At 36.5% G+C, this 144179-nt stretch overlaps 1 protein-coding gene across 1 annotated transcript; it reads right to left on the bottom strand.

The window, feature by feature from the left end:
* Positions 1-24671: 24671 nt before the first annotated feature.
* Positions 24672-94074, bottom strand: cdh7a (cadherin 7a). Its single transcript, XM_051128545.1, has 12 exons — positions 93630-94074; positions 85706-86174; positions 68356-68650; positions 63038-63157; positions 61919-62086; positions 61246-61433; positions 57468-57721; positions 56355-56491; positions 51046-51167; positions 42312-42429; positions 41916-42167; positions 24672-28834 (listed from the first exon to the last, which is right to left on the bottom strand). Exons 2-12 carry the CDS (start codon positions 85943-85945, stop codon positions 28326-28328), a joined length of 2403 nt encoding a protein of 800 aa, XP_050984502.1. The 5' UTR covers positions 85946-86174; positions 93630-94074; the 3' UTR covers positions 24672-28325.
* Positions 94075-144179: the final 50105 nt, after the last annotated feature.

Raw genomic sequence — 144179 nt, 5'->3', positions numbered from 1 at the left:
CCCCCTATGGGGGCGGAGGGTTCCCCCCCAAATTGGCCGTCTCGGGGGGGGCCCGGTCCATCAAACTTTTAACAACCCCCTATTTATTAGGCCCTCCCGGGAAACGCACCCCTTTTTTTCGGCCGTTTTTTAACTGAGAGGGGCTCCCAAAGCCCCCCCTTTTGGCTTATCCGAAAAGTCCCTTTTACAGGGCGGGACCTACAAACCAGCCCTTTTTTTATTACAGAAAACAGTTTAACTATTCAACAATTGTTTAAAATAAAAACGCTTGAGGGGGAAAAAATCTTTGTTTTGAGGAAAGACGTGTGTCCACCCCAAAATTCCCGTTTTCATAATTAAATAAAAAAACATCAAACATTAAAGACCCCCCTTTTGCCTGATGGGAAACGGGCGGGGAAAAAACTATGCAAATTTTGAAAAAATTTTTTGGGGCCTAACGTCAAGTGTTTGTTTTGGTTTTTAAAATTAAATATGCAATTTTTCTTTTGGGGAAAAATTTTCCAGAACAACTTTTCCAAAATTTTCTTCACCCCTTGTTTCGATCTGCTAGTTAAAAAATTTAGGTTTTGGGGAAAAGTTTTCAGGATTTTTTTATTTTGGATCGGCCCGTTTTTCCAAACCATTTAAATGCGTTAAATCTAATATCCCCCTTAAAGAATCTAAGAAAAGGGCATTTTTTTGGAAAAAAAAAGGAACTTTTGCAAAAACTTGGTGAAGGCGTTTTTGGGGGGTTCCTTTTAATTTTAAATCAGGAGGAAAAAACAAATGTTTAAAGGGAAGTAAAACAAAAAGTAAAATAAACCTTTGTTTCAAAAAAAGTGAATAAATTGTTTGTAAATTGTTGTTCTGGAAGTGGATTCTCCTTTAAGCTTAGCAGTTTGTTTATATATTACATAAATGTTATATGAAATTCAGATACAGAAATCTTACTTTAAGGCCCATATATTCTTTGAGTAAATAATAAATATTCTTTCTGCCATCACATTCAGTAATAACCACTATCTTCAAAAGCTCTTTGCAAAGACTGACATGACACGATTCACTTGACTTGTATTGTTTCTAGAAATCCATTGTTCTGCACTGTCAATAATAAAGCATGTACTGAAGCAGGCTCATTATTCATATGATGAAATGGTGCGTTATAAAAGTTATCGTATATGAATGTGTCAAAAGACTTCATAGGGGCACTGTGCTATAGGTGGGAAATCTACAGTCTCTGTTGTGCAAATCAAAGCGATGGCTGATGGTGAAAGATGGAAAGGCCTCTGATGCAGAATCCAAGACTGCTGATATCAAAGCGCGTAGATAATTCAGATTCATGCCCCTGTAGAAGCTCCTATCGGAATGTTTTCCTGAAGCCCAGCCTGCACGTCGAGAGACAGAGCTGGACGTCCAAATGTTGCTTTAATCTAATACAGTTCAAGAAACATGTCAATATCAGCCCGCAGGTGCTGTTTCATCACCAAAAACAAGAACAGGGCAAATCGTATGAGCAGATTTGACGCGTAAGGGCGCGTTCCCACTGTCATGTCTGTCTTTTCTTTTTTAAAACAACGTGTTAAGGAGTTTATCAGGAGATGACAGTAAATGAAGCTTCCAGTGATACCTGCAATGCTCAAATTAAACTTACTGTTGTCCAATTTGATGGCTGTGCGTGGTTCCAAAAGCGATAGACAGTCCAGTGCACTGGGATTTCTCACTGTTTGTATCACTCCACGTGTCTGTGTTTGCATGTTCCAGACACGTGTGTCAGTCTGCGGGATTTTCAGTAATGACTCTTTCTACCGCTTATGCAAACTTTTAAGTGTGTGACAGAAGAGTAACTTACCACCACGTCATTAAATTGCGCATTTTGTTGCATGTCACCGGAATCCGCCCTGTCAATCAACTTTCTACAGTTAACGGCATCATATAAACATTTAATTTTAGTGAATTTACGCTACTCAACGATTCTTACTATCATTTTGGAAAGTAAAGAAGTAGCATATTCATCTGGAAATCCTTCATGCTGAGAATCAGGGTTTTTTTCCTTTGCATAATCATGCATTTTAATAGTAATCGTCAAGCATAGTCTGTTTTGCTATTGTGCTGTTTGTGTCTTTATAAAAAATGTTGTTGCAGATGAAATATAAAACAGATAACATTAAATAAACATTTTTCATCAGGCTAGATATTATTATTAACTCAAAACCCCTTTAATTAAGGGAATCTTTCACAAACATCTGCCATGTTTGTAGATCTTTTATTTGTGTTTGTGGTTCTAAAGCTGAAGCACAATTCAAAGTTTTCAATCACGTGACAGGCTCGAAGCCCTGGAGGGCAAAACGTTCGTAGAACTGCAGCACAAGCCTGTCAATTTTCCATCTGTTTCCAATCTATAAATATTTAGATTACCTTTCAAAAGAAAACAAAGACGTGTGAAGAAAATGCAAGTTTTGGCCATTTGCAATACATATAAAACACCTGCCACAATATTTCAATCACTACAAAACAGCAGGCCATTCTAAAATGTTTAATGTGAAAAACACTTGAAGTGCCTCAGTATATTAAAACATTGATATTAGAATATCAAATTCAGTATGCATCTTATTGATGATGCATACTTTATATAGGCAAGCAGATGAGTGAGTAATATGTACAGTAGTGCTGGTGAAAAGTACTTTTAAAAGTAATGTATTACAATATTGCATTATTCCATAAGTAGCTAACTGCGTTACTTGGTTACTTTTTGTGAAAAGTATTGCGTTACGTTACTTTTTGTCACCTGAGATGGGCTTGCTAATTTATTTTTAATAACAGAAAACTCAAAAGTCATATTTTTGGCAACTGTAAGGACACTTTCACACCAAAAGTGAAATTAATAAACCTCAGGCTGAAGGAAATGCCTTTGGTCTGCACCTCACTCCTAATTTCTCTCAACACGAGACAGGAGAGGTGTCAGTGAATAAATGTGAAAACAAAGTAAATTGAAAAGTAATGTGTTACTTTACTAGTTACATGAAAAAAGTAATCTGATTATGTAACTTGTGTTACTTTTTATGTGTTACCCACAACACTGGTAATATAAATGCAATGCGCTAAACTGTGTTTTCTTTATGATGGTTTTCTATGGGAAGACATTTAATGTGAAACTTTGTTCATTGCGTTTATATTTTGGGTTCATCTGCTTGCCTGTATAAAGTATGCATTATTAATAAGGTGTACACTGAATTTGGCCTTTTAAAGTCATTGTCTTACTACATTACTACTTAATGCAAATCTTGTAAAAATAACTAGAAGTCAGTGGAGGAAAGCCTGGTTTTGCCCTCCAGGTAGGTGTTCCTGTAAGGGTGTGACATCTTGTGAAAACTATGAATAGGTTTTGTGCAAATTTAGCCATTAGAGTAGAGTGTACATGGATCCACACTTCAGAAATCTACCAGAAATAGACCATCTGGGAACTTTTGGCATAGTCTTTTGAGAATATACTTTGTACACTTAAAATCTCACATACTATTTAGGATGGACAGTATGCACATTAGCAAAACAAGAGACTTGCTGAACCACATATGTCTTTGGCTATGTTCACACTGCATGCAAATGTGGCCCAATTTTTTTGCTCATGTGACTCAGATCTGTTTTTCTCATGCCATGTGAACAGCACATGGAATCTGATTTTTAAAATTCTGATTTGTGCCACTTCCATATGTGGCACTAAACCCGATACAGGTCAGATGATTTGCAATGCGACCGCAGTCTGAACAGTCATATCAGAATTCATGCGACTTTTACGTCACTCTAGATCAACAATTCTGCGCTCATGGGAGCCACTTCAAAGATTTTACATACCCAAGTTATCAAGGTTGCGAAAGGTAGTCATGGAAGTACAGTGATGTGTCAGAACTCATAAGTCTGCGGCAGATCACACTATAATTAAATGCATAATTGCTTACTTCATTGACAGTGGACTGCGCAAGTTGCCAAGTCCAGAGTTGTCCCGCAGAACTGACCATTTGCAGACAGCTTGATTGACAGGCGATTTCACCAATCATAATGTCGAATTCTGACAAACAAATCAGACAGGAGAGTAGATTAACTTTGGTGGCTTAAACTTGAAAAATTGTGTATTGACGTCTTTAAAATACGTTCTGATGTTTATTTGTGTTTTTTTTCATGCTTTCTTTTGTGCTTTGATCTAATATGGCAACACAGTGATCTGTCACGACACATTAAAGAGCCACAAAACGGTATTTATGGTTTGAATTTCTTAAGAAATGACAACATTTTAAAACTGAGGCCTTATTTCACACCTGGAGTAACCTGCTCTGTCTTGTCTGTCGGTGTGTTGTCAGTTTCCTCTTTGCTCTGTGATGTATTTTTTACTGCGTTAGAACATATTGTGTAGTGTGAGAGCGGTATTTGTTGGACATAGCAACAGTAACTAAGGAGGGAGGGTTTTTGCGAAGGGTAAATTGGGCTACTTTTTCTGTTTGCCACGGTTGTTTTTCAACTCCGTGGGTTAAAGCTAAACCACTAACATGATATTTAATCCCCGGAATGTGAGTGGGCTATAGTTTTAGACCAGGTTTGATAAGCAAATGGGCGTATTTTGTTGTGAAAACCTGGCAACCCTGTATTGTTCTGTTCGTATTGTTGATCTGTTCTCACTGGAAATCTGATATTAGCCACATTTATAAAACAAAAATGTGAACAGCTATACAAAAAAAAAAATCAGATCTGAGCAAAAATTGGAATTGAGCACTAAGGCTCACAGTGTGAACATACTACTTTTACAATTTTTCTAGTAGTATACTAATATGCAGTTTGTGAATTCATCAACTGTTTTTATGAGTCAGTGAATCATTCACTCAACTGTTTTGTTCATGATGATTCATCAAACATACACTAACTTACACTGTGTTTAAAATGTAAATTACTAAAAACTGTTAAACAATAATTATAGTTAAAGCAAAGTGCCTATAAAAAACAATTTGTTGAGTCAACTTAAAATAATTTGCAACCTGGCTGCCTTCAGTCAAGTCAAAGTTCAGTCAACTCAAAAAAAGTTTATTCAACATGAAATGTTAAATTATACTAAGTGACAACTTAGATATTTGATTTGAATCAACTTAAAATTTATTACTTAGTACAACTTAACATTTCAAGTTGACTAAACTTATTTTAGTTGACTGAACATAACATTTTAAGGCAGCAGGGTAACAAATCATTTTAAGCTGACTCAACAAATTGTGTTTTTTATTTTTTACAGTGTATCACACCTGGAATAGTGCTGTTGGAACATCAGATTGGCTTGTGTGATATTAATGATAACAATCTTAATTTAATGAGGTAATAAATGCTTTTTATATATAAAAATATATATATTTGATAAAAGAGACAGAATTAAATGTTAGACAAGACAAAAAAAAAAAAAAAAAAAAGAATTGGCTTTTATTTGACAAAATAACATGACAGTATAAAGCTGAAAACACCACTGTGGGAGTTCAAACCAGTGGGCAAAATGTATCATTTGTGTATTTTATTCCCCTCAAGAGTTCCTCTTTATTGCTCTGTGAGTATTTCAACCTCTTGTCCTTGAACAAGAAACTCATCTGCCTCACAGGAATGGAGCGGTTATTGTGAATTCCTCCTTCATACTAGCTGTTTAAGGCCACGCATATTCACTGTTGTCGGCATGTTTCGCTTCTGTTTTCTCTTCTAACCTTGAAGGTCCTTTCTTTGTGATCAAGCTCCAGCATCAACATGTCACTCATCTTTTAGCAACCGTACGCCGCTGTAGCGCTTAAGGGGGAACATGTGAATATCAGCTCTGATGTTATGGAGAGATGCAAAGAGAAACCTTTGAAGTGATAGCAAATATTTGGATTTTAAAGATGTTGGGATGATTCCAGCACTTGGTGCTTCATTTAAGACGAATACTGCTACTCAAATGAGCCATTTATCTTCAAAGTTCTCATAAAGGTAATTAATTTCCAAACAATAACAGTTGTCACTGAACAATTTCTCAGTTTAATTAATCAACCCACAAAATGAAATGCTTTAAATGTGTGCTTCTTTATTCAAGTGTTTGTCAGCTATTGCTTTAACCCAGCAGACTCTGCTAAATCATGGCGGATCTCCAAGACAGCATTCCAAAAATATCAAAGTTATGATGGCAATGTGTGATAGATACAACTCAACTAAAGCAAACACTGCTCTATATCAGTCAGAATAAGCATATGCTGATGGTATGCAGTCAGTGGTGCCTGTCAATCATTTCCTATTCACACAGCTCAAAAATCCTTCAGATGTCACAGACTGAGACTTCAGCACAGAACCATGCAAATACAATATGTATAATTTAATGGCAGTGACTTAAATCAGTATAAACAGGCTTCTTGATGTTTGGACCGGGTCAAAGAATCGCTCTGCTCTCAGTCAACCAGCGATGGTGTTCAAGAAAGACACCAAAGGCATTTGTTTTTTTTTTGTTTTTTTTCTTTTCCTTTTTGTTTTTTTTGTAGAGAGACTTGTGTGTGTGTTTGTGTGTAAACAACACTACGGACTTTGATTTCACCTCAAAGCTGCTGTAAACACACACTCCTTTTACCCGCACAAACAGATGAAGACCATAACATTTCTCCTCTTCAGCTCCCGTGATGCTTTCCGGGTGGCATATTGACAGTTCAATTTGACGCTTCTCTGCTATAGTTAGTGCTGACACTCCCCACGCCCCTCGGCTGCCCTAAAACTGATGACAGACCACCTTTGCAAGGAGATTGCCTTCAATAGCCTGCCTTAATAGGAACACCACAATAATGGTGTATTACATGATTAACTTGAACTTAATAAACTGCATTTTTGCTTCTCCTTGTTTTCCAATAGCCACAACTGATGATGGCCAGTCTGATCAATTAGAAATGCCCTATATTTATAGTATGATCAACACCCTCCTGAGGTGACAGTAGACGTATATGAAAATATATCAAATGTTTATAGAGTTAAAAATAAATTACATCTGACTTAATAACGTTAATGAATGTTAAATGACAGATCTGGTAACATCAGAATTAACAGGTTCTCTTGATAAATTTAATACCTTTATATAATTCGATTTTTACGTTCACACACGCTTTTCATTTACACCTAAACTGTACTCCTACTAGTGTCACAAAAATAGCTGTTTTTAATGTATTTCTAAATATGTTTCCATGTTTTTCTGTTCTAATAAAAATGATTTTATATCCCTAGTGGATAAAATATACTAAAATGTATTTAAAAAACATTTAGTTTGTGCCAAGTATAGTACAAAATACATTTATGCATTTATGTGCTTAATAAAAATGCTCTATGAAATAACTTTAAATTCTGTTTGTATTTTAGCTTTTTAATTGTGTGTGTGTGTGTGTATATATATATATATATATATATATATCTTAGTGTTAGTATTATTTATATACTATTATAGTATTTGTTTGAATTAGCTTTTGTTTCATATTTGTGACTCTGGACCAACAGTCATAAGAGTCAATTTTTTAAAATTGAGATTTATACATTAAGGCTGAATACATAAGCTTTCTATTAATGTGTGGTTTGTTAGGACAGGACAAAATTTGGCCGAGACACAGCTGTTTAAATATCTGGAATCTGAGGGTGCAATAAATAAATAAATAAAAATATTGAGAAAATCATCTTCAAAGTTGTCCAAAGTTGTCTTAGCAATGCACATTACTAATCAAATATTAAGTTTTGATGTATTTATAGTAGGAAAAACAAAATATCTTCATGGAGCATGATCTTAACTTAATGTCATAATGATTTTCGGCGTAAAAGAAAAATCAATAATTTTGACCCATACAATGTATTTTTGACTATTGCTACAAATATACCTGTGCTACTTAAGACTGGCTTTGTGTTCCAGGGACACATTTTTAAATTATATATTAATTTATTTAAAAATTAATATATTATTAATATATAAACAGTTTTCATACAAATTTTAGCAGATATGTTAATATGCAAAAAATATTCAACATTTTTCATCTAATATGTATAGTTTTAACGAATATAATTTTTAGTTTTAGTTAACAATCACAACACTGTTAGTTCTTTTGAACAAATACATTTGATCTACAAATGCCCATAATTTCTGTCAGTGTTACAATTCATGGTAGTGGGGTTGGTTGTGACATAAACACTGTTTACTTTATGCACAGTATATTTCCTTTATTAGCTTACAGACAAATATTGGAATATTATATCTATAAATATTATATCAACAACGCATAGTACAAAGAAACACTGAGTTACAGACTTCAATACAGAATGTGTTACAAAACTCCTGTTTAAATAATTTAACACTATCAAACCCATTCTCCCTTATGTGGAAAACTAACCTTTCCCTCACCCCGTAGAGTCTCAGTGTTTAACCATACTTACCTCAGCCCACTTAGAGCAAACTGTGTGGTGCGCCCCAGGATGCAGAGATCCAGCCTTAGGCACCCCAACCCCCTCACCGCCTGCCACAGGGATAGACGTACCTGCATGAATGCTTCCCGGGGTAGAGCGGCTGGCATGGTCCACTGCAGCCCCAGCCTGTCAATCTCAATTGGGACAGGATACTCTGCACAGATCATCTGCATGTTTGCTGGCTCCCGACGGCAAGCCTGGAACACCACAGGATGTGACTCAACTGCCAGGAGGCAGAGAGGAGTAGGTAAACAAGTCAGACACAGAGAGAAGCAGCTAATGAGAGGTGATGTACTGTATGCACTTGGAATGTAGCTGCTATGCATGTGACAGAGAGATTGCACTGAATAATGTGAGCCTTTGGAGTTTGACAAACTGTTAAAAGCTGGTTTAAAAAACGCACTACAATGGTGGGGGGAAACCTTGCAACTGTTGTTTAAATATTCATAGTTTACTTTTTTTTACACTTTAGACAATTTTAGACTCCTTAAAGGAATATCATTTAAGCTCAGTTAACAGTGTTCTTTACCAAAAAATTTATAGTGACTCTCATTAAAAAACAATGCAACTGAAAGGGGCCAATCAGTACATGTTAAAATACCCACGTTTTTAATATTAAAACGTGCATATTTACATTATTTTAGGGTGGAAAAAAAAAAATACTAACCATTGTTTTCTTTGTTTTGTTTTGTTTTTAAGTGCCACTGTAAACTTCAAAAACAACTGTAAAAATGATGCTAACATCTCAAATAACACAGAATACAATAACAAAAACAAAAAACAAACCAAAAAAATGTAGATAACAATAAAAATAATAGATGCAAATAAAAAAGTGTAAATATAGGTACACTTTAGACAATTTCAGGAATATAATTTTAACTCAATAAGCAATGTTCATTACCAAAAAATTAATTGTTACTTTAATTTAAAAAGAGGGGGTTACAGTGAGGAACTTCCAGTGGAAGTGAATGGGGCCAGTCAGTAATTGTTATAATACCCACTGTTTTATCAGTAGCCACAACATGCGAGCAGTTTGCATATTAACATTATTTTAGTGTAAAAAAATAAATAAAGTACTAATCTTTTCTGTGTAAAAGTATATCTCATTTTTATATTCCCAACATTGTTTTTTAAAGTGATACTGTAAACCCCAAAACAACTGTAAAAATGATGTAAACATCTCAAATAACGCAGAGTATATACACTAACAAAAAATAATACAAAAATATAAAAAAAGTAAAAAAAAAATAAATAAATACAAAGCTTTAAAAAATAATGAAATTAAGTTTTTATTTTTATATATATATTTTTTTATATTTAATTTTTATTTTTTATATGTTTATTATATTAATATTTTTTATAATATAAAATAATTTTAATATTATGATATATATATATGCTTTTATGTTATTAAATAATAATAATAATAATAATAAATAACAAAAAATATTAATTATATTATATACTTTATTAAAAATATTACTTACTTACTTGCTCATTTATTTACTTATTTATTTGTTAAGTTAGTTCATATTCAACCTTATTCCAGAAATGCTGTTGATTGATTTTAACTTGTCCTGGACCCATAATGTTCTTTTAATGTGAAGTGGCTTTAAAAAGTACCATAATGAAGTACCCTGACAAGTCTTTAGTCTTTATAGCTCATGTACAGTGAGGCTTACTTGGTGAGAGCAACATAATTTAAGATGTCTCATATCAGTTTCCTATCTAGGTAGTATATTTAGACTGCTCTAAATGGAGCACAAAATGTCAGTGTGCATATCTATGTAAAAATGTAAAGTAATGCTTCACTCTGAGGCCCACCTGGCAAAATTTAAATAAGTCCCCCGCTGTTGAATATAACCTCAAGTTTCAAAAAAGGTGAAATTCTGCCATGGCTTTGTGTGACGCAGGAGGATTGCAGAAGGGATACAATATGACACCGTACAGTGACTGGCCACTGTATAAATATTAATCCAGATGTTTTTCTCAAGTCCAGCAGAGCCCGAACACGATCCGAATGCTTCTATTCACACCCGCGCAAGGTGAGGGTGATGGGATCAGCTTGTGAGAGCCGGTTAGGTGTGAGATGTGTGAAGCCACAGGTACAGAGGGAGGATGGCAGTGAGATTGCAGCAGACTTCTCTCCGGAGAGCTTTCAGGCTGCGGATCAGTCTGGCCACTAAAGAGATTAAAATGCCAAGAGTCGTGTTGCGACGGTCAGAACCGCTATATATTTACTGACGTCCGAAATGACCAATATCAGGACTCAACTCACTGTGTCAGGTGTGACTACACAGGTTAAAAAACTATAATTCCCTGTCCACACGTTTAAAGCGTGAATCTTTCGGCCTGCCGGTTTGAGCAAGCGCTCTGCCCCTAAAATTTCTTCTGTCAGCTTGCTTTGGATCCATTTGATAAAAGGGAGGATGCAACCTCGGTGTGATTTTGGACTCTGTCCAAGGAAAAATCCACAGAGTACAGTGGAATTCACTTCCAAGACTCACTTTTTATGTTTAGGTGCTCTGCCTTAGCCGATGTTCTCCTTTCACAAGCCCACAAGAGCTATGAAGGAGACATTGAAGTTTATTATGTAACAGCACTGGATCTTCAGAGGCCTTTAAGCAGAAACTGTAGGCTGACCCAACTCGGTCCTTCCACCCGCATGAGCAATTTTATTCATTGATCTAATCGCCTTATTTTGTGTTTCAGCTCTCAGACTGGTGTGTCACACAGAGGAAACGTCTGTTGGATTCATGTTAAAAAATTCAGTTTATTTTATCAGATTTCTCACCCTATTAGGTAATACAAGTTTTTGTCTGATATTCAGAGACACTGAATCATTTTAGCTACCCTATACCAAAGATTAGTCTGACCAGGAAGATATTCAATGTGTAATTTCTCAATGTTTGTCTTATGTCTTGAAGATTTTGAAATAGACACAACTGAAATGCTTCTTTAATGCTGCTCCATATAAACGCTCATTTTGAGTGTCTTAAACTCCATCTCTGCATATTGTTGTGAGTTTGGGTTTATTATATTGTATATCTGGGACCTATTTCATCAGATTTGTAAGGTAAATCTTTTATAAACCTACACAAACACGGGAAAACACATCAGTATGTTTTTCAATATGTTAACTGTTCATCACGATTTCAAAATAAAAGTTCAAACCCTCACTCCGAGTTTACACTTTTTGATGTCCACATATTTAAAAAATTACAGTGGCTGTAGCATTTCTGTTGTAAAGAAATCGACAAATATTAATGATTAAGTGGACATTTGAATTAAATTATGTTTAGTCAATATTAAACAAGGATTAGATCGCGAGATAAAGTGTAAGAATAATCGTCGGGTCGTTGGCGTCCTCTGCCTGCATTAGTTCTAATGCCTAATGTAGCTCTGTTGTTTATAAAACACAATGTATTTTAACAGTTTTGTTTAATAAAATTATATGATTACTTGCTTTTGATACTTTATTTGAACTAATTTTTAATGTCTCTGCTATTATATATGTATTTTAAGTAATTTTAAAGGCTATTGTTCATTTAGGTCTATTTTATAACAAAATAAATTATAATATCATATTACTCGATTAATCATCAGAATAATCGACAGATTACTTGATTACCAAAATAATCTTTATTGACAGCCTTATAGAATAGTGTATCCTTCATATCTCCAGATTCAAATTTTTAAAAGAAAGATACAGCCTTGCTGCTTCTCTCCAAAAACAGCCAAGCTCCTGGAGCTTCTGGCATAGAAATACTCCATCATACATCCAACTGTGTTTTTTTTTTTTTTTTAAACTTTGGCCATGTTTAGCATGAGAATCCAATTCTTTAGCAGTGTAAATACGTCAGCATGCAGGAAATAGCATTAGACACTGCCTTTATGAAGACAAAGCTAGTTAGGTAGCAATTACAAAATGTGATCATGGACCACAAAACCAGACATAAGGGTCAATTTTTTGAGATTTATACATCATCTGAAAGCTGAATAAGCTTTCCATTGATTTTTCCAATATTTGGCCAAGATACTATGTTAAAATCTGGAATCTGAGGGCGCAAAACAAAACAAAACAAAAAAAATATATAGAGAAAATCTGTTAAAGTTGTCAGAATTAAGTTCTAGCAATGCATCAATAATCCAAAATTAAGTTTTGATATATTTACGGTAGGAAATTTATAAAATACCTTCATGGAACATGATATTTACGTGAAATTACCTTAATGATATTGGGCATGTTCCATTAATATTTTGTACATTTTCTACCGTAAATATATCAAAACTTAATTTTTGATTAGTAATATGCATTGCTAAGAACTTAATTTGGACTTTATTCTCAATATTTTATTTATTTATTTATTATTATTTTTATTTATTTTTTTTTTTTTGCACTCAGATTCCAGATTTTCAAATAGTTGTATCTCAGGCACATATTGTCCTATCCTAAGAAACTATACATCAATGGAAAGCTTATTTATTCAGCTTTTCAGATAATGTATAAATCTTGGTTCCCCTTATGACTGGTTTTGTGGTTTAGGGTCACATATTATTGTCTATTGCAACAAATACAGTATACACTTGCTACTTATGACTGGTTTTGTGGTCCAGGATCACATATAAGATGAGATAAATATAAAATAAATATATATTTATATAAAGAATCAAATATGTAGAGATAAGAAAAAAAATATAAATGAAATAAAATGCAATTGTATTGCTTATTTGTGCCATTTCTGAATGTTCAATAGACTCAAAAAGTCTTGTGGAATGTTTATTGTATTTTTATTACTGCCGTCTTACTTTTTTTTTTTTATCATTAATAGCTACAGTTACTTTTATTCTCTTTTCTATTCTATTCTTTTCTTTTCTTTTTAATGCTTTTTTTGAGTGTGTTGAGGTAACATGTTTTGTACCATGTTTGCCATTTAGAAGTCTGGGGTCAGTAAGGTTTTTTTATTAAGATTTTTTGGGGGAAAAAAGTAAAAAGTAAAATACAGTAAATGCAGTAAAAGCAGTAAAAGTAAAAAAAAAAAATATATATATATATATATATATATATATATATATATATATATATATTGTGTGTGTGTGTGTGTGTGTGTGTGAAATATTACAGTATAATAATCAGTTTTTGTATATTTTAAAATGTCATTTTTTCCCTGTGATGGCATATCTGAATTTTCAGCAGTCATTGCTGCAGTCCTCAGTGTCAAAAGATCTTTCAGAAATCATTCTAATATGCTGATTTCTCAAAAATAGTTATTCTTATTATTAATGTTAAAAACAGTTGTTTTGCTTTATATTTTTGTGGAAACGACAGCACATTTTCTGTATTCTTTGTCGAATAGAAAGTTCAATGAAAAGATTTATTTGAGTTATAAATATTTCTGTAACATTCTAAACGTCTTTAACGTCACATTTGATCTGATTCATGTCCTCAGTCCCCATAAAATGCACACGCACATGCGCACACACAGAGAGACACACACCAAGTTCCTTTTAAGGAACTCAGATCCTTAGATCCCTTCAGGACTTACAGCACACACACAAAGTAGAGAATCAGTCTTTGCTGTCTCTGCACCTTTTGCTCATACCACTGGAACTGATATGGAATTCATTCACCATGTCAGCCAGAGTTCCTTGTCTTACATCTAACGGCAACAATGTTCCATATGAATGTTGATTGTGGGGACAATGGCTCATCGAGTACACTGATGTGATGCAATGCTCCATACAGAAGACAGCTAATGTGGCAGAACTTATGTGGCTTGTGTCTGAACATGTTACCATTGCTGTATTTCACCCTGAACAGTCACACGTGCCTTAAGACCATCTCCCCAATGCGCAGATTAACCTGATTATGGCTATTCTACGTCTGTGATAATCCTGTATGGTGGGTTAGGAGGATATAACCGCTCTGGGATGATAAACAGAGCTGCAGTCGTTCGACAACAGGAGCCCATTCGCAGACAATAGGGTGGTGATTGGTGCTACTCAGCATTAGCAGTGAGAAAGCCCTTGAGTATGACAGGCACTAAGAAGAGCTGAAAAAAACTGACAGTGTATATTAAAGTCAATATTCATTCTCACCGAGGGCTAATGAAGGGCCGTTCGCCCTTTTTTTTCAATAGCGATCCAATCAAAGTGACTTTGCGGAGGGTCTTTTTCTCTACAATGTCATTTGCACTGCAGATAGAAGGTAAGATTTAAAAGGAGACATAAATGGCTCAGTTGAGACGTTTCTGTTTCTCACTTATGCATTTTATCAAACAAATCTAAGAAATAGTCGCATCATGTTGTTATGCATCCAGTCCGCTGCTGCCTGCCCATTCTTAAATATTGTCATCCACCAGCTTTGAGGGTGATTAAACGCTAAGGGTTTTTGAATTCCTGTAGGAGGCTTCAGCCTGGCCGGCTAATCCATCAGACCAGCCTAGATGAGTTGTGTGGATCTGTGCCCTAATCAGAATGAATGATGCCGCAGTGATCAAGGATGCAGGTCAATCTCTTTCCAAACTTCATTTACATGAAATGTTCCAGCCTCCGGTACGGCATTCAAACGCCTGGCTACAAGCACAGTTTACCAAATATCTTGTGCCCTTGAGATGTTGTCCCTGTGGATGAAGATGCAGAAGTCAGCAGAATGCCCCCCTGGATCATTACAATTTTGGCATGCGATTATGGTACTACCCATTACCGCATTGTTTCTAAAGTGTAGAAACCACCCTATACGGGAAAATTCAGCCATATTATTGGTGCATAACGCCAATAAATATATGTAAATAAATATTCAAAATATAAAGGGTTAGTTCTCTCATTGTCATTAATTACTCACCCTCATGTCGTTCTAAACCCGTAAGACCTTCGTTCATCTTCATAAGGCAAATTAAGATATTTTTGATGAAATTTTAGAGCTTTCGACCCTGTATAGACAGTAATGCAACTACCACGTTCAAGACCCAGAAAGGTAGTAAGGACATCATTAAAATAGTCCATGTGACATCACTGGTTCAACTTTAATTTTATGAAGCTATGAGAATACTTTTTGTGTGAAAAGAAAACAAAAATAATGTCTTTTTTTCAATAATTTCTTCTCTTCCTTGTCAGTCTTCAACACACGTTCAAGTCACAATATTACTGTTTTTACTGCACCTTTGGTCAAATAATACAGTCTCGGTGAGTGTATAAGTGACTTCTTAAAAAATATTCATATAAAATTTTACTGAGCCCAAACCTTTGCACTGTAGTGTATTAAAAATGATATGATTAAAAATTAGGGCTGCCCTCGACTAAAGATTTTTTCTGGTCGACTTGTAGTCGTTAATTTTAAGCATTAGTCGACTATCAGTCACGCGTTTATTAATAAACCATATAAATCATAATAAAGAGCGTAATTGCCTACATTGCCTAATAAGCGCTCAAGTGAACGTAAAAAAAGGCTTGCCACAGTGCACCAGCAAATATAATAATTATGAATGTGTCTGTGAAAAACAGCAAGGAGACTGCATTAACGTTTTAGTAATATTTTTAATAATAATAATATTTTGAACACACCTGACTGAGATCATCAGCTCATTAGGAGAGAGGTCCATGAACTGAACTAATGAGCTGATGATCTCAATCAGGTGTTTTAAATAAGGGAGACATGCAAAATGTGCAGAGCAGGGGGCCCCCAGGACCAGGATTGAGAACCACTGATTTAGACCGTAAGACAGAACTGAATGTAATAACAAGCACATCAAACGGGAGACTTTTCAGATGCGCGCTCCAACGTCACCTCAGTGCCAGGCAAGCAAGTCAAACGAGCGTGGAAACGGTACCGGTGACGAAGAGCTTCAGTGGAACATCAGTGAACTGCCATCAGATGAGATGTTATCAGGCCATATCAGTAAAAAAATTAATCTTCCTGTCCTGTCAGCCGTTATACTGTGCTCGTAGCGCGTGCTCTTTAAGTGCACACACAAATATGCCAGCACACGCTGTATCATATTCAAACCCAAATGAAACTACAAGTATGTAGCTAGTCGTAGTTATGTCATCAGTTAAGTCATGAAGTTACAAAAAAGGTGACTAAAGCTGCCTTAAAACTGTGCATGTATATGTTTATTATTTAAGAGTCACATTTAAACCAGTGTCAGATCCGCTTCAAGTTCAGCAGCGGCAGCTTTTAAAGTAACAGGAGCCAAAATATCCTAATAACCAGCTGCTGTGATGTCTGTTAATCAAAGAACAAAATGAAAAAAGAGGAAATCAATAACTTCTATAGTTATAAGCTTTATCTTTTATTTAATTTAGATTTTAGTGTTTGATAACTTTATTAAATGTGGCTATATTTTCTTGCTGAAGGGCACAGGTAGCTATATGACAGTTATTATTATGGGTTTATGTGAAGATAGTTCACTTAAATTACAAGTCTAATAAATGTTAAATTGAAAGCTCTCAATTATACTGTAATGTAAATAACTATAGTCAATGCCTAAATATTAGGAAAAAATCAGTTGGTATCAGTGATAAAAAAAAGTCATAAAAAAGATGGCATTAAACAACTATCAAAAATATACTTCCTTTATATTGTTTCTACATTAATTTGAAGATTTAATGTGAAATTATTGCAATATAAAAGTATAATAAAAAAATCATAATATTTGGTAGGATTAATCGTGATTAATTTCAAAAAACAATTAATTACTTATTTTTTTTATCGATTGACACCACTAGTGAAAACATTTGTTTTCTATTTGAACTGGTTCATTTGAAAGTAAATATTTCATGCTCTATACATTTGTTTTCATGTCTGCAAAGGAAGTATACACAGAGTTTCGAAGTTTCACGCTCAAGTTCACAGAAACCAAGACGGAAGAAAGAGCATCTTGTTTGCTTTAATTATTTTACAAAAGGGCAACGTTTCGTTGTTACTGATTGCACACAAATAAAAATAGAGTCTTTACAGATTCGAAAAATGTATTACTTTTTTCTGTATGACCAAAAATGAGTATTTTAAGAGCAAGTGACCGCACTGGCGCCTCCATCGGTCATGCAGTAAGCACGCCACTATTCTGCTTCCACACTTCGCACAGACACTTCAATAGCACACATTTTTCTAGGTTAACATAAGATTGAGCGGCCATGTAAAGTTATACTACATACATCTTTCAGATGAAAAGCCACATTTGAGGTTGATGAATGATAGGTGAGCATTTGGATGTCCCGCCCAATGTACTATATTACGTGACTTCCTGTTCTTGGACTAAGCAACTAATAAAATTTTGGTCGACCAAGCCTCTTCTCTTAGGGACTCTGAGGGGGCAGCCCTATTAAAAATACTATTGCAGTAAATGACATCACTGTCTCCATCAGAAATACTTATAGAGAACTCACCGATCGCTCCAAATTGGAGTGTTCGTATATGACATCATTGCGTGGGGGTGGGTCCTCGGCTCAGCTCAGCCCCAAGATTTGCAGTAGTCCGCAGGTAGAAGTCGTTTCACCAATTTGGCATCCGTTTTAAACCAAGTAGATGTGGTGCTTGCAGGCTGTGTTTTACTTACAGGAAACAAAATCAATTGGAGCTCAGCGTCTACATACGGTGTGAAGTGGTATATGACAATGTTCACATTCTCCAGTGGCTTGCCGACAGTATTCTCCACAAAAGAATGGTCCATTTTGTGGTACGGCACTTCAGTTTTTTAACATCTCTCTTTGAAGATGCAAGAAGATGTATCATGTAATGACATGCTTTTGATATGAAGTGGCAGCATTTAACAGAAGGAAAGCGAAGAGATCTGGCTGAAGAATGATGACAGAGTATCAAAGCAGATAGAGCACTTAAGACTCAACTCTAACTGAGAGCCTCTTACAGCTCTCATCAGATGAGCCATGATCTAGATATGACATTCCCGCCTGCTGCCCCTCATAAAAGTTTTCTGCCAGCCAACACGAAACTCTGTAACTGTGACACACAGCTTGGCGGCCTATCTCCAAAGATAATTGAAAGAGTTTACGAGGTTCGAAAACTAGTCTTGCTCTGGCGGTTTAGAGAACTCATTTTCTGAGTGGCAATTTACAGTTGATTTGCGGACACTTAAGAAAGGCATAGAGGGTCTGTCTTATCCTAAAGTTGTGCAGCCTGAGGCCTGTCTGTCCTAATCTGCAGATTGAGGTTCTGATAGCTCTATGTGTGTCTGATTGCTCTCGGTTTCCCTGAGGGAAGATGCCCTCCCCCAAGCTACGTCCTCCTGCTCTTGATTGGCTAGTTTTTTTTCCCCTCTCCATCGCTGTTCAAGCACCCTATTTTGATCATAACAATCGACTGAGAAGAAAAAAAAGAAGGTAACCACAAGGCAGAAACTGGTAGCTGTTCCTTTTCTTTTTTTTTCCTCAAGTAAACCTGTGAAACTGAAGTGTTTGTTAATGATTTGCTATTTTTAAAGCAAATGCAAGAATTTGAACTTCTCCCAGCTCTGTGCTGTACTGTGTTCTTGTGAAATGTGAAATGTGTAAGCTGTAGCCTTAATAACAGGCACTGTGAGCAGCTCTGGGACTGTTTTGATCTACACTATTAAATATATTTAATGTAAAAATAAATAAATAAAAACAGTCAATAACTTTAAAACATTTCCAGAGATGTATGATATTTTATTTATTCATCAAAACGACGCAAATGTATGCAGTAAGATTGCCAGCTGCGCATTGAAAAACAGATAATTCTGTCAATAACAGCATATTGTCTCAGCTGTGATGAAAAAATGTGAATAAATACATACATATATAAAACACTGCTGAATATGAGAAAGATTTATCTATATTACACATATACACACTACCAGTTTAAAGTGTTTCAAATGTTTTTGACAGATGCTTTTCAGCAGCGAACACTCCAGTCTTCACTGCCATAAGAATCTTCAGAAGCCATTCCAGTATGCAATATATATTGTTTTATGTTAGAAAACATGAAAAGGCCAACTACTGCGAGTGATCTACAGAGTTCAGCAGCTCTGAATGGAGTCAAGGTGCACCAGTCAATCACATAATGAATTCTACAGAACGCTGACCTGTATATAGGAAAAGTGGCACAAAAGGCACCATTACAGGCACGTCTGGAGATTGTCAAAAAGCATAATAGAGACTCCATTGCAGAGTGTAAAAAGATTTCATGGTTAGATCACACCAAGATAGAGCTTTCCAGCCAAAATTCAAAGCGATGCATGTGGTGCTAATATAACACTGCCTACACCTCCAAAAAGCACCATACCTTCAGAGAAGTGTGCTGGTGGTGGTGCATCATGCTGTGAGACTGATTTTTATCAGCAGGACTGGGCATCTTGTTAAAATAAAGAGAACAATAGATGGTGCAAAATGCAGAAAAATGTGCATACGTATTTCAGCCTGCTAAAATTCATGAGAACGTTTTTCAGCAGGACAAAAAAGGCAAAATTAACATTGGAGTGGCTAAAGAACAAAAAAAAAAAAAAAGCTCTATGCTAAAATGGGCCAGTCAAAGCCCTGATCTCACTCCAATTGAGAATCTGTCAAGCTACTTGAAAATTGCAGAGCACAAGCATCATACAACCAATTTGAACAAGCAAATCTGGTCGTAAGAAAGGCTGAAATAGCACTTGAACTGTGCGCACGGCTGTCAACTGCTGTAAAAGTATTTTTTAAATGTGTTTTTTATAAAATATTAAACAGCAAAGTTTCTTCAAAGTTGCTTTTTTAACATTAAACAATGTTGTAATTCATACTGTATGCTGAAAACAAAGAGAGAAAGTGAGCAGGAGAAAGAACAACCAAAAAAGTGAGGTTTTTATGTATGTGTATATGTGACTATTTTGACAGAATCAACACTTCAAAGCGGAGCGTCACATCCCAAGGTCAGTTCAAAGCAAATAAAAGGCGCACTCAGCAATGTGAAGAGATGTGCATGGGACTACAGCATACTACATTAAACATACACAAGCCACAGAGTCAACACTCCACCCAGGGCTCAGCTTTAGAGGACAAACCCCCGCGAATGTCAATAGACGACTTGAAAACAGCGGTCTGCACCAGACAGCTCTGCATTTGGCCGGAGCTGGAGGTGCCTGATTGTGAATACAGATCTAAGACGTGCTCTTTAAAATTATCGATCAGGACACCATTAGAAGAGCCCTTAAAGGCTTTGCTTTGCATATCGCTCTTATTATTTTGTTATTATAAGCTCTTTTTGAATAAAATTACGCCAGTTTTAAAGTCATCCTGAATCCCGGATGTTTTCATAACGTTTGCGAATTCTTCAGTAGCCTTTTCCTTGGTTTAAAACAACCATTGCTTGCATAATTATCCTGGCTGTTTTAATGAGTTTTCCACTGGCTTGAAGCGGTAATTGGATTTTTCTTGGAGCAATCTTGTTAAATGCATAAAATCGTATATTTAATTTAGAGAGGAAATCGATGGCGAAGTGAGTGTCGTTGGCAGCGAATCGTGCCGTTGTGGACATACAACGAGCGCCGCCGAGGAGAGGAAGGCAATATATTAACACGCACACTAACATCTCGTTACTGTAATGAAAGCTGTAAATCCAAAGCGTGAGCATTATAAGTGTTTCATGGGAACCGTATAAGCAAGAATCGGGTATTCTGTTGTGTTAGGGAGACTTTATTAATGTTGTTAATTTTCTAAATGGACCGCAATTTTTCACTGAAAGCCTGAAGCCGTCATATTTTAGTCAAACAAGAACAGACGTTTCCAATCAATAATGGCGAGCTCTGTCTCTGACATTTGTGTCTGTCAAACTGATTTAAAATCTGGGAGGGCTGCGAGTTGGAAAGCTGGGGTGATTGGACTCACAGCTGCAAACACCTTGCAAGTGCTGCCTGAAAGATGACGTGCCGGTAGCTGTGTTCTTTTAGGTCCAAGTCCAGGCACCTCGAAATGAGTGATGAGTTTGATGTTAGTGTCTGTACAATTTGCATCGTTATTAGTATAGACTAGTTAAGTTGATGTACCTCTCATGTAAGGCATGTATGACTACTTTATCTTCAGTTTTAAAGGGATAGTTCTCCCCAAAATGAAAATTGTGTCATTATTACTCACCCTCATGACAAGTACATATATATGACTGTAAACCGATGGCTGTAAATCGTCGGTCTGTCACGCCACATCAAAAAGCATCAAAAATGGCATTTATCGTTTAAAATTCCTGGTATAATAGACTTAATTTTAAAGATGAGACTTTGCTGCTTAGAAAATAACAAAACACAAAACTTATTGTGATTATTGGACAGGAGGAAATGTAATAATGTAGAGTGAAGTTTTATTCACAAATTTTAAACTGAAACTGATTAAATTCAGCACCTGCAGTGGCGGCTCCTCAGGGGAGGCAGGGATGCACAGCTTCCCCAAAAATTTTGAGGAGAAAATAAGAGGAGGACGATTTAATCTTACTAAAATTCACTATTTATTTCAGTGGATGTCTCAGAATGTATTTTTTTGTTAGCTGTAATACCAAAACATGTTACTGAATTTGGACAGCGCCACTTTTCTATATATTTCTATTCTATGTGCCGAATCTGCGGACTTAATTACAACCGCTAAGTAATACAGAAGGAGGCCGGTTGTGGCTAGAAGAATACAGCTCCGACCAGAAACTAACAATTAAATGAATTGGTCTACCTATTGGATTGTGTTTTTTTTAACGTCTACACCTATACCCCAACCCTAAACTTAGCCCTTACTATAATATAAAAACAGTTTTATTGTTGTACAGTGTAACAAAATAACGTTAGACTGATGTGCGCATGCCCAGTAGCTAGAGCTGTATTCCGTCTAGCCTTAACCGGGAGGACCAAGTATATAAAACTGCAGACCGGAGATCTCCAAAATGGGGCGGGAACTCCAAAAGTGGGCAGAACCTCCAAAATGGGGCGGGGTCTCGTCGCACAAAGACTTTTCCCATTGGCTCTGGCTTCAGCCTATTGTTATTGACTTACATTTCAAAACTAAACTTTATAAAATAAACAGTTTGTAGTTGTTCTCAAATAGAATCAACTATGCTATATAAATAAATATGCTCAGTGAGAGCAGAGCCCCAAAGCTCGTGGCCGGTGGTTAATGATCCATCCGTTAATCGGTTAAGGACAGCGTCCAAGTGAAACGCAGGGGAAACGCTTTGTTTTAAGCAACGGGGGCGTCCTGGTTCTTGAAATTTGCAGGGTAGGAGGGGGTAGTGATGCTGAATGTAACTAAAAAGGTAAAATTTTCCGGTGAGGTCCGGTTGGGGAGTTACAGAACGGCCCGACGATCTCATATCGCATAATCTTATTAACTGTTTATCTGCCACGCTATTCAGCGCCAATCCTGCAGTCAATTTCACTGGTTAAGGTTAGGGTAAGGTGTGGGGTAGGTTCAGGGGTTAGCATTTGTGTATTGACACAACCAATAAAATCTTTAGAATTAGCTGTGGGGCGGAGTTTGCACTGAAGTGGATTGGGGGGAAATTGCGCATGCGTGTCATGTGCCTGTCTGTCAAAGGGAGGAAGCCACGCCCTATTTTGGAACGCACACCCTGTTTTGGAGTTCCCGCCCCTATTTGGAGATCTCCAAGCTGCAGTTATATACCCCTCGGGAGGCCGGGGGAGAGCTGAGCTCTCGTGCCTCTGTTGGTAAAAAAATTAGCCAATCACCATTGAGTATTCACTTTCAGCGCTGAGGAGTGTCGAGAAAAGAAACCTCTTAAGGGAGGCTAGTCTCCCTTTTGGTATTTTAATCAATCATCATAGAGACGTGATATTACGCTAATAATGTACCAAGTACTTATGATAAGTAATAATATTGAATATTTGATTGACGTAGCATTTACCAAGCTGTCATTCAAACAGTTTATATATACAAATACAGAGACAAAACGCTTAAGCTGGATATAGGCTACAGCAGTCGGCTTAATTAAATGGCACAAAGGCAGCTCTCTTTTAACACAGACTTTTAAGAAGGGATGGATGTTTGCTTCAAGTGATAAACTAGGGAAGTGAAATTATATTATCTTGCTGTATATGTCATTTTCTTTACGTTTTCTGACTAAAAGCATCCAAAAAGCCATTTTAAAGTGGTTAAGCAAATAATAATTAATAATAATAATAATAAAAACAACAATCGGCAGGGATACCGCAAAACATATATGGTGAATGTTTGGCCCATATGTGCTCGGTCATGCCATACCTAGGCCAAATGTAACAGCTATCAGCCACATTTGGCCCAAAGGTTCTTGCTATCTAGGAATATACAGACGATGAACAAAAAGAGATGGACGTTCTACATCAGAGCGGTGGCTCCTGTGTCAGCAGCTAATCATGCATGCGTGGTACTCTTCATCGAAGACTGACACAGAAGAAAAGAACCTGTTGATCAAAGTGGTTATTTTTGTTTTCTTTGCGCACACAAAGTATCCTCGTAGCGTCATGACATTGCGGTTGAACCACTGATGTCACATGGACTATTTTAACGATGTCCTTACTACCTTTCTGGGCCTTGAACGTGTCAGTTGCGTTGCTGTCTATATGCAGGGTCAGAAAGCTCTCAGATTTCATCAGAATATCTTAATTTGTGTTCGAAGATAAACAAAGGTCTTACGAGTTTGGAGTGACAAGAGGGTGAGTAATTAATGACAGAATTTTCATACTGAGTGAACTATTCTTTTAAGGATTTTGGATTGGAGGAGAATTATTCTCTAATACCTGTATATGACTTTCTACAAAAATGCTGTCGGCTACACTGTCTGACAGTTCACAAATCTGGACACTGCTGTCGTTCACGATTGACATTACTAAAGCCGATAGAGCGCAGCAGTTAAGTTTTAGAAGTAAAACTCCCATTCATTTTCTAAATAGGGGAATTGATTTTGAAAGTTCACTTAAAAATCATTAAAGTCAGATGTACTTTGAGCTACAAGATGGTTAATCAGTTGTATAGCCTTTTGTTGAAGCTACTCATTTTTAAATAGTCATATTCAACAGAGAAATTTCTGGTGAAAAATTACATTAGCCATGATTCTGCAAAGAAATCTCCATTAATCAGACAACTGCAAAAAAGAAATTACACCAAAAGAACACTTTAGCACCCACCCACTCCTATGAAGCACTGGGAATGATGTAGATTTTCCCTACACTCCTATATTTGTATACAGTGTAATGCTTATTTTACAATAAACATAAAATGTTATTTCTATATATGATCAGCATGGTCAATAGTTTAATTTCTCCATTGTTTTTAATTAGATTTTGTCATTCACAGTGCTTTAAGGCATTGTAGTTCTTCCCCTCATTAAAAACCACTGTTAAGGACAGACTTGCACCTTTGTCTTTTTGTTCATTTTTAGATACCCAAAGTTTGTAATGTTGTGATTCACCTTGTATCTGTTTTTTTAGTTACTCTTCCTTTTATGCACTTTTTAAAAATCACTGTCGCAATATATTGGCTATAAAAAGAGGGCATGTCTGTCGATATTACTCACTCAGACTTCTTGTTTCATATGAAAAACATCACGTCAAGACATTTAATGGTATAAGTGCCATTTCAAAACTACTTGTTAAATCACGCTAATCAGCTGAGGAGAAAGTAAGGACTACTTCTGTGGTGTTAAAGTCATTTTATAAGTTAATATTAATTCCAAGTAATCAGCCACTGGACTGAAGTTATCATTATCACACTTTTAAATCACTCAGCAACTGAGCAGCTGAAATGACCTCGCGCTGTACTCTCATTGAAACAATATCAATTATTTTATTAAAAATTATACATATAAATTGAAGTGGTATCCTTTACAAACATGAACATGTTTTCTGAGAAGAAGCTGTTGAATACGAGGGCATTGATTGTCTGCCACAATAACAATAAGCCGTCTCCTCTCACTCTTAAAAGTAAATGTGCTTTAAAAGGTTCTTCACAGCGATGCCATAGAAGAACCATTTTTTGTTCTACAAAGAAACACTGAAGGTTCTTTAAAGAACCATTTCTCACAAAGAACCTTTTGTGAAACAGAAAGGTTCTTCAGATGTTTTTTATGGAACCGTTTAGACAAAAAAGGTTCTTCTATGGCATTGTAAAGCACCTTTATTTTTAAGAGTGCTGTTCCGACAGGACAGACCACTTAGACATCCAGGCATTCAGAGATCACATTACTTAATGAAAATATATATGAAGCCATTAAGAAAAGACATAACTCAATGTGAAGTAAATAAAAAAGAAACAGAGAACAAGATGAGCAGGCTTTCTATTCAGAGCTGTACTTGTAATTTTTCTGAATAAATTATGAATGTCTTCTTGAGATCTCGAAAGAATGAATGAATGATTCCTTTCAGTATGTTTTATTAAGCTCCGTTGCTTTTGCAAGACTCTTGTAACAAGCCCAGCATTACTCTCATAGGCCTTACGAGATAATTTCCTAATAACGGCCGTAATCCTGAACCAAACGGCGACCAGTCGAAAAAGTAAACAGAATCAAACTCGTGAAAAGAAAAGGCGACATTGATTTCCAGTCCCTTTGATATATGTGTTATAGAGTCTCATGTCTGTAAAGAGAACAATGATGGGGTGACCCTATCCTCCTTTGTTTGCATTATCTGCTCGCTGCAGTGACTTGCTTAATTAAAACTGTATTTATTATTACTTAGTGCCAAGTCAAACGAGATTTCAATTGCCCTTTTAGTTTTCATTTAGCGAGCCAGTTAACAAATAATTACATTTGCTTTCTGATAGCAGCTTCCCTCTAATGATCACAGACAGTATTCTCAGTCTTTATTACGCTTAGTCAGATAAACAAACAAAATGACAAGTTATCACTTGCGCTGAAAGCCAAATCCATTATCGATGGCATAAAATGATCGCTTTATAATCATCCGGAGTGGACAAAAGACAAAATATCCTAATGAATTCAAATCGAATTTACATCTCCGGCTTTGACAGGCACAACCGCAGTTGATACCGAGCGTGTGAACAAAGTGACAAATTGAAAGCGTGTATTGTTTGGACACTGAGATTCAATCTCCAAACGCTTATGCCATCTGAAAAACAGCTTACAGCTTCTATCCGAGAGCCAGAATTTGTTGGGGAAGAAACCGAAATGGAACATGTTTCATGACTCAGAGAAGATCACAGTTATCTCACACCGCGATAGCGCAGGCCAGGCTGCAACAGGCGTTCGTGGAAAAACTGCCATCTTAACACGTCAAGCTGTGTACGAGTCCGACAGCGAGACTAGGCTCGCTGCTCGTCGGAGGGATCTAACTAGCCCGGCCGAGACAATTTATAGGCTAAGCCGTGTCGTCGCACACCCAGTCTTGCCGTGCGATCGTATTTCTGGATGTATGCTTGCGTTCGCTAACTGAATCATCAATCTCCTCTCTCTGAGGCTAATTTAGCCGAGGCCTTTTAAATGCTCTGACAAGCCTTGTGTCATTCATCAAACTCAAGGCTTCGTTGGCTCTCTGCGCTAGCCTTGATTACACATCATGTCTGTGTGCAAACCACCCTGTTCCACAAACAAAGCAGCCAATTTAGCAGTAAGATCTTCACATTCAAATCTGCACCACCGTCTGGCCGTCCACATGAATGAATGAATGAAGGCAGTCGTGAGGAAATGGCCACACCGTGTGCTGCAATTTGTGTGCTTTATTACAAAAATCTGTACAAAACGTCTTCGAATTGAGCATGTTACTGTTATATCGTTACAATTCGAAATCAAACCTGTCGGACAACAGCTAAACATTGAATATACTGTAGTAGTAAGGTCTGTGTTGTCCGTATGTTATACACCATTTCACACGTCGCCAGATATTATTTAGGATAATGTCTTTACATTCTTTTTTCCCTTGCCACTCGGACTCATATCGACAACAGGCCTGCTTTAAAACAAACAGCTCTCACAAGATATTCAGCACTGCGGGAAAAAAAAGAAAGAAACTGTACACGGGACAGCATAGAGCACTACAAAAACATTTCGCCGCTTTGAGTTTCTCCACTGAGACTGAGGTTTTTGAGAAAGGAATAGGCTTAATACAAAAGACTCCCTTCAAACGCTCGCTGTCATAAGGGTTCGCTCTACAAACTTACAAAATAACATCTCAAAATAACTCAGGTTGACAGCCTCAACTGAAAGGCAAGTACTATACATTTTCAATGATTAAATCCACTCCGGCCTGTCCTGCTTGATACATCAAAGTCTATTCACTACGAGTTTGACTTGTATTTTGGTCGGCGTAACTGCAGGATACTTGCGCCTCGACCCAAATTTTGCCGTGGAACTAAGGCCCGATAGCAGATGTGAAGCTATGCATAAAGGATATTTTACAAAGCAACAGTTGCGGTTCCTCGCTAGGTGATGCGTTTGGAATAGTGTGGTCAGTTGCTGAATTCGTATTGATTTTTTCGAAGAACCTATGAGTCATAGAAACATCTGATAGAACAGAAACATTGATCTTTCGAGCATCACTGCTGTATGGCTAGCTGGATGCCACTGTTCTCATTTATAACCATGGGGAGAGCACTTCAAATGTCTCTTGGAAACAATTGGTATTCCTGGACCAGCTCGCATGGCCCAGCGTCCATTATTCTCTTGGGCCTGAAGATCGCTCTTTGGGCGCTCGCAACCGCACCCCTAGTCCAGACTTGGCAACTAGCCGCAATTTAAATAGAAGTGCTTCCGACGCGAATCTCCACCGTCTATTCGTTATCAAAACCGCTGCTCTCTGCAGATATAACTCCCCCCTGTGCGCTGAATGTTCCCCTTTTTTGCTCCCCTCTTCTGTCAAGCATCAATGAGTCAGTGGTATTCTCTTGATCATTGTTCATTTCCATTATGCCCTTGATTGAGCAGACCTTGGCAGGAATTTTAATCCCGGCTAGGAGGAGAATATATTGCTGCTGTCGGCGTGGCCATACAGGTCGGCTAGCTTCCTGAAGCGAGGTCCCCAGTCGCTCAGATAGTCATAGTTCTGCTCCGAGTCTGTGCTCAGGGAGTCTAGGGAGCTGAGGGATTCGGCCACCGAGCCGCTGCCCTCAAAAGCGTACGTCTGCAGGGAGTCGTAGGGAGGCGCGGAAGGATCGACGTCGGCGTCCTTCAGGCGGTCCCATATAAACTCCCGAAAGATCCCGTTGTCTGGGGTGATTTTGTAAGGGGGAGGCCGGGAGCAATAAAGGGTAGGCACCTCCGGGGTGACGTCTCGGCGAGCTTTGCTGTCTCTCACCACGTTGAGGTTTCGCAACGCCACCATGTCGAAGGCCTCCGTGTCTTCCTCACCTCCGCCTTCGTCGTCGTAGCGCACAATGTTCTCCCGCACGTCCCGGTCTTCATCCAAGATCAAAGGTTCCTTCTTCCTCCTCCTCATTGTCACAATCAGCAGCACCAGCACTGCAAACCAAAAACAAAACAATCACACGCTGTTAGTATAAGCAAGCCAGAGCTATCATCAGTTACATGACATATTGGCCTTTTTAACACTTTTAATAAGCAAACATGCATTCAGTTTATCAAAAGTGATAAAAAAAAGATGTTATATAAGATTTGTATTTCAAATAAATGCTATTGCTTTGAACTTTCTATTTATCAAAGGGTAACATTTTAGTATAAGGACCAGTTCTCACTAATAACTAGTTGCTTATTGGTATGCCTATTATTTACATATTAGCTGTTTATTAATACTTTTAAAGCACATATTCTGCATGACCAATACCTAAACTTAACAACTACCTTACCATTAATAAGCAGCAAATTAGGAGTTTATTGAGGCAAAAGTTGTAGTTAATGGTTTGTTAATGATGAGAATTGGACCTTAAAAGAAGTGTTGCTTGAACACTAAATCAGAAATATTTTCTGCTGAAAATTCGGGCTTGTCATCACAGGAATAAATTATATATATATTCATATACATATACATTTTATATGCGACCCTGGACCACAAAACCAGCCATAAGGGTCAATTTGTCCAAATTGAGATTTATAAATCATCTGAAAGCTAAATAAATAAGCTTTCCATTGATGTATGGTATGATATGTATGATCTATTGCTATAATAGACCAATATTTGGCTGAGATACAACTATTTGAAAATCTGGAATTTGAGGGTGCAAAAAAATCAAAATATTGAGAAAATCACCTTTAAAGTTGTCAAAAGAAGTTCTTAACAATCCATATTACTAATCAAAAATTAAGTTTTGATATATTTACCAAAATTTACCAAATATCTTCACAGAACATGATTTTTACTTAATGTCCTAATGATTTTTGACATAAAACAAAAAATAGTAATTTTGACCCTTACAATGTATTTTTGGCTATTGCTACAAATATACCCCAGTGACTTAAGACTGGTTTTGTGGTCCAGGGTCACATATTATTTTATTTTATTTAGATAACTTCCTTTTATTGTATTTAAGTTCAATTTCCATGTGGAATCATGTACTTGTATTTGTTTAGTATTTATTTTCTTTTCTTTCTTTTTTTAGGTGTGTATATGTGTATAAGACAATCTGTTTTTGCTTTTTTTGGGTGACTTTTTAACATTCTAGTTAAAAAGGGTCAAGGGTCTTCAGATGAAAAGCAGCCTTTTTGGCTAATTCAAGCATATTTACGGCCATGTTTATTAATGTGCATTATATATATATATATATATATATATAGCATACATCAAAATTGAAAACAGCTAATACTGTTTTTAATCAAATAAATACAGCCTGTCTGAGCAGAAAGTGGGAAAAAATCTTACAGAACCCAAACATTTTTGACAAAAACAAACAAACAAAAAAACAATATAATAATAAAATAATAATACATTTTACTTCATACTCTTTTTCTAGTAGTACATAGTAAAATAGTGTGTTTGTGTGTGTGTGTGTATCATTATATTACATGCTTTATAAAAACATACACTTACGTAATATGTGACCCTGGACCACAAAATCAGTCTTAAGTAGCATGGGTTTATTTGTAGCAATAGCTAAGAATACATTGTATGGGTCAAAATTATAGATTTTTATTTTATGCCAAAAATCATTAGGATATTAAGTAAAGATCATGTTCCATGTAGATATTTTGTAAATTTCCTACCTTGATTAGTAATATGCATTGCTAAGAACTTCTTTTGGACAACTTTAAAGGTGATTTTGCTTCAAAATCGCATGTTTAAGTCAGTGTGTTACTTACCAGTTTTTCTGTAACATTTTTTGTTGTGCAGTTTTAAAAAAGTGATGCAATACTTTAAGACTAACTTGTTTTCATTTACTTAATTTATATTAAATGTATGTATTTATTTATTGTTTCCTTTTAAAAAATAGAGATAGTAAGAGTAGATACTGAAGAGAGCGGGTATGTGGAATCAAAAGTCAGATTTGAACTCAGGTCACCAGAAAAAAAAAAGAGAAGAATTCAAGGCCATTTATCTGATAGTGCATTTATTCCTAGTTCTGTTGGTTTCTACCAGACTATTCAGGGTGCAAATAGCTGCACAGTGCTGTTTACACCTTGTGCAAATAGTCATTACGATTAAACAATTTACTAACAATACGAACAAGAAACCCCTTTTATATGGGAGTAGAGTGTTTAATAAATTGCTTCATTACAAATTCATGCCCTTGCCACCGTAAACAGCAATTCCATGAAATATCAGGCACCAAGTACGATTTAGAGGCACCAAAGCACACACACACACACACACACACCTCTCAAGCAGTCCATTTACCCTCCGTTCGAGATAAGCAAAGACATAAAAGGTGCAGAATCAGATAGCACTCGACCATGACTGTATCTCAACAATATTTATGACAACAGACCAAAATATTACTTTCTCATTGTTTTACACTCTATAGAACAAATGTGCCTTGAGGCCTGATACTTTAAGCTACAACATGAAAGATAAGCTGAATTATCTCTACAGTTCAATTAGGGCAGATCTGGTACATTAGTTTTATCAATAAGTTCATCAGATTGGGTTGTAGCGATTTTAATAACGCCGCTGACAAATCCCGAACAGGAGGTGTTTCATCATGGGAGGTGCTCCTGAGAGCAGGAGGTGTTAAGGAGTTACAGTCTGATCTAATCTCATCCTGCATGTTTGTTTACAACGCTTATTAACCACACAGACCCTTATCTGCACTCAAAAACACATGCACGGCTGAGAATTAAACGCATGCTAGCACTTTTGTCTTCTCACTCTTAGCTCTGTCATGTGTGAACATAAGCAAACAGACAGAGATGAACACAGAGATGCACGAAAAGCGAGATTTAGAGCGGGATGTGCGCTGTAAATACGGGGCTTTAACGGCCACTTGCTTCCTTCCCGCTCGTACGCAAGCTGCTTATTCGGAAAAGGCCAGCATTAAATCCTTTTAATGAGTGCGGCATATGCCTACTGTATGTGTAAAATAAGACTGGATTATATGTCAGTCAGAAAATATCACCCTGCCCTGAAAGCACAGACCTTGTATACAAGCACATCAAAACTATCAACGAGAGGCAAGGCTGCACCAGCACACAAAAGACGTGTGTCTCGGCGATTCAAACCCGGGGATCAAATAATGCACGGGAAAAGATGGCGTGAAAGAGACGGAGAAATTCTGTCAATACAACAAGAGAAAAGGGGAAGCGCAGAGCGAGAAATAACTAACATAACAAGACACATGCACAAAAAAAGTAAAATAAATCCATTTTTTGTGGTGTGTGGAATGCAAAAACCAATCCTCCGTGTTGCTGCTCTCAGACCCATGAATGCGAGGGATCTTACAGTACAGCCACAACACAGTCCTCCCACGGGAGTCTATCTCTCTCTCTCTCTCTCTCTCTCTCAATGTAGATAGCGCATATGTGTATTTGGCTGCCAATACTGAGCTCGAGGGGGAGGGAAGGGAGCAGATAAAGTAGGGAGAGAGAAAGAGGAGGTGTAAGTGGGAGCAGGCTGAAGTGAGAGAGAGAAAGATAGAGTGGAGGGAAAAGGGAGGCAAACGTCTAATGATCCATCCTTCAGGCCTGCCACAGCGAGTGTGAAATATGGTGCCAAAGTCTCATACTTCATCCTCAGGCCTAGTGTCGCTTTGCAGGGGCAGACAAGCTGGGCGAGTGGGCTGGCGAGGCAGCGGCTGCACGTGTGCAGTCATAATCACAGTACAGACACACACACACTGGGGATGATATAAACAAAAGCAAAGCCAATATCGACCTTAAATTCAAGAGCAATGGTCAGACATGGGGGTTTAGAAGGTGGAAACAAAGAAAACGCTATAAAACTGAAGATAAAGGAATAGAAAAATAAAAAAAATCTCTCTTTTTTTTTTCTTCTTCTGTGGAACACAAAAGGATATTTTACGCAGAATGTCCAAAATGCTCTTTGCCATACAAAGAAAGTGAAGGGTGGCCATGGCTTCAAGGCAAGATTTTCAGTAAATAAAAACTTTTTAGTCTTCTCCTCACATAAAGCTATTGCATTGGCAGTGTATAGAAAATGAGTCATTTAAAACAATTTTATGGTGCTTTCTTGACACATTTAAAGTTTTAAAATTAAAAGTTCTTCACAGAACCATAAATGTTATAAAGAGCCTTCATATTTAAGAGTGTCAAATGGTATGACAATAGCGGAATCATGAACAACATGGAACAAAGAGTTTGTACCAAAGTATACAAGTATCGGAGTTCAGTTGTGCTGCACATATGGAGGAAATTAGGTATGAAATTGTTGGGATTTTTTCAGATCTGGGAATCATTTCTTAGAAATCTTGAACATGATCATTGGTTTCAGTAGAAAAGCTCAGGTTGCTTTATATAGGATTTCTACACCCTAGAAAAATGCTGGGTTAAAAACAACTGGGTGAAATATGGACAAACCCAGAAACTGGGTTGTGTTGATCCGGCGGTTGGGTTAAATGTTTAACCCATCCTTCTGGGTAGTTTATTTATTTTAAATAGGGCTGCCACTAACGAATATTTTGGTAATCGAGTAATCTGACGATTATTCTGACAGTTAATCAAGTAATCGTATCATCATAATTTTTGTAGCAATAAAAATAGACCTAAGTGAAGAAGTGAACTTTTAAAATGATTTAAAATACATTTATAATAGCAATGAGGCAATAATTAGTTCAAATAAAGTATCAAAAGCAAGAAATCATATGGTTTTCTTGAACAAAACTGTTAAAATACATAATGTATTATAAACAATAGCGCTAATATACATTATGCATACAACAAGGCACCAACGGCCTGATGATATGTTTTTACACTTTTACGACGCAATCTAATGCGTGTTTTATATTGACTTAACAACATTTAATTAAATGTTCATGTAATCTTTAATATTTGGCCATTTCTTTATGATATAAAAACTACAGACACTGTAATTTCCTGAATATGTGGACATCAAAACATGTAAACTCAGAGTCAGGGTTTGAGCTTTTATTTTGAAATCGTGATGAACAGTTAACATATTGAGAAAGATAATTATGTATGTTCCTGTGTTTGGTAGGTTTATTAATGATTTACCTTACAAATCTGATGAAATGGCATATATTGCATTCCCAGATGAGCGTTATAATAAACCCAAACTCATAACAACATGCAGAGATTTGAGATGCTCCACACATTTAAATGATAACAATTTGTGTAGCAGCATTTACTGTGAACGGAGCCGCTTTGAGAGGCATTCACGTAACATACACGCCTGTAAATAAAAAATGAATAACCTGCATCACATATATTTATTTAATAGAATCGTAGCATTTGTGAATTAATAATAGTATTATGCTTAATTATGATTTTTAAATTGGTTTAATATGTGGAATGTGCCAGTATTTTGCCTATTACTCAACACAGGCAAAATGCGATCGAGGTTTTTTTAAATCAAATACTTGAACAGAATTGAGGAATTGTTGCAGCCCTAATCTTAACTATTGCTTAAAAACAGTGTTTTTCTCACTGATGAGAACAAGACAATAACAAAACAAAAACTCGTTTTGAATGAAAAAATCTATGGCGAAAATTGACATTTTGTCAACTAATAAAAACAAGACAAAAATGCTAGGGAGGGATGAAAATCATTCAGAACGAATTTGCTGTGTGGTTAGGAGGTTAGATGTGCACATTTGAACTGTACACTGTAAAAAACAAAAATTGTTAAGTCAGCTTAAAACAATTTGTTACCCTGCTGCCTTAAAATTTTAAGTTCAGTCAACTCAAATAAGTTTAGTCAACTTGAAAAGTGACAACTTAGATATTTGTGTTTGTTAAACTTAAAAGCAAGGTAAGTAACCCAGCTGCCTTAAAATTTTTAAGTTAAATCAACTTAAGTATCTAAGTTGTCACTTAGTACAACTTAACATTTCAAGTTGAATAAACGTTTTTTTTTTTTTTGAGTTGACTGAACTTAAAATTTTAAGGCAGCCAGGTAACAATTTTTTTTAAGTTGACAAATCGTTTTTTACAGTGTAATAGCCTATTGATCTATCTGGCGGGACATAAGCTAGCATACATTTGCTGCATGTCTCGTAAGACATTCAACAATGTCAATATCTGTAAGTAAGAATAGAGCAGACATATGGGAAAATTTGATGAAATTTGACGCAAAAGCAAAAAACTCAATCCGTTTTTTTGAGCACAGACACCGAAGCAGCGCCTCTCACACAGTGCACTCAGTTACATCTTAGGTGAACGTAAACAGTTGGGAGAATATCAAACCTGTATCAGCACATTGCATCCCTGCATTTGATTTTAAAGGGACAGCAGCCTGATTTAGTTGCTATTGTCTGTGGCACTGATGTTAATCAAGCAACAAAAGAAAGACAGAAAATCACACTGCTCTTGACTGAATCACTTATTAGCACTAATAAAGATTTATCTAAATTCATTTATATAAATAAATATGTCTAATTGAAAGAATGAAGAATGTGGTAAACAAGTTGTCATAAAAATGTTATTAGCCTCCTGGTATTTCATTGAAAAGAAGACCATGTTCTTGTTTCTTTATGAGAAGTGGTTTCATTTCATTTAACTAAAAAGTAAATGTCACAGCAGTTAAATATGTGTCTATCATGATAAAACCTTAATGTCAAACCTATACAATGAGTTTGGGAATTTTAGAGAAATGCTTAATAAAGGTATTACACTAAATGTACTGTAGATTTAGCCGTTTAAAATCTACAAGTCAGATGAATAAAATATAACTAAAACTAAATGACATTTTATTCAAAAGTCTATGGCTAAGACAATATAAAAATTTGGTGTCAAAATTAACACTGCTTAAAATAACCTAAAATAGGTCGGACATGAACATTTATTAACGTTCAATAAAAGAACATTTATTAAAAAGTTGAATAAATATTAATTAAATAATAAACTTTTTTTTTTTTTAAATTGCTTATTATTTAATGTTAACCTATTTTTATTATTCCTGATGCCGCTAGTAATTGTGTGTCTGATTTTTAATTTACAACCTATTTTAGGCACATTTTAAGCCAGCCATATAGTAATTTTTAAACAACAGTTGAGTTAAATAAAACTACCCAGAAGGCTGGGTTGAACATTTAACCTAACCACTGAGTCAAAACATCCCAATTGCCAGGTTTGTCCATATTTTGTTTTTAACCCAGCATTTCTTAGAATGTACACAGTGGTTGGGTTAAATATTTAAAGCAGTTGGGTTAAATGTTTAGCCCAACCTTCTGGGTAGTTTCATTAAATGCTGAGTGTAACATAGAATATAAAGCACAAAATAATGTGCAGTAATGAATACACAAACAAGGTTCGAAACAACAGAACGGTGAGTAAATTATGACAATTGGCATTTTTGGGTGAACTGTCCATTAATAATGCACACAGGCAAATCCTATATTTATGCAGTGGTGTTTTTAATATTTTCTAGGACAAAAACAAAGCATTTATTCAACATGAAATCATTCTCTTTTAAACTCAGAGAAGCAAAAACTTCTATTTTGCTGAAATCTAATTTTGTGCAAAGCCTTGTTTTATTTGAAGCAACCTTATTTGCTCTTAAAATGTGCATATTAGTACCTTTGAGCAGTAATATGTACCCTCAGGGTGCAACTATGAACTTTTTAGGGCAAATAAGGTACGAGGTTGTCTCTTTAAGTGTACCGCTCTAGTGACGAGCTGTTGTATCCCTAAAGGGAAATGTGTTTTTTTTTTCTGATAGTGCAAGGTTTGATTTTTTTAAGCCGCTGTTATGTGATTACAAGGAGTTATATAGATCTAATGCAGTCTTAAGTCTCAACTGTTACAAACTGCACCCACTTTAAGGCTTGATTTACCCTCTCTGCAGTTTTGACACAAGATGGATGTTCAACGGGAGCAGCAGATCAATTTAACATTATCCTCAATTTGCAGTAATTGGATTGAGAAAACAATCCGTCATCCAGAATCAATTAAACAACAAGTGGGATATTTTGTGGAGGCCTCGTTCTCATCGACCTCTTAAAAATGAGGCAGCGACTACTAGATTATGCACTGCCCTTCATTCTCTCTTTCGCTCCCTCCCTCTCTTTCTCTCACTCTCATGCGTTCCCTTCACATATCTCAACTACTGCCAATAGCCCAGGGCAGTGAAGACTAATCAAGATATACTGGCGATACGCGGATCTATCTGGCTGTTGACATTTATGCCGCTGCCCAACACAAGGTGTTTGTGCTTTATGACACCTGTCTGTCCCTGCGTTTTCACAGTGGCGACATTATCTACGAAATAAAATGTGATTTATTCTGGGTGATGCAAGAGCACACACTACATCGCCTTAAGGGCCCTCATAAGTATTACTGACTGCCGTCCACTCGTGCCATTGGAGGCCGTAGGGGAAGCGCGCCTGAAAGACAAGATGCCCTGCAATCGGTCAAGGAGAGATTGAAAAGGTGATGTCACCGTTGCAAGGGTGACCCGTGGACATGAACGCATCGGAATGCCTCAGGCTTACCTGACCTCTCTGTGTTCTTCCACCTAAGCCTGAAATAATGAGCACAAGGTTTCCCTGAGAACAACTAGAACGACGCAGCGGCTGTCATCATGTGATATGCGCTCTGGAAATCCTTTAGATTACTTTATGCAAACACTGATAAATACTAATGTGTTTACCGCAGCAGTTTGAACGGATTCCTCCATTTGAACTCTGTTTTCTTCTTATCAAATATTTTATGAACCATTATCAATGTTTGGGCTTGACAGTGTAGCTGAGATGTCGTAATGACACTAGGCAAGCATGCAATAGAAAGTTCAACTGAAAATCTGTCATCATTTACTCACCTCATGTTGTTCTAAACATATACAAGTTTCTTTTTTCCCTGGAATTCTAGAAGAATTGTTTATAGCACAACAAGACGGTGCTCTTTTCTATTTAATGAAAGTCAATGGTGACCAAATGTCAAGGCAGGGTTTTCACCAGATAAAGACTTTTTTACTTACACAAAGCTATCATGTGCCTTCTGAAGACTTGGAATATATAGCAAATAAGTAATATGGACTACTTTTATGATGCTTTTTGGAGCTTGATGTCTTTTTCATTACAAAATAAAGGCTCCAAAAGGGTGTTTTCGTAGTGATGCCACAGAAAAAAACGTTTTGGGTTTCCCAAAAGAGCTTCTGAAGATTCTAAAAGAATCTTTTGTGCAATGGAAAGGTTCCATGAATGTTAAAAGTTCTTCATGGAACCACTGATGCCAATTAAGAACCTTTACTTTTAAATATGTGTATGGAAATGAGCAGCATGAACATTCTTTTAAACATCTTTTATGATCAACGACAGAAAAAAGAGTCATATGGGGTGAAATAACATGAAGCTGTGTTAATAATCACAGCATTTTCATTTCTGGGTGAACAGTTCCTTTAATGGAGAAAGTCGTTTGTATGTTGTTAGATAAAAAAAGACAAAAGAGTCGAAGCTGACATGTCCTTGTGTATCATTCATTCCCTGGCATGATTTTAGTTGTGTGCTGCTTTGATAACTAAAGCAACAGCGGGCAAAAAGCTTGTTGATTCATTACTCCGAAAAAAGATAAAAGCAGAAAAAGAAGATTCTTTTTCCCTCTGCAGCTCTCCTCCTCTGAAGCCATCCTCCTCCGTCTCCTCCTCCCATCAACCATGAGTGAGCAGTCTTGAGCCCCTGGGGCTGGACTCTCTTTGCCAAAAATAACTGCATTGCTCAGATCAGGCAGTGCAGTGGTCTAATCCAACTCATGTAGTTTGGGAGGAGAGGGGGGTAGGGGTGGCGGCACTGGAGAACCCTACATTCGCACGAGACGGCAAACCACAGGAACAACTATTTCATATCAGCTATAGCTGTTAGTTGAGCTCACATTCAGATGATAAATGTGTAAAGACAACGATCAATCAACACAAGGATGGAGTCTGCTACTGTGGGCCTCAAGTTGCGCTGCTTAGTAAAGGTGCCATTTTTCACAGGTTCCTGTTGAACCTGAGGAAGGACAACATCACAGGAATCAATGCTAAAACACTTCTTAATAAGTGTTTTTTGCGTTGCCTTTAAAATGTACTAATTAGGAAGCAAAGAAGTCAAGATATTAACGTGCTTTCTTATATTCAAAGAATTTCTCTTGAGGTACACTACTCTTCAAATGTTTGGAGTCAACAAGATTTTTTAATACTTGTAATCAGCAAGGTCATGTTTAATTGATCACTAAAGTGACAGTAAAAACATATTTGGTAAGATTTCTATTCAAATAAACTGTGTTCTTTTAAATCCAGAAAAACATTGTTTACAAAAAATATGAAGCATTTTAACCTTTGATAATAAGAAGAAATAGTTTTTGACCACCAAATCAGCATTTTATAATGATGCTTTTACTGTATTTTTGATTAAAATGCAGGCTTTTGACCAAAACAGTATTCTTTTAGAATCTTACAGATGCCAAATGTATTTGTAACCAATTTATTAAGTTGTTTTTCTTGCTTTAAGCATTAGTATTTATGCTAAAAACATGAAAAAAAGCTATTCACCAATGGGGTATGAAAAATAAACCCTGAAATCAAGTCTTAATGTTACTTGCTTTTTTTTTTCTTTCTTTTCTTTTACTGGAAAATAAAATGATTTTTGAAGGGATCTCATATATGGTGCTCCAAGTCATGTGTGAGAAGAGCAGAGCTCTTAAGGAACGTGAAATTGAAACATATTGCACTTGGCTTCACTGCACCGTATTATTTCAGATCTACCATTTAGTTGTAACGTCTCTACGGAGATAGAAATGAACCAGTTCATACTTCGATGCAAGAAGCAGAAAAAGCTTCCTTTGTTACTTATTCGTCGTCTGTGCACTCATGAAAAAAAAAGAGAGTAATCAAACAATGGAAATTACTGGGGCTCGTTTCAAGATGTGTGTGCCCACACAAATTCCTGTCTTCTCACAATAACAGCACTGTTTTTTTAAAAGAGACAACATCTGTCAGCAAATAGACTTGTGGTCGTGTCCGTGGACAGATCTGCACACCGGCAGCACAGCTAGAGAGACAACCTATCAATGGTATAATCAAGAAATCAATCAAACCATCAGGACTGCATTCACTCCCTCTGTGCAGTCTTCAGGTCAGCAAATCAACACAAAGACACGCCAGTCAACCAATCAGACCAACTGAATGGTACATACTGGGTTGAGGTCACTCATCAAACAATCAGCTAATAAGACTCCAAATAATAAGTAATCATACAGACCAGCAGCCTCCCTGGAGAGGGTAAACAAGTCAATTGTGGCCAAGCAGACCTCTCGGCGCACACCGCGTCCCAACTGTTAGAGCTGTCGTGCCAGCGCTTCTAAAGTAACGGCAGCCCGACTGTGTGGTAAATGTCAGTACGGGGGAGGTGGAAATGCACTGAAGCTCTTAAAAAATGGTCGGAAAACAATAACAAAAATTGGACAAATATCCGTTGATTGAAAGCTGCATTCAGAAAGCACAATAGCGTCGTCTTAAAGACAACATGAAATCAAAATCAACCCTATGTGCTGGTCCTCATCAAAATACACTACCGTTCAAAGGTTTGGGGTTCATTTTTAATGTTTATGAAAGGAAGCTCTTATGCTCACTATGACCGCAAAATAAGTACATAAATACGATACAGTAAAACGTACTATTTTGAAATAGAATTACAAACTGTTACTTCAAAATGTAGTTTATTCCTGTGATGCAAAGCTGAATTTGAACATGATCTTTCAGAAATCAGTTAAATATGCTCATTTGGGACTCAGAAAATATAATATTATCAATGTTAAAATCTGTTTTATTTAAAATAGAAATCTTCTTTTGTAATGGCGTAAAAGTCCTTACTGTCATTTTTGATCAATTTAATGCACACCTGCTGAACACAAGCTAAAAAAAAAAAAAATTGAACAGTAGTGTATTTTCAAAAACTATTTACATTATGTTTATCAAAATGTAGGACTGAGGACAACTGAAGACAACTGAGGGACTCATATGCAACTATTACAGACGGTTCAAACACTCACTGATGCTCCAGAAGGAAAAACGATGAATTAAGAGCCAGGGGGTGAAAACTTTTGAACATAATGGAGATGTGTATATTTTTCTTATTTTGCCTAAATATCATATTTATTCATTTAGTACTGCTCTTCAGAAGCTACAGAAGATACTTACATGTTTCTCAGAAGACAAAATAAGTTAAATTTACCCTGATCTTCAAATTTAAAAAGTTTTCACCCCTGGGTCTTAATGCGTTTTGTCTCCTTCTGAAGCATCAGTGAGCGTTTGAACTTTCTGTAATAGTTGCATATGAGTCTGTCAGTTGTCCTCAGTGTGAAAAGATTGATCTCAAAATTATACAGTCATTATTGGAATAGGTTCAAATACACAAAAATGCTGAAAAACCAAAGAATTTGTGGGACCTGAAGGATTTTTCTGAGGAACAGCAGGCAGTTTAACAGTTCAGGACAAACAAGGGACTTATGAACAACTATCACTAAACAAACAAACAAAAAAAAACACAGCTGTGGATCATTCAGGTAACAACACAGTATTAAAAATAAAGTGTATGTAAACTTTTATGTGAAATATCTTATTCAGGTCAGTACTAAATAGAAAAAAATAACATGCATTTGTGTGATCCATCTTATTTTGGTAAAATAATTAACATTTTGCAGATTCTGCAAGGTGTATGTAAACTTTTGACCTCAACTGTATTTGTCAGGCAAACAAAGAAATGCAGCACTTTGTTCATTCTGTTCATTTCATTAAACATTAAAGGGATAGTTCTGTCAACAAAAATGTATCATCATTAAAGAATGTGTGTAACCCAACAGCTGACGATAGCCATTGACTTCCATAGTATTTTTTTCATACTATGGAAATAAATGGCTATCGTCAGCTGTCTTTTGTGCTCAACAGAAGAAACGACATGAAATGATGACAGAATTTTCATTTTTGGGTGAACTATCCCTTTAACAATTGCATCATGTGTTCAGAAGGGTTTAATGAATTTCCTACCAAGCAAGGTGATGATGCAGGCCAGAATGGCGACTAGAGCTCCAGTGCTGAGTCCAGCTGACAGCATGAAAGCCTCTGTGCCACATGACTGGGGCGTCCCATCAGGGTCACAGTCACACACTCTAATAGACAGCGTGTTAGTGCTGCTGAGAGCAGGGGTCCCGCTGTCCACTATCAACACCGGCAGTCGATACATAGCCTGTTCCCTCCTCTGAAAACCACTCCGCTTAGTCAGAACAGAAGCGGTATTGTCTGCAGAGAGAAAGAGAGCCATAGGATGTGAAAAGTGAAAAAAATGACTCATGTGAATAGATCAAATAAACTCTTTTTGGTCTTATTAGGAATAATGAGGAGTTTCAAGGATTTGTTTTAAACGGTGTTAATGAAATCACATACCTTTATTGTCTCGCAAGGTGAAGTTCATGTTCCCAGCTGTCTCTGCGGTGAGGGAGAAGAAGAAGCGATGCCCGCTGGGTGGTTCATCTTTATCCACCGCACTTATGGTTTCAATGACCTAAGACAGTGTCGAAAAGAACAGGAAGATGAATAATGCTGCTATTGCCTCGCTCCAGACAAAATAATCCACAGCTCTTTCACTCAAAACACTGCAGTGTTGCCATGAATGTTGGAGATTATAGGTAAACCTCAGTATTTCACAAATGGAATTAATTACTTGATATGTTTATTAATTAGTACAAAAAATAATTGAAATTGATAGCATATATCAATATTTGCTCAGAAAATCCCCAAAAGGAAGATTAACACATTACATTATTGTGGCAGGTTGAAGCACTGAATAAGTCAATTAACTATGAACAAAAGTCAGTTTTCAAATTAAGTTAATAATTTATATCCATATAACAACATACACTGTAGAAAGATATCCACAGCTTCTTCAAGTAGCTATATCTCCCTGACCTGACCATTACTGCTTTTTTTAATGTAACCTAATGTAATCAAACTAACTTTATTTTTTTCACTTGATTTAATTATTTACACTGCTGTTCTAAAGTTTGAGGTCAGTAAGATTTGTAACATTTTTTAAATATGTATCTTACATTCAACAAGGCTGTCGAGAAAAAAACAGTAATATTGTGAAACATTATTGGAATTTAAAATAATGGTTTCCTATTTTAAAATACTTAAAAGTATAATTTATTTCTGTGATGCAAAGCTAAATTTTCAGCATCGTTACTCCAGCCTTCGGTGTCACATGATCCTTCAGAAATCATATAATGTACTGATTTATTATCAATGTTAGGAATCAGTTGTGATGCTTTTTATTTTTTTGGAAACTGTGATACTGTTTTCAGGATTCTTTGATGAATAAAAGTTAAAAAGAACAGCATTTATTTAAAATAGAAGTCTTTTGTAACAATATACACAAAACAATGAGCTCAGTACATTTTTTTCTTTCTTTTTTAAAAGAAATTAATACTTTTATTCAGCAAGGATGTCGTAAATTAATACAAAGTGATAGTATTTTGTTAGAAAATATTTCTATTCTGAATAAATGCAGTTCTTTTTAACTTTTTATTCATCAAAAAAAAAAAAAAAAAAAAAAAAAAAAAAAAAAAAAAAAAAAAGAAAAAAATATTACAGGTTTCAAAAGATATGAACACAGCTGTTTCCAACACTGATAATAAATCAGCATATTAAAATGATTTCTGAAGGATAATGTGACACTGAAGACCGGAGTAATGATGCTGAAAATTCAGTTTTTCAGCATCTTCTGCTATGAGCCACATTTTAAGACTGAGGCAACTAATTTTTTTTTTAAACACCATAGCAATTTTAAAACATTTTAATAATTAACTAATTTAACAAGTTGAATTGATGACCACATTTTAGATTATAACAGAATTTCAACCACCAGCCGAACTCAAGGTGGTGAACTTGGAGGAAAAAAAAAAAAACAATTCGCAAGTTTAAATCATGCCGAAAACAACATCAGGAAGATAGACCAAGCCAGTAAGCTATCTGTGTGAGACGAAATTCATACGGTATCCGGGGATTTAGCAAAGTAGAGGGCCGTCCCAGTCTAAATCTGAACCGAAACCCCCAAAGCTGGGCAAAGTGCTGCGTTTTAGAGATGAATATCAGGGTGACCCATCAGGTGGTACGCTAAGAAGATTCTCCTGACACACTGTTGTGGCCTAATCTGTGGGCTTTGGCTGGGTTAAATACTGTGTGCACAGCTCTTCCCTTGTGTCAGGCTGCAGTCAGCACAAACTCAATCTGCTTGAAAAATCTCCTAAAACCTTACGCACAGGATGAATGCAGCGGAGCGGCGGCGAGCGGTCACTCCTGTATCATTTTCTCATTCGTCTGAGGAATATGACCTTGTACTAACCGAGAGCTTTTCAGCGCTTTAATTCTGCACTCAGTTATTTTTATTTAACACCACCCTCCATTTACGCTAAGTGAGTATTTGGCAATGGGAACTCTGACGGATTTATCATTTATCTGTAAATATTTTTGAAATCGTAAAACGTCGCGCTATTAAAAAGCTGCATAAATGACACAAGCAGAGCAGGATGTTCCCTCAGCGCTGAGCGCTGATTACAGTAAACTGTGACAAAATTAATTACAGATAGTCCATTAAGGCGAATGCAAAGTGTATTGATAAAATCATTGAGGCAATGGGTTCATTTAAAATGAATAAGAGCATCTTGCCAAGGCAGAGCGTCTTAAACCAGACCCGATTTCGCATTCTCCAACCGGGGAGATGTGGAAAAGTAAATCATTTTTTAGAATAATACTGTAAAAACACAAAATGGCTCTTGTGTAGCCAAGAAGTGCATTATATGGAAAAATATGGGTGATTTAAGCCTTTTTGCAGTACATGTCTCCTGCCACCTGATTTAACAGAGGGGAAAATCTTGACCGTGGTGAGACCGCCTGTGGAGAGTTAGCAGTCACGAGTGCTTTAAAACACCAGTCTCTCAGCCTGCCACTTCTGACCATGTCTCTGAGGCATAAAGAAACAAGACAGAATATAGACGACCTTAAAGAGATAAAAAACCCCTGGGAAAACACTCACTCCTCATAATCTAATCTGCTAAATCACCTGTAACAAATCACCTGGCTCATTTAGAGACCGCAGCTTCAATTCATATTAAGGTTCTATTAAATTCGAAAAGTCATATTAGGAACAAAAGAGAATCCAAGGGCACAGAGAAAAGAGCTTTGCGCTGAGAAACGAAGGTGAAGACATACGTTTGGTGCCTGTGACCCCATTACAAGCACTTGTTGGATGGGGATCTGGGGACCTTTTTCAACAAGCCATCTGTTTTAGACTCGGATGCAATGATGGGGAATATTCCCTTTCGTATCATGTACATTGGGGACGGGTGATTATGATCGCCTAGTCATCCAACAACTGACTTCATCTAGATATTTTTAGAGGTTTCAGAATTTTAGAGGCCATTCTTTAAACGGCAAGGAATAATCCTGATATCAAAGACAAAAATGCACTAATTAAGCAACTAACAATGTTTTCAAATAGAAATAATTTAAATAATTTGGTTATAAGTACTTTCCATTTAAAAAAATATATATATTTATTTATTGTTATGTTTATTTATTTTTATGACTCTGTACCAAGATAAAATAAAAAATATATATATATAGCCATTTTTGAAACAAGTATTGAAACCCCTGCATTCTGGTTTGTTACATTGCTCTAATTGACCGTTCGCAGAACGCCACACATCATGTTCTTACGCAAGTATCAAACAGTCTCAGTTCAAATTTTTTCATTTTTTAAGGAATTCAACCAATAAAAAACGTTTTAATGTGTGCACTGTAGTGCCTCAAGCAGCATGTGAACCAATCATTTCTTCCTCTTTACTATATAGCACAAAATAAACATGAATGAACATCAGAAGCTTGTTTAAACTGCGGAAAGACGTCAATACACACAATTTTTCAAGTTCAAGTCCACCAAAATTAATCTACTCTGCATGTCTGGTTTATTTGTTCGACAAAAATGACAGATTCTGCATTAAGATTGGTCAGATCGACTGTCAATCAAACTACTTGCGAAAACTCGAAAGCTTTTTAATGCACAAACACATCTTATGTCTGATTGGGATCAAGCGAACACAAAATTATTTGACCGATTTTGATGCAACCCCTACTTTGAAACGATGTTGTTCTTGGTCTCCCTGTAGCAGGTGAGCGTGTAGAAAAAAGCGAAAAATTTAATTTGCACTCAAAACCTGGTTTCATTTGCTCTCAAAACCTGGCAACAGGTTTTCCACGCAACTATATGCAATGATTCATTCTTCCTCCAGGCAATTCTGAGGAGTTCATTCAAATTCAAGAGCTCCATACAGTCTCTTTCAGAACGGCTGGCTTCTTGATGGAGCAGGTGTGAAGCTCTAAATATAAAAATGTGCAGATGAGGCGTATGAAAACAACGAAGTGGAGATATACTCGTAGATAACAATGTAACAACAAGCACGAAGACCGGCTGAAAAAGAGCCTATTTCGCCTCAGATGCAAATAGGCAAACAGCATTTGCGACTATTTTGCAAGGCACTGAAGTGACAAAGAACGTAAAAGTGCCATCACTGTTTGTTGATGATATTGTGCCTCACGGCAAACATTCTGTCTGATCAAAATTCTTCGTCTAACAACTCCAGAACGCCTCACTCAAAGGCTTTGACTTTCAGATGCGGTCTCCAAAAGCACTCCAGGATGTCTGAGAGCCTCTGTTCTGCAGGTACAACGGTTTAAGGGCCGTTGTAAGGACAGAGGCGTCGTGCTAAGAATCACAAGAGAGATGCGCGCTATCGAGACAGCATTTGACTACCGCTGCAGCATCGCTCAAGTGCTCCCATGGCTGAAGATATGGAAGTGAACTCGAATCACAGGGGAAACTAAATCATTATGAAAACATACAGGCGCTTTCATCTCTATTCAGAGAAAGAGAGACCGTTCTACTGTTCCTCGGAGAGGCGGGAAAGTAATTTAGCCTCTAATACGAGAGAGAGCTCTGAAAGTTGGAAGTGATGGAAGGCTGGGGTGTCCAAAACACATAGAGAGTGTTCTTGGGGGACTATGGTAATGCGTTTCAAGGCTGAGATAGCATTTGTGAAAAGAGCCCACCAGCACCTTTTCACTTAGGCAAAACAAACACGGTTCCCTGTGACTCTGGGACACAGGCAGGCCAGGACTAATTGTTATGGCCCAGACAATCATGCCACTACAGGGGATTGTATCTCATGCTCAGTAAACCCTGTAGCCTTGTTCTGTTCTCTCTTTGTTTTGAGAGCTCTTGTGGGAGGGATTATTTTTCTTAAGAAAAAGAAAAACATCCTTCAGTATTCTTTCACTGCTCCCAAAAGAAATGATCAGATCAAGTCAATTTCTGATACACTAATAACAACAACATTTTAAATGAGCGAGCAGGAATTTCAAACACCTCGGAAAATGCTTGATTATTAACTCTCCTCTAAATAAACACCGTCTGTCAAAGATCTAAATGAAACAATTACAATTACTAAGTAGGGTTTCCGTGGAAGCGTATTTCTTGTTATTCTTTTTCTGGTCAAATTCACGTTGTGAGATATAGTCACAAATGCAAGAAATAATCACAATTAAAAGAGAAGTTCACTTTCAAAACAAAAATTTACAGATAATTTACTCACCCTCTTGTCATCCAAGATGTTCATGTCTTTCTTTCTTCAGTCACAAATAAATTTTGTTTTTTGAGGAAAACATTTCAGGACTTCTCTCCATATAGTGGACTTCTATGGTGCCCGTGAGTTTGAACGTCCAGAATGCAGTTTAAATGCAGCTTCAAAAGGCTGAATCCTAGCTGAGGAAGAAGGGTCTTATCTAGTGAAAAGATTGGTTATTTTCTAAAATAATGTATAATTTATATACTTTTTTACCTCAAATATTCATCTTGTCTAGCTCTGTCTGTGCTCTGTGTATTCCGGTTCAAGACAGTTAGGGTATGTCGAAAAACTCTCATCTCATTTTCTTCTCCAACTTCAAAATTTTCTACATTTTTTTTAAAGAGCATTTGATCTTCTTTGCATGTCCACTTTGTTCACGTTGCATGTAAACTTTGTAAAGCAATGTAGGACGATTTTGAAGTTGGAGGAGAAAACAAAATAGTTTTTTGACCTACCCCAACTGTCATGAACCGGAATACACAGAGCACACACAGAGCTAGACAAGACGAGCATTTGAGTTTAAAAAGTATATAAATTGTAAATATTTTTAGAAAATAACCGAAATAACAAGACCTCAGCTGGGATAGTTTAGAGGCCTTTTAAGCTGCATTTAAACTGCATTTTGGAAGTTCAATAATATTTTTCTTCAAAAAACATAATTTCTTTACGACTGAAGAAAGAAAGACATGAACATCTTGGATGACAAGGGGTTGAGTAAATTATCTGTAAATTTTTGTTCTGGAAGTGAACTTCTCTTTTAATAAGTTACAATAACGTAAACCTGTCATCATGAGACAGTCACATTTACAAGAAAAAGCCACATCCAGTAAGATACAAAGTCACACATTACTGGAAACTAATATGAAATTGCATCACAAATGTGAGATAAAGTCACAATTATGAGAAATAATCAATGCTGCGAGATATGAAGTTGCAAATTATGAAATATCACTGTAAAAAATTATTTGTTGACTCAACTTGACTTAGTCAAGTCATTTTGTTGCATTGACTTAATTAAGTTTAGCAAACACTAGGTGTTAAGTTCACTCAACTTATATGTAGTTGTTGAAAAAACTTGCAGTAAATTGAGCCAACGAACTGTATCAATTAAAAAGCATGTTGTAGCCAATCAGAACTCATCCATGGCTCCCATCATGCATTGCAGCATGGATAAATTATGAGCTGAATTGTCTTTGTAATTTCTTTTATTCTTACTATTTTCTTTTGTTTTTGTTGTTTTTATGTGACTTTTTAGTAGCTTTTTTTGTGATGTTCAGAGTTGATCTGTTTATCTGAATATGCCATTTGTCACCGTTGCTGAGATTCATACGCTGGTTTTTCATATCTGTGTGCACCTAAATGAAGAGACTTCTCCAGAAAGTTTTTTTTTTTTTAATCACAACAGCTTGTAAGAGATTCTCCTAAAACGTATACAAAAAGACAGGATCTTTTGTTGTGGAATCACAAGGCTGACATTAATTATTCAAGATAATCTTTATTTGACTTCAATCTGAGTTATATTCACAATAAAGGAAATATAACTCAAAAATTAAACTCCAAATGAGTTCAACGATTCAGGTCAAAAAACGATTATGTTAAAACATAATCATCACCACCTGATGACTTGTGCTCTTGGCTTGTCTGGCTGTTTTAACACAGTCACAGTAGCCAAAGAAAATTTAAAGTTAAAAATGTAAGTGTCACGAGCCCAACTAAAGCAAATACTGACCACTATAATGGTTGCTTAAAAATTGTGATTTTTCTCCTTTGGTGATTCTGTTTGTTAACATCAGGTGTCTTCAATAATGGTCAATTATCACTTAATTAATCATTAATTATCTGCATCTGTCTCAACTTTGTTAAAAAAGTATGTTATCATGACGTAGAGTATCTGGCACATGTGCATTACACAGAAAGTTGATAGAACCTATGTTTTGTTGCTATATGAACATGTTATTTTAAGTTTTCAATTCCTATTTAAGTTGGGGTTGTTCCAACTTGTCCTATTGTGTAGTGAGACACTGCAAGTTGACAGGACATGATTTAACTTGTCTAACTGACTAAAACTCAGAATCATTTTTTTACAGTGAAGTCACAATTACAAGATAAAGTTGGGATTACGAGAAATAGCCGCAAGTGATTTGTAAACACGATTAACTGGTAAAACTTTGTCAACCAGTAGAGATTTGACTCGTGGTTACATGCTCATGTGACGTTGCTGTGCGCCACAGTTGCAAAAACGTATTGTTTGCATGTGTTTTTAACCATTGCGCTTTAAAAACAAGTGAATTTAAGCCATTGAAATGGATTCAGCAAAAATAACTACATTATATCGTTACCGTGAAATAAAATTAGTCATATTGTGATATAAGATTTTGGTCATATCGCCCACGCCTAGAAATAGCCATAACTGAGTATGTTGAAATTGTGAGATATAAAGTCACAATTGTGAGATAAAATTGCAATTATAAGACAACAAAATCAGAATTGGAAAACAGAGTATTAGAACATAAAAATGAACTTCTTTCCATGTAGCTTTTACAGAGTTACAGTGGTAATGCAGATGCTCTCAGAAGGAAAAGCACCTCTAGTTGAGTAGAATCAGTCATGTTTTCACCACTGGTGTTGGTCCTCTGACATTACCCGGCGCTTTTAAGATCAATGGTGCATCATGTCACAAAATTCGTCAGTGGCTTTTATCACTCCCATTAGGACTGAACAAAGGTCCAGAATTTTTCCTCCACAAACTCATAGCGAGTGTTTAGTATGTGGCGTTCGTAATGCCCTTTACACCACATTCATCTTAGTAATGACGTTCTGACAAACATTGGAATATGAATGCGACTGAGAATGTGTTTGAATCAGGGCATGTTGCTGACTCGAAAATGAGGAACCCACTGGTTTGCTCGTGTGTGTGTTCTGCAATTGCCTGCTGAAGGACTTCACATTTGGCTACTTGACACAATGCCACGCTCCCCAACAAACCAATTTCATGCCACAGTCACCTCTGTCTCATTTGCATTGGTGTAAAGCTTTTTCTGCATGAGCGCACAATGTTTTGATCCCCTGATTAGAGTGATCTGCAGCAGAAAGCCACCAGAATCCTGTTGTTATCATTTTGTCCATCTGCGGCTCTCGCTGCTCTTTACTAGCTATGGATCCGGGTTTAGCTTCTCTCTGAGTTTCTGATGAAGGACATCAAAAGACATTCATATAAACTAATGAAAAAAAAAAAAAACATACAACCTTGGTTCAAGCTGCACACTGAAGTACATAATCTGAAAATGAGATCTATTCTCATTTATTAGCTGCTTCCAAGAGTAATACTGCACAATTAATTTCATCCAGTATCAGAAATGTTGTGACAAGAAAAATTATTTTGTTTTATTGGACTGTACAGGTTTGAAATCACATTTCAGAAGAATCAAGAGCCACAATACCTGTCCTGGTCCAGCGCTTTCACACAGGAAGGTCTCATACTCTATGGCAAAGACTGGTGCGTTGTCATTAATGTCCATCACTGTGATCAGAGCCACTCCTTTCCCAACCTGCGACGGATCCACTGAAATCACAGAGAAAAATATTCATGCGTGAACAGGCTAATAGATGAAAAAACATGAGGAAGCCAACACATTTATTTCAATATGCTTTATTTATTTAAATGTGTTACATTATTTAATAGGCTGCATTTATTTAAATATGTGCCTTGCCATCTTGGCGGCAACTGTTGGTTTGCTCACTGAGGCCATTAAATCATCAATTCTAAATTTAAATACTATGTATTATGAAAAGATTTTACTTTGCAAAACAAAACAAAAGAAAGATGATTTATGTAAAAATGTAAAAACAATAAAGATAAAATTAATTGTTTAAAAGGAAAAAAAAAACATTAAAGAGATCTTTGGACACAAAAAGTATACTCATAGCTTCATAAAACCACTGATGTAACATGGACTATTTTAACAGTATCCTTACTATGTTTCTGGGCCTTGAACATGTCAGTTGCTTTGCTGTCTATGTAGAGTCAGAAAGCTCTCAGATTTCATCAAAAACATGTTAATTTATGTTCCGCAGATAAACGAAGGTCTAGGTTTGGAACGACATGAGGGTGAGTAATTAATGACCGAATTTTCATTTTTTTTGGAGTTAACTATCTCTTTAAGCATTACAGTGAAGTACATTCATTATGCATCTATGTATAATAAAGGTACAGATGGAGATTTGGAGGGTCTCTGAAGCAGCTGTCACAAAATTGAGCTAAGTAGCCGTTTAGCTACACGTGCATCGAGACCGACAGGATTAGATGAACATGCTCCTCCTGAACTTCAGAGCTCCACTTAAATATTCCCATTGATGTTCTTACAAGTGATTGCAAATGTACTTCTACTGCAGCTGCCTAAACTTTGTTCACTCGGCTCATTTTATCTAGAGAAATAAATGAGAAATCATTTATATCTGGCGATTGTTCAGAAGCTGGAGTTACATTAACAATTTGACCCTTTGTATACATAAAAAGGCAGAGCCGCAGCGAAGAGTAAATCTAAGAAATGAAAGTCACAACGATTGATGCAATACAGGCAACTGAAATAGGAATTAGCTGCTGGGTTTTTTTGTGTCGCTCGCTGTTTCCATGAGTGCAGAGGACCATAAAAAAAGAACTCTGGGAAATTTACTGCTGCAATACGCGCAATAGAATTTTATGTGACTTTGAATCAAATTTGAGCTGTCAAAATAAACAGGCCGATCGCAACATCATCCCATTTATCTGCAATCCGATCCAAAATAGCAGACGTAAGAGCCTTTCTGGTAAGACTCGGGTATAACATAAGTGTTTTAAGCGCACATCTGATTTGTTATCATTCTACTTTTAGCAAATAAGGTGATTATTTCCAACCACCAGGCATGCTGCACTTGGCAATCAACAAATTAACAGACTGCACAAGGGCGTGAGGTTATTTTTGTTGTGTAACTATGCAATGTAGATATCTCAAATGGTATCGGCGCTTAAGCACAAGCCAACAGCAAACACCTGTTGAGGGCATACCGCCTCTAGTCAACCAGAACCGACACAGCTGCTAGTATTCTTTGAGTAGGCCGACTGCTGTTTGGCAGTACATTCGGTGCATGCTCACAATGCACTACAAAGCAAATTAAGAGCATTTCGGTTGTGTGCTAATCGGCAAAATCTCTGCGCGTTTTTGCAAGCTGTCCTGTCATTATGAGCTTTCCGTAATTTTGGCAGCGGTGATGATATCGAGGGCATTGAGGAGGACAAAACGCGGTCATGGTCTTCCGCCAAATGAGTTGATGGAGAGCAAAAATAAATCTATTCTGCAGGTGTGAACATGCAGCGGCAGTGGGCTGGAAATGTGCTGGCTCATTCGAAGTTGATTTCCATTGAAAAGTGATTTATTGTACGTAGCACACTAGCTTGACTCTTTACGTGGCTAGCAGAATTCAGCTTAACTGTCTAATCCAAGCACTGCTCTGGTTTAGGGAAAACGCATATCCCCACAAAACCGCACTAGTAAATATATGACTCACGCCTCCCAGTATCTTCCGCCCAAGATATATAGAGCCCATCTGCCTCCGGGCCGTACACACCTGCAGGAAACATGCTGAGTTGCAGGCGGGGAGAGAGAAACGGTGTGCGCTTTGAGCTAATTCATCTATTAATTTGACTTTTTAGAGGATGAGGGATCTACCGTGAATTAAACCCAGGCAGACTGCCATCGCTGGATGAGTATCGTAACTTGCTTTACAATGCTCTAAACAATAAAACGGGTGATAAGTTACCTCAGCGTCGATGGCACGGACAGTGGCTGTTAAGCACATTGTGGTGGCGGTGACTATAATGTCACAACTGACACCCCTGGGCACTGGCTCATAATTCGCCATGTTAAGTGCAGTCACAAATGTAATAGCGCTGCAGTTTTTTGACCAATGAATTTCCTTGACTTTTCCAAGACCTTGCCAGTCGTTTGTGATTACTAGATAAAGGCTGTTGTGAGAAATCATTTTAGAGAGATTACTGGGCTTATTTCAGGCACTCAGAATTTTCAGGAAGCAATGTTCTGGACTAACAGTAAATATCTACTGATATTAAATGTCTGGTAACGCCAGTTGATTTTATAAATACAGTGTTATGATAAATAAGACCAATCTTCAATAAACAGTTAAAGGTATAAGTAAAAATGTTTCAAAACTTGTAAGACTTTGGGGTTTTTTCATGTTTATTAATGTGTTTAATGCAGGGATTCCCAAACGTTTTTGTCACCCCTTAAAATAAAATATTTTCTTGAAATATTGCAGAGGAAGTTAATATTTCAATAATTTACCAACTCATTTCATGTTTACAGTTCTCTGATTTCAGTTAATGGTCATATTGACCATTAAAAAAATAAACTGCTTTTACTTTACATTTTAATTACTGAATTAGTTATTAGGGGTTTATAAACTATTCACTCTCTATCAACTCAGTAATGTAATGTTTAATGCATTTTATGGTGTTGACATCAAAAAGTGGAATATATTTTTTTTCTCTTTTTTATATCAATATGGTACGTTTAATGGTAAGTTTAAAACAAGTTTGATAAAAGGTAATATAAAAGTACTCTAAGAAGCAGTCAGATTACATTACCAATTACAGATTACAACTACAGTTTTCATGTAATCATGTAATCAGTAACGGATGACCATTTTTGTAAGAAATGTATCCAGCTCTATATATATACAGTATATACACAAATATGATGTTTTTCAGTACGTACCTCGCTTTTAACGTCACGGTTCGGTATGATTTCGGTACAGTTTTTTTTTATATATATATATATACATACAGTGGTTTACTGAACAAGCTGTTTTTTCTTTAAATACATTCAGTTATAATAAAAATGTAATAAAACCTACCTCAGCTTATGCTTTAAACTATAGGGAGCCCTTTTACATTATAAGGTTACAATTAACAACTTAACTCAAACTTAAACTGAATTACTATTTATTTTTAAATATAAAAACCAACACTTGCAATAAAAAATTTTATGCAAACATGTAAACTGCACATAATGCAGTTTTTATATTACCTTATAAATATAAAATTTCTATTTGTTATGGTATATTATTTATTACAAATACACAGTGGCTGTCATAAAATGTTTCATAACAGATTAATTTCAACATCTGTTAAATAATTAAGACTGACAGAAAAAGCAATCTATCTATCCATCCAAAAATAATTTAGGTCTAAAACGATGGTTCACAAACAAACAAAAATAGGCTTCTGGCCAAAATATTAATTTTACAGATTTTTTTTTCCATGCAGATGCACCCCTCTATAAATCATCTCAATCATTGTAGAATTATTAATTATTGCCTGAAAATGTTTCATAACGCACTATGTATTACAGAAAAACAAAACATTACAATGCAAGTATTTCCAATATTGTGCAGCTCTAGGAACAATTAATAAACAGTGCTTCTGTAATATAGTCAATTCTCCTAACTGTAGGCTGTTTTACAGTAACTAGCATAGGAAATTGCACATTAATATAGATTATGTGGGCACATTTATAGTCATTTCTCTGAAGCTTCTATAGAGATTCTGGCACACATAGCAACTTTATCCTGAATGTGCCTTTCGAATACGGTTGCCCTTAAAATCTAAAATATCCATTTTGTGAAATTGAGATTCCCTCCTTTATGATTTTCAGGACCATTAACACCTTACCTAACATCATTGAAAGACAAATGACTTTGAGGCTACCTTTTGGTAGCTTGCAAGCCTCTGTCTCATTCTTACAGACAAATAGAAGAGGACATTTCAATCTTCTCTGCCAAAACCCATTTTAGAGACTGTGGATGCCTCTGACAATGACTGATCGTCTATGAGGGCGAACCTGCAAACTTTGGTTAAGTGCGTCCACATTTATGGATATGGGTTAAAAATGTAACCACATGATGGATATTATTCCCCTCTATCACTCGAGTCAATATGGTTATGGCTGTCTGTGCGAAGACTGCAGGGAATCGAGAGAACAGATGCACTTGAGTGAAGGTCACGGGGAAAATCAGCATCAAAAGTTAGGTGGGAAAGGAAGCTGCAGTTCTGCCCATCGGCTACAATCAGGACAAGACTCGATCAAGCTACACGGATTCTAGAGATGCCAGTGGACAGCGGTCACCTCAGCGGCGCAGCATCTGTTCACAGCCTGGCCAGAGCACTCGAGCAGATTGAACGATTATGCTATATGTGCCGTACGGCAAGACAGACAGACAAGCGCGACATGCACAAGGGACACGGTTTGAAATATTGATCACCCAGAGCAGCGCTTACTATTAGCCCAGGCAGCCTTGAGATAATGACATTCATTGTGAAATTAAAGACTCAAATTTTGTGAAGGATTTCATGGTAATAGAATTTGAGATTGAAAAAATGAAACACAGCTGCTCAAACTTCTCCATACAAACTGAAAGTAAAGGTAGCTTTGATATATGAAGGACAAATCAAGCAGTAGCAGTTTCTGTAACTGACAGACCTTGTTGGACAATAAAAAAAAGAACGCCATAGCACATCTACTGTACATAAATCAGGCCTCTTTCACATATCAAATTTATGTTTAATTCTTTGTTTCGGCTAAGAAACATTATAATTGTCAGTGTAGCCTTCACAAATTTTCAAAAGGCCTTCAAACCATAACTGCAACCATATAAAATTTGTTCAATAATTGCAAAAAAATTTGAGGTCACTTACAGCTTTCAATAGCCAGGATGGTGATGTTGTGTACAGCATTGGCTTCTCTGTCTAAAGGCTTAGCCGTGCTGATGACTCCTGTTGTTGACTCAATGTTGAAAAATCGCTCCAAGTCTGTGTTTCTGTCTATTGAATACCTGGGAAAATAGAAAAGTTTTAATGAATTCCAAGCTTTGACTTTTAAATGAATTCTATAGATATGACCTAAAGTCACAGCGCCAACAGCGATCATTATTTTCAGTGGCTCTTAGGCACAGAACTACTTAATTATGAGCATTTGTCTTTCAGCACAAAACACCTGAGTCCCACAACTCATTTACAGTCAACATTGGCATCCACTCCTGCGTAAACAAATAAAATAATTTAATGCAATAATAATAGCACTAATGACTTGTATATGTATTATCTTAGGCCTGTTTTACATTCACATGCGTTTATGTGATTGGCTTGAAATCAGATAGCACTTGACCCTATTAAACGGAATGTGTAAATATACTCAAGACACACTGAGATGCATTTCCTTTCTTCACATCAGCTATGTGAATAATACGGTGTTCGGAAGTTTAGGATAAGTAATGTTTCATTTTTAACCTTTTATTCAGCAAGGATGCATTTGATTCATCAAATGTGACAGTAAATACATTTATTATGTAACCTAAGATCTCTACTTCAAATAAATATTGTTCTTTGTATCCATTTTTGCTGAAACATTTTGCTCAACATGATGCTGAAAATTCAGCTTTGCATCACAGGTATGATTTAGATTTTAAAATATGTTAAAATAGAAAACACTTATTTTAAATTGTAATTAGTTTTATAGCAATTTTCAACCTCCAAACTTTAAACAGTCGTATATGTGAGGTTTGCAAGCCATTTTGCACAGATAACCGTGATCAGATTTCTATCCGTAGACATATTAGACTGCAAGGGGAGAGTGAAATTCAGCTAAAGTCTGACTAGATATTATCTCGATACCAAAATCGGGTATTATTTTTTTCATTAAGGTTTTAAAGCTTTAATTAAAAATGCGATAGTCTTTTTCAAGATTTAATCTTGCCTTCATAAAACCAGTATCGCTACAGTATAAAGTCATTCCATGAGGCCATGTCCTACTTAATTGGGCTGTTGGTGGAGTCCGGGTCCAGAGCAGAGACGGTTCCTATGATGGTTCCCACTTTGGCAGCTTCAGAGATGACCATTTTGCTGAGCGGAGAGGAGAAGATAGGAGGCTCATCTACGTTCTCCACAGTCAGCCTCACCATCGCCGTATCGCTGAACGGTCCTTGAGACAAGAACCGTGGGTCTATGTTCCTGTTGGATGCCTCAATTTTCAGAGTGTAGCTTGACTTTGTTTCAAAGTCGAGATTCTGAGGTAAAGAGCACAAACGGAGGGAGGGAGAGCGGGTGAGAAAGTGTTGAAGAAATAGTTTTGAAATTATAAACAAGGACAGAGAATATGAGGTAAGCATCCAGGCAAGTCATAAACAGAGTTCACATTTGAAATCTAGCTGTGATGTGTGTACATATATACAGTAATGCATCCAAGAACCCTTGATCCACTCCTTTTAGCTCTCATATTTCATTTAAGTATTGTTATCGATTGACAGGACAGAAAAGAACAGTGTCAAAGCAGTACATTGATTTTAAGACAGAGATACATGATGCCGAAAATGTCTTGTGGAATACTTTCTCATATAGTCATTTATCACTCCTGTCTGGTGTAATATGCAGCGCATTGAAAACTACCTTCCGAGCCTCCTTCATATCACTGACAAAATATAACTTCCCTGAGGGTGCAACAAAACCAAATCCAGCACTTGTGAACGTTTAACTGTAGTTTTAAAATGAGAAGTCAGAGGCAGTTTATTGTCAATTCTATCCTACATAGTTTCCCTGGAAACCAAAGTGCAAATATAAAACATTGTACTATATATACAATATACAGAGTTCAAAATGCAAGTTTTCAAACATATTCTCTTTGTATTCACGACCGCTGCATATTTTTTATTTTTAAATGTTTTCTACAAATATTTCAACCTAATCTCTCTGTGCAAATGTCAAGTGGTGTAACCAAGTAAAAAGTAATAAAATCCTTTCTATATAGCTTGAATACAATTGAGAAATACTGTAAAAAGAATGTTTTTCATATAAAAATATTTTGGAGTTCATTAGTATTTTACATTTGATTAAACATTAATATTTTGAAACAGAACTGATGCATACTAATGAATATTTTTAAAGAAACAATAATAAATTAAAGCTGCAAGCACTTTTGAAAGGGCCCTTGCACCTGGGCTCAGCACCACCCAGAGGCTTTAGGAAAACAGCAAACAGTGGGCAATATGCTTTTAAATTGGTAAATATAGAAGTATTATGTCAAAGTCTTTTATATGAGCCAAATGTCCAGCTACTACCTGGGTGAAAAAAACAGCATATGCTGGTAGGTCATGTTGCTGGTCAAGGACCAGCATAAACCAGCAAAGGACCAGCATAAACCAGCAAAGGACCAGCTTAAACCAGCACCAAAACATACCTAACCAGCATCCCAGCATCAAAACATACCTACCAGCATATGCTGTTTTTTTCACCAGGGTAGGTAGTGGCTTTATGACTATACAATAAATGGATCATGTAAACACTCTAAATGGATATTACCATGTAGATGTCTTCAGGCCAGCACTTTTATCAAACATATGAAGTTAGGTAGACTGACCTAACATAATGTTGTTGTCATTAAATCTCCATGAGGAGCTCGTTACAGTGTAAAACATTCAACTTCCTGTTGCCAGCAGGTGGCGCTATGGCTATGACTGAATATGGGCAGGGGCATGTGTTCAGGACAGGACTTATATCAAACATGTGAAGTCTGAGGCAGATTTGACATTGTATGCCCTAATTATAACAACTTCCTTTTCAAAACATCAAAATTTGTCAGGCCGCCTTAGACACGCCCTTCAATGAAAATTTCAGAGTTTAATGTCACAAAGAGCATTAGATTAGACTGACCAAATTTGGTGTTGATCTGTTTAAATCTCTAGGAGGAGTTTGTTTAAATACAATGCCTGACTTCCTGTTGGGTTTCGGACTTCGTAACGCAGGACTTTTCCGTAGGTATTGGTGTATTACATGTGTCTACCTAATTTCGTACATGTATGTGAAACATAGCTTGAGGGGCACTTTGTTGAAATTTTATAGGCGGCGCTATCAAGCCATTTTGTCACACCCACTTCTGAAACCCATATCAGATGTAAATTTTCACCACTTTTGGCGTGTGTGCAGTTTCATGAGTTTTCAACCATGTTTAGGCCCTCAAAAATGCGATTATTTTTGAAGAAGAAGAAAAATCTGAGCAATTCCAATAGGGTCCTCACACCACCGCTGCACGGGCCCTAATTATTTTGCAAAACTCCAATTATTTTTTCCTCAAGCATTACAGCTTTGCAGAGCTACACCACCTACACATTTTTTACTTTAAGCCTTACAAAAAAAAAAAACAACAACAACAACAACACCAAAACGAATTCTAATAAATAAATAAGAAAACATAAATATAGTAATCTGTGAATCATCTAAAGTAGATTTGGGAGCAGAAGTCACTGCCGCATATAAAAATATATAAATAATACACGTGCTAAAATCAAAACACATTTCACTATGATAGTAAAAAATTAAACACTATTCAGGGGATAGTTGGAAAATAATAGGGCTTTAAGTTCACAATTCACAAAATGCCTTCAAGAACTGCCTCTGTATGAATTTTTATATCTACAACATACGGTACATAAGCAAGGGGGATGGGTGGGAGTAAGGTGGGTCAAAGCAGTTGAGGAGCATGATCGCCTGTGGGAAGAAACTGTTCTCGGGTCCAGTAGTTCAGGAGTGTATGTGCTCCTGAGGCTTCTCCCAGAAGGAAGAAAGGCAGAGAAAGCTGAAGGCCAAAGTATTGTCCTTCACTGTGTTACTGACTTTCTTTAGACACTGCTTGAGGGGAAATAACATGCTGAGCAGTCTGCACTGTAGGGGCTTCCAGTGAGAGGAAGAGCAGTTTCCAAACACCGTTGATTTCCTGAAGTCAACAATTATCTCTTTTGTCTTGTTGACATTAAGAGATGGTTGTTGACTCCTCAACATTTTGCTAGATCTCTCATCTCCTCTCTGCATGCTATCTCATCACTGTTGTTGATGAGCCCTAGCACTGCGATGTCATCTCTAAAGTTGATGATATAGTTGCCGGGGTGCCTGGCAACGAGGCAGAGAGTCAACAGCGAGAACAATAGAGGGCTGCGGACATAGCCCTGGGGGACACCGGTAGCCGGGGTGACAATTTGGGAGGCCTGGTCATGGATCCCGGCTGCCGGAGGTCTATTTGTCAGGAAATCTGACAAACAGCTGCGATGTTTAGTTTATCCAAAATTGAAAAAACACAAGCCAATAAATAAATTGTCGCATAAGTGTTATTCAACTGGACAGTTTTTGCCTTTAAGCAAAATGTCAGGAATCGAGTGTAGGTGGGCTGTAGGTCGTGATAATGGTCATGACCAGCCGCTAACAGCGCTTCATTATGATGTGTGCGAAGCAACAGGATGCAAACCATTAAGGCATGTTACAGCTAGCGTTCTTTCATCAGACAGCCACAGACTAAATGGCTTTGACAGGAACTCAAAGGGGTCTTATATTACAAATGATCGCAGTGGTTGTTAGTGTCTTCTATATGCAAAGACTTAGATTAACCTCTGACAGCATCTAAAGACACAGTACACACTTTTTACATCTAGCACATTTTCTTATCGTGCCCCCTTCACAGGCATGAAAAATTTATCGCCTTCACTTATTTCCTGTCATAGCAATGGAACTGAAAGTACATATAAGGTTTGGGCTGTCTCTGGCCTACCTTCTGTAGAGTTATGACTCCTTCCTGGGTATCTTTGTCTGGCGCGACCCTGAACACCCCAAGGCCGTCGCCCTCTATAATTCTGTAGTCCATCTCAGCATTTGGTCCGATGTCAGAATCCAAGGCTTTTATCTTGGCCACCACCGACGCCACAGGCAGGGATTCAGGCACAGCAAACTGATAGGATTCTGCAAAAAAGGGCCCGGCAAACACACACACCCACACGCAGAGGTTATTGATGATGCTATTTCTCTTTTTTCCTTCCTTATCACCCAGCTGTTAGGCCCAGGTCTGAACTAATAATGTATCTCTCTGCTCCGTAGCAGGTAAGCCACTAGATATAGCAAGCAGGAGGACGGTCTAAGCTCTACACACTCCCGGACACATACTGATGCCGGCGATGGTATCGTACGGCTAAAAATAGGGGCAGAAATAACTATGACAATAATCTAAAAAATCCTCTGTTATACAAGAAGATCGTTAATTTCTATTCCAACGATCATCTACCTGATAATTACACAGCAACTACAACGAGCGCTTGATCTCTATAATACAAGATCAGCCTGAGTCATTAAAAATCTCAGATTGCTTGCATGAAAATTAAATGGGGAGCAGCATGCATTAATGATGGATAGGGTCCACGTTCGTTTTGTAGCCGGTAGAAGAATCATACTTCGTGAAAAGCGTGGCGGGTTGTCATTAACGTCCGTCAGCATGACCGTCACCGACGTGGTGCCTGAGAGTCCACCCATCTGACCAACCATGTCTTTGGCCTGGATTACAAGCAGATATTGGTCCCGTGCTTCTCGATCCATGTTAGGCAGAGCCGTCCTCACAATTCCTGCACAGAAAAAGTCGGATTGTTTTACTGAGCATCCTGTAGGAAATATGGGGTTTGTTGATGCATGGGATGTACTGTGTAATGATAACATCCTCCTAGCCTGTAAGAGCTGTGAAAAAGCATCTAGATTACAATATGGATCACATCCCTTCTGCATTATAGGGAGATGGAGTGTTCATCAATTAAAATAGGATTACCATTTAGTAATCTAAACAGCAAGAACCTTTTCCAGATTTGTTAGGCCATATCATAATGGATCTCTCATCGATGAGTCAAATTCACTGAAGCCAGTGCAGGGCCATAAATCAATTTCCACTCCAAGTCACCGTTAGTTTCAGAATTATCATAGCTTGGCACACCCGAGAGTGATTAAGTCGTGCCTACTTCCTTTCGCTCATAGAAAGCTACGATAAATCCTAATCAATAAACGCTGCTATTTGCTATATCTGGCTTCATTTTCCTCCACATGTTGTGGTGGCGTCTCTAAAATTAGCTGCGCACTTTAAAAGAAAAAGGAGAAAAAGTTTAATCAAGGTTTGTAATTTACCCTGTTGATTGAGTCCATATGTGGAAATGACCTCAGTTACAGCTAGAGTGCTGATTACATTAAGGATTTCATTCCCTGTAATCAGGTGGTAATGTGCGGCAGTAACTTCATCACAAGTCCCATCAACTTTTTCTGTCTTTAAGTGAGTCAATCAAAACAGCGGTCTCTTGACGTTTCCATATTTCCATTACAGGAATTGGTGGTTACCACGTCATAGCTTTGAAAAGGCTTGTCGCTCAAGTGACAACAGAAAGCGTGTGGTGCTTTTCTGTTTTTAGAAATCTGTCTGAATTAGATATTGTATATACTGTTTACCTAATTGGTGAGAATGGCTCAAAAACATGCTGCTGGATATTTTAGTGCTTAAATATTTTACTGCAATGAAATTTGCAACTTGTACGTACCTGTCTTTGGTTCCACTGAGAAGTAGGGTTGTCCTTCAAGGATGCTGTACACGACTCTGGCACTATTTCCATATGTTGGGTCATCTGCGTCAGTCGCCTTAACCTCAACCACAGATGTGCCTGGAACAAATTATCCACGCAATTTGGTCAAAATGGTACCAGGCATGCACTGGCATTGAGCCTCACTTGATTACAGAACTGAAATCTGATGTAGACTATCACAAAAACATGAGCAGGCTGGAGTAAACCAATAAAGAGACAACAGGATACGCATAAGTAGATGTCTATTGTTTTTGACAGAAGACTCTCTAAGAATGCATTTATTTGATTTAAAAAATACAATAAAAACAACACTGTGGAAATATATTTAGAACTTCAAATAACTGTTTACTATATATTATAAAATGTAATTCATTCCCAGATATGCATTTAAAGAGGCTGCTCTTGCCTCCCTGAATCATCCGACACGCTGTCAGTCACAGAAACGAGGCATCTGCCGCTGATCGCTAGCGTACATGAAGTTCATTAGAGCGTTTTGTAAGTAATTACATTTAATAAAAGAGCCACAGTGGCTTCCCCAGTGACAACAACTTTCATTTCCATTGTGCGTCAATTTCCCCAGAAATTACGATTATGTTCTCTTGAACACATGGGATGCAAACGCCACTCTATCTGTAAATTATTTTCACAATTGTTTTTCACATTTTTTGCATAAATTACAAACGTAACTTAGATAGAAACATATCTTGGGTAGGCTTCTGTAGTATTTTGTATTCTTGTGCCTGTCTTGATTACAGAGTACTGAGCGGGTGTTGCCTCAGTTCTCATTAAGCCATGCATCCTTGCAAAAAGCCCAGAAGGACAAAACAAATCTAATCGTAAGCCAAACACACACTTTAAATACAATTCTGTATGTGGCCTGCACTTGCCTTTTCCTTATCTTATACTAGCTTTCTATTGTTTTATTGCCTTTTTCCCAACAGTGATAGAATCTGGACATCTGCAGCACATATACGACTGTTCAAAAGTTTGAGGACAGTAAGATTTTTATTGTTTTTGAAAGACGTCTGATATGCTCCCCAAAGCTGCATTTATTCGATATTTGACCAAAAACAAACTAAACACCCTATTAAAAAATAAATATACTAAAATGTATTAAAAATACATTCATTTCATGCTAAGTATACTACAAATACATTTATATATTATGTACTTAATAAAAATACCTTGCAATTGTACTTTTAGTATACTAAACTGGTATATTTAAAGTCTGCTAAATTGGAACAACTAAGTTTTGTACTTAATGCATTTTAATTGTACAGAAGTAGTGCTGAAGTCCAACTAAATATATATTTAAGTATATTTGATTGTGTTAAGTATTGCAAGTATACTGTAGGTACAATTTAAATATTTTGCATTTTAAGATCATATAATTCTCATCAATAGTGACATTAAAATACATTTTAGGCTTAATATTAAGAATGCATTGTGCACAAGTAGTATTTCAAATAAAGTTTAATTACAATTTTTCATATCAGTAAGTACTGAGTGATATGTCAGTAAATATGTTAACAGACTTGAACTATACTTAAAATAAATGCATTTTAAATATATTACTTTTTTAAGTGTTAATTAGGTGTTATTTCAAATAACTGTTTTATATTTAAACATATTTTAAAATATATATGTGACAACAAAGCTGAATTTTCAGTAGCCCCCTAGTAAAAAAAGTAATATTTTTAACACATTTATTTTATACTAAGTATAGTTCAAGTCTATTAACATATTTACTGACATATCGCTTGAGACTTTCTGATATAAAAATTATAAACAAAGTTGGAATTTAACTTCATTTGGAGTACTAATTGTGCACAGTGCACATTTCTTAAAATTAAGCCTAAATATGTTTTAATGTCACGATTGATGAGGATTGTATGATCTTTGAATAATATGGTTCTTTAAATGCAAAATATTTAAAGTGTACCTAAAGTATACTTGCAATAGTTACTTTAGCACAATCAGATATACTTAAGTATATCTTTAGTTGGACTTCAGCACCACTTCTGGACAATTAATGTAATTTATTAATTATTAATATTATTTTATTAATTTATACAAATACAATTAATGTATTTGTAGTATACTTAGCATGAAATAAATGTATTTTAAAAACATTATATATATATATATATAGTAATCAACACTGATTTCTGTCTGACTTCTTAAAATCCTTCATCACTTCAATTAAGATTATTATTATTATTATTATTATTATTATTATTATTATTAAAATACTACATTTTAAAGCACAGCCAACACAAAATTAGACTTTAGCGCCTCTTTGTACTTTGATTACTTTTGGTCTGAGGTTAAATACAGATTTAGGAAATAATAAATGTTAATACAAGTATTCAGATATAACCACCTTTGTAATCATTAACATTTTCATAACTGTAATTTAGTTACACATTTTTCTCAGTAACTATAACAGATTACATTTACATTTTTTTTGTAATGAAATTACGTAATGCTGTTACATGTAAATAGTCAAAAACTTAAAAGGTTTTATACTTTCTATGCTGTAGATTCTATACTTGATCATTTATTTTGTAGAAGTGGAGCACAAAGGGAAGTTTAGCTCTGCTTTACTGGCTTACTGATATTTCCCAGATTTGATTTAAACTGTAAAATGGCTAATGGAAAGTACCAGGCCTTCATTTGAGCACAATTTACAGGCCTCTCCAGACTGCGGTGTTCCTCAGAAACGCAGATTATCCTTAAATGCGTTTGCTTGTAAAAAAGTAAAGGAGACATTTGGGGACAGGCCCAGATGTTGTCATATTGGTAACCTAAGCATCTGGAGGCACAGCTGAGTGTACAAAACGCAGTGCCATGGCAACACCTCACCGCAGGGACCGAGGCCAAATGAGTGTTACTCTTTATCTGATGGCGCGATGTGATTTCATTTCTTATAGGTAACCTTGTACCTCTGCAGAATCATTTCAGGCTCTTTAGATTCAACAGGCGGGCTCATTTATAGCCAGTTAAGGACACCGGCATATGGTCAGCCCTTAAATACACATCATAGCGAAACTGCAATGTGTGAAAGTGATTGAATGGGAGTATAAGGCATATGTTGTGAATTTCCATTCGGCCTCATGCTGACGTCTGGCTTGAGGGAGAGGTGTCTGGGTTAGGTTGTGGTCCTCACACTTGCAAACAATCTCCTGTTTCTTAATTACCAAATTAAATTAATCATTTTCTCGTTAATCAAATCCATTCATCACCGCTTGACTGCTAATGAATTTAAATGGATCTATAAAGCAGTCATTGAGGACAAGGGTCGCTTGCATTCACAGAGGCTAATGGCTTTGTTCACGCCGTTGGACAGACAGTGGCAGCCAGCATGTTAATTGCTCTTACAAAAAAGCATGTCAATGCTTGTGTGATTGTCAGCTACTATGCTCTGCGTGGTCGAACTGACAAACAAGTGCCCTGTACCAGGGGCCTTCATTATGTATATTACTGTTCTTAGGTGATCCACAGCTAACCCTCAATACCTAAACAAATACGTGACACAATTACCAATAATCATTGTGAAACTGGATGTCTTATGGATGCACCAATATTTAAATCCTGGCTGATATGATAAGATTACATTTCTTTAATCTCACTGATTAACCTACTGATAAATGTACTATTTTGTCCATTCAGTTTAAAAATAAAACATTTGTTTAAATATGTCAATTGAATTTAGGCTAACATCATAATAATGTACTGTATGAAAAATTTTAGACATTTTGAGATAAATGATAAATGTAAAGATAAATGTAACAACTATTGTTAATAAGGCAATGCACCCCAGGTGGATATGTTAATCTTATTACTAATAGGTATCATTACCTTCTTCAGTTAAATGATTACATTAAGAACTGCAAAATATTACAAGTTTTCTGAAATGTTATATTTTGAAATGCAAATAATGCCTTATCTAGTTAAATATACGCTCATTTGAATACATTTCTAGAACAGAAATCTGAATACTGGATAAAGCCAAAATTTTTGTTTCATTTTGCTGACATATTAAAGCCAAAGGATTTTGGATATCTCTTTTTATCACTCCATAAATCACAAAATACTGTCAAGAGCCAGAAAATAAGTTATAAACAAACCATGTGTTTTTTTTAAGGAATAAAATGTTATAAAACCAGGGAAATGATATATGAACAAACCCCTCAGTAAAAACCTTTAGAATACAGATAGGATTAAACTGTGAAGTCTGGTGTATTTAAGTGCTACTAAAATGGAGATTTCTGGCTCAGTGCATGAGAAAAACAAAAAAAAAAAACATTAGCCTCTATGCATTGTTTTTTAAATCTACACACGTAAATAGAAGTGTATTTTGGACGTTTTCTTTCAAACTACTAAGAAACAACACTTTGGCTTGTTTACACCTGGTCACCTGTTTACACCTGGTCACTTCATGCGTTTTCTCTGATCAGATAGTTATCTGATCGTAAAAAGACCACGTGTAAATTCCCACCAAAACACTTTCGAGACGAACTTAAATCCAATCGGCAGTGTTGCCAGGTCCGCGGTTTTGCCGCGAACTGGGCTACTTTAACACCCCCCAATTTTACCAGGGGAACCTCACCCCCTTCAAAACGCAATTGGGCTATTCAGTCCCGGCGCCAGGACACGCGACCCGGGGGGCTTGTATGATTATTGGGGGGGCTAAGGGGGGGAATCGGGGTATTCTGTATGAATAAATTACGTGGTCAGATTTTAGTTGAAAGGATTATTGCCACTTTCCTTACACACCAGTGCATTAACAAACTCACAAACATCAGTGTGTATTTAACCAATGTCTTTTTTGCTAGTAATTAATTTAAATGTCTGAAACATTATTTTTATGTGGTTGAAAACACTGAATCGTTCTGATATAGGTTAAAAGCACTGAACGCGTCTAATTGGCTAAGAGCCAGACAGGGCGCAAAAGCACGTTAGAATTTAGTAGTGAAAGTTGATTGTCCGCATTGAATATTGGGTCAGAAATAATCTGAGTGGGTCAAAAAGAATCTGAGGTGGCATAAATCAGATCGGAGGGGTACCCCTCGGTTGAAACTGTTAAAGTTTATTATGTTTGTATTACCTTTTGCCATCACACAAGGGACACCTAAAGAAAATGAGCATGCACAATTGAATGTTCAAAGCCTACTAATCATTATAAATCATTTAAAAAATCTGCATATATATTGTGTATTCCTAACATCCTTCTTTGGTGATTGGTTTTGTATGAACCACTCCAAGGCACTTACCAACAGGAGACATTTCGGGTACTTGAGCATTGTAAGGGCCATCCAGAAACTTGGGCTCATTGTCATTAATATCCTGCACTTTGATAACGAATTCAGATTCTGGTTCAACTGGCAAGTTGGTGGCACGGTCTCTGGCTTGAGCTCGCAGGGTGTAGTAGGCCTGTTCCTCCCGGTCCAGGCGTTTTGTGGCATGTATGTCGCCTGTGTTCTCATCGATGGTGAAAATGGAGGTTGCACCTTCACCATTGAGCACGTATTTCACTTTGCCCTCACCTTTGTCCACATCCGAATGAAGCTACGGGGAAAGAAGAAGTGAGAAAACAGTCATTCATATCTATTATCACTGTAACAGTTGTCTAGTTAGCATAGTAATGAATAATGCCAGTAATTGTGTTTACTCGTGAGAAAGTACTTCTGCAGTGCTTTAAATAATAAATGGGGATAAACCGTCTCCAGCAGATTTGTGTAAGTCAACAAAAGAGAATGGACTGAATAAATGTCAAAACTCACAAGTTATTCTTCCTCACACATCTCAGAACACATGAACCTACCTTTCTACCTTTCGTTGTTATACAGAATATGGCTTAAAGTTCTGTTGCTGCCTTTCAGACTTTCAAAAAAGAATAAAACATGAACCACAATCTCAGAAATCTCACGGTCAGTCCTGAATGTTTAGTCAGATTTATGAGCGTACATTTGTTTTGTGAGAAGCCTGACAATTATGCATGGTGTGTTGTTTTATATTAACCATTGTGTTTAAATAGTGCCAAAAATGCACATTTGTAATAAACCATAAAAGCTGTCCAATTTAATTCACAGTCCAGATATCCTCATCATGAGCCTTTTCTCATGCCGTGACCATTTTATGGCAGCTGACTTGGTATTTCCGTCACCAACAGTGAGTGATTTTATTTACTTGTTTATTTCTTGAAAGACTTTATTTCCTTCTCTGGGGAATTATAAGCCAAGTCCTTAGCTTTTTCTCCCTTTCCTTTCTCTTTATATAAATCTAACATTTTTTTTTTGTCTTTAAATCCACATTTCTCAAGAGACTGTCTTTCACTGTGGAACAATGCTTTCATGTACAAGAGCTAGCCGGTATGAAAAGACAACTTGTTTGCTTCATATAAGCAGTCCTGTCATATCATAAGTCTTTATGATGCTGTTTTTCACAGACAGAGTCACAATGATTGGCTGGTGCGTCATAGCTGTATTATGTTCATGGGACCAAGTGAACCCACGACTGAATTTGGGAAGATGGCAAGCAGTGTCCTGTGGTGTGACATGCTATAATTCATCTAAAACCATTTTAAATGGCATTATTCTAATGATTTTATATTACGCATGTGGTTTATGACCACATTCTCTATACGGAATTGTATTTTTAATTCATTTGTCACACCACAGGACTGCAAAAAGGAAAAAAGCTCCCATCTAGTCACATCTGGTTTAGGTTGCCGTTTACTTGCCAATAAAACAGCGCTGCTCCACATATGATGTCAGTTAATCAAAAATTACAATGGTTTCAGTGCAGGAACCGAGTGTGCTAATGACATTTGAGGCTAATTAATCAAAGTAAATGTGTGTTTGGATGTCAGTGCTGGCAATTCTCCAAGGCCAACTCCGGTCTGATGACTGTTGTGTGGCTCAGCTCTGCGTTTATTTTTTCAGATGCTTATTCTGACCATAATTCAGCGTGATGATGACTGCAGATCATTAGATTCTGTGTGCTCAGCTATACCACTCCAGCTCACAAACTCTTCTAAAATGATTGCGATAACTGTATATATCTTTTTCATCTGAATTAAGCTGTCATGCATATTACCATCGTATTACCATTCTCAGAAGTTCAAAAAGTTGTCACATTAAAGGGATAGTTCACCCAAAAATGAAAATTTACTCACCCTCAAGCCATCCTAGGTATGTATGATTTTTATATGATTGGAGTTACATAAAAAAAAAAAAAGCTTTATAATGGCAGTGAATGGGTGTTGATATTTGTAAATCCAAAAAGTGCATCCATCCATTATAAAAAGAGTTCCACACAGCTCCTGGGGTTAATAAAGGCCTTCTAAAGTGAATCAATGCATTTGTATAAGACAAATATCCATATTTACCTTTATAAACCGTAATCTCTAGCTTCCGTTAATTATCGTACGGGCGTTCATAACTGAGTGACATTTCAGCGGATGACATGAGACGTAGGCATAGCTTCAGCTTTGGTGAGAATATGCTAGTCTCATGAGAAACAAGTTTTGTTTACAGCAAAGGAAAGCTAGTCTTAACTTATATCTAAATTCTCTGATATTTTTCTTTACAAATCCTTGTTTTGTACTTCGAATTTGTGACTTGTGACTGTTTTGTACAACAGGTAGTGAAAGCTAGAGATTATGGTTTAAATATGGCTATTTTTCTTAGCGTGGAGTACTTTTTATGATGGATGGATGCACTTTACTAGACTTGAAACTATCAACACCCATTTACTCCCATTATAAATCTTGAAAGAGCCAGGACATTATTTAATATAACTCTGATTGTATTTGTCTGAAAGAAGAAAGTTATATACACCTAGGATGCCATGGGGGTGAGTAAATAATGGGGTGATTTTCATTTTTGGGTGAAGATTGGGTGAAAATTTAACTGAAATTGAAACTGAAGCATCCATTTAACTACATTTATAATGTTATAAAGATTCCATTTAAAAAGTGCCATTGTTTTGATTTCTATTCATATGTGAATTCTGAAATAAGTATCACAGTTTCCACTACAATATTAAGCAGCACTACATTAATAATAAGAAGAAAAGTTTCTTGAGCACTGGATTAATGACTGCTGAAAATTCAGCTTTGCCATCACAGAAAAAAAAAAAAACCTTTTAAAATTCATAAATAGAAAACAGCACCTTTGCACCTTTGGTGTGTATAAGAGAATAAGAAAATAAAAAAGCATAAAAATCCATCTTACTACACATAAACCTTTGAAGAGCAGTGTACCCCTAAATGTTCACAAAATTGACTTTCAAACACATATTTTGAGTTTTGGAAAATTAAAAAAAAAAAAGGTCACACTTTATTTTAAGGTTAACTATGGCTTTTTCCTCAATAAACTCCTAATTTGCTGCTTATTAATAGTTAGTAAGGTAGTTTGGTAAGTTAAGGTATTGGGTAGGATTAGGGATGTAGAATATGGTCATGGAGAATAGGTGCTTTATAAGTACTAATAAACAGCCAATATGTTAATTATAGTCATGCTAATAAGTCCCTATACTAAAGTATTACCAAAAATATGAAAAAAATATAATTTATGGCTCATTCTGCATTACTTTGAAGTGTCCAATCAAATCTTTCTATGAGATGAGATTGTCCCTCACCCTAACACTAAATGCAACTAACTACCAAGTAGCAAATCATGATTCATGATTCTTTAAAAAAAAATTAAATAAATAAGTCTCTTTAATATGACCCACCCAAACTTCCTGTTTCAACAGAAAATACTGCAACAGAGGAAGGAAAACAACACTGAGACTTGTTATGGCAAATCAATATTATCAATGTTCCCAGACAGCTCTCTGAGCACAGCTCGTTGTATATGTTTGTGTGCGTGTGAATACAAAAAAAACATGTGAATCATTCTCCTATGCAACTCTGAGGTCGTTTCTTGACTCAGTCCACTATCTCTCGGCCTTTGGCTCTTTTCAGCACAGAAAGAGATAAAAAAGAACTAAGAAAGTGGAGAGAAGGAGAGACGAGAAAGGTGCACGTTAATGGGCCGCTGAGAACAAGAACAACAGGCTAAAACAGGAACGAGAGGAAGGAGGAACCGAGCCTGAGGAGGAAACTGCTGGAGGAAGCCAGTTAGGACCGTGAAGTCTTGGGATGAGCGCTCACCTTTTCTCTCTCAGCTTTTAGTTAGACCTGCCGGCAATCTTGCCACCCCTAACGAACTGGCTGAGTCATGCTATGTCTGAGTGTGTAAATCAGCGATGTGGGTTGTTCTTGACGGGGATGATAGCACGACGCAACGTTTCCTTCATCTGGACCGGCACCAGTCTCACGCTGCCAACGCATTCCACCACAATAAAGAAGATAAATGAAGACTGTCATTACATCCCTGTCATCTGTCTCTGGCAAACCAGCGAGCCCAATTACGTTGTGAGATTACAAACGTTGCCTGTTTTACACACAGCTAATTTATGTTCATCTGTCTCCTTCTTGGATCCTGCAGGGGTGCCCTTAATATGACGCTCCCTCTCTTACCCACTCTCGCTTCCTCCAAATACGGAAAGATTATGGATGTGGCAAACGTGGAAGTGTCTTGCCTGCCAGTGCACATCAATTACTTTCCTCACAGTCCCACCTAATGAGTGACTTTCAAACTGAAACGAACTTCGTAATAAATAACACAATTGATATGAGTGCTGTTGCTGGAGTGATCGGCACTGGCGAGACGTTCTCTCTGATTTAGTATAATTTCTCCATAGCGGTTCAGAAGCTGTGACTAAAATTGCACAGCAAGATATATTACAGATGGTGCCTCCCTTAATTAACTACATCTACTCAATCAAAGCAATGAACATGCCTCTTGTCTGCGAATTAAGCACTGCAAAATAAGCCACATCATATAGATGTGCAGAAATTACTCCTTCGTTGGGAAGGTTACTTTGGAAATGTAATAGGTTACAAGTTACCCTATTTAAAATGTAGTGTAACTATTTCAATTACTTTATTAAATGTAATATGTAATATAACTCATTACATTTAATCACTTTTTGATTACGTTTCTAAATTTCAATTGTTAATCATTTTCAAATATTTAAAGCAGGCGGGGTTAACCTTAGTACTCAACACTGATTACTGTCAGACTTTCAAAAGCCTTTCATCACTTTCATCATTTTAAAGCTCAGCCACCACAAAATATGACTTTAGCACCTCTTTTTACTTTGAGATTGTTCTGAGGTTAAAGGTGAAATCAAATATTTGCATAGTTACAACAGGAAACACTTGCATCTAACAATGCCTTGGAAAAAACAGTCCATTTAAAAAAAAAAAACGTATAAACATTGGGCGTAAAACTGTTATTGAATAAGCATGTGTCCTAAACTCCTACATCCTACACAAATTAAATCTGTATGAGTTTGTGTGAAAATATTCAGATGTAACTCCCTTTGGTACACTGTAAAAAACAATTTGTTGAGTCAAATTAAAATAATTTGTAACCTGGCTGCCTTAACATTTTAAGTTCAGTCAACTCAAAAAAGTTCATTAAACTTGAAATGTTACATTATACTAAGTGACAACTTATATATTTGAGTTGAATCAACTTAACATTTTAAGGCAGCTGGGTTACCCATCTGTTAGGTTTCGCAAACACAAATATCTATGTTGTTACTTAGTACAACTTAACATTTCAAGTTGACTAAACTTATTTTAGTTGACTGAAATTAACATTTTAAGGCAGCAGGGTAACAAATTATTTTAAGCTGACTCAACAAATTGTTTTTTATTTTTTACAGTGTAGTCATTAAAATTTTCATAAATAACTGTAATTTAATTACACATTTTTCTCAGTAACTGTAACAGATTACAGCTACATTTATTTTGCAATTAAATTACGTAAATTACGTTACGTGTAACTAGCTACTCCCCAACACTGAACATGTACAAATAATACAAAATATTAAACTGCAACATTTCTTTTAACACTGATAATAACAAGAAATATTTCTTGAGCACCACATTAAGCATATCAGAACGACTTCTGAAGGACCATGTGGCACTAAAGACTGAAGTAATGGCTTAGCTTTGTTACCACTGGAATAAATTATATTTTAATACAATAAAATAGAAACATTATTTTAAAATTTGTAATAATATTTCAATGTTTTTACTGTATTTTCGATTAAATAAATGCAGCCTTGTTGAGCATGAAAGACTTATTTTATAAACATTTTAAAAAGTGGTATTATACTGTAAATATGAACTGTGTGGAGACTAATGCACATTTACCATGTTTTACTATGGAAACTAATTAAGGAAATATATTTTGCAGTTACAGTTTATAACTGTATTTAGGCTGTCGACGGTCACAAAACAGCAGTGCTTACTTTTTATCACCATTATTTGTCTACCTTCTACAGTCTTAATAAAAACACCACAGTTAGACATTATGCAAAAACAGTGGTAAATTATCATAAAATAACTCTGAATGGCAACAGTAGGCCTACTTCATGTTCCTGTTTCTAGTCGTATTAGCTTCAAGTACTGGATCAAACAACCTTCATACTTTCTGTCATTTCCTGGAGGAGAGGGTAACCTATTTTTGCAGTGATAGCATGATTAGCATTGCTCTTTGAGGATGACTGCGCTCTGTTGCGGCCTGACGAACAGGGGAAACTCCTACCGCATCAAGGTTAGCACAGTGACTCAGCTTCTGGTTTGTTTAAGAATCATCTACGAGTTTTCCACATAGCTGCTGGTTAGCATTATTGCAATTAGTTTTCGAGCTTCATTAGCATCACCATTCTAAAGCTGAGGGATTTAAGCCTAACTGATTAGATGCATTAAAATGTCATTATCTATTTTGTATCATAATATTTTGTTAGGAAAAGATTAGGAATACATTTTTAGTTTCTAATTCTGATGCCAGTCTTACTTTAGTCTGAATGAAAAAAAGATCATACTGAAAAGTGTCTTGAATGTGAGTACCGCCATGAGTGCTAGACAAAGCTGGAGCTAGGTAATGGTTCAGGAAGGGGAGATGCCACTGCATTGTTTTATTCATATCTTTGTCACCTTGGATTTACCCTCAAAACTTTAAGTGCCAAAAACAGCACTTGCATTCATCTGCCTTAAATGCACAACAAGACACACAAAGGATGTGAGCTGTTATCTTGAGACAAACAATGATAGGAAACGTTTTATACCATAATTAGCGTAAAAAAATGTGCAAATTATAGATTAACAGGGCTCCATACTGCGACTAAATGGTTGCATTTTGCAACTTTTTTCTGTTTTTTCATTATTGTTAGAGGTTGCAAGTTGTCTAACTTTGTCTGATTATGTGTTGCTCATAAAAAATCAAATAGCACAATCTGTGTGAAGTGTGAAGAAACAGTGCTGACTGACCAACCTATTAGAGAAAAGCCTATAATTTCCTACATTTTAAGGTCACTGCTTAGTCCTATTTAAAGTTATCCTGACAGGAGGGCAGTTTTTATGCATATTTCATAAATTAATTGTATTTGGAAGCACAGCATAAAAAACTAAGATATTTGAAAAAGAACTCTGATCAAAATTAGAGAACACATACAGGTACCTGCAAGTTGCACTAATTTATTCAAGTCCCCCAAAAAGGCCGGTCGTCCAAGTAAGACAAATTCACGCGAAAACAGGATAATGTGGAGATTCTCAATTGGGAATCAGTTCAACACTACAGTTGGAATTGACCTATCATAAGCTCCGCCCCCCTTAATTACTGTTGCTGCCTTGGACAAACAATGACAAAATAAAATGAAAAGCTGTCAGTGTGAAAACCTTGTCCGAAGATTAATTTTGAACACAGAAGGACCACCTTTCAACGAAGAGCATTCAAGTAGGACTTAAATATGCCATGGAGGGATATATAAATGATTATAAAATAAATATAGTGTGTATGAATAATTTGGAAGTGAACATCTCATCAGCAGAAAGAATATCTCATCAGAACATCTCATCAGCAGAAAGAATCAAAAGAATCAAAAGGCTAAGCTCAGGAGCATATTTTGTGGACAGAGGAGAACTGGTCCTAAGTTCTCTTTAGTTATGAGAGCACGTTTCATTCATTTGGGTCTGATGGGAAACATTTTGGTTTTTGTTAAAGCTAAGGAAAGACTGAAGCCCAAATACGTAAAGAAGTCAGTGAAAGGTGGAGGAGGAAGTGTAATGGTTGGGTGAATGTTTTCTGCAGTTGGAGTTGGGTTTCCTATACAGCTAGTTGGAAAGGTGAAAGCAAATGTTTATCAGAACCTCCTTCCGCAACACGTACCTTCCTTGCAAGCATCTCCAAATCAGCCTGCAATTTTAATGCAAGACAACGCCCCCGTCACACTGCAAAACAGGTAAAGCAGTTTCTTTAAGCTAAGAATATCAACATAATTAAATGACCAGGCCAGAGTGATGATCTAAACCCAACTGAAAATCTCTGGAAAAACCTTGATGACAAAGTTCTGGCTAAGAAACCCACTACAGTTACCAAGCTATTGAAGAGACTTGGAAGAAGAGTTGACTAGGGTTGGATATTGTTAGAATATTATCAATTCCAATTCTAATTCTTTTCGATTCCCAGTTTCAATTCCAATGTGAATAAAAGATGATATCAAGCATATTTATTCTGTTTTTCTTTTTGTTTGTTTGTTTTTAGTTTATTTAGTTGCAGCTGAATACCATGAACAAAAATCAACAGGCTACATAAAAGAGCTGTTTGCAAAATAGAGCTGCGTGATTCTGGATAAATTGGCTTGTTGTTTTTTTATATGGAAGTTGTGGTTATCTTACGATTCTGAAGAAAAAAACATTAGACAACTAAACAAATCACATGTAGGACTAATTTATAAGTAAATGATTCAGTGATTCACTCAAAATATACTTGGTTCATTACTGGATGAATCCGTGAATCATAAATCTTTAACATTATTTGGAACGTCAAACTTTCAAAAGGATGATTTACTCTATTTTGATCTCCACCGTACATATCAGATTTTATATTCAGACTATGAACTTTTATCCCAGTACTTCTGTTTGTAACACAGAAATAATGAACTGTGTGGCTGAAAAGACTGTGAAACCGTTTCATTCATATACATGACAGTGGCTCTCTTTAGGGCAGCGGCAGCACAAACGCAGATTTGAATGTTCAAATCACACTGGTCGTATGCTGCATAAGTGTAGTCATATTTTGGAGCGCTATGTGCTTAGATTAGCAAGCAATGTCCTGGCAGATTGCTAGGTTGTGTCCTCAAAGATGAAAAAAAAGAAAAAAGAACCGCATATAGGAATCAGTAGGCAGAATCGGAATTTTAATTTCACAAGAAGTATCCGATTCCTGACCTTAAGTATCCGATTCTGGAATCTGAATCAATTTTCGATACCCAACCCTAGAGTTGACCAAGATAACACTAGTGATGTCCTGCAGTTGCAGATGTGCTGAAGTCATTCAAAGCAAGGGCCTCTACCATTATTATTAATTCCGAACAGCTGTAACCTTCCAAAACCGTGTAGCTGTAGTCAAACTCAATGTTTTACCATCAAATGTGCTTTTAACACAAACCTTTAGCATAGCAGACTGAAGTGAACCATATTACATGTTTGTCAGCTGTCATTAATCGCTGCGTAAGCACATAAGCATAGACCCACACGGTCTCATTAAAGTGACAATTGCCTTAGAGATACCCTTGACTCACCGTTTAAAGGTGAAAGAAATCCAGCTTGGCATTCCGGAGCTGTTCGTACGTCAATGCTTTTTGTTTGCGACTTCTAACGGCTAACGACAGAACCGGGACGTGCATTGTCATCCCTGTTCCGGGCTCAAGTGATGCAGTGCTTTCCAATGTCATTTTCCTTTGCTTATAAAACCATCTTACCACCCTGGGTAATCAAGAGCCGGTCTAAAATCCAGTCTATAATAAAGGCAAACGGCTGAATCTGTGAGGAAAGGCAGTCATTTGTACTTGATAGCTTTTTACATACTGGATCTATTTGCCAGTGCCTTTCAATGCGCTCTCGTGGTGTGGGATTCTTCCTCCTGTTGTAATATTTCACCTGAATCAACACCTGCAGAGTGCTATATAAATGCAAATGGTTTTTTATTGTGTTGCCGAGCTGCTCTTCGCCGAGGAAGTGCGAGTCAGATCTCGGCCTTATTGTGGAGGATTCCTTATTCCCTGTCATTAGATTCAGTGGTGTCAGCTCATATCACTCACCATATGAGAAAGACTCAGACGGATTCTATTAAAAAGCACCTCTGTGACTAGACACCCTCAATGCCCTCAGCCTTAATTATCTGAAAAGACCCGATTCACTTTCTTCACCATCTCCATTTGTGGGCGTTCAGGTGCAAACCCATATTCGCGAGGTTGGCACCAGAGCCCAGGTTGTGACTGCCAACCCAATGACTTTCATCTGCACTGATGACAAATGGCCATGGCATGGACCAGTACGGACTGGAAGCAGATGAAAAGCGGCCCATCTTCTCCAGCGCTGCATTTAATTACCCAGCATATGTTAGAAATCACTCCAAAGAGGATTTGGGGAACGCTTGTTGATCCGCAACATGAAAAGAGCTCTTTCTCTTCTGTTTCATTTTGTTTAATTCAGTTTGCGCAAATCATTGATGTGGTGGGAGGGCAAGCGCAACGGAGGGCGCGTTTAATCTGCTCGGCCTGGCTGACGAAAAGCTTCCCGGTGGCCAGAAGGGGAGAAAAGTGTGAATCTCTCATCCTCGCCGCGGGGTTACGGCGGCACTCCTGGTCTGCTTCTCATTAAGAGCGCATTTAGAAGGTGAGCTACGAGTTGTTTCTGGCAGCCTAGGAAAAAGGAAATGCAAATGGGCTGCGACGGAAGTCGGCCTGGGAACGCTCCCCCCCCTCGTGCTATTACACAGACTGCACCATCAAAGGATCCCCCCCAATTAAGGCTGAATTCAAAGCCTTTTTCTCTAGCGCACTCAGTGAATATAGGCAGAATCTGATCGGACATTCAACGCCCAGCTGAGGGATTCAAACCGACGGGCCTTGCACATCTTATGAAGCTCAAATACGTGAATGGGAGGACAGCAAGCAGCTTAGAGGCCTTGATACAGTAAGGCGGATAATCAGAGATGCATTCCTGTGATTTCCGAACCAGAGGCGAGAGTTTTAATTACGTCGCGGGATACAAGTCCAGGTAACTTAGTGAGATGGAACTATTAACGACATCGGACACTTGTTTATGCTTATTCCGAAGTGAACTCGCCTGGAAGTGCTGTAATGAATGTGTACTTTCAGTGGAGACACTGGGGTCATTTCTAATAATTGTTGATATTACTGAACTCACCCCGGAGACACGGATATGCATTATTCATCGCGCTCTCTTTGACATCCCTCGCGTTTGAGCATTTTATTCAAGCTGGACCTATCATATCCATATTCATCAGGCTGCAAAGAGGTCACCGTGGGCAATAATCCCAGTCGCTGATGGTACGATATCAAGATGGCAAAGACATATTCATTAAATTCATTCTGGTATAATTTTGCAGATAATAACGGGTGAGCAGATTGGACTTTGGTATGTTCGACCGCATGTTTGGTTGAGAATAAGCTTCCCAGTTTGCTTCTCTGCTCTCTGTTCAGAGTAACAAAAACTAAAATCTGGTTTTCCAGCATAAATTGCAAGTGAGAGACAATCGATAGAGCAAAAAAACAAGAGCAGAAAATGTTACTTCAAGTGTTGATTAAAGAGGGAAATTAAAGGCTTCTTATGCTTCCTGCAAAGAGTGTCTGAAGCCAAAAAAAACAAAGATGTAAATGGCAAGATTGTGTATGATGGAGATCGCGGATGTGAAAATTGTTTCAAAAGGTTCTTCTCTTTTATTCTCTAGAAGCATCAAAGTCCTGTTTCAATCAGCCTGGAGTCTCAACATCAAATTTCTGCCTGGAAAGTGTGTTTGTCTCATGTATGTGAGAGCATACCACATTTTTCAACTTTCTGCATGAACATAAAAATGAGGTTTAGAAGTTTAGAGTATCATTAAGCCAACAATTGCTGACAGGGTTTAGTCTCTGCTTACTGTTAAGGCAGGGTCGAAAGGTCAGAATAATCCACACACAACTTAATGCCTACCAGTGTGCATTTCTATCTTGTATATAACATTCTCATATGTTTTTGCAATATGCATGAAACTGTACTGAAGATGAATAAAAGCTTTTGGGGCCCAAACTTCATCTGTACTCACCTCAAAACCTAACCTTGGCTAGCAAAAATCTCAAGAATATGACAGCTATTCAATCGTGTCCAGCGGTAACTGTAGAGAAGTGGTGCACTAGTGTCCATAAACTACTGTTTAAATGTTTGGGGTCAGTGTTTTTGAAAGCATTCAGTACAGAAATTTCTTTACTTTTCTTTATTATTTACCGTTTCTTTAATTTAATGCCAAGTCTTTGCTGAATAAAAGTATTAATTTGAAAAAAAAAAGAATGTATGTTTCATTATGAAAATGCTCATTATGTTACCAAAATAAGAGGGATCATACAAAATGCATGTTATTGTTTGATTAGTACTGACCTGAATAAGATATTTCACATAAAAGATGTTTACATGTAGTCCACAAGAGAAAATAATACTTGCATTTATAAAAATTATCCGGTTCAAAAGTTTACATCCCCTTGATTCTTAAAACTGTGTTCTTACCTGAATGATCCACAGCTGCCCTTCTTCAGAAAAAAAAAATCATTCAGGTCCCACAGATTCTTTGGTTTTTCATAATTTTTGTGTATTTGAACCCTTTCCAGCAATGACTGTATGATTTTGAGATATGATTTTGAGGTATGATTTCAGTATTAAGAATCAAGTGTATGTAAACTTCTGACCAGGTGATTTTTATAAATTCAACTATTATTTTCTCTTGTGGACTATACTGTATGTAAACATCTTTTATGTGAAATATCTTATTCAGGTCAGTACTAAATAAACAATAACATGCATTTTGTATGATCCCTTTTATTTTGGTAAAATAATTAACATTTTTAATGATTTCGGGGTAAACTTTTGACCTGAACTGTACCTGATATTTGGCAATTTTGAGATTTTCAAAAAACAATATAGATTTTATGTAGTCATTTATTGTCAATTTTAAGTTACATTAAAATAGTTTGCAATTAAATTTAGCAAATTTAGCATTGAGCAATTTTGTGTATTTTATGTATTAGCATAAAATATGTAAATATAAATCAACATAACAGTTTCCCTGCCCACTGGATATCAGTATCAGTCATGAAAAAATAAAAAAACATCTCAACCACTACTCACATCTTTATTGTTCTGCTGTTGATACCATAAAAGGGGGCATAGACATAAAAAGAAAGAGAATATGAAAACGGTCTATAAGATCTCATGCTAAGTTGTTTGTGAGGACACTGTCTTTTATGTCTGTATTATGCTACCCTTATCCTGATGAATAAGACCATCTTTCATACTCACTAGTGATCAAAGGATGGATGTCTACATAAAAGACATCCATCCAAAAAGGAGAACAAGCAGTCAGCCAATGACCATCATACAGACTACATTCAGCACTTGAGACGTGAAAGATAAAGAAATTTAAAAGAGAAACCAAGAGGAAAATGTTATTGCTCAGAGGTTGCCCTTAATGGAGTTTTCAGATCTGCCTAATGAACTTTGTCCCAGATGTTTCTTCTAGAGTTCCTTAAAATAAAAGGAATTAAGGGAAGTCACAAATCTGTCAGATAACAAGTATAGAGCTATAAAATTAGAGATTAATCTGAGAAGCAGAAAACCAAAGTAAAAATCGCTTTACAATCCAGCAGACACATCTGAGAGCCTTGAGAGATCTCATTTGTGGCTTCTTTTTCCTATGGGAAGGCAGAGAGATAGGCCACCCTGTACTGTACATTACTCCACTGATCATCATTCAGTGCGGAGGAAACATTTGTGTTCAGTCACTTCTCTTTTGCCCGGATCCCTCCGGCTAGAGTGAATTGGAGATGAGCCAAAATCTAATAAGGTTCAACCTGGCTGTCAGGGTTTGAGTGTGTGATGGTAGAGAGGTGTGTGTGTGTAATGTAGCGGCTGAGAGATAATGTATTGTAAAAGCCAAGGATAGTAGAGCAGGTGGCATGCTGGAGTATCTGGCTCATTATCTTTAAAACGGGAAAGTGTTTGGCTGTCTTTGCGTTTAGCATTGAGCTAACTACTTACAAGCCTGTGCGTATAAAGCAATCACATTTCTAGCGGACTGGAGCCAATACATAAAAAGATGCTTTCTATTGTAACAATGCTTTTTCCTCTTTGTGTGGCTCATTTACTGTAGCTCAGAGTATGATTATAAAATCCACATTGTATCAAAGAGGCTTGATCAAACACTGCATGTGACATTCATTAAAAACATGATCACCCACCATATGCCAAAGAGTTTTGATCAAACAATGCATCAGATATTCACATTTTCATCTACACGCTGGCATTAATGGGAGGAAAACTGATAGCTAAAACACTTTAAAAGCCCAGACTGATTGGACAGTATACGTCAACCTCTAGCCGTTCTCCTGCGCTTTCAGTTAAAGTGTCTGAAAATGAATATCAGACGAAGCTTTTAAAACAGCCTGAGAGTAATGTTGTATTACTGAATATTCAAATATTCACATGTAGGAAATATGCAGGCAGAGCATCTGTTCTTCACATGCACTTCATTAAGAGCTTGACTGACACATTTTCACAACGTTTTACTAAACCTCATCATGACAGAAACATGAGGTTTTCTGATTTCGCTTGGCATTATTGAGAGGGAACATGTTCTAATTGGCTGATTCAACACTGCTATTTTAACACATCAGTTCAGCGAATGTGACAATCAAAAGTGTTTAAACTTTATATTCATAATATCATATTTCAGTTTTTAATGGCAAGTTTTCTCACTCTCTCTGATGTGCTGATGTATTCAACAAGCTGTCTTTGCAGCTTTTCTACTCTTGCAATTTCAATAAATGTTTTTCTGAACTGAAGAGAAACGTTTTGAGTTCTATTAGAGTATATGTCCATAGCACATAATTGTAATCCTTATGATATGACTTTTTAAAAATGAAAATTATTAGCAAGGTCCCTGTATGCCAAGTCTATGCACAATGGCTAGTCATGTTTAATCAGCATCACATGTTTAGCAGAAATGGCAATCATGTGCGGCTGAGGCACAAGACTTTGCCAGACACTCCAGAGAAATAAGTCTGAGCGACTGGACAGCTCTAGTGGCTTCTGGGCACCCCAAGTACATTATCTAAATAAACATGTCAGCTCAGTTAACAGGCAGCCACTGGATGAGATCTAAGATCCTGTTTACACCTGGTATTAAGATTAATTTAGGTGAATTGTCTGAAACAGTACAGCACTAGATGCAAGTCAAAACAAAGTGTTTTCAAAACATTTTGAAATTGTTCCACTTCAAGTACATTCAGAGGTGATTGAAAATGTGACCACAGTGTATCTGACCAAATGAGATGTACACTAACATTCTAAAGTGTTACTATGATATTTTTTTCTCACAGAAATTAATACTTCAATTCAGGAAAAAAAAAATGCATTAAATTAATCAAAAGTAACAGTAAAGATTTATAATGTTGCAAAGGATTTCTATTAAAAATGCTATTCTTTTGATCTTTCTATTCATCATTACGAAAAAAGTGTTACATTCCCACAACAATTTTTTAACATTGATATTAATAAGAAACATTTTTTCTGCATTTTAGAATGATTTTTGAAGGATCATGTGACACTTAAGACTGGAGTAATGGCTGCTGATAATGCGGCATTGCCATCACAGGAATAAATTAGATTTTAAAATATTCATAAGAAAACAGATTTTAAATTGTGAGAATGTTTTACAATATTGCTGTTTTTACTGTATTTTTGAACAGGCTTGGTGAGCATAAGAGACATTGTTGAATAATTAAATCTATCCTTTGAATAAAACAATAGAATGGTAGGTTGTTTTAGTGCCAGGTGTAAACTACAACTCATCTGATCACTTGTGATCGGATCATCTAAGATGGATCTTAATGCCAGATTGAAAGGGAAACACTGGTGTTAAGACTTGTATGACTTAATATAACGTAAATTATGTCTCTTACTGAAATAAGTAGTAGAAAGCCCATGAAAGATTTATGTTATTTAAAGGAACACGCCACTATTTTTGAAAATAGGCTCATTTTCCAACTCCCCTAGAATTAAACAGTTGAGATTTAGCGTTTTTGAATCCATTCAGCCGATCTCCGGGTCTGGCGGTAGAACTTTAGCATAGCTTAGCATAGATCATTGAATCTGATTAGACTGTTAGCATCTTGCTGACCAAAGAGTTTCGATATTTTTCCTATTTAAAACTTGACTCTTCTGTAGTTACATTGTGTACTAAGACCAACGAAAAAGCGAAAAGTTGCGATTTTCTAGGCCTATAAGGCTAGGATACTCTCATTCCGTCATAATAATCAAGGAACTTTGCTGCTGTACCATGGGTGCAGCAGGCGCAATGATGAAAATAGGCTAATTTCCGTCAACATAACCAACATGACCATTTCCAGCCGTTGCGTAATATCATTGTTTTAAATAGGAAAAATATTGAAACTCTTTGGTCATTTTTGAGCAAGATGCTAACAGTCTAATCAGATTCAATGAGCTATGCTATGCTAAAAGTGCTATCGCCAGACCCGGAGATCGGCTGAATAGATTCGAAAACGGTAATACTCAGCTGTTTAAGTCTAGCGGAGTTGGAGAATCAGCCTTTTTCAAAAATAGTGGCATGTTCCTTTAAAAATCCACATTGTTTTATACATATTTTGGACTATGGAGGGCGCCATTATTTTGAGCCACTCCCTGCTAATTTTACAGCAACACAACTCAGAATAAGCAACTTGGAAAATAAAATACTGATACGACGCCACATTGTGTGGGTTTTGATTGCAATTGTCAGTCAAAGCTGCTTCACTGAAAGCTTCACTGCTTTCCTAGCAATAAGAAGAGGAGAAAAGAATAACGCCGAAGCCACTGAAGGAGTTTCTCAGCGCGGATTTCACTTGATATCCGGGGGCGTTTAGACTCCATATGGGGAAAAAATCAATTCAATGGTGTGTCTTTTGATATAAGTCTCTTATATACATCGCCACCTGTACGCTCTTTCAGTAGCTGTGATCATTGTATCAGTATTTTATTTTCTAAATTGTGTTGGCTAAAAATAGCAACAGGTAGCACCAGTAGTTCACCGAGTGCAACCATTTTACGTAATTGAAATACGATGTGTATAAAACGATGTGGATTTTTAAAATAATGTAAATCTTTAATAGGTTTTCTACTACGCATTTCAGTAAGAGACATCATTTATGTTATATTAAGCCATACAAATCTTAATACTCTGGGTTTCCTTTAAGCAAGGTCTAACACTAAATCATGACAACAAACACAGAAAGCTAAGTTTTTAGTACAGGTAGATGTCACAAGGTCTGGGTGAGATATATATCAACAAATATCATCAAAAACATGACAAATATTGCAGTATTATAATACTGAGATCACCTCAGTACACTTAATACATATAAAATATAAAAGCCACTTTGCCTTACCTTGCCGACATAAAGAGGGTCATCTCCCGTGTACTCCTCCAGGACGAAGAATTGGTTCCACACCCAGTTGCGCTTGTGTCTTTGAAGGGATGTGCCCACACTAGCTCTGAGGGGCCTGAGGGAAGCCGGACGGAGCGGGATAGAGTTCAGAGTCATCCCCCAGCAGCCCACGTCCCACTGGGCCAACAGCAGCATAGTCATTACAGTCAGTCCAGTCCACACTGCAGAACCTATCTGCATCTTTTGGATGAAAGGATGAAAGTAAAAAAAAAAAAAAAAAGGAAATAAAAAAATACACTCCTCTGTACTGAACGGCCACCAAAGATCTTGAGGCTAAGAGGTGGCTCCTGGGAAACTGTGCACCACCCTCAGCACTAGCGTGGGTGGCAGGATAGAGCAGACCGTCTGACCAGTGATTGATGGGAGAGTCCACGGGAATAAACGATGATTGTAGCTGAAGCTCTCAAACCTGTGGTGAGAACAGACATCAAGGGGAGACGTTGAAGAAAATCAGAGAGGGAGAAAAGAGTCAAACAAATACACATAAAGAGAGTCTGTCAGCACAGATGCAGGCTTGATTTACTGTCATTTTTATAATACCACTTCACATTTGAACCACAGATTAAGACAACATGACTTTTGGCATTTCAGAGGTTGCCTTCTGAGATGCAGGTGCAGGCAGAGCGCTACAGGTGAGCAAAACGACATGCGGCTCTTTCCTTTGGATAGGTATCTGACAGCACTGCTGAAAGTGGAGCACATTAATCTTTAGGGCTGAAGGGAACCGAGGAGGGAGGGGGAAACCGACAGAGGGAGAGGGCTCCAATGCAAAGGTTTGGAGAAATAAAGCAAATATGTTCCATCTCCAACCCCAACAAAGGAAAGAGTAGCTCCATTATCATACTTGGATTATGCGAGACAGCATATGGGTCAATGTCAAATAAAAGCGTACAAAAGAATTCTGTTTAAAACACTTGTATTTTATATTCATGTTGGTTTTATATGGTTACTTTGATGCCATTTTCAAGAAAAAAAAAAACGTTTTATTTACTACTAATAATGTTGTGGTCTAACCATTAAGTAAAATAACATTTTTTGTACACATCTTAATAAAAAAAAAAAAAAAAAAAAAAAAAAAGTTATATATATTTTAAGCTGAAAGTTTTTTTTTTTTTAATGAATTAATGAATTAACACCTCATTCCATTTTATAGCTTGAACTATACATGCCTTGTCATAAATATCTAAAATTATCTGACTAATAAATATTAATAAGCAGAAAAGACTTATTCTTCATTTTTAAAGATATAATATCAAAAGCTTATGCCAAACTGCTTAAGGTTTTCTTTTCAAGGATCTCACTGTTTTAATTAATCTTTTTTCTTCATTATTCATTTTCTTTATTATATATATAGGGTATGACGGCGCTAAAGGCACCCCGGGGTAAAAGGCGCCTTTGATTTATTTTTTTCTCTAAACCACTAGATGGCACCTAAATGTGGCGTAGCACTTTCCAAAACATTCGCTTTTCAAGATGCATGTGCAAATTTGGCTGATTACTTCATCTAATATTTGATGTTTTTAAAAAAGTTGTAGATTTATGTAGCAAATGATAATCGCTAAAATGATTGAATATGTTTTGAGACAAAGGTCTTCTTAATGATTTTCAGTTTGTTTAAGATAATTAATACAACAGTTTTTAAATAACAAAAGAATATGTAAAAGTACGGTAATTTTTTAGGGGGCTAAAAGGCACAATAATTAACATGATAATTAATAGATGGCAGACTTTTCCATTTGTTGACATGACATGGTTAGATTTAGATGGTAAATATCATATATTATGTTTGGTGTCCATTTTAGACATGTCACCATGTTTCAAATTAAACCATTTAAAAACATGACATTAATCACATCATTTAATAAAATATAATTTGTTGTTACTACTGTACATCTATAATAAAATTGTTAAGGGATCTCATTTAATGCTTTCAGAAGCATCAGATTTTATTTATTTAAAAATATATTTTTTATATTAACATATTTAAATGGCAGTATTTTTATTTATCATTATTATTTTATTTATCAAAATATGCATAAAGTAGTACAAACTTTGCTAAAGTGATTTTTCGAACAAGTATTAACTTAAATATTAATAAAATTATTTTAGCAAAAACATTTGTATCAATACTGTGTGTCTTTTGCCCCATACTTGCCACTCCATAGATTTACAGATTTTTAGACAAAATAAATGACTTGTATGGCTTATTTTCACACAAAATCTGTGGCATTTTGGGGGAAAAGCACATTTTTTCTTAAGGTGTGCCTTTAGCCCCATTATATCCTGTATATATATATATATATATATATATATATATATAGGGTACATATCAGTTGCATTTGTACAGTTTGTTTTCAACTTGTCCTCATCATACAGTACACAAGTATGCTACTAAATTATTCTTTATTTACCAGTCACTTTTCACTTTTGATTTATGGTGCTTTTGTATTGTCTGAAACTCACTGGGGTAGGTTAAGCACTTTGCTCAAGAGCACAATGGCATTGGCTTGTGAACGGCCCCATCTGGGGTTTGAACCTACAACCTTTAGCTTAAGAGCTGCTACTAAGAACTACAAAGCCTCACCACACCGTAAAAGTGTGTTATGTAAGTGACACTGGATTTTTATAGTGCATAAAAAACCCTCATGCTCCAAATTGCAATGGAGAACTACAATTTAAAAGTGTGCACTCTAAGTTGAAGTGACAAAATTCCAGGCACAAATTTCTCCTAAGGGGTCCCTGGAGCTTCTCGGTCCGAGAGAGCCTTTTAGGTGTTTCTAACATCCTTTTAAAGTCAAACACTTACAAGTCTGGAAAAAATAGTTCAAAAGGGATTTGGATAGAGCACATATACGTTCTCTGGAGAAATCTGTCCTTCCAGCAGTTCAAACCCACAGCAGCAGGATTCACGGCCCAACAGCTTATTTTGATGTTGAAGAGGATGTTGAAATCTCCACAGAAATCCCTCGTTGTCCGAGAAAAGATGAGATCTGACCTACGCCTTACAGACAGAACAACTCCCATATTGGGTTTGGAGTCTGTGGCAATTCGAAACCTTGCAATTATCGCAGCATGTGCACAAGATTTATTATGATATTTCCTGCAGGTTTAGAGAGGCTTCAAACAATGCTGCTATTTGAAAGTGCTAAAGCATTAGCATTTTTTAAAAAGTGTTGATGGTAATATAGGGTTTAAATAAAAGGTGTTAAACACATCCGAGATATTAAAGCTATATGACAGATGCTGTAACTGTGCTAAATAATAGCATATTTGAAGCTAAGGCTCTGAAGGTGAACAGAAGAGTAAATCACAAAGCATTCCTCAGGGAATCCATTCCCTCCTAGTATTCCCTCCGAGCTCAAAAGCCCCAGCGCTGCTGGAGGAGAACAGAACGTCTTGCGCTTTGCTTCAGAAGACCACAGTGCCAGGACCCCTCAGTGGGGAAAAGTCTCATCTAAAGCCTGTAATCTCTATCGTAAGCTTCACTTTATAGGGGAATTACAAGTGCTTAGCGACTGATTAGATCTCTACGCGTTTGACTGAGTAGATTCAACAAAAGTTTTCAAAAATGGCTGACGGGTATAAAGAAAACACAGTTATGGCTAAATAATCCGCTACATGTCTCAATTATCTCTGACCTCGAATGGTTTCATTGAAGTGCTACATGACACCACTGCAAAATAAAAAGAGCTTTGAGCCTGGAATGCTTATAGCGTAGCACAGACTAATAAAGAGAGCTGGAAGGTGATATGGATCATTTATCAAGCTTGCATTAAAACACAGCAAACAAGGACATAGGAAACAAGCCTTGGGATTTTTTAATGCGGGGCATCTGAAGCAATATCTCAGGACATGAGATTGCATGACATAGCATTTCTCAAAAGTGCCCAAATTGCTTAGGTCCCAGACTATGAGGAAACAAATATAGGAAGTTACAACATAAAGAAACAGCATCTGATTTTTCAGAATGTGAGGGCAGCATGTCACAGTCTTAGTTATCCTTTGCAACATCGACACAGACAGTGAACTGAATTGAATCAGCATTGAACTGACTTGAGCTGTATAATGACACTATTGCCTTCTGCAGAGCTGGTTACAGCTGAATTGAACTCGATTTATAACTGATGAACTTTGCAACATCGACACAGTTATTGACCTGAATTGAAACAACACTCAATTAAATTAAGCTAAATAATGACACTATAGATTGCATTACTGCAATCTATAGTTTGTTCTGTTTGTATTTATTTTTCCCATAGAGTCTTTTAACCAAGAAGCTACGAGGTGAATCACATTACAAACTTTGGACTCCCTTTATATTAGGTGGCCTTAACTACTATGTAGTTACGTCAAAAATATGTACAATGTACTTACTGTGTTCATATTGCATTGCAGAACCATTTTGCTGCTATTGAGGTGGGATACAAGTAAGGTTAGGGACAGCTTTGGTGGTATGGGTAGGGTTATGAGTGGGCTAAGGTGTAAGGGATGGATGAAAAGTGTAACTATAAACAGAATGTAATTACATGCACATACTTTTTAACATGTAGAACATGTACGTACACAATAAGTGCATTGTATCAAATATTAATTTAAGTGTAAGCACATAGTAGTCAAGGCCATCTAAAATAAAGTGATACTTTTATTTAAAAAAAAGAAAATCAGACAAAAATACAGAGGTACTTAGCTTTAGTAAGGGAAAAACTACAATCCCATGAAGTATTGGGAATGACAATCAAATAAAAAAATAAAAAGAATGAAGAAACATAAAACAATTAATTTAAATCTGCTGATTATATCTACAGAAAAAAATCATTTTAAGTTGCAAAATATGCGTATATTTAAGTAATTTAGGAGAAATTACTTGATTAGGTTATTTGTGGTGCTTCATAGAAGTGGGTGTTCCCTGCAAAGCTCTTTTGGCACAATTTGCTTTGCATGACTCCAGGGTTGCCAGGTTGTCACAACAAAACCTGTCCAATTGCTACTCAAAACTAGCCCAATCGCATTTCGAGGCAGGGCCCCCAGTAATATTGCATACATGTTTTGTGGTGGGGTTCCCTTGATAAAATTCTGATTCCAGGGCCTAAATATCACATTATTGGGGTCGCTTCAACTCACGGACATAAAAAACAACCCGCGACAACAGTGTTAAAGTGGCCCAATTCCGCGGGAAACCCGGGGACTTGGCAACACTGCACAACTCTCAGATTGGTGGAATTTTCTGTACAGCATCATGGGTAATGTTGTTTTTCTCCACGAATGTCACTGCTAAATGATTATTTAAAAAATAAGTGCAAATAATGCAAACAGATGGTTTCCACAAAAGCACATGCCATCGATTAACAATCTTGGAGCTCTAAACAGGTCTGTCTTTAAAGGATATGATTCAGAATCTGTTTTCCTATGGAGAAAATGAATGAGGTTTTTACTTGCGGAACCCGACAATTGCACTCAATCATCCTCTGCAGAGCTCCTTCACAGCTAAAATTGGATTTGTTTCATAATTGATGAATTTTAGAACAGTAACACTGTTATTGCCCTGTTTATTAATGTGAAGCTGCGTTAAAAACCATCTGTATTGGCACTATATAAATAAATGTGACTTGAATGTAAAACATTCAAATCTGTGTGCGTTTTTTATTGGGATCCTTCACAAACCTCTTTTGGCTTCATTCGACTTTTCAGCAGTTATTTTAGACTGGCCAAACAATGGATCATGATTAAAAACCGATTTACTGTACATTACAAGGCAACTATATGCCATGCTATCAGTGTACTATATTTGTTCCTCTTCTCCTTCCAGCCCCCCACCAACATTTTTCCCCGCCCGAATCTGCTCGCTGTCGGGCTTGGCTGAGGCCCCGGACTTTGTGTTCAGCACAGATCGCCCAAATGGTCTGGGACAGGATGATGAAGTCTCATTAGCCCCCCATGCCATCTGACGAGAGGAGCTGAGGCTTCGGCGCAGACCGCCCTGTGAGAGAGCGCCCACAGCCACAGCCAGAGATTCAGTTCCAAAAACCCATCTCAGCACACTCTTTAGTCATAGCCCCCCTGCGGTGCAAGAGCGATTGTGGCACTCACCAGGGACAGTATGCTCCAACACAGAGCAAAGCAAGGCTCCTGGCATCTGGACATCAAACACAGCACAGTGCGGACTGGTAGCATATGGCCTTCTTATTATGGCTGCCCTTCGCTGTGCAGACTCTTGAGGGTGACTACGACAAGATTACGCAAGGATCTGGGCAGGACAGAACTGCTAGATGCAAGATGAAAATTCGAATAAAGAACACATTTATAATATATTACATCTATTATTATTTTGTTTTTATGTTTATGCAGAGATTCATTACACACTTCACAACAAAGGTGTTCATATAAGCTCTCTCTGTCAATGCACAAAGCTGTCACTTAAAATGTTTATGGGTGGGCCACCCCATAAGTTGGTCTCTGAAAAATGCGCAGATTATAATTTACTGACAGGTTAATAAAAGATTACTGAAGTGCATTTTACAAGAAATACTGTTTTAGTCTTTCTACTTCAATATTTCATGTTTAATTTAGTGTGTTACTTGCTGTTTCTTTGTAATTAATTGTGAACTTCACAAGAAATTTAAAATTTGAAAATTGTTTTTACACTAATCGTTTTCAGTCTACAGCATGACTTGGCAAAACGACTTCAATCTCATAACTAAAATCGCTCATCATTTTTACAACAGCGGGTCCCATTTTCGTAATCTTTCCAGAGGCCCAAAAAACAAGAGGACAGACATAGTCTACACCATATAAAGTCTACGCCATAAAAAATACTGGGACCCCCACATTACAGGACAACATTCTTGGTCATCACTCCCTGACGACGGGCAAAACTAAAGTGCAAATAGGCTCCAACCAGATGTAAAGTCAGGGCATATGCAATAGTAACAATTAAGCAACAACATAAGAATAACTAATCATATTATACAAATAATACTGAAATTCTCACACACACCCAAAACCACAATTAATCTTTGGATGTTAGCCCTCACAGTTCACTCAAAGCGCCACCTAGCGGGCCTCAGTTTGACATTACAAGCGAAGTTTCTACTACGAGCCTCCGTGCTGTTGTTGGCATTGCAGTGGCGTCCTGACAGGGAGGTATTTGATATCGATACGGAGGTGTGAGGAAAATCTGCAGCTCTGTACTTGTGATATCCGCACTTGTTTTGGTATAACACTACACACAAGAAAACAAAAACCTCTAACTCTCACTGAGGTATTTTCACATCAGAAAGTCTTTCACAGTCACACTACAGACGACAGTATTTGCATCACAAATGCGAGTCCCTGGCAAGGTCCCAAGTATTGCTCTTAGGACTGAGAAATTGTACTTCGTAGCGACTCGATTAATATGCTGACTGCCAAACCTTAACTTTTGAACATCACAGATGCTCCTGAGGGAAAAGCGCTGAATATTAAAACATCACAGGCAGTGAGAGAAACTTTCAGAGCGGCTCCTAAAAATCTTAATGCTGACCACACTGTTCGACAATATTTTAAAGTGCATAGCGCGTTAATATATTTATTAACGTTATATTAAATATTAAAAGGGGTTCGTTCATTTTTTTTTCTCGTTTATTTCATATTCCACATAGTGTATGGCACACTTTAACGCAAGTGCGTTAAATTAAATAGACATTTCTAGAAAAATCTGAAATGGATAAAAATAATAACAAATAATGTCATAATACAATAGCCATTTTTCAACTTTTAGACTGCTGTAATATGATTTAGCAGCTTCCTAATGTGTGAACGGGCACCGCAAATCCACTCAGTCCGTACGGTATTGCACCTCAGCAAACACTGCATAAATCAGACTCACCTTTTCCTCCTGGTCCTTCGCGTGTTTATAAATTGTGAACGTTCTTGTGAAAATGCAGAAGGATTCCGTCACGTCGCAGCCGCTCTAGACGCGCTCTTCCCGAATGAGTGAAGGAAACATATTCAGGAGCATCCCTGCACTACAGGCGTCTTTCCCTCCGTTCCGCTCAATCACTGCGCTGCTCGCTCACACTCCGCGCGTCTACAATAAGCCCTATTGAGAAGCCACAGCTGCAGCGAACCTCAGCCAGGGGAGAGCACTGTGGAGAGACTCACAAAGGGACCACAACACTGTCGGCCATCCGTGAAGCATGCTTCGGGAGCCTCAGTCCCCACAAACTCTGGGAAAACAGTGGCTACGCGCAACTTATTGTCTCTGGTGAAAGTGGCTGACAAAATGAACAAGTCTCTGTTAGTGTGCTACAGGAGCATCGCTCATCAGGGAAACGTTGCACTGAGGGGAGGTGCTGATGTCAGTCAGCGTATCCAAGGTGCCGTGGCGATTGTAGGATTTGGGGGGGGGCGGGGCACCGAGGGGCCAAAGTGTGCAGAGAGGGACCAAATTAAAACCTCATCAAGTTTATTCTGTGTTCTTGAGATATGGGTTCAAGAATGTACCTTTTTTTACCTCAAGACAAGTTGGCAAACCTAAACTTTATTTAAAATTTGAAATGATGAAAAATATTTCTCATTTGATTTATGTCACCTGTCTGGTAAGAAAGGTTTAAAAAAAAGTATTATTACTATAAAATGAATATGTTCAATCTGGGTGGGATATTAAATCATTTCACTGGATATGATAAGATTCCAAGTGTGTGTCTGTGTATACAGTGTACATATTTTAAAAAGGTACCGTCCCATGGACAACTTTTGTACCTTTATTTCTGAGTGTGTACATACATGTTTTGAATATGTTATATATATATATATATATATACCTGCCATATACCTAGAAAAAGTCCTGTTCCTATTAAATGTTACCTTGGGTTTCTCTACAGCTCACTTGTTTTTGACTATTACATGGTGCTTTGGAAGCCTGTCTGAAACCATTTTCCGTAAGCGATGCCTTTATACACAAAACACTGCCTGAGAAGTGAATGACTGGACAGCCAGGCAACTGCCTTCAGTTTCGGATGCAGTACTGGGATGTTTCACTGTTTTTATCAGTCTGCTTGTCACTGTTGAGTGTGTGTGGTGCTGAGAGGAAGCGGATTTGCCTGAAGTGAGGAGCTGCTTTTTTGAAAGTCTGCGCACTGGCGTTTTCTCCCTCGCAATGGAAGCGGAGATGTGGGTTTTTTTTATTTCTGTAGCGAGGAGGAACTGGTTGTTAAAAGTGAAATCTTTTGCATTATTACTCATGATCGCTCGGACCGGGTTTCTCTCATGGAGCGTAACTGGAAAACATGGAGTGGATCTGGGGCACAGGGAACTTTGAACAGAGAGGGAAAAATCTGGAACACTGGATTTCAGTCTGTTTGTTGCTTTTTAAAGATTGGTGCGTTTGCCTGGGCAAGACTGGGGCGTTTTCTTTGGCATGTATCGCCTCATGATCTCTCGGACCGGGGTTTCTCTTACGAAATGTAAGTGGAAAACATGGACTGGATCTGCGGCACACAGAGCTTTGAGCAGAGGGAAAGTCCAGAAGACTGGATTTCAGTCTGTGCGTTGCTTTTTAAAGTTTGGTGCTTTTGCTTTGGCAAGACTGATGCATTTGCTTCGGCATGTATGGCCTCATGATTGCTCAAACCGGGGTTTCTCTTATAGGTCATAACTGGAAAACATGGAGTGGATCTGGGGCACAGGGAACTTTGAACAGAGAGGGAAAAATCTGGAATACTGGATTTCAGTCTGTGCGTTGCTTTTTAAAGTTTGGTGCTTTTGCTTTGGCAACACTGGTGCATTTGCTTCGGCATGTATGGCCTCATGATCGCTCAAACCGGGGTTTGTCTTATAGGTCATAACTGGAAAACATGGAGTGGATCTGGGGCACAGGACGCTTTGAGCAGAGGGAAAATACAGAAGACTGGATTTCAGTCTGTACGTGCTTTTTAAAGATTGGTGCATTTGCATGTATCGTCTCATGATCGCTTGGACCAGGGTTTCTATTAGAGAGTTTAACTGGAAAACATGGAGTGGATCTGGAGCACAGGGCACTTTGAGCAGAGAGGGAAAATACAGAAGACTGGATTTTAGTCTGTGTGTTGCTTTTTAAAGATTGGTGCATTTGCCTGGGCAAGGCTGGGGCATTTTCTTTGGCGTGTATTGCCTCATGATCTCTCAGACCGGGGTTTCTTTTACAGAGTGTAACTGGAAAACATGGAGTGGATCTGGGGCACAGGGTGCTTTGAGCAAAGAAGGAAAATCTGGAATTTTAATCTGCATTGCTTTTTAAAGATTGGTGCATTTGCTTTAGCTTATTTTAGAACTATTTTCATTGGCCTTGAAGATATATATGAACTAACCAGTTTTTGTCAAAAACCTACTTATTACTTCTTTTTTTTTTTTTTTAAATCAATACTGAGCACGGATTACAGTATATTTTCAAGGCCAGCACAGGATAGAAGCCAGAGCCTGGAATCATATTAAAATGCATCTGCTCTGTAAGACAAACATTTGGACATGAGCTGCAGTGTGTATCATAAAAAATATATGCAAATGTTTTGTTTGTGGCCTGTGTTTCTGCACCCTCACCACTAGCCAGTGTGTATTTGCATGCTGTGCTCCCTCATGGATGCATGATTTTTGTTCTTTCATTTTAACATACAGGATCTCACAGACATAGACTATTACTTGACATTTAATGTTACATTAAGTACGGATATGGCTTATTAGCATGGTTGAATGAAAAGTTACATAAATCTACTGTATCTCGTCCCTTCTATGCTCTCTTCAAAAAGAGAGAAAGATTTACTGTACCTATTGTATTAATTAAAATGTTGAACTTCCTTCAAAATGTGACAGTTTTCCTGACATTGAGAAAGAAAAGAATCAAGTTTGTTTAATGGAATTACAACATGTCCAAAAAAGCTCCCAATGAGAAAGTGTGCTTGTGTCTGTCATCCACTCCAGTATGTTTTAAGTCACATAGCTGCAAGGCTCCTCGGGCTCAATCCCTCTGTGACCTAAAACAAACAAGAGAAACTTTATATTGAAAAGAGTCCTCTAATCCAGCTGCGAGCATTACTTTATGAAAAAGTTAATTAACTGTTGCTGGCTTATGTCACCGTCAATAGACCTATGCTTTCAACAGCAGTGCTGAGCCAGTCAAAACTACACAAATGCAACAACTCCTCAATTACAGTGGGACACTCTGCGGTGTCACATTGCCCTGGATTAACCAACATGGGCGACAGCTAGAGCCCTGAGCTTCGCTGAGCTACTCTGAGTCCAATGTTCTTGCATTTAATCCCACAGTTGAGAAGCGCTGAGGCAGGGGAAGAGCATTTGTTTGAAGTACTGCATAGTAGACCAGATCTCTAGTTCATAAGTCAGGGCGCAGCCAAGCAAGTTGAAAGCCAAGAGAGGCAGAATCTTTAGACGAGGTTTCATTTTTGCTGCTGTACAGTTGTGGCAATGTGTGGCATTCACAGAAAGAACCACAGTTTGCCCTTGATACTAAAGGACACTGTCAATGTGTGGGGGAGTTTGCGATCCAAGTAAGTGTCGGCCTTGTGATATTGCATTTGCTTTAAGTGCACAATTTAACAAGTAGAGCCAGTGAGTGCACAGAAGCTAAGAAAACATTTTTAGGGGTTGCCTCAAAGGTGAAGTGGTGTTCTGGAGAACACGCTTCATACTCCAAAGGCACACACTTGCCTTTCTGTCTTTTTGAGCAACCTATAAAAGATCCAAATAAAGCATCCACATAAATGGACATACATTTTTAGAAAAAGACAATTCAGTGATAAAGTTCAATTCATCAAGGCCATTCCTATAGAAAAAAAGAACAGTAAAGCAAACTGCTGAAATCACTCTATTTGCTTCTTTGTGAAGTAAAAAGGTATGGTCATCCACATTCTTTAATGCAAGATACTACACACAAACAGAATTCATATGTGGTATAATTGTTATAGAAATGTGCTGTTATAACTAATTCCACAGTTATTTTAAAGGAATGATGCTAGGTACTGCAAGTACAGTATAGTATAAAAGTTTGTTGTAATTGCTTTTCATATCACTTTATGGTTTTTTCATGTTCCTTGTGCTCACAGACCAACAGCTGGAATATTAGTTCTGGAAACATTATGACCCAGAAGCTCCATTCACAGCATTTGGGTTTCACAATACTAAAGCCAACCAGGACAGTCAAGAAGCTGGAGGTACTATTAAAAAAAAAAGATTGAAATTCGCTTCCCACATCTCGACCATCATCATGTTGTTTTGGTGTTTCAAAACTGGCACTGAAACAGCTTCCTCATTCCTACAAATGTTCTCTCTCATCTTGAGTGTGTGAAAGCCACTTTCCAGAACCTTCACTCTGTGGTAGAATGAGTTTCCAACCACCACCCAATCGACTGAGACCATCACAAGAAACAGCTGAAGGCACCCAACCTCTGTGAGCACTTTAGTTATCCCACACCTATAATTCAAGGTACTTCCTATAAATACATCCTATTAGAACTCTATTTTATTCTTTCTTTTTCTCACCTATGTTTTAATGTCTGCTTCAGCTTCTGTACTGCTTTAGCTTGCACTTAAAACTTGCCATTTGTGGTATTGAGAGAATTACTGGCTGTTTTACAATAAATTGCTTGTGATGTTTCCTAATGTTCTTCATTTGGATAAAAAAAAGTATCTGCTAAATGACTAAATGTATGCATAAATGTACATTTCTTTTCAAAATAATTCTTGGGGAGGAGAGTCCTTAGTGTCACATTGTAACATATTGCAACACATTGTAATATGCTGATTTGGTGCTTGAGAAACATTTTTTATTATACTTGTTGAAAACATTTGCTTAAAGTGGTAGTTCACTCGAAAATTCAAATTCTGTCATTAATTACTCACCCTCATGTCATTCCAAACCCATAAGGGGCCATTCACACAGAATGCGTCTTTATGTCTAAAAACGCGAGACGCAGCACTCAGGAATGGTTTTAAAAAGAGCGCAGCGTAGAACGCGAGGGTCTCGAGACAAACTTTTGAGACGTGATGCAATAACGACAATATTCAGTGACAGAGACATTTCTGGGATATTTTCATAAGGAACAAGTTGTGATTAATCGCTTGAAGAAAGGTGTTATAATTCAGGGTATCTGAACACAGCCACTATGAGCGCCAAATAAAACAGTTGTCATACCAACTTGATACTGTAAACAGAAGCTCACAACGCTTGCCCCGTCTCCGAGTTCTTCTGATTGGTCCACTGAACTGACATTGATGAGCATTGCTCCGTGTAAAAGTTGACACGTCATCTTAAAAATGTGGCGCTCACGTAAGAGGCGCTGCAAAAGACGCAAGACACGAGCGTAATGTTCATGCATGTCCGCCAAGCGTGTGTTACATACAAAAACAATCAAAAAGTAGTGCATTGGAATGGAAAAAACGCATTCTGTGTGAATGGCCCCTAAGACCTTCATTCATCTTCAGAACACAAATTAAGATTTTTCTAATCTTGCAACAGAACTACTAAGCTCAAGGACCAGAAATGTAGTAAGGACATAGTTAAAATAGTCCGTGTGACATCAGTGGTTCAATCGTAATTTTATGAAGCTACAAATACTTTTTGTCCGCAAAGAAATAAAAAAATAAAGATTTTATTCGTAGTGGTACTCTCGTGAATGGCAGCGGTGACTGGTGCAGAATAGAATAAGTGTTGAAAGTCATTATTTTGGTTTTCTTTGTTTACAAAAAATTATTTTCGTAGCTTCATAAAATTAAGGTTGAACCACAGATTTTCACAATTTTACTACCTTTCTGGGCCTTGAATGTGGTAGCTGTGTTGCTGTCTATGCAGGGTCAGAAAGCTTTCGGATTTAATCAAAAATATCTTAATTTTTGTTTTGAAGATGAAGAAAGGTCTTCTGGGTTTGGAACAACATAAGGGTGAGTAATTAATAACAGAATTTTCATTTTTGGTTGAACTATCCCTTTAATAATTCTGTTTTTGGAAAAGAATCATTATGATTTTTTTCAGGATTCTTTGATGAACAGAAAGTTTGAACAATTTATTTCAAATGAAACTCTTTTAACGATATCAATGTACTTACTGTCCATTTTGATCAGTTTAATGCGTTCTTGCTAAAATAAAGGCATTCATTTATTAAAATCTTACAGACCCCAACGTTTGAATGGTAGTGTATATCTTATTGATCAATTAGTTTTAACACTAATCAACCTATGAGACGTAAACAAGTTGATGGGAGTCCTTTTTAAAGTGTTTCTTTTAAAGTCTTGTTCACATTGAAAATTCACTCCAGAAGAGTGCATAAACCTTTAACTTTGTTTAATAATAATGAAATATTGCTTAACCTAAGTCAGACTGTCTGATAAAACTGAATAATGATTATTAATGATTGGACTGATGCGTGGATGGAAGAATGCATGGATAGATGGATGGATGAATGGGTATGGTGGGTCTATTTGTCTCCTCTAATGGACGCATTGGGGCCTGCCACCTTGGTGGTTTTGGCATCTCTCTGATGACTGATTATTCTTCTAGAAGATCATCTTTGCACTCAAAGCAATGAGTGTTGTTCATCCAAAAATTAAATTCTGTTCTCATTTATTCAGCCTTGTGTCGTTTCAAAACTATATGACTCAGAAGATTTCTTGAAAGTAAAAACTAGAATCGGACGTAACACATTTAAGCATTTCCCCCAAAATCTTCTTTTGTGTTCCACAGAAGAAAGTCAAACATGTTTGTAATGACATGAGAGTGTATGTGCCTTTAAAGCACATAAAGCCTGATATCTTGAGAGTTCAGTTAATGGCACTGAAAATAATTGATTTATCAACAACCAAATCTTTCTCCTAGAGGTGTTATAGGAGAGAAAGTATTGCTGCAGTTATATATCGAGGATTAAAAGAGTATTAAAAATGGCATAATTGAATTTAAACCAATTTAACAAAGCATCACCTACGCCAGCGTCAAGTGCTTTTGTTCTAGCTTCACTCCATCTCTGTTTAAGTCCACTTATGTTTGGCTTGTGCCCCCCGCTAGAGCACCACACCAGAAGCATACGGCACCATGGAAACCCTGTGTCTCCGAGGTTAAGCAACAGAGTGAAAATAATGCTTCTTTTGTATCAGTGTGGTTACCGCGGTTCCCTTGCTGGGCTACTTCGAGCTTCCTGATGTGAGGCTCGTATTAGTCCATGAAGGGAGCTTGCACTGGGACAATGAGACTCCATTGAGAGGCAGCCCAGTATTTCAGAACAGGTAATGGGTGTAACGATGTCTGCCATGTCAATCAATTATCTCTTTTCTTCAAGTCCTGCTCACAGGCAGCATAAATTACCCCACATTCTCAACCGATAATAGAGAGACAGCGCTTACGTATTCCTGGAAGAACACATTTCGACCACACGTATACTCTATTGTGCTTGGTTTTCACGCTACCAGGATCACGATAATTTGCTGCTTTCTGAAAATTATATGGTTCACATTGGCAAAAACTATTAACCTTGGTGCAGATGTTTCATTCATTCGCTCGACGTTGTATGTTCTCACACACGGCCTGTCATCCCATATGCTTATTATTACGGACTGTAGTCACACAACAACACATTAAAAAAATACAGAATAAGCACCACAGTGTTGTCGCATGTTTATCAAAACAACATTTTCACAAGCCAGAGGCTAAAAACAGCGTCTTAGCATTCCAGCACTAAAAACCAAAGGTGACATAAAGTAATAAGTGTGAAAATATGTAAAAGACATGTTTATTTGTGTCAAGCAGAGGGATGAACTGGCCAAAGGAAAGTATTCCCTTCAGACCAAGTGTATTAAACTTCATAATTAAATGACGATTCACTTCCTTCAGTGACTGGGGGAGGGGGGCGTTCACACGACTCTCGTCAGTGTCTGAGGAGTGAATGGAGTGACAGGCAGAACACAATAAACCCCAACCCAACTCCACTGGCTCTCAAAAGGCAGAAAATTGCGTCAATCTCCTCCCATGGTTTAAAAGGAGGAGAACAAAACTGTCACTGCTCTTTTCGGTTATCTCAATGCTTTCTCTTTGGCTCCGCAGTCGCTCTGGCCTTCCTCGGAAGACTGACCGTGTCTTCAATCAATCAGGCTCTTACTGAAGGGTAGCAGATGTCACCAAGACTGGGGCACCAACTCAGTGACCCGCCCCCCGAACCGCACGCATCTCTCTCCTCTATTGATCAGGAGACGCACAGAGGGAGAGGGCGGATTTTAAGATGGGCGCCTTTGTGCGTCTACAGTTTCATCTCCTGCGGGGCGTGTGCATGTGCACATGCTTCAGCGCTCGTGCTGAAAGACTTGGGGCCCCGTGTTGCTCTTATTCACACGGTTAGGCCCGTCATCACGCTAGTGAACAAATCCTCGTCTTTAACCACTCTCCCTCTCAAACAGATGCACTGTGACCAATCAGAGTGGTGCGGGCCACAACTGAGGGTGTGAACATATTTAGCTTCTGTTTCAAAGGAGCTGCAGCCATTCAAGCCACTTTTACACGCGTTTGGGTCACTTCAACAAAGCACCATGGGATTGGATTTGATACAGTCAATATGGAGCCATGTTGTACACATAGTTTGAAGCAGGCCTGTCAGGAATACAATGAAGTGAGGATCTCTAAATGACAAGAAGATGACGACGGAGGAGGCTACAGAGATTACGCTGATACACCTAATTAGAGCATGAAAATCCATTTCAAGGGGAGAGTCGGAGGAAGGCAGAGATGAAAAGAAACAAGGATAGATTAGTGTAAGGCCAGAAACATGGCTAATATGTGCGAAAGCCCCAAAGAATCCCTTTTGACTGATCGCTCTAATTTTTATCAGTTGTAATCCAACCCCAAGCCCCCACCCAAAAGGAAAACACCAAGATAAATGGCTGTTTATCTATGTCAGGCTACCCGGCATGTCTGCTTTGCTGCTAAAGTGTCTCTCCAGAAGCCTGTCTGCCTACATCAGTAACAAGATTGTTTTGAGTAAACACTCAACACATCTGAAAACACATCTGAAAAGCACTCCCAGATGTTGCCGCTGCTGTCATTGCCTTCGGGCGCTTCGGAATAAGGCGAGCCATTGTATCTCAGGTGTGCCACTTTTCAAGCGTGTGAGTTAAACGCTTGGGATTAATACCTCATGAAATCCATGAGTGCATTTCCATGAAGGGTGAAGAGGACTTTTCCCACCTCGTCTGTAGTGAAAGAGGTAAAATTGTGGCCAGAAAGATATACAGATTAAAAATCTGCAATTTTAAATAGAATTTAAATCTGTAAACATAAAATATAAAAGAAATATTCATGATTCTGCACTATTTTGGGGTCATTAATCAAATGAGAAAAATTGGAAGTTCAATTCCAGAACAAAAATTTACAGATAATGTACTCACCTCCTTGTCATCCAAAAATGTTTATGTCTTTCTTTCTTCAGTTGAACAGAAATTCCAGAACATTCCAGGATTTTTTTTTCCATATAGTGGACTATGGTGCCCCAAATTTAAACTTCCAAAATGCAGCTTCCAACGATCCCAAATGCGTCTGTAAACAATCCCAGCCGAGAAAGAAGGGTCTTTTTTTTAAAATATATACAATTTATATGTAACCTCAAACGCTTGTCTTGACTTGCTCTGCCTGAACTCATTTTTTGAAATGTTTTCCTGAAATGTTTTCCTCAAGAAAAAAAAAAAAAAAAAAAAAAAAAAACATTAGTACATTATCTCTAATTTTTTGTTCTGGAAGTGAACCTCTTCTTTAAAAAGATGTAATCTTCGTAAAATTTGAAACTTTGAAAATTAAAATACTAAGACATTCCAAAATTTATTTTCACTTTCACACTGCTAATATAATTTGTATGAAAAGTATGTAAAGTTTCAGTAAATTAAAAACATGCAAATTAGACACATTTTTGGACGTTTGAACCTTTAAGGAGTATAACATGTTGCAACTGGGGACATTTTTATACCTTATTTACCACATGTCTGAACTAGTATTTTTCTTATTAATTGTGAAAATGAATACACAAAATAAACTTATGGAAAATTAATTAACTGACATCTCTCACTGAAAAAGAGAAAGCTGATATTGATCAGACACATAGTTTGACAGAAACATCACTATATTCTCTTTATTAAGTTCACTTAGATTAAAAGTTATACATTTTTAATGTTCTGTAACAGTTTAGGTCTAAATGGTACAAATGGTACACACTGATTAAAAAAGGCATCAATATCAATACTGGTATTGATAATAATTGCCTTAATACATAGTACTCATTAAAAAGATGCCATTAAACACATATTTATATGAGTTTTTTATAATATACCATCTTTATGTTGTTTCTCCATTGATAGGCAGTATATGCACAGATAGATAGATAGATGGATAGATAGATAGAAGCTATGTTGAGTTCATGGTCATGAAATCCCCCTCCTTGTCACTGATAAATGGCACGGGGCAGCAATATTCTGTTTTCATAAGTGGAATGCCATACCTATGACTGTTTACGCCAAACACATGAGCACACTAGGAAATAATGAGGCATGCAGCAAAGCAGGCATTGTTCATGTGACAGAAAGGCTCTTGAAGGGCCTAGCTGTCCACCTCTTAATGTTATGCATAAAGCCTCATTTGTTCCTGTGGCTTACTACTTCACAGCGCCTGCCACCCATTTGTGTGATGGTGAGCTTGATTCCTGCTTAGAACAATCCAGCGGAGAGAGAGAGAGAGAGAGAGAGATACTACAACCTCTGATACAGAAAACAAAGATGTATAATCTTTCACAGGTCTAAAAATAATTAGCATTTATCAAGTGAAAATGTATTCTCTAGTGGGGAGAGAAATGCAGATTGCTCCACTTATCATGCATCAGCCCTCTTTTCTAATGAGTGTTTATTATAAGTCAGCAGCAGTGTGTGGAGCGGCAAAATTTGGAATTTAAGAACTGGCTCTCTTTCAATTCATGAGGGTGGAATTTTAATGGAAGATCAAATTGGAATTTTAATTGCGGTGACATTCACTGAATTGTGATTTTAAAAGGAAATTATACACAGTCATACAAAAGTGGAAGTTAATTAGTCTAAAACATTTAGCGACAAAGCTTAAATAGTTACATCATTAATTGTTATTTATTCCATAACACTGCATCTAGAGCAGTGCTTCTCAACCTGTTTCACTTTAAATAACTACACTGTAAAAAAAACTATTTGTTGAGTCAACTTCAAATAATTTGTTACCTGGCTGCCTTAAAAATGTAATTTTAGTCAACTCAAAAAAGTTTAGTCAACTTGAAATGTTAAGTTGTAGTGACAACTTAGATATTTGAGTTGATTCAACTTAAAATTTTAAGGCAGCTGGGTAACTTACCAAGCTTTTAATTTAAGTTTTTTGTTAAGTCAACTCAAATATCTAAGTTGTCACTTAGTTGAACTTAACATTTCAAGTTGACTAAACTTATTTGAGTTGACTGAACTTAAAATTTTAAGGCAGCAGTGTAACAAATTATTTTAAGTTGACTCAACAAGTTGTTTTTCACGGTGTAGTTCACTCCTGAATTAAATGTTCCTTATAATTTATTCACCCTCATGTCACCCAAGATGTATTTCTTTGTTCAGTTGAAAAGAAATTAAGGTTTTTGAGAAAAACATTCCAGGATTTTTCTCTATATAGTGGACTTCAGTAGGGATTAATGGGTTGGAGGTCCAAACTGCAGCTTCAAAGGCTCTACACAATCCCAGCCAAGGAATAAGGGTCTTATCTAGCAAAACAATCTGTCATTTTCTTTAAAAAAGTACAAATTTAAATTATTGTTAACTACAAATGCTCGTCTTGCACTAATTATGCATCCATGCATTACAAAATCACATTGGAAAGGTCACACATGATGTAGGTGAAAGTTCCAACCCAGTGTTTACAAAGAAAGTCAAACGCCCTTTTCAAAAATAAAGTTAAACAACGATATTGGAAGATTTTGAAGTTGGGGGAGAAAATGAGATGGAGTTTTTTGCCCTACCTTACCTTTTTGAACTGAAGTGCACAAACGAAGAACTAACCACACATGCCTTTTCGTGATTACGTAATGCGTGAAGACGCACATGCGCATCAAGGAGCTAGTGCAAGATAAGCATTTGTGGTTATATTTCAGACCTTCAATCGATTGGGCACCACTGAAGTCCTGAAATCCTGGAAATATTTTCCTTAAACACCTTAATTTCATTTCGACTGAAGAAAGAAAGAAATGAACATCTTGAATGACATGGTGGGTGAGTAAATTATCATGAAATTTTAATTCAGGAGTGAACTAATCATGTCTGAATATTTCCGCTGTAATTTTGACAAATAAGAGTTGTTCTCATCATAAACAGAAAAGAGTGTTATCAAAATAATAAGCCACAATTCATTTTTGTGATTTCAGAAGATTTTTGTTTTATTATTTTTCTCACCTGCTTACACACTGACTTCAATACTTTTAAATGAACACAACTTTTAACTTCAGTTAACACAGATTTGAATTTAGTCATAACACCACAAATTGTCTTCCACATTTGTAACTTTACAAAACAAAGAAAAATAATATATTGATTAATATTAATGTTTGACTCCAATTAAAAACTTTAGTCTAGTAGTAGTTTGTTAAATGTATTAAACTATATATAGATTACAGACAAATTTAAAACATTGATTGCCTAATATGTTGTATGATAACATTATGAGAAAAATAATTATGAGGGGAAAGTATATGTGTAATTGAAAACTACTGCAATTCAATGACCCTAGTAAAAAAGTATTTAGAATGCATTTATTTTATACTAAGTATAGTTCAAGGCTAACATATTTACTGACATATAAACTTAAAACTTGCTGAAATAAAAAGTTGTAATTAAACTTTTTTTGGAGTACTGCTTGTGCACAGTGCACATTTTTTAATATTTTATGCGTAAAATATGTTTTCTTGTATTGATGAGGATAGTGTGATGTTTAATATTGGTCTTTAAATGCTAAATATTTAAAGTGTACCTAAAGTATACTTGCAATAGTTCCACTTTAGCACAGTCAAATATATATCTTTAGTTAGACTTCAACACTACTTCCGCACAAAGTGCAAAATTAGTTGTTCCAATTTAGCAGACTTTAAATATACCAGTTTAGCGTACTAAAAGTGCAATTGCAGGGTATTTTGATTAAGTACATAATATGTAAATATATTTGCAGTATACGTAGCATGAAATAAATGTATTATAAATACATTTTAGTGTATTTATTTTTCACTAGGGGAATCAAGTTTTCATTGTCATTCCACTTCCTTCCTTCAAAATTAAAATTGAATTCTGCAATGCTGTTTTGAAGCCTACTGACGACTTCTTTATTGATGTTATAGAATAATGAAAGCGCTGAAGGCCAGGTAAGTGAGGGGGTGATGTGATAATGCACAAAGCCTTCTCTTCAGCTACTGATCTTATTGAACAAGCCTAGATCAACAAGGTATTAGTCTCTAAAGAGCATGCTGTGGGAAGTGTATTAATGCCACTGCACTCTGTAAAGGGATCACTGAATGAAGTGACTTTTCATGTAATAGAGTTTGGTCTTCATGAGACTAATCATAAGTTGAAGAGGCACCTCAATATGCAAAGCCTTTCTGGTCGACTTTTCTTGGTTTTTGAGTGGGATTGGAGGGATTGAGTCAAATTGCATCTGTCAAAAGCGGCAGAAGCGCACATATAAACAGCTCTAAACAGTTTTGCTCATCAGTCAACAGCTGAGACGCTTCGCCTTGATTCATTTTCTCAGCTGTGAAGATTTGTCCCCTCATAATTCAATTATTTCTCATTCAATCACGCTCCATTAGATCACGATCACTCCCAGCTCGCCTCGTTACCGCAGGAAACACAATCAGGGCGATTTGGTGGTGACAGTCTCAAGGCTTCACTTTGAAAAGACTGCTTGTGTGTTTGGATACATTTCATTATGTGACATGACGCATCATAATACTTTCTCTGCAGGCTGCGCTGACTGATAGAACACTTTATAGAGCTTTGACGGTATTAACGAGAATCTGACGCCTGGTATACGCAGAGATGGAGCTCACATATAGAAAAGACAGCAATAACTTACATTTATTAGTGAAACGGTCTCAAATTAGTTCAAATAAGCATGAATGAGATGATTATGAAAACACTCGACCTTGTATCAGAGTTTTCATTCTTACGCATCAGCCAGAGGTGCTTTGATTTTATGGCTTGTAAGTTGACCAGGACTACACAGAGCAGCTGTGATTGGCTGAGCTTAATCACTTCTTTGCTCCACCTGAACCTGATGTCTGATAAAACAAGTACAAATAATTGCAAACTGGACCTCACTCTGAGTTTGGACACGTTTTCCATAATTGCCTCATCCCTTATAATCCCTGTGTTGTGTTTAATCCTCTTCGGTTTTTTTTTATAGACTTTAGAATAATTATCATTTAGGAGCAGATAATTACAGTAACCTTCAGAGCTTAAGAAAAGCAAACTATTCCATGGACGATTTACAAGCACACAGGTTTGCACTAAGGCTGCACAAAAATTGCAACCACAGTACACCCGTTGTGGAAAAGTTTCATGTAGTTCAAAAGAAAATAAAATGGCTGTACACAATGTAATGATCAAAAGCTGCAGGTCACTCTTTGAATGTTAGCTTCGACAAATTCAGTGAGTAAGAAAATAACTCGGAAGAAACGCTAAGTGTTTGTGAGAGCAGGTCAGGGGTCTGTGAAGTAGGTGTTTAACTGTAGGTACAACAATCTAAGAAGTTCAGTCATTTGGAGTCATGCAGGCTTATCGTGAACATTTACTGCCCCTGGCCTTTACTCCTATATGGTCAGAGCTCCAATTTAAGGCTACAGGGGTGTTTTTTTGCTTCATGCTAACTTGCCATTGCTATTGCTCTATATTTTTCTGCAATTACTGAAGTCTTTTAAAAGGAAATATTTTTGTTAGTCTAGAACTTGGAAGTAGAGAGAATGAGAATAAGGCTGATAAAGATGTAAAGATACATTTCTGCAAGTGTATTTTATATAGACATTTACTGAAACATGTCAATTCTTTTATACTTTTAATCTTAATATATCAATTAAAATCTCACATTAGTAAAGCTGTAAATCCCTTCTTGATAAACAACAACACAGTTGCACATTTTAATTTGATTTTAACACAGAAAAATCATGTCAATAATTGACAGATATTCCAGGAGTTTCTTCATTTGATTTCATTTTCTTTTAAAAACAAAGTGGTTCAAGAATGGTTCTTGGTAATTGGCAATCAATTTATATGTTTTGTGTCTCCAACAACATTTTCAATTTAGTTTTAGCTAATAAATGCCAGTTCTTTGAATTCATTATTTATATTTGAGAGAAGTACTAGATTTTATGAATTTTTCACATACTGTATAATAAAGTCACAGAAATGGATGTGATCATTTCAGAACGTGACAACATTTAAAAAGACGGGTAAAAATATCAGAAGAAAATTCAAGTCAGCACCCTCATACAAGCAAATTGTCAATCCCTCACTGAGCAATGGCTAAGTTTAGCTCTTTATTTTCATCCTGCTAATTTTCTTGACATTGTGAAAATAACCCAGTGATTATTTTTGGTTTTGCCTCGTTGCCTTTATCAGACGTGACAGTAGAAAACCAAATGGAAAGTTAAAGGAAAACCAGGCAGAACAGCACTAGGATGTGAACCAGGCTGGACTCGAACCCGGTTTCCCACAAGCACAACGTCTCCTTTCATGTTGGGAGCACTACCCTCTAGCATACCTATGTAGTATAGAAATACTAGGCACCCAATTATGCTCATTTACAAGTTCATGATTTCATTTTGGGGGTAGAATACATTTACATGATTTAAAGTTCAAAAAAACACATCATTGCTGCTGCACCTCTTTTCACATCTGCTTGAAACTTTCTGTTTTAGCTCCTTTCTCTTTGAAGCCTGCCTTTCTGAAACCACAGTCTGCTCTGTTTGGTCAAACGCTTAGAACATCTGTCAGAAATGTGACGTCTCTTAACTATAATCAGGTAGTGGCTTCTGAGGCTTCATGAAATCACTTACCCAACTTTTCTTTGAGGACGGGCCAAAGCAGCCAGTAGTCGGGCATTATTCAAATGTGCAACACGTGATGTAGCCAACTCACAGAAATAATGGCAGAACTACAAACAGTGTGTTGCAAGCAAGTGTTTTTTGATTAACTCCCTTTGGTGTGGACTTGTGCTTTGTAACTGCAGATTGTTTACGTGCACAAACAGCTGTATTGCTATACGATGGCGTCTTAATGTAACGTTAAAAATCTAAAATTATGAGATTAAAGTCATAATATTTTGAGAATAAACTCTAAATATTTCAAGAATAAAGTCGAAATGTTTCGAGAATTAAATCGTAGCAGTTTTAATATTTTGAGGGTATAGCCTGGATTGTGGGAATATATGTGAGATTATTAGCAGAAATTATGCCATGTGTTATACTCACAGGGACAGTATGCTTGGAAACAATGTTTCACATCTTCGATTGCATTCATTAGGTCTAATTGTAGTGTGCCAGTCACCCAATAATAGCAATAAGCTTTGTGCTTTAGCTACTTTAATATAAAACAAAGTCTCAGCTTTTGCAAAATACAAACAATGTGTCTTTCAATAATGTGTTTTTCGCTCTTTAATGTGATGGGACAGATTGTTGTATTCATGTGAATCGATCGTCTTTTCAATTACAATGAGACATTTGTTTTATTAAATTACTGTTTTCTTTGTGAAAATTCTACTCCCTACTTTACAAAAAAATTTCATTCTTTGTGTATTTAATTAAAAACAACAACAAAACATTCTAAAAGTTGAAGTGGATTCCAACTCATTAACATAAGTTATATTGTTGTCTTTTCTGATGTATACAAGCAACTGCTCACAAGCTGTTTTATTCATGGTATAATACAGTAAATGATTGGAAATAATATTTAACGTCTTCCATTCATTATTTGTAGTGCGCCAGCCACCCAGTAATCGCAATCATTTTGTGCTTTGTTGCTTTTTAATCATTGCTCAGCTTTCAAATTCTGTCTTTTTATCACAAAATAAAAATTATAAATGTCTTTTTCCTCTTTATTTCAAGCTTATAGTATGATATAAAGAACATCAGAAGGAATGAAAAAAAAACAGTATAGCCTAATTTAATGAAACAAATGTCTCATTGCAATCACATCGATGACTGATTCACATGCCGCTTAAACTGAGGCGAATACAATGATCTGTCACACCACATAATTTCCGCGATACGGAAAACGCAGATGGAATTGTGGAATCCAATCACAAAAATGGAATTTACTGTATAACATGGAATGTTACGGAATTTGCCAAATTTTGGATGGATAATGCCACAGGCGCGTGGTGTCATTTACTACACATGTACTGCAGCGCGTGACACTCATAGTGTTTTGTCTCTGTCGCCTCAATATATGAGTACATGAACACATAAACATAATCTCTAAAACTGCTCTGAGAGTCACTTCATGAACATTTTACTGTTTCTTTTGAGAAAAAATATGGTCATCTCATATACAAACAGAAACTTAAAGGTCTTCACAGAAACCTGTCAAAATAAAAGCTCTGCTTAACTTGAAGAAATTTTGACAGAAGTATATAACTTAATATAATGATAGTACTACTACTAATAAAAATATTATTTAAACATTATTTTTAGGGAATATTTACTAGAAGAAAATATTTTGCAGAAAAAGGTCAAATGTAACACAACACAGTGTTTCTGAAAAATAAATAAATAAATATATAAAACAATATTTTTATTATTAAAAAAATCTATTAATTATAGATGCTTTTGATTATTAAAATATAATGAAACTATTAAAATGAAAATAATAATAATAATAATAATAATCAAATTAATATTTCATAGGGCCTTTAAAATTTAATGTTTGTTAAACTTTTAATAAATTCCTATTAAATTGTGTAAGTTTCATGATTTCAAATAATTAGGCAAGCTTTTTGATTCATATTTTTTAATTTAATCATTAAAACGTCTAAAAAATGTAAATGCAATAAAACGGAATCCAGAAAAAGTAAGACAAAGTCCAGACAAATTCAGGACTCAGAATGACCCACAAATTCCCCATTTGCACACCCAGCTAATGACATGCCACCACTTTTACTCTGATCACAAAGTTCATATATCAAAACCTGCTTGTTGTTCACTTTGAACACATTGCTCCAAAGTATTTCTCTTGGTAAATATAGTAATTTGTCACATCACATAAACAGCCACAGTATGTAATTTTACCACATGGCCTTTCATGCAGTCCAAATTTCATCTCCCTCCTTGTATCACCAACTACAAACTGACAATTACCAGTCCATATATACCTCTCTATATATCTGAACCTCAAGAAAATCTGCAGTTTCGATTCATACCATACAGTACCTCACCCAGGGGGTTCCTGACTCATCATCGAGATGATGAACATGGTTCAAAGAGACAGCAACAAAGCCTCTATCTTGAGGCTGTCTCAATGAATGCCCAGGTAACAAGACACTCCAGGAGAGGAAGCTATTGATAGTGTGCACCACGGATAGAAAGTAGCACTATCATGCAAATGGAACACGGTGGCAGAGGTTAGTGAGGTGGGAGACGGGCGGCTGGGAGGCAAATAAAACTCTATTTAATGAGGACTTTTACAGTGACCTTCCACATCAAAGGATCCCCAAGTTAGTCTCCATCAACCGGCGGGCACACAGAGGCTATTGCACCAGCAGCTAGAGAATTACTACCCCCTCCGTCCAAGTCAATGGACCTCTGACTCCACACAGAGTTTATCACCTAAATCTGCTCACCCACAGTCACTCTCCCAGCTGCTTGTTTTAGCTATCGACATCTGGACGAGTAAAATCCTCTTAACCTTTTACGCAGTGGAGGTCAGCCATGATTTACAGTCTATAGTTAATGCTACATAACAATGCACTCAGGGATATCAATTTATTACGTGCACAAATGCAGTCGCTGTATGGACTACAAGTCAGGCACTATCAGGACACAAAATTAAAAAATAAATAAATAAATAAAAATGGCTAAGTAGCAATTTACTCCTTAAAAAATTACAAATTACACAACTGCTTTATAAACATGTTTATTTATAGCAATTAATGTTTATTATTTAATACTATTTTCATATAGTTCATCAATTTACTTTAAATAATTTTTACTGAGAATATTCCTTTTTAAAAGGATAGTTCACCCAAAAATGAAAATTCTGTCATTACTGACTCACCCTCATGCCGTTCCAAACCCATAAGATTTTTGGAACACAAATTAAAATATATTTTTGATGAAATCTGAGAGCTTTCTGACCCTTAAGAAGCTATGAGAATACTTTTTGTGTCCTTTTTGTGTTAAACTACTCATGTTATATGGACTATTAATGTTCTTACTACCTTTCTGGGAACATTTCCTTGAATGTCTCAGTTGTGTTGCTGTCTGTGCAGGGTCAGAAAGCTCTCGGATTTCATCAGAAATATCTTAATTTGTGTTCCAAAGATTAACAAAGGTCTTACGGGTTTGGAACAGGTTGCGTTAGACTTTAACAGAGTCTATCATTTTGATGGACAGGGTCATAGAAATTCCATCATAATCTATTATTACCTGTCATTTTAATTTTCATATTTTAATGATCAAGCCACATTTTATTGCTTTTATTTATGTTCACATTTTAATTTTTAATCATTAACCTACAGGACAATATAGGCTTATGCATTTATTTTGAAGAGAACAGATGAACAGTGACTATGCGTCACTTTTCATGTTCAACAAGACACCTCGCAGTGACAGCGGAGAACAATAAAAACAACAAAATACGCTAAGGCTGGGTAAAAAAGATTCTCATTTGTATGAACCAATATGGATTCTTAAATCCCAATCGATCTGTTTTGTTTTTGTTTTTTCTTCAGTTCATGAATGAACAGTACATAGTGCGTCTCCCATCCAATAAATCACAATAGGCTAAGCTCTGTGCTTTGTTACTTTTGATATAAAACAGTCTCAGATTTCAAATTCTCAATTTCGTTAGGAAATTCAAGCAATAGTTACCATTTTGGCGCTCTTTAATGTGGTTTTGGCGCTCTTCAAATGCATAGCAAAAGATTCGTCACAGTTTCATTTTTGTTCTGGATCCCTATCTCTTCTGCCACACTGGAGTGCAATTGCCACCAACTGGACAGGAGTGGGAATTATAGTTACAATTTACAATTGATCACCCTTAGTGTAACCTGTCAAAGAGGAACATGTGGCAAATCGGCTGTGTGGATCACTCCGCTGTGGTGACCCCTGATAAAAGGGAGCAAGCTGAAGAGGAGAGGGGGAGAGAGAGAGAGAGAGAGAGAAAAAAAAAAAGAGCGCGAGAGAGAGAGTGTGTAATATGTCAAAGGGACGGATGGCTTTCACATTTTTCCGTCACCGTCACTGAATAATTAATGACAGAATTACATTTTTCGGGTGAACTACATTTTAAGTTTATTACAACATTTTTTGTGTTAATGTTTTGAGAACGTTATTAAAAGAGAAGTCCACTTCCAGAACAAAAAATTTACAGATAATGTACTTATCCCCTTGTCATCCAAGATGTTCATGTCTGTCTTTCTTTTCAGTCGTAAAGAAATTGTTTTTTTTTTTTTGAGGAAAAACATTTCAGGATTTTTCTCCATATAGTGGACTGATATGGTGCCCCGAGTTTGAACTTCCAAAATGCAGTTTAAATGCGGCTTCAAACGATCCCAAATGTGGTTGTAAACGATCCCAGCTGAGGAAGAAGGGTCTTATCTAGCGAAATGATTGGTTATTTTCATAAAAAAAAAATACAATTTAAATACTTCTTAATCTCAAACGCTCGTCTTGTCCTGCTCTACCTGAACTCTGTGTATTCTGGTTCGAAAAACTCCAATCATATTTTCTCCCTCAGCTTCAAAAATCATTTCAAAATCATCCTACATCGCTGCAGAAGTACCAACCCAGTCTTTGCAAAGTGAACATGCAAAGAAGATCAAACACCGATATAGGACGATTTTGAAGTTGAGGGAAAACATGAGATAGGAGTTTTTTGACATACCCTAACTGTCATAACCGGAAACAGGTAGAGCAAGACAAGACAAGCATTTGACATTAAAAAGTATATAAATTGTATTACTTTTATGAAAATATTCAATCGTTTAGCTAGATAAGACTCTTCTTCCTCGGCTGGGATCGTTTGAAGCCGCATTTAAACTGCATTTTGGAAGTTCAAAGTCGGGGCACCATAGAAGTCCACTATATGGAGAAAAATCCTGAAATGTTTTTCCTCAAAAAAAAAAAAAAAACATTTCTTTTACGACTGAAGAAAGAAAGACATGAACATCTTGAATGACAAGGGGAGTACATTATCTCTAAATTTTTGTTCTGAAAGTGGACTTATTAATGTTACTAGAAGAATGTTTCTTCATATCCTGCCAGGACATTAGCCAAAGTAAAAAAAATGTTCCCTGTTAGCTGGGATGTACATCTTACAAACCTACAATATTCAATACGGTAACAGTTCCTGTATTTCGAACTGTACATAACCAAATGCTGGCTCACATTTCAGTGACAGAGTCAGTTGTGAACTCGGTAGTGCCGACCACACGCTGATTTTCCACGAAATCGGAGGTGCTCGTTTACATGAGTGACAATCAGCGTCTGTCAACCATCAAAAACACAATATGAGCAAAGCGCCATTGCACAGAGGGATATTTCGCATGTTAAGTGTCTACACCTGTGTGTGATCCAAATCCTGTAGAGTGTGGAATGTGATTTGACTGAAACTGACATTGCCATGACTGACAGCTGTGTAGTGTGAAAAGAACAGCAATATGTAGTGTATGGTTGGCAAAAGTCTGATTCAAACTACTGAGCCTCACAAGCGAATATGAGGCTATTTCTTGAGTGACTGTTAAAAAGTCATTTGATTGTGAATCGGTCACACTGTGTTTATTTATGTGGGCAGGAAATGCTAGCATGCCCTCAAAACTCCAGAATGACTAGATTTTAGACATAAAATTGTACTTTTTTTTTTTTTATTTTTATTTTTTGTCGCAGTCTGGAGACTAATCATTCTTTTACACCGTAGTTTATTGATGAATTGATTGCTTTTGGCTTGTTGTGGGTTAAATAATGTAATGATAAAACATGGTGACTGTGAGTGGGTGTCCCATAAGAGTAGTGTTTAATGGGGACACTGAAATGAATTGGATATACAGCCCAGAGCTCAAGGTCACATAAAACAACACCCAGGACGTCTATACCCTCACACGAGGTCATAAAAGTTCATAACAGTCACAGCGTTTTTGACATCATAGCTCTGCTTGAAATATCAAGCTCCTTGCCTCAATAGAAGTCTTTATTAAATCACATTAGGTCCCTATAGCCGTAGACAGGGCACTGCTGCGCTGTACTTGAGTGACCGGTCTACTGCCACCAGCTCCCTGATCTAATTTATAACTGTGTCTGCAAAGTCTGAGAATGCAGATGACACACTGAATAATGCTAAAATGAAGAAGTGACTAAAACCTAGAGATATTCATTGCCTTGATCTCCATGGGATACGGTGTAAGACAGCTACAGCTGCTTTGTTCAAAGCCATTATTAAAAGGACTGCATTATTGAGGCACCTTATTATAAAAAGGAATCAGTGTTCTACGTGGAAAAAGCAATTAAAGGGCTAAAAAAAGGTCTGGTATAACACTCTCGGCCCATGATACAAGTGAGACGGGTCAAAACACTTATGTGTGACAGCGGCCCAGCATATAAAGACAACCCCCCGTTACGGTACACATCTTCCACACTGAGCACATCCTTTCTCTCCGCTGAGGCCTTTGCTTGGTTTTGCCGCAGGAAATGTCTTGGCGCACGTAAAGGTCAATGATATCATGTTTAATAAGACCTACACATCAGCAACTCTCAAAACACTGTCAAGTATTACCCAAATTCCTTCTGTAGGACCCATGATGAAAGCTTTAGCAATGCTGTTGCTTTAATGTTAACATTAAATCAAAACAGACTTTTTATATTTACTTTCTTAATGCAGTTTCCTGCTGGTATTATGTTCTGATTCATCAATGCAGGTTATTCTTAGAGAGAATGTGTGTTTTTTTTTTTTTTGTTTTTTTTTTTTTTTGTTGTTGTTGTTGTTTTGTTTTAGTAATCTTGAATCAAAATGTACAGTGATATCTTGTTTAGAAATGATCGTAGATGATCATAGGATCATGCACCCAAACAATTCATTCAAAACACTGATTCATTAAGGAATGAAATGCCACTACTGAGAGACACATGGTGGTTCATTTTAAATGTGCTGTTGCTTTGTTTGGAATCTTTATTTATTTATTTATTTATTTATTTATTTGTTTGTTTGTTTGTTTGTTTGTTTGTTTATTCATCCATCCTTCAGGAAGTGACATAATTGTTTGTTCAGAAAACAACACAAAATTACAAGTTTTTATTTATTTATTTATTTATTTATTATAATAAATAAATAATAAATAATAGAGTTATTTCACTCATTTCTTTTACTATATATATATATATATATATATATATATATATATATACGCAAAATTAATATTGTAAATTTATTATTTATTATTATTATTCATTCATAAATTAATTCATCCCATTCATCCGTAAAACAACTACACAAAAATGTATTAATATTATTTTAGTTTTTAATATTTGTAATTAATTAATTTATTTATTTTAAATTTTTCTGAAGGAACACAGGTCTTATTTATTTATTTATTTATTTATTTATTTATTTATTTATTTATTCATTCATTCATTCATTCATTCATTCATTCATTCATTCATTCATTCATTCATTCAACAAATAGATAAAGTTATTTCACTCATTTATTTCACTAAATACATAATCAATATGTTTATTGATTCATTCATCTTCCAGGAAGTAATATAATTTTTGGTCATAAAACAACCACACAGAAATGTATTATTATTATTATTATTATTATTATTATTATTATTATTATTATTATTATTATTATTATTTTATTTGTAATTTTTTCTAATTTTTTTTTTTTTTTTTTTTTTTTTCTGAGGGAACACAGGTCTAGTCTTATTTATTTATTTATTTATTTATTATTTATTTATTTTGCTACAAATAGATAAAGTTATTTCACTAATTTATTCCACCACATATATATAATAAGTATGTTCATTTATTTATTCATTCATTCATCTTCCAGGAAGTGACATCATTTTTGGATCGGACAAACAACTACACAAAAATGTATTGTTGTTGTTGTTGTTGTTGTTGTTGTTGTTGTTGTTATTATTATTATTATTATTATTATTATTATTATTAGTTCATTTTTTATATTTTTAATTAATTTATTTTCAGATTTTTTTCTGAAGGAACAGGTTTAGTCTTATTTATTTATTGCCACAAATAGATAATGTTATTATACATATTATTTTATTTTACTTTTTAATTAATTGATTTATTTTAATTTTTTCTGAAGGAACACAAACACAAAAGTAACTGGCAATATGATATATAAATTAGTGCTGTCAAACAATTAATCACGATTAATTGCATCCAAAATAAAAGTTTTTGTGTATGTAATATAGCCTATATTATTAATAATTGTATGTGCATACTGTGTATATTTATTATGTATATATAAATACACACACATACAATATATATATATTTTGAAAATATTGACATGTATTTACATATTTTTCTCAAATATATCCATTCATTAACTTTTTTTATTTTTATTTTTTTTACTTCTATTTTGGATGTGATTAATCGTGATTAATCGTTTGACAGCACTAATATATATAAATGCAAGTTACTTAATATTAATCAAAATCACACTCAAAATTGTGCTGTTGTTGGTCTGAATATTTGGAACAATAGCACTCTTACTTGTGTGATATTGCTTAAAAGCAAACCGATAGCCGAACAGCTATTGTTTCAGCAAACTCACATTCAGTCTGGACCCATTCTTGTATGTTGTGTATAACGCCCACTTTTCACCAAATGTGATATTTAGGACACACAAGTATTCTTATTCTTTTAGTCAGTGATGAATAAATATATTTTTCTGTAATGTGCTGTTTAATGTAAAAGTGTATTATAATATTAAAACCCAAGGTGGCAGTGCAGGTGAAATCTGGCGTAAAGTAGATAAGTAGATATGTCCTATATTTAATAGGTAGGTCTGAACTTCTTTCCAGCTGAGCTCTGAAAGGCTATTAAACTAGGGGAAGATAAACCAAACCGACTACAGTGACCTTAATGTTCCACAAAACTTTTCTTACGCATTATTTTCTATTTCTTGCTACAGTAAACGACCCAAATGATTTAAATATACGGGAGGAAGAAAGGGGGACAGCTCTAGGTGCTCAGACAAAAATCAATTCCCTGCAGATTCTTGGTCATTCTGATGGGAACGCCATCCTCTTCTTTTAGAGCCGTTGGACATCGGAAGCCTCATTGTGGGAATGTCACTTAAAAAGAGTCCCAGGGGGTGATAGGAGTATAGGAGAGGCTGGCCAGGGACAACATCACTGAGACTCACTCTGTCATTGTGTTCCGACTGAGCCAGAGCCAAAATTCAGTGCGGTCTTGCCGCCGAGCCCTCACTGTGATTTGCTGTTTAAAGCAATCGATCAACTCGAGCGCACCAAAATGTGTCAATCACCCAGAGGAGTGGCCAAGAAGGACGAGCTTTCACCTCAGCCAGTGAGAACAGATGTGACACTAATGAGTTAGAGCACTTCATCTCACCCTAGATAGGATGGGAGCGCGCCAGACAGAAAGACAGAGAAATTAGACTGAAGAGAAGCATGCTTCAAAATTTTGAGCCTGTGCTGGAGACATTCAATCATTTGATGTCTAAAAAAAACACTGACCTTTTTTTAGACCTCTCCTTTTCTTTTTTTAACCCACTACAGCGTAGTGCAATATGTGTATGCGGCCATTTGCACTGATGTTCAAGTAGACCAGGAGTTTGCTTCTTTAACAATGTAACTTGCTACTTAAAGGGTTAGTTCACCAAAAAAAAAGTTCTGATGTCAATATTTACTCACCCTTATGTTGTTTCAAATCCGTAAGACCTTCATTCATCTTCAGAACACAAATAAAGATAGTTTTGATGAAATCCAAGAGCTTTCTGACCCTGCATAGACAGCAATGCAACTACTGTTGAAAACTGTTGAATAAAGTTACTTTTATTTTCTTTGTGCATAGTAAGTATTCTCGTAACTTAAAACTTAAAATTACGGTTGAACCACTGATGTCACATGGACTATTTTAACAATGTCCTTACTACCTTTCTGGGTCTTGAACGTGGTTGCGTTGCTGTCTATACAGAATCAAAAAGCTCTTGAATTTCATCAAAAAAAAATCATAACTTGTGTTCTAAAGACAAACTAAGGTCTTACAGGTTTGGAACAACATGATGGTGAATAATTAATGACAGAATTTTCATTTTTGGTTGAACTATCCCTTTAACTACTACTGTAAGTTGAAGAAACTTACCTAGTCATGACTGTTTCCTGAAAACGTAGGACCTTCTTTGCACATGCATTGTTTGACCCGCATTGGTTACTTAGAATGTTTGTTAATGACATCAGGCAGGTGGTGGAGTAATAACTACTGCTAATTAATCAGCTTGAGATCAAATTAATGTCAGATTATTGCTGTAAATAAACATGGATTCCAAAGACTGCTTCATTATTTTGTTCTCCATTATTTTGCTGTATTTTGTGGGTTCCTCTGTGGTACTAGAACAAGTACGAAGATGAAAACTCTTCAAAAATGGCGTTTAACAGACCTTAGTCAGGGTAGCACCATATTTAATGTTTGACAGAAATGAAAACATGCTTCTTTCTATGACAAAATGGTTGGAATCAACTATTTGGTTGAATTCCCTCATACAGATGCACACCCACTGGTTGGCCTTATCCTCCTGAAGACTTTTGTTCTCATGACAGTTTTGCAGTTTACAGTATTTTACTTTGGAAAACCAAAAGGATTTTTCACATGGAATGTAACAGATTTAAATTTTGACAGGAATGAAAACGAGGGCGTGAGAGATGGAAGTATGGTGTGTTCAATGGATTGACCTGTTGTTTAACAGCATTCCATTTTTTCAGCTGATGAAACCAATTATTCAGCTTTGTTCTGAACAAAACTAAATTATATACAACGTTTATACAGTGCGTGCCATTGTAAAAACTGTAAGTTTATCCCTCACTGTTTCATTCATGTTAAATTCAATATGGTGTCTTTACCCGATTAAGGTCAGTTCTCTTAGCAAACTAAAAGACATATAATGAAATATACACTCTAAAAAATTCTGGGTTAAAAACAACCCAACTTGGGTTATTTGGCAACCCAGTGCTGAGTAAATTTGTGTCAGAACAATGCTGGGTTATTTTGAACCAGCAGGTTTAATTATTTTAAGTGTATTCAACCATTCTCTGTAATCACTTTTTACTGAAATATCGCTACTTCTCGTGTCAGTGTGTCAGCAAAATCTAGGCCAGTGATCTGTTCGCTGGGGGAAGTTCGAATCTCAGACCGCAGGTTCCCTCATACCCTCTAAAAAATGCTGTGTTAAAAACAACCCAACTTGGGTTATTTGGCAACCCATCGCTGGGTAAATAAAATGGCATCAAAAATGGCGTTTAACAGAACAGGCGTTTAAGTCAGGGTAGCACATTTAATGTTTGACAGGAATGAAAACAAGCTTCTTTCTATGACTGGGTTAAAAACAACCCAACTAGAGTTATTTGGCAACCCATCGCTGGGTAAATATTGGACAGAACACATGCTGGGTTATTTGCTGGGTTTATGTTTTTATCAAACATGCTGGGTTATTTTATTTAAGTCAACTATTGTTTAAAAATTATTATATTGCTGGCTTAAAAAGAACTGGAACTTATAAAAAACACACAGAATTGCTAGAGGCAATGGCAATATTCAAAAGATGAACATGTATTATTAATCAAGAACACATGGACAAAATACAAGACAAAGAGAATTTATTTGGGTGAATACAGCATAGATGACAATATTACATAGATTTAAACTCGTTTAACGAGCATTTTAGCCATAAAAATGTAACACTTAAAAGTAGCATTTTAATTTTAGTGTATTCTACCATTCTCTGTAATATCTTTTTACCAAAATAGAGCTAATTCTCATGCTGGTGTCTCACTGAAATCTGAGCCAGTGAAGGGCTGCTGTTTGGTGGGGTTACTGCGAACTTTAGACAGCGGCCTTGCGTTTCACTCGTAGCTGAAAAATGCCGTAATTGACTCCAAAACCTACCCGTAAACAAACAGTACTGACATTAGAGAACATGTTTTCAACATCAAATTAAATTAAACTCAGTACTATAAAGAATAAAATCCATTTATTTCATACCATGCAAAAGGTGTTTCCATCATGCGAAATGACCACTGCTGACCGTTATTTCGCTAAAGAAGTGCACCAAATTGGTGGTGCTGAGAACCGGTCTCTCCTGTAGTGGACTCAAAAAGCACGCGCTCTGACTGTAACTCAGCAGCTGAGCTGTTTTGTCAGAGACAGGCTTAACTCAGCGGTTGGGTAGAAAAAAATAACCCATCGTTAAAAATGACTCAAATGACTTAGTTACAGAAAAACTACCCAGGACCTGGGTAAAAAATATAAAAAAATAACCCAGTAAGTTAAATCCAGCATTTCGGTTAAAAAAAAAAAAAAAAACAGGACCTGGGTAAAATATTAAAAACAGCCGATAAAATGATCCAAATGGGCTGAACCCAGCATTTGGGTTAAAAAACAAAACAAAAAAAAAAAAACATCATTTTTTGAAGTGTAGCTGAAAGATGCCGTGACTGACTCCATAACCTGCCCATAAACAGACAGTACTGAGATTAGAGAACATATTTTAACATCAAAATAAGTGAAATTCAGTATTATAATAAATAAAATCAGTTTATGTTATGGTAAAAGACGTTTCCATCATGCAAATTACAAATGCTGCTGATACAGCTGACTGACATCTCGTCCTTGTATGTTGCGTTGCATAAAGTAATATAATTTACAGTGCAGTAAAGACTTTACAAATAAAATAAAATGTATACAAACCTTGGGTTGTTTCTTTGGAAACAGGTTCAACCCAGCGGTTGGGTAGAAAAAAATAACCCAATATTTAATAATACAGCATTAAAAATGGCCCAGCAGCTTAGACACAGAAAACAACCCAGCACCTGGGTAAAAAAAAATATTAAAAATGACCCAGCAGGCTGCACCCAGTATTTGGGTTAAAAATAATAACCCAGCATTTTTTAGAATGTATGTATGGAATGAAATATATAGATTGTACTACAAGTTAGCTTGCTATTTTATATCATGCTAAAAAAAAAAACCCTGCTTCTAACCACAGGCAGAGAGCTGTAGTTCCAACCACACAACTTTGTGATACTGTTTGTAAATGCTCGATGAAACTACAGGTTTTGGAAACCCCAAATCATTCAACACAAGTGTTGATAACAACTGAACTTAGTTGGCTAATGATGCTTTTAGGAAACACACCTGAGCATAATGCACTGTGGCCTTCTTTATGCTTTTATTGATTAGAGTATGAGGTTTAAAAAAATATTACTTGACCTCATCTGCACTCGGCTCTTAGAAAAATCCGCTGATGGCTGTATTTACGTCATTGCTCAATTTTGTCTTTCTTCTCTTGTGAGTCCATCTGTAGACAACATATCAATATCAGACAAAGCATTACCTTGCTTACGTTGCACTATTTTGATTATTTTTCAGAGTGTATTGCTTTTGCTTTGGTTCATGTACATCATTCCCCCCCGCCGCAGCGGTACCAGGCCTTGGCTGCTAATCCTCCAGGGCCGTGCATCATTTTAATTTCTTAATTCTTCCTCTTCTTTCTACCCAGGTCTCGTGGGAGTGCGGAAACAGCCCCGGAGCATGGTTTGAGGGTAGTCCCAGAAGACACAGCCATAATGTGTGCCAGGACTGCATGAGGAACATGACATATGTAACAAATTAATTCTCCACACACACTCGCCGCCGCGCAGAATACCAATGAGCGTCGTCGGCAGACTGCTATCAGGCTGTTCGAATGCAGCAGGCTGTCCGGCTACAGTGGGCTGTTGTACTCCTGGTCTGCTTGACATGACCCCCCGGGTGGATTAATTGAGAGTTCAGTGGAAGGTTAATAATCAGCAACAACAGGACTATGAAAGGATTCTCTCATTCAGACGAGTCTTTTGTTAAATTGAAAAAACAAAATGAACTGAGAAGCAGGTGAAGTTTGTTTAGAGCTTAGAGAGCTTCTTTCTGGGACAAAAGGGGTAGAATTAACTATTGGTTTAATTCCCTCACACAGATGCACAGTCACTGGTTGGCCTCATCCCAGAAAAGTTTAGGAGCCCCCTCCCCCAAAGACTTTGGATCTCGTGACAGTTTTGTAGTTTACAGTCCTTTACTGTGGAAAACCAAAAGGATACAATTAAAAAAAAAAAAAAAAAAATACCAAATTGTCCAAAAAAAAAAAAAGTACTGCAAATTATCATTATTATTATTATTATTATTTTTAAATATATGCATCTAAGACGTATAAGAAGTATGTTTAAAGAATTAGAGGGTTACAGAACAGAACTATTTCCCATCAGGTTCATTTAGGATGCTGTCTCTTTAAGACCTCATGCACAGACCTAATATACTGTTACACATTTTGCTTCTCAATGGTTTACATTCATCCTATATACAGACTACGTTTAACATAAAACAACTGTGTTTACGTGAATACTGACCAAGATTGGCATTTTGTCATAATTTCCTCAAAAACTATAATTTCTTTACGACTGAAGACAGAAAGACATGAACATCTTGAATGACAAGGGAGTGAGTCAATTATTTGTAAATTGTTGTTCTGGAAGTGGAGTTCTCCTTTAAGAGCCGGGGGCTGAAAACTTTTGAACAGAATGGAGATATGTACATTTGGTAACACTTTATTTTACGGTCTCTTAACTAGTTACTAATTAGCATGCATATTACTAGAATATTAGCCATTTATTAGTACTAATTAAGCACATATTAATGCCTTATTCTGCATAACCTTATTCTACATCCCTAATCCTACCCAAACACTAAACTTAACAACTCCCTTACTAACTATTAATAAGCAGCAAATTAGGAATTTATTGAGGGAAAAGTCGTAGTTAATAGTGAATAAGTGTTCCCTATTCTAAAGTGTTACCGTACATTTTTTTTATTAAAGAATTTTTCTTATCAAAATAAGTTAAATTTACCCTGTTCTTCAAATTCTAAAAGTTTTCACCCCAGGCTTCACCAGGAGGCTCGTTTTCCTTTGGTGTAAACAAAACTTGGTACTTGTGAGACTAGCATATTCTCACTGAAGTTTATGCTACGCCTACATCCTACATTATCTGCTGGTATGTCACTATCTGAGTTAGCGGAAGCTAGAGACTATCGTTTATAAAGTTTTAAATATGGGTATATTTCATACACAAATGCATCTTTGTTTCAGAAGGCCCTTATTATGTTATTGGACTTCAAAATCAGGACATTTTTTAATATAACTCTGATTGTATATTTATCTGTAAGAAGAAAATCATATTTACCTAGGATGGCTTGAGTGTAAGTAAATTAAGGGGTAATTTTCATTTTTGGGTGAACTATCCCTTTAAGGAAGTTACAGACTTACACTAACACTAGCTAAAAACACCTACAATATGTCGGACAAAGAAGTCTGTGTTACCAAGATGTATTTTAATGACATGGCATTATAGCGCACAGATTTGTTTTTTTATTGTATGCAAATTAAGATTTAGCTTTAAATAAACTTCACACAGACTCTAAAAAAACTCCTGATTCAGCTTCACGACATATCCCTTGCTATGATTATTAATATTTTTCACATTTTGTTAAGAGGATCACATACTTAAAAGGATATATGCCCAACACAGCAAAAGAGTGAAAGAGAATACCCAAAGTACATACGAAATATACATAATCTCAGAAACCTGATCTTGATGTATCAGTTGAGGGATTGCAGGGTTTTTCTGGATTGTAGACCTTTCCCATTACCTGGTTAATAATAAATGCAGTGGGTGAATACCTGGGGTTTTGCATAATTCTTGGGAATGGATCCCGTTTCCTTTCTATAATGGACAAATATAATCAAGCATGAAATCTTAAGCTATGATCTGCCTCTGATTGAGAACATCATAACCTTATTCAGAATGATTCATCCCTTCTCAAGCTGCGAGTCCTGTTAAGAAAATAATTGAAGCGGGGAATCAGGGCAAATATGCCGCTTTATGAGGAAACGCTGATGCTCCGGCAAAGGCGTATTCACCATATTGGTTTGTTATGTGAATTCTGACAACCACAACAATATAAGTGCAAAAATGCAAAATGAGATGCTAATAAGGTCTTTGAAGCGTTTCATCTACATCAGTCTATTTTCAAAATGCAAAATGAGTGCAGTTTCTTTGAGCAGTATATGAAACCTGTTCTGATGAATCACTATGGTGATGTGTAGTGATGTGTTTCACAGATTTATCTGATCCCGATTATGTGACTGTAAAACAAAGTCCTGCTTATTTCAAAAACCTTAGAAGTAAAAAAAAAAAAACAATAGTAGTTTGCATTTATATGGTGTATTATACAATATGCTTATAATTTGATAAAGTTTAATTTGCTAACTTCAACAACAACTTTTAAACACTTACTAATAAATGTTTAAAATTAAAAGTTGTTAAAATTAGATAATGCATGAACAAAGAATATGTTACTAACAAACAGCAACAAAGATTAATAAATGCTTTAAAACATCGTTCATTGTCAGCTAATGCATTTACAGTAACACTTTATTTTGTGTACCAGTTCTCACTATTAAACTAGCAAACTTGCTTAATCGCATGTATATTTCTAGCATATGGCTGTTTATTACTACTTAGAAAGCACATATTAATGCCCTATTTTGCATAACCATATTCTATACTCTTAACCCCGTATCTAAACTAAACAACTACTCGTTGAGTTTATTGAGGCGAATGTTGTAGTTAAAAGTTAGCGAGGATTGGTCCTTTGGACCATATTTAATAATGTTAACAAATGTGACCTTATTATGAAGTGTTACAAATATGTTATATGAGAAATTAAGAGACTTTTATCAAAAGAAAAACAATAGATTATAAAACCAATAAAAAAAGGTGTATGGATTTGGGATTTAAATGCACAATATGTTGTGCATTAACTACAGGGTGCATGGCTGCACTTGAGGCAGTAATTGGAGAATTCAACATAAGGAAATAGTAGCCGTTGATACAAGCATTTTTCACAAGCTGCTCCATTTATAGCTTTGTTATTTCCTTGTTACCTCTGTATTTTGCCTATTATTTCATAACATTGTTAAGAGCTTCGTCGTATAGTAATAAATCTAATGCTATATGACGGCACACAAATATCTTTAATGTACTTCTTGCTACAAGCTTGGCAAAAATTATAAATACACTGCAGGTCCTTAATTCTAATTTTAGTAAGCGAGTGTTGAATATCATCACACCTCTTTAGCTGAAGTTGCTAAGACGAAAATAACAGGCTAAAATTCTAATAAGCCTAATTATCTTTTAATGAGAGGAGGTTATGGCATTGAATATGCCATTACTTCTGTGTGTATGTGCGTATGCATGCTTGTATGTGTGGAGTCTGGGGGCACAGAGCCTCCGAGAACAACAACTAGACTCAGATCTCACATGGAGAGAGAACTCTGGAAGTGACACCTTGCAATCACACCAAGCCTCACCCTATTAACTACTGAGGGAAGTAATTAAGACCTGTTCCTCAAAGGACACCCTGAGGTGATGGAGAACGATGGAAAAGTACACAGTAGCCCTCTTCCAAGAGCTGTCTGGATGCATACTGCCATGAGCAGCTACAGCAGCATTCATCGGAGAGTAAGCCTCAGAAAGGACTGATCTGGAAAGCTGTACATGATTTGAAACCCCACACGCTACACAAATGGCCAGCTATTCGCAAAATAGATTGAAGACTCCAAATTGATAACAAAAGAGTAAAACATGCCCGTGTTCTGTCCTGTGTTCTGTCCTGAAAGAAAACTTGACTGACAGAAAACTTCCTGAATTAAATTAAGGTTTGTATTGCATTGCATTCCTATCAAATATTTACTGTACAAATAGGACAACGTCTCTAGTCTTACTTTTTTTTGTTTTTGTTTAAATGTTCATCGCAGTTAACATCTGATTGGGACACTAACCTAAGGCAGCATTCACCATGTCTTCACTGAAAGTGAAGGACGTGTGGAATTTTCACCTCCCGCCAAACGAATGTTTGACCAGGGCTGAAACATGACGTGACTTTGCTGTACTGTAACAAAGTTGCCGTGTGCTTCACTGACTATAGGGGCGCTATAGATCCTGTGCGCTAATTACGCAGTGGTCATGCTATGCGTTTGACGGATTGAAATTTAAATGTCTGACAGACAAGATGGCATGAAGTACACCGTAAAAAATTTGTTGAGTCAACTTAAAATAATTTGTTTCCCGGCTGCCTTAAATTTTTAAGTTCAGTCGACTCAAAAAAGTTTAATCAGCTTGAATTGTTAAGTTGTACTAAGTGACAACTTAGATATTTGAGTTGATTCAATTTAAAATTTTAAGGCAGCTGGATAACAAACCCAGCTTTTAAGTTTAACAAACCAATTTTTTGTTTAGTCAACTCAATTATCTAAGTTGTCACTCAGTACAAAATAACATTTTAAGTTGACTAAACTTATTTGAGTTGGCTGAACTTCAAATTTTAAGGCAGCAGGGTAACAAATTATTTTAAGTTGACTTGATTTTTTTTGTTTTTTGTTTGTTTTATTTTGTTTTTTGTTTTTTTTTTACAGTGTAAAGCTGATTATGATATAACCTTTCAACCCTGAATACATAAGATTGTATTGAACTGATAGCAGTTTTCTTCCCACAGATTTGCATTGGCTGATCTTGCTGCTCCCGTTTTATATATTTATATTTGGGTGAACTATCCCTTAAATGTTTTAATATTTTTATTATTATTTATTATTTTTTAATGAAATGATACTCTAAATCTAAATCTGCCAGCAGGTAAATCTGCCAGCATTCTATTCGTTCAAATGACTGATTCATTCAGGTATGATGTAAATGGCTCTTTTTATGAGAATCATTGTTCACACAATTCGTTCAAAACACGGAATCATTCAGAAACTAAACACCGCTGTGTTTTGTGTTAATTCTGCTATGGCTTCAAAGGTAATATGTTCTCTGCAAAATTGAGCAAAAACATAATATTGTGTTTAAAATATAACACAATATCAACTTCTTATTTACCGAACTGTTGTATAAAGTCACCTTTAAGCTTGTGATAGATCAGGACAAAATCAGCACTTGTGTCGTATTGCTCTTTCTATGTGATAAAAAAATGTAAGACAAATCACAAACAGGAATTTTTTGCACCAGTATCTTGAATTTTGGCCATAACTGTGAAATTGTTGACCTGCATCATATTTGTCAACAGTCAACTATATGAAATATAAGATGGCGTAAACATCTGGGGATGGGGCCAGTGCGTTAACAGATGTTGGAGTGCATTTTATCTATTTAAAATGAAAACCTTCCAATTGGTTGACTGACCCAGCACTATATCAAAAAACAACCCAGCAAATGGGTTGATGTATAAAACCCAACAATCTGGGTTAAAATAACCCAGCCTGTGTTCTGTCCAATATTTACCCAGTGCTGCGTTGCCAAATAACCCACAAAGCATGTATAAAACATGTAAATGACATGAATTTCAAGCTATAATAGCTTGTATTATTCTACATGTAATTTCATGTCATTCATTCTTGTACTTTTTGAAATTAATGTCACCCACATTTTTTTTAAATGCTTCATGTCAGTTGGCACTGATAGCCTAGTGGTCAGTGCGCTGACACAGGGTGTCCCGTGTTCAAATCCTGACTCAAGAACCTTTCCCGATCCTGCCCCCATCTCTCTCTCCCACTTCACTTCCTATCACTTCTGATCTGTCCTGTCTTAATAAAGGCAAAAATGGCAAAAAAAAAAAAAAACGCTTCATGTCAGTAAAATTGGGTAGCATGTGATTTAAAAATAAACTAACAGTGTCAAATGTATGTGTTTATGTAGTAATGCTGTAAAGCGCTAGTCCTTCCTTGTTTTAAGATGTGAAAATCTGCTCATTTAAACTGTAATGCAATGTGTGAACTACACTTCTTGGCTACTAACTTGGGTACAGGGGAAATATAGAAATATGTTTAATGACTTAACGGCTGTGTTGTCACTGTGGATTTTCATGATCACAAATTCATATCAATATAGGTCCACAGTATGATGGATTTATGACAGATGTGACATCAGTTTTAAACATTACAATACTCATGATAACTTTCACTAAAGAGATAGTTCACCTAAAAATGAAAATTCTGTCATTAATTATTCACCCTCATGTCATTCCAAACCCGTAAGACCTTCGTTCATCTTTGGAACACAGCTTAAGATTTTTTTTTACTTAATCCACTACCACAAAACGGATGTTCAAATATTAAATTGCAAAGATGGCTTGAAAGAAAAAAAAGGTTTTTATTTAAAACTATTATTTAAATAAAGTTATTATTTAAATAAAACAGCAACATTATTCTTTCAATATAGATTTTTTTTAAATGCACATTGGCTTGATTTCACTTCTTGATTTCACTCCATATCTATAGTAAAAATGTTATTTTGCGAACTGGTGAAGAGCGTTCATTACAGCTGTAAGAAGACTTCCATGGCTGCGTGAGGACTTGCATTCCAAAAACATTCAATACAAGATAATTACTGATCTATGGAGCAACAGGACTGGAATTAACAGGGATTGTGAACATGGGGTGCATCAATCTTGCTTCAAAAGTTTCTCCCACAGGCCCGCTGCTGTTGATTTTTCTCTTGGCTTCAACGTGAGGGGAGGTATATCAATACCAAGTCGATTCCCCCACTGCTAGGGTGTGGGACACACAGCGTTGGAAGTCCTAAATTGTTTCCAGCTTGGACAAGGACGTCCGCAAGAGCTCCTGTTTGTCTCTAAGCGTCAGCATTAACAAGTGAATCAATTACAGGGAGCTATACTGTCCCACGGGACCCCAGCGGGAGGACGTACAACTAGAAGTGCACCTAACCAGAGAAAAGTGAAACTGCAAAATCACAGGCAGGCTTCAAAGAGTGCTTTTGTTGTTAAACAGCAATTAGCGTCATGAAACCAGTCTAAATTTGAGAATGTGAGATTCTCTTTGTTGTTTTACTTCTTTTTGTACTTTTTATAAGTTAAAAAATCTATTTTTTTACTTCTTATAAACCCACCACATAGATGCCAAAATATTCGTTCTATTCATTTGTATTTTTTGGCATTAATTTATCTATTCATATTTAACAAGACAAGAAATAAATTGAAGCCTCTTTCAGATTTCATGTTCAAATTCATTTTCCCCCATGGCTAAACAGCCAGTGGAGCTGTGAAGTATTCATTCATTTTAATATCTGGCAACACATAACACTTGCTGTCAAAGGCGTTTGACACTCAGGTACTTTGCTGTGAGTTTCAAATGCCTGAGAGATGAAATCCATATTTATGCTGGATATTCTTATTTTGTTTATTCCAGGAAACAAGCATAATGTACCAGTCATTTCAATATTTACTAGCAAGTCTGCCATGTGACAGAACATGTTCTCATTGATATTTCAGCTGTAAATATGGCTCGAAGTAGCATGCAGGGCTATAATAAAATAATATGCAATGTAATCCCTCAGGTCCTCTGACAGATCACATATACCGTATTATGTGTAATCGCAGATGTTTTAAAATATTCCATGTTTTACCATAATATGTAGGTCAGTGTAAACATACTCCCTTTGCAAGTACGCTCAGAGATGTTTTATGTTCCTTTTAAACTAACCTGGATTATATGTCTAAAACACAAGATAAATGGAGCTTCTACGGTCTCCTCCATACATGTAAAAGGGGGTCTTCAGCAAGGTTGATGTGCCCAGCACTTGACCTGAGGATGTCACTGACAGGTGTTTCATCTCTCAGCTCAAGTGCTGAGCTAGACTGTGCATGTGTGAGTGTGTGTGTGTGTCTGTGTCAACAGGATGGGATGCTGTAACCCTTTAATGAGCACATCCATTAAAAAAAAGAGAAAATTTCTTTGCATTTTGCAGTTCCTTGAGGCAGTTTTACTTACTCAAGAGTCTTTTTTTATCATTAGCAAATAGCTGAGATGTCCATTAATAGTTAAATGCATTGATTCAATTAATTTACACAGAAATAAAAGGCTTATCCTTTTAACGAAAACAAGCCATTTGCTAAACTTAGTAAATCTTTATGTAGAGAAATCAGACCTTCCCACTGTAATTGTGCAAAATACAATTAAATAAGATAAAAACAGACTTTTATATTTTGAAACTTACCAGTATATACAAATTAGGCAAACAATACCATTTCAATAGAACACAATCATTTTAATCTGTGTTTTCCCTACCAAATATGTATACAATAAACACAGTATCGAGCCAAAAACAAACACTAAAAATGTTTTTTCTTTAAAAATACTATATTGGTAGAAATGGTATGAGATGCCATGGACAGGTTAAAAAAGAAAGAAAGGCTAATGCAATTATATTCAAAGTTAAATGGGTTATATGGAGTCAGTGAGGAATCAAGCTGTTGCTTTTTAAATGAACACGTTTGATGTACACTTTCAGAGCTCAAAACAAGAGCATTTATTAAAACTAGGTGTAAAAAAAAAAAAACAGCTCACACCAGCTTTGCTGCAGAAGTACCGACCCAGTGTTTACAAAGTGAAAGCACAAGGAGGGTCAAACACCCTTTATAAAAACAGGTAAAACAGCGATGTAGGACCTTTTTTTTTTTTTTTAATGAAGTTGGAGGAGCAAATGAGATGGGAGTTTTTTTGACATACCCTAACTGTCATGAACTGGAATATACAGAGTTCACGCAGAGCTAGACAAGACGGGCATTTGAGGTTAAAAAGTATATAAATTGTAAAATCTTTTTTAAAATTAACCAATCGTTTCACTAGATAAGACCCTTCTTTCTCAGCTGGGACCTTTAAAGCTGCATTTAAACTGTATTTTGAAAGTTCAAACTCGTGGGCACCATAGAAGTACACTGTATGAAGAACATACCTGAATTTTTTTCCTCAAAAAACATAATTTCTTTATAACTGAAGAAAGACATGAACATCTTGGATGACAAGGGGGTGAGTAAATTATCTGTAAATTTTTGTTCTGGATAGTGAACTTCTTTAAAAAGTGACAAAATGGTATTGATTGTTTAATTATTGTGATAAAATGGACAGAATTTGAAATCTGAGACTTTGTTTTATATTAAAAGTAACAAAGCACAAAGCTTATTGTGATTTACTGGATGAGAGGCATACTACGTGTTCCATTCATTAACTGAAAACTAGGGTTGGGTTTCGAGAACCGGTTCCAAATTTCCAATAACAGGGATTTCAGTAAGACATGCATTTCGGTCCCGCTTAATGATTTCCTGTGTTCGAATTTTATTGTGATTTTAAAGTTTAAAATCAAACAATTTAAGCGCAGGAGGAGAAAGAAGTCACGCACCGTTTGTGTGCAGTGCACACATCTCAAGCGTGAGCACAGTGAACAGCGGTCCCGGTGTGGGTTCCCGGCCTGTGTCCATTCTCGAACCGTTCCGTGCATTTCCACTGCAGAAAATGTCGTTCTGGGCCAGATCTGACTTCTGTCGCGATTTAGCTCAAAAGGGAAATGTGTATAAATAATTACAATTAATTATGATTAATTACAATTATTTATATCAGCTGCCAGTAGAAACTGCAGCAGAATTAATTTTCCATCAACTAATCTGTTCGTCCAGAGAACATTCAGTATAACTTTTATATCAACTCTAAGAAATTTTATATTCTTGGCCACAGTTAATAACTTTTTTAAAGTACCATTGCATTAGAGCATGTAGCTCAAATCGGAATCGTAAAGGGACATTAATTTTGCAAGGCAGAATCAGAATCGAAAATCATGTAATTTGTGCACAAGAGTTTTATTAACGAAGGACTAACACATAACTAATCTAAACAAACAAGCATGAAATCACTCATACATGGGGGAAGGGTCAGTGAAAAGCCATTAGAGAGACAAGAAAATGAAGCTATGAAAAGAGTCAGTTAACCACCTGAGTGAAACCATCAGTGCTGTCTACAGCTTATACTAAACCTCTGTTTTGTTTAGTTAAATGTACGATACTTGCATTGCCTTGGTCGTTGAAAAAGTGTCCGAATGCAGTCTCAGGTGAAAGTCTTGATGGTTTGGAGCAGTGGTGGTTTTGGAATCGCGATCACGTTCTTCCGGGTCCGAAAAAGTGATAAACTCCAAAGATGTTCCGACTTGATGGTGACTGGGAGTTTCTTCCCATGTGAAAAGCGAAGAAGAACCAAGAGCTGAGAGGGACCCAGCTGAAGTCCTGTGATCTTTGGGGAATGGAAAGACAAGGCCACAAGGCCTGACGCAAGCTTAGGGAAGTCCCGAAGAGTTCTAGCTCATCTTCTTAGGTTCTAAAAGAACCACAGACTGACTGAGGCGAGTCACTCATGTGAGACGAGAGAGGAAACTAAAAAGAAAATACATAAAACTTTGTGGTTAAGAGCCACAGCTCTATATGTTGGGGCCTGTCGGGCTCACCAGGCACGCCCCATGCTGGCTCAGGCTCCCCATGGGTTCCTCCACACGGGCAGCAATCGGAAGATTTTGCAGAAAAGCGAAGAGAAAGAAGAGAGTCTCGTGTGATGGTTTTAAAGTCTCTGGAGGCTGTGACTCCAGGAGGCCAAGAACCAATGACTTTGACCTTTGGAAGGAAAGTTTACGACTCTTTCTCTGTGAGCAACATATTTTGCATATGTAATTCGATTGGGTGTTGATGCAAAATTACTAAGGATTTTTAAAACACTAATATGTTGCAAGGGTATCAGCATACAATATACACCATCATTTAGATCATCAAAATACAAACTCAAAGAGACCAAACATGGCATAGGTAAGTTATACTACACTAGAGATCTATCATAACAAATGCATAACAGTGCATAATGAAAAACACAAAATTGCAAGGCAGTTATAGTAAAACTAAACACAATGACCTGGAGCTATGTGTGATAGGAAGGTCAAGGATAGGTTTGTCTGTGAATGAATAGGAAAGAGTCAATTTCTATAGGCACTGTGTCTTTCCTATAGGCAAGTGTAGTGTGCTTTGCATTCCTTGAAGCAATAAAACCCATGATATCAGATGGTCGCCCTGGCAACTGAGCCCTTTTGGGGTGTTAGTTGCTTTGGGGGGGTTGTCTCCAGAACTCCAGCATATGGCTGGTTTGTTGGTTTTAAAGATTATTTGTTAAATGTAACAAATAACTGTATGTCTGACTGGTCCAGATGCTACACTTCTTTGACATTTACTGCCCAATATGCACAAAAGTACATCCGTATATCATCACAAACACAGACGTTTTTTGTCGAAAGTGAAAGTAAACAGATGAGAAAGAAAACGCATGTGTAACAGTATTTTAGATCCACATGCATTCAGTGTTAAAGAGACAGCAGCCTAATAAACGTGTTGCCTGTACTTTATGTTAATCCAAGAACAAAAAATCATTCACTGATCTTGACTGAATATCTTTCGCAACTTTAATGAGGATTAATCTATATTTTATTTATGGAAAGAAAACTATGCAGTGTTTTTAAACTTTTGATTTAAATTGCTGTGCCTGCAATTTGTTCAGTTGTGTTTATTTATGCTATTGCTGATTTATTTGCTTGTTCCTATTTTATGACTGTTTGCTTGTCTTTAACTATTTAATGTTTGAAATGTATATTAGTCTAGTTTTTTTGCTGTGATATTTTTTTGTTAGCCATAGGAAAAATTTCCTCTTAGGCCTACTGTTCTGTAGACTGCTGGAGTTTGCTCAGGTTATTCAGCTGCAACAAAAAGATTTGTAAAACTACAAAATAAAAATGTTTGACTTCACTTTTTATTGACTTTTTTATGTTATTGGAATCAAAACTAGGAATTGTTAAGAATCGTAATCGATGAGCAGAATCGTAATCGACAAATTTCAAACGATAGCCAACCCTACTGTATTAATTCTTCGGATTTAAGAATCGATATTGTTTCATAGAGATGATAATCGATAAAATCAAGAAATTTATCTTTTTTTCCCAGCCTTACCACCCAGTGGGGTTGCAGTGGGGTCACAAGGAACAAGCTGAATAGATGCTATTGTATCTAAACACTAAAATGATGACAAAAAATTTAGAGTACAATGTGGGAAAGTCTGTCAAACATACCTTGGGGTGTTTCTGACCATGTTTAGATCTTGCAGAAACGGCCCTACTTCAGCATGGACTGTTGTGGGTGCGATCTGTTAAGATGCAAAAGATGGGATTCAGTAGTTAAAAACTATATTGAACTCACCAGACTGTCAGTAAGTGCAATAAAGCACAGTTTCTCAGTCTACATGTAAAGAGGGAATTCAGGTCTCTTAAAGGTACAAAAACAAAAAACACCCCTTTTTTATGAGGGCAGGAAGAAATGCACTGGACAGAATAGCTTTGCAATGTTATGCACCATTCACCATGACACTATCGGACAAAATTAAATAAGACTAATAATCCAAATTTATCATCAGAACAGCTTTCAACAATTTATAAATCTGTTACAGCTCATTACATTTAGATTACAGTTACATTTAGATATATATATACCCCACATCTACATTCAAAGTCACAGCTGGAAATGCAGAGCTTCCCAGCTGGATGCATTATGTTACACATACGTTTATGTAAAGAGTTACAATAAATTAGTGCTTACAATTAATGCTTACAACAACCAACATATTGATTGATTAGTGCTCCACAGCTACACATTTTAGACACCAAACCTCGCTAAGGTTACAGCACACTGTATTGTATGAGCCATCAAAACGCAGCCATCTGTTATTAAAAGAGTAAATTAGATTTTACTCCAGTTAATGTAACACACTTTCTTGTCACTAACCTCAGAAAGTAAACAGAAAAGAAAGTTCAAGATGCCCTTGGCATAAGTCAAGAGCACTGTGTCCCTGCCAACATCTCAGTCTGGTTTCCACAGAATTTACATCTTCTTATTGAAAACCTTGTTTGCATATATAAAAGAAAAAGTATCCACTTTTGACTTTTAATTTCATAAAAAAGACAAAATTGCTACTTACCCAGAATATTTGCTCATACAAATCAACCTTGGCATTAGTTTGAATTCAACCTATCAAATTGATTTTACCGTAGACAAAGTCTTACTAGCACAGCAAGGCCTTGTGCATGTCCTCTGCCTCATTAGCAAACTAAATCATTGAATTCATGTTTATTTCACATCTTAGCTCACAGGACTCGACCCAATAACCAGAGCCCTGAAAAAAAAGACAAATTGGTCTGCATTTCTGATTGAGGCAGGGCTGTTGAAGCAGATATATCCTTCTGTTATTAAAGTCTACTGCAGGGTCTCTTTCATCCCTGAAATGTCAAACAGATAAGTGGGATAATACAGACTCTATGACACATCTACAACACTATCCTTCCATCACAGGAGAGATTTGTGTGAATGCAAAAATTAACAGGGCAAAAGCCAATTTTTTTATTAAAATGGCTGGATGACACACAGAACGTGTGCAGAAAACGGATCATAAAATCATATTTTCATACGAGTCAATCGGTGTGCACGAGTAAATGTAAAATGTATTTAATAACAAGCAACATATATAGAACTATAGAAGACTGCATAAAAAATGAACTGAAATACTGTATGAACGCTTTTGACAGATGCTATTGTTTTAACAGGTTATTCTGTCATCTCTATTCAAATTTTCCATAGCTTATTTATGTATTCAAGTAGACAAATGCACAGAAGAATATTAAAGAGTCAACAAATAGTAATCAGCTAAGCATATACTTACCAACATCTCAATCAGACGAAACCATCTTGTTGTACTGGAGAACCATATAAATAGTGGGAAAACAGATATCATCACAGCCAACTGTTAGAGAAAGTGTTAACAGCAGTGTGAATTGATGCAGGTCAAGCTAATTGTTTTTATTGTAGCTGTTGCATTGTACTTTAATATCAGAATGTTGGTAAGGAGAAAAAAAAAATTCTAGATATTAAACTGCATATGATGGACATCAGTTCTTTGAAGGCATCTTGAATAAAACAGCTCTATATTTAACAATGAGACCTGTAAATTTGTTGTGCATAACCACCATTAGTACATTTTTCACGTAAGGGTAAATACTTGTCATTATGAAAAATGTTATATTAAAGGAACAAAGAAAAAATCCCGAACTGTATTAGTTGCTGAACCTAATAGCCTTTGGTTCATAAGCCGCGTCTCCAAAAAATACAATAGTTTGACATTGCTTCAAGGCAGTAAATGACAGTAAATGGATTAGTCTACAGCAATTTGTGGAAAGACAATAATTGCCCATACACTGTGGACTATAAATGTATTTTTCAGAAATCAACAAAGGACTGTCATTTCATGTCATAGCTATTTGGGGAAAAAATAGCTATAATTCCCCTTTTCAGTGATTGCAAGTATATTCTGCAGAATTTCCATGTCCGCGTAATGGGTATATGTGTATAAGTCCACTGCACTGTGTGTTTTAAAACTGAATACTGGAAACTGGAGGGAGAGGGGCTTTTGAGTCTTTTTTCCTCAAAAGAAAAGAGACTAGGCTCATTTGAGATGTCAAGCTCCTCACCTTTAAAGTAGATGGGAGTAGGCGGTTGCAGTCAGGGAAGGGATCATAAAAAAAAGCTGTGAAGATGGACAAACCGCTCCTTGTATAGTGGACCGGCAATCTATGCAGGCAAAGGCAGATATTATATTTGTGTTCTTTGTTGCCTATGAATTGAATGACACTGAAATACTGCTGCTTTTACATGAAAATGTATATAAAGAACAAGCAGTCCAAAAATCATTCATGTTTACCTTACTGAAAATATGAATACGTATAAATTATAATTCAATTATGATTACAAAGACTGAAGAACAAGATATATTCACACACAAATCACTGAGAAAATAACATATAAAGGGACATATCAATAACATATCAAGGACATATCAAGCAGTCCCGCCCCCCTTTTTAAATAGCCAGTAGCGTTTCGTTTATAGCACAACTTGGGCCAGAGCCGTTGCTAAGCGTCTCTGGACCGGAGCAGACTGTGTGCGCTGTGGGGTTTGTGTTAAACAGCACGAAACCAGACCTCTTCTGCCCCAGAGGAAAGCATATTTACACTGTCTGAATAGCGTAGAAGATGGCGCGCTTCGAATTCTAGAGAGCATTTTATTGGACAGAAAGTTTTAAACAATTATATGTATGTAAACAATCGGGATGCGCGCGCATAATAGTTGCAGAAAACCCAGGAGAGATAGCCTTTACGGCTAGAGAATTTAAAAAGATTATAGATTATATTGATTAGATGTTTTTTTCAAAATGTTCTCTGCATATTACAAGAGCTTGTCACTCAGCGGTAAGCACTGTTATTCAATGAAATCGTTGTTAGATAGTGGGATGGCCTTACAGATCCGAACAGGGAGCAGAAAATCACGGTTTTCATCCATAGTATGTCCATTTAAATGTCTGTGTTTAGCTTCAAATGGCGTCTTTGACAACAGTGTTCTATCCACCTTATTTTTCAATGCGGAAGTAAGCTGTTTTCTGGTAATGTGTTAGACGTCCGGTTCATAATCCGCCATAGGGAAATAACGAGAAGAATATCGAAGTGCAGTACACAGTAAAACAGTTTGCACTACAAACCAGTGTGTTCATAATTAAGATAATACATTAAAATAATATGGTAAGACACACCAGTTTGCAATATCAAGCAGCAAAACGAGCTTTTTGTGCAGCTAAAAATAGCTGGAAGTGGATGAGACCGGAAACCAGACACAAAATAATTACAAATGGCTGCACCCACACTTATGGGAAAAATAAGGTGGATAAAAATGATTTGCATTCCGATTTTGAAATCAAAAGGCATTTTTTTTCCTCTTATTCCATAGATTTTACCCAATTACCTCCACTTGTTAACAGTGTTTTTCTGCAACCACTATGCGCGCGCAGCTGCTAGTAACTGACGTCTCCAACTTTGTCTATAATTTACGCCACGCCCACACTGGCATGGGCGTGGCTTTCAAATTATGACGTGTGTTGCTCTGTCTCTATTGGCAGAAGTTACAGACTGTAAGATTTGAATGCGTATATCTTCTAAATGCGAATGATTGTTATAGAGCACACTAGCTTAGATATCCTCAAAGTAACATATTCACACAAAAAAAAAACTTTAATTTTGATTTAATGGGGACTATAACTGTAGGGTGCTCCAAAACACGCAAAATTGCATACAGCTATTTCAAATAGTCGTCAACAAAGACATGTGCGGTCACAATGTTACAGTTTGTCTGGCTCTGAAAAGTCTCACTTCACCGTTTTTGACACACGTCGACAGCGATCGGTCCTGTGCTGAACTTCATCTCAAACGATTCTGCTGAAAACTTTTGGATGAACTTTAAGAGCTGATGGCAACATTAGTATTCAGCTCACGATGTAAATGTGTTCCCTCAGGTGTTAGTGAAGATGTATAATGAGCATCAAGACAAATAATATTCATGGGAGTCTCCGGCTGTTATTACACACTAAAGCAAAGCAAACAAACCTCTCCAAAGTGAGGACAATGACTGCTGAAGGATTGGAGAAGGTGTGTGTCGGAGGCCTCCGTGGAGTCTACGATGCCGTCTCTTGTGGTCTGCCTCAGATCTCAGAGTTGTTTCACATCATACATTAGGAGCATTAAATGCCTTCTCCACCTGTATTCCTCAACCCGACATGCAGAATACATCTTGAGGTAAGAGGCTTCTTTACATCTGAATTTGCACATAGTCTCTGGTGACTCCAGCCATGTCTTTCAGCCTTAACCCTTTAAAGCCATCATATTTGATTCATGAGTTTCTGAAACATCCAAATCATCAACATGATCAGTACTTTGCTGAAAATTCTGTTGTACAACTTACTGTACAGCTTCTGCGACTCTGATTAATAGTTCATATTTTAGCTAGTAAAAAAATTTTTAGTAAAAATATTGTGGTGTATGTGTCTTTTTAATGAAAAAGTAAATGTAATAATAAGGCATGTATGTTTTACACAATAGAGTGTTTTCAAGACATGTCATGTATTGGCCATATTGGTGGCACTGAAGGTAAACAATGCCACTGAACCGAACAAAACTTTATTGTGCTGATTATTGCTGCTGAAAATGCTCAGTTATTGTCATGTTTTGGGCTGTACTAATCGGTCAGAGCAGGAAAAACATTTGGAGTACTATTGACCGCCAAATGTTATAACAAATCAAGGAAAAGTGTGCAAAAAATTGTCGGAGGAACAAAGGGCATTTGTGGTTGGCCAAACTGAACCAGGATTTTCAGGACAGGGATTTTGACCACAGTTCTTATCATTTTCAGTCAGAAAGGTGAAATATTAGGCTAGTAACTTATAAAAATATTGTGCCCTTTCCTGTTTACTAAGTCCTTCTCTATATGATTTAGCAGCTTCCACACATTTTATTCCATGGTTTAGACAGCATAAATTATCAGAACAACTTATTCAGTAGTACATTAAACATGCATGCTTTCCTTTTCATCTGAGTATCGCCAAAACGGCCACGCATCTGGGCAACTGACCAAATCACAGAAAGTGCAAAACCCTTTATTAAAACTACAGAGTATAAAAAATAAGAATTTAAGACATATTATTGAGATATATAATGTGACATGTTTTGTTATGTTGCAGCCTTATATTAAGCTGCTTTAAATTACTTTTTTCACATCAGTCTACACTCTATACACCATAATGACAAAGCACAAAACAGGTTTGTAACAACTTAGAAATTAAAATCTTAAATTATTCAATTGCATAAGTATCCATACCCTTTTCTGGGACACTTAAAATTTCGCTCAGAAGCGAAATATCACCATATCATATCACTTGTAGATGTTACTACACTTCGAGTGGAGTTAATCTGTAGTAAATTCATTTGAATGAGTATGATTGGAAAGGCACACATCTCTACATAAAAGGTCTAACAGCTGAAAATGCATAACAGAGTAAAAACCAAGCCCTGAGGTCAAAAGAACTGCCTGTAGAGCTCAGAGACAGGACTGTGTCAAGGCATAGATCTAGGAAAGAATTCAGAAAAAAAAAAAAAATTCTGCTGGATTGAAGGTTCACAGAAGCATGTAGTCTCTGTTATCCATAATGGAAGTTTGGAACAATTAGGACTCTTCCTAGAGCTGGCCTCCTGGCCAAACTGAGCAACTGATGGGGAAGATCCTTGGTTAGACTGGTGACCAAGAAGCAGATGGTCACTCTAGTTGAGCTCCATGATCATATATGCACATGCAAGAAACTTACAGAAGGTACCAACATCACTGCAACACTTCACCTTTCTGGGCTTTATGGCGGTGTGGCCAAACGCAATCCTCTCAGAACTCTCAGACTGTGAGAAACAAGATTCTCTGGTCTGATGAACCTCAATTTCAAGCATCATGTATGGAGGAAAACCAGGCACTGCTCATCACCTGTGGAGTACCATCCTAAAAGTAAAGTATGCTGGTAGCAGCCTCATGCTGTGGGGCTGTTTTTCAGCGGCAGGGACTGAAGGACTTGTCAGAGCGGAATAAATATAGATATAGCCTGAAAACCTAGTCCAGAGCATCCAGAACCTCAAACTGGGCAGAAGGTTCACCTTCCAACAGGACAATGACCCTAAGCACACAGCAAGAGTGGCTTATAGACAACTCTGTGAATGTAGTCGAGTGTTCCAACCAGAGCTGGGCTTGAACCCAATCAAAAGTTTCTGGAGAAACCTGAAAATGTGTGTCTGCCCCATCCAACCTGACAGGTGAAGAGGTGAGAAGAATGGCAGATAATTGCCACATGCAGCTGTGCAAAACTTTATACCCAAAAAGATTTTAGGTGCTACAAGTACATAAGGTACTTATGCAATGTACTTATTCCAGTGTTTTATTTTTAATAAATTTGCTTGTTAAAGTTGTTAAAAACTTGTTTTTTTACTTCGTCATAATGGTGTATGGATTGTACATTGATGTGGATAAAAAGTAATTTAAAGCAGTTTAATGTAAGGCTGCAACATAACAAAACGTGAAGAAAATAAAAAGAAAGGGTATGAATACTTTCGCACTGGCACTGTAAATAACAACTAATGCACCAAATTACATTTTGCACACCTCTTATGTATCAAATATGATAGAATATTAAAAATGCTTTTTTTAAAGAAAGGCGTTAGATGGATTTAGAGGCTTTTGCATCTGAACTCTTCATATATATATATATATATATATATATATATAAACATTTGTTTTTTGGCTGACTACTATATTATGTCAGGCTTTATAGGGTTAGATGTGCTACCTTTGAAAATAAGGTTGAATGCAACTAGATATTTTTCAAATTACATAAATGCGCATATTTTAATGATTTCCTGGAATGTTAAGATGTTTTTTTTTATTCAATTGCATATTCACTTCCATCAAATGAGTAAGTAAAAGCAAGTTAAAGTATATGTAAGTAAAGCAGGGCAATATGTGTGAATGTGTGCCTGGTTTTGCCTGCACTTGGACCAAATGCTCCCACAAGGGTAGTAAAACCTAAAATCACCTACACTAAGGGGACCACAATGGCTCCCATGAGGAAAATAGCTTAATAAGCAAACAAAATAATGTCTTAATGAAAAAGTAAGCATGCAAAAGGCTTCAGTAAGGGTAGGACATATCATTAGCTCAGTATAACAAGAAGAAAAGTCAAAGAAAAGTCCTCACTGACAGAAAAGCACTTTTGTGTGTGTGTGGGGGGGGTGTTTATTTCTTTCTTTTGTCAAAATGATGTGGTGGCCCTTCAGAGTGCTTTGATAGATATGTAGGTAATATCGGTCAGCAGGTGTGAATGTGTCTTCCCTGCCGTAGAGGACTCCCAGGATGCATGTAAAGTAAAGCGACATGCTTGACTGACCAGATGAAACAATATCAGCCCCCAAAGAGCATATACACAGCAGCTAGTGTCACAGCGCACCTCAACTCATTCTTGTGTTTTCTTTGTCCAGTCACAGATAGAGACAG

The sequence above is a fragment of the Labeo rohita genome, chromosome 2 (assembly GCF_022985175.1).
Source record: "Labeo rohita strain BAU-BD-2019 chromosome 2, IGBB_LRoh.1.0, whole genome shotgun sequence".
Classification (NCBI taxonomy): domain Eukaryota; kingdom Metazoa; phylum Chordata; class Actinopteri; order Cypriniformes; family Cyprinidae; genus Labeo; species Labeo rohita.
This window is presented reverse-complemented; position numbering and strand designations above follow the sequence as displayed.

Excerpts from the sequence above, each read along its gene's own strand:
- cdh7a (XM_051128545.1), bottom strand. The coding sequence starts at position 85,945 with ATGCAGATAGGTTCTGCAGTGTGGACTGGACTGACTGTAATGACTATG. Across the intron at positions 56,492-57,467 it reads TCCACCAACAGCCCAATTAA|GTATTCAATAGACAGAAACA; the intron begins GTAGGACATGGC and ends CTATTTTCCCAG. Across the intron at positions 51,168-56,354 it reads CATCCTGGCTATTGAAAGCT|TGGATCCGTCGCAGGTTGGG; the intron begins GTAAGTGACCTC and ends CTGTGATTTCAG.